General features: G+C 46.3%; 1 protein-coding gene and 1 pseudogene across 1 annotated transcript; one reads left to right on the top strand and one right to left on the bottom strand.

The window, feature by feature from the left end:
• Positions 1-25,328: 25,328 nt before the first annotated feature.
• DDHD1 (DDHD domain containing 1) lies at positions 25,329-116,433 on the bottom strand. The gene is made up of 13 exons (XM_090034387.1): positions 115,857-116,433; positions 98,549-98,722; positions 91,253-91,354; positions 87,746-87,874; positions 85,494-85,641; positions 64,696-64,802; positions 64,281-64,387; positions 45,986-46,251; positions 43,100-43,181; positions 36,036-36,185; positions 31,295-31,547; positions 29,571-29,753; positions 25,329-26,356 (listed from the first exon to the last, which is right to left on the bottom strand). Exons 1-13 carry the CDS (start codon positions 116,344-116,346, stop codon positions 26,184-26,186), a joined length of 2,364 nt encoding a protein of 787 aa, XP_089890513.1. The 5' UTR covers positions 116,347-116,433; the 3' UTR covers positions 25,329-26,183.
• On the top strand, positions 79,757-81,192 carry LOC149872395 (uncharacterized; annotated as a pseudogene).
• Positions 116,434-144,179: the final 27,746 nt, after the last annotated feature.

Below are 144,179 nucleotides of genomic sequence, written 5' to 3'. Positions count from 1 at the left end.
TCCATTAGGCTTCACAGGCCACGTTCGTGGCTGCAACATACAAAGGTCCCGAAAAGCAGATCTGTAAATGAACCCCCCCCCCGGGGATCTAAGGAACACCCAGAGGAAATGTCAATGCGCCGTGGTCCTTACCAGCTCTGATGTCAAAGCCAGGGAGTTTGTGCCACTGCAGGCATAAACTCATGGTCCCCCAAACAAGGAATGAAAGGGGAAACTGGGATTGAACCAAAAGGGCCAGCCCATTATCGCAAGTGATAGCAGGCAAATGCGGGGCAGCGGGGAGCAGCCACATGGAGGATTCGCCTGCCCCGTAACTCTCAGCTTTCCAATTGGGTGATTTCAGTCTTCGCCAAAGACACGGTTTTACACAACAGACACATCAATGTACATTTTAAAAGCCAAGGATCAAAACAGCCTGCTGGAAAATAGGCTCTCCTGCCTCCCTTCCTACGCGTGCCTGATCCTCTGCTACACAGACCCATCCACAAAAGGGTTGTTGCATCTTCATATCCACCAGGCCAAAACTTCATAGAGCTTGTCATCGTCGTGAATGGAGAACCAGCAGTGCCTGACCCCAACCCAGCCTCTCTAGAGCCGCTGTCCAGCATGCAGCATGCCGGTGCTGGGCTCAGTAGGGTGCATAGATGGAAAATGTCTCCTTCCACATTCCTCCTTGGGACTTCGAAGCAACTGGGGCAGAGATTGCCACAAACCCTTGGACTCTGTCCCCAACTCCACACATGTGCAGCCTGGTAATTACCTTGGCACCCTATGGCACGGCACCAGTACTGCCTAGGAGATCCCCTGGGGTCAAAAAACGACTCATGATGATAACATCCAGGGATCTTTTTACAAACCAAACCAAATGTTTTGAAGCAGGGCCCTCGCTGGTTGTCTCTGGACAGTGCCTGCTGATCTCATGCTGTTTGTTCTCCCTCCTTGACTCTAGCTGCTACATCCTAATAACATGAAGCAAACCTGCATTAAATAAATACCTCCTTACTGCTACTTGTCTGCACTGAAATAGTGTGGAATTGCAAGTAAGAGGGGAGGTGGGTCTGGGGTCATGGCAGCAGCCTGCCCTCCCTCTTGTATAGCAGTTTTCACATTTACATCTCCAGCTGCTTCATGCCAGGGTTGGTGTCATCATCCCCACTGTTACAAATGGGGAAACTGAGGCACACACAGGGAAGTGGGTAATTTGCTCAAGGCAGGCCACTGCCAAGTCCTCTAGGCCAGCCGGTCTCCTAGATCCTTTTTCTGCCATTCATAAGGGGCTGGATTTACCTCCCCTTCCTCCTCCTGCAAGGCCATTTCACTGCTAAAACATGGTCTGTACTACAGAAGAATATGACATCCCTCACTCCCTCCCCAGACAAAACCCATCCCAAAGAAACTTAATCATTCACGCACGAGCAAGAAGAGTGCCCCGTCTAGGAAAACGCAATGCTGGACAGATGTTGAGGCGCCCCAGAAGATGAGGGCCTTTTAGAGCAATGCAATCATTTGCTAATTCTCCCGAGAGGCTCCCAAGGCTTCCCTGACCTCCCTGCCGTCACAGTGCTGCATTCCCGAAGGAGGACAGGCAAAGGCACATACCGAGCACGGGCCTGGAGGTCACTCCCAGGTGTGCATCGGGGGAAAAGGGCAGGGCCAAGTGACCTGAACCAGCAGCCCTGGGCAGCCTCACAGGATACCAGGTGGAGGGGAAGATATATTCCCTCTCCTAGAAGGGACATCTGCAGAGCCCCACCTGGCCCCTTGCAGCTGCTGTTGAGGGACTGGATCCAGGCCTAGCAACAACAACGGTTTGATTTTTCTCTTGGGAATAACTTGAAGCCATGCTGATGTGCACCAGCTGAGGCCCTGTCTATTAAGATGCACCCGAGACTCCACCATCTCCATGCGAAGTCCCAGCAGGATCCTTTCTACATCACAGTGACTGCACCGGAGGCTGGCGTGTACGTAAGGAAACGCTCCCCCTTTTACAACCAGGCCTGGCAGCGTTTGGACAAGTCAGCGCCGGCAAGCGCTAGACACCATGCTGCCGCGTTTCAGGCCACAACCCAGTGCAAAAACACCTGAAGACAAGGAGGAAGAGCGTTAGCGACCGCATTGACTGGGGCTTGTGAACAGGTTTATGAGTTGAATCCGGGATGCAGCATGGAAAAAAAGGAGTCGTAAAAGCAAAACCATGCTGCTCACACTGTCTCCTTCGCCTCTTTCAGAAGGATTTTCATCTCGTCTGAAGCCGCCAGTCTCCGTGATGCCAGCTGTGCGATCCTTCGAGTCATGCCTGGAACACGATACTGAATCCATTTTCCTCTCTACCTCTTGACAAGCTTCTACCTAAGGCAGGTCTTTCCTTTGTCTTGCAGTTTTAAAAGGACGTGTTGAAAGTCATCACAAAAAATTCCTCCCTGTGCTGCTAAAGCAAACCTTTCCTTCCTCTGTTGACTACACAGGGGATTAGAAACTGCTCCCATCTCTGCGCTGTGATTGACTTCAGCATTTCTGCTAGCTTTCAGGGTAGACCCCAACGTGACAGGATCACTTGGTATTTATAGCTAGGACACGAGAACCAGGATGGGGTGATGATGGGAGTGCACTTCTATTTCCACCACAAAAGGGCCTATTTCAATTGCAAAAGACACCCATTTTTTCCTGCTTTTGGAATAAAAATCCTCCAAATATTTCTATTCTCCCTGGGTGGGTATTTGCTGGCCTTTTTCCTGGTATCAAGGATTATAAGCAGGATAGAGATGCTCCTTACAGACTAACTAAATCAGAGATGCCTGCCTTCACTTCATTAGATGCTGTGAAAGGCCATGTGCAGAGCAGTCCTCCAGTGAGGCTTGTGGGCTGGTGCTGATTTGTCTCAGCTGAGACCTGACCCCTTGTTTCTGGAGTTCACCGCCCCCTCCCACCCCGTCTTGCTCTCACTTCCCAGAAAACACCAACCCTGCACTTTGAGCCTGGCCTAGCTGACCACATCCCCCTGCGCTTCACGCCGAAGTCCCTGCCAGGAGCTTGCCAATAAGCTGGCGTGGGGATTTTGTTTAGACCAGCACGTCCAGCCAGTCTTGGAAACACAGGGGCCAGCTGTAATTTGGGCTCTATAAAAGGAAACAGGAATGTTTGTTTCTCACGTCATTTTAGCTGTTCACAATAATGCTGCTCGAGTCGCTCCGGCCCTGGAGAAGAGCTCTTTGCATGCTGCCCCGAGTACCAGGACTGTGCGTGGGGGTGCTGCACCCACCTCTGCGCTAGTGGTGATGCACGCAGCCGCCAGCAGCTCTTGCAGGACCTGGTGGCCATGGGCAACCTCAAGCGGCTCTCGTAGCCTGGCTGCATTCTCCTGAAAGGCTGCGGGGGGCTTTAATAACATGCATCGCGGTCTGGTTTTCGTGTGCAAACACGAGGAGGCAAACAGCTAGCAAAGGCAGGCCTCAAGTGAGGAACCTGACTCCCTTACTTTCACCAGCCAGACCCTCAGGGTGGGCTCATTTTCCTCAGACAATCCAGGGTCACATAGCACCGTCCCCACTTTGCGGGAGAACAGCAAGCCGAGTGTGTCACACCACTGCCATCCACACACAGTATATGACTGACCAGCTGCTGGGAGACTGGTATGGCACGTGCTGGAGGATTTAGGGTTACAGCTCACTGATGTCGAGGTGCTGGGTGGGCAGCCGAGAGCAAAGAGACCGCATGTTCCCTTTGCGCCCACCGACCGGGCGGCGGAGAATACCAGCCTCCAGTGCAAGCAACAGCAGCCTCAGGACTCCTCTGAAGGACCTTCCTGCTAGGGCTTCCCCACTCTGCCCTGGCACGACCCCAGGGCTGCCCTGTCCCCAGCAACGTCTCCTCACCGGTGTTTGCATCCCGCCATGACTTCCGGAGCCTGCCTGTTCTCCGGGAAGTATCAGCGTATGCAACGACAGCTGTAAAACTGCGTCAGGGTTTGAACACAAACGTAAAAATTAGGAAGGATTTGTCAAAGTCATCCGTGACCCATCACACTGTAGCTGGGCCAGGCCTCCGGAAATGCCAGGGTGCGGGACAACAGTCCTGGCTGGCCGCTCCTCCCAGGCACGGCTGCAAAAGCAGGGTGGGCAGAGAACTAACCTGGACCTCCTGCAGTTTTCCTGCTGGAATTTTGGACCTGCTCAGGTTAAGGCATCTTTTTGCTATATTCGAGTTGAAGTGTGGGTCAGGGGCCGAACTTGGCAAGCTGGGCTTGAGGGCACGATGGGAAAGATGCGCCCAAGAGCAGCAGGAAACCTTTAACGGCCGTTTAAGAATAATCTGTTCAGAAACGTTTCTTGGAAAACCTGCCATCGTTGAATTGGCTTTGGAGCTTGCCAGGCCGGCGAGTGCCCTGGGAGGTGCCGGCGCGCACCTGCCGTCTGCAGAGGGGACGAAAATGTTTTTCCTTCCAGCGACAGCCTCTCTTCTGAAAGAACAAGCATGGAGCAGCCTGCACCAATGGCTACAGAGAACGGGCCCTTTCACGCCACGGGGACCATTTCCTCTTGTGCACCAACGGTAGGGTCTTCATGTCAGCAGCACCGCAGCTGCCAGAGGGAGGGTGATAGCACGAGATACAGATTTAGCTGAATGCCGAAGAGCTCGATTGGGCAAACACGCAGGCATTGGATCAACTCTTCAAGCGTCTGGTGCCGCTGAGCCCAGAGGATTACCCACTGGAGTCAAGTGACTCCAATGCTTGTGTAATCGGGCCCAAGGCGGCGCCAGTAAGAAGTATATAAATACCCAGGAAGGAAAAATACATATATATATATAGAACATGCAAGATTAATGTGAGCCACATGCAGTCAGACACATCTCGTGCGCCTGCAGCCCATGGCAGTTGGTTGGAAAATCCAGGTCTGGACTGCAAGACAAAGTTACCAGTAGCCAAATTCAAGCTTAAGGATCAGAGAGAAAGGCTTGTATTGCACTGCCAGCCCCAGCACCCATCCCTGGGATCCTTCGGTTATTCAGAGAAGAAAACCCCGTTCCCACCGCAATGACAAATGAGCCTCTCTCACGCTGGCTGCGGTCTCCAGAGGTAACACCCTGAAAGCGCCTGGCTAATTAGGAGCCCAAACTCCATTTGCAAAAGCCGCTCAGGCTCTAAGGGGCCAAAGCCCGATTGCATGTCACACTAAGCAGTTGCTGGATAAAATACAGCAATTGGCCTTGGAGCCTGGGTTAGAATCAGGCGAGGACCCAGGATTCGTGGCCCCACCAAGCTAGAGGGTCAGGCTGCCGTTTGCTTCCTGCCCCCAGCAAATGCTGCTTTCCTTTCTGCCCGGTCACAGCTTCCGGGAGAGGACTGTCATCCGTGAATCCCCCCCTGGAACCTCTCCGCGGGGCTCCTGGTAAGGCAGGAGAGGTCACCGCTCGGCATGCTGTGTGGGTCAGGTCTCGCCTGGGGCATCTTCTCCCCATGCACCGCGTAGGGAGCCCAGGCACCTTGTCCAGCCTGTGGGTTTCTCTCAGGGGCAGAGAAGGGCACTGAAGCACCCCAACACCAAGGCCCCTCCAGGGGTCCCTCAACATCTCTGTCCTACAGAGACACTCGCGGCCCACTGGAGTTGGTTTCCAGGCAGGCTGGGTTGCCTCCTGGCTTCTAAATAACCATTTTGTTCCCTGCCGAGGGCTGGATTAAAAGGCTGCACACAGGTATCCACCACTTCCTCACTTCTAGTGCATTGCCAGTAATGTAACTAGAGGGGCATGCACAGTGCAGCATAGGCTACGAGGGGGCACTGGGAACCCACCCTGCCAGTTTTTGCCATAGGAGCCAGGCAGCACTGCCATGTACCAAGCCATGCATCTGAGGGCAGAGGGTAAATGGAGCGAGCAGAGCGGTGCTCCCCCAGCCCTGGGAGCCTTTACCAGAGCAGGCATGGCCCTGGGCCCAATATGTAGACATGGAGAGGGGCTTGGGGAGTGAATGGGGCACCAGGGCTGGCTCACAGAGAGCCCAGCCACAGGGCTCATGGCACTGTTACAGCAGTGGCAGCAGCAGCAGGCCAGGGAGGCATGCCTTGCCTTCCCCTCACCCACGTCTGTGCCAGTTCTCACTCCCACCCCAGCAGTCAGCATACGCCTGTGCCCCAGGCGCTCGATGAGCTCGCTAGGCTTTGCAAACTGCACCAAGCTTGAGCATTTGCTGAAAAGGAAGTTACATACCAGTGCCTGCAGCATCCTCCCACCAGGCCAGGACAGAGGGAACCGCCACTTCCGTTGAGGTGGTGCCAGCCTGGGGAACATGCCCACCGTTACCTATTTTGCCTGCCTCTAACATGCCATCTGGCATGGGGTAGCATGAAAGGGCCAGACACGTCATGGCCAAGAAGGCAGAGGCATGATCTTACCACAGTCCTCAGATGCTTCGCCAAGTTGAGGATCAGACTCTTCCGGGTGAGAAAACGACCGTGGGGAAGGAAGGTCCTTGTGGACACCACATCCAAAGTCCAGACTGAACTGGGGTCAGAATGAGGTGCTTGCTCATTTACCTGAGGCCCAAAATAGGTCTGTGGTTGCGCTGGGGTTGTGCAACAAGCCTTCTACTATTCCCGGAGATGTGGGGCTATGCTGGAAAGCGCCTTTGTAAAAGCTCTTGGTGCAGCAGAAAGTCCAAAGAAGTGGACCCAATACTGACAGTGGTCCTGGGCTGCAATGCTGGGAGCAGCGAATAAGAGCGTGCCCTGCGGAAGGAGGTTGGGAACCAAGAAGAGCTTTCCTCTCGACCTAGTCGACAACCCTGATGCAGTGCCAATGAGCTGGGTGTTGGGATGAGGCAGGGCCAATGACCGGGAGTCTGGGTGCTAGGAGCAGGGGATGATTTGAGGGACTTGTTGAGCAGGGACACGCAGATGTTCCCTTCATGGTCCTCTCTCATTTTTGCGCTTGAAGGACCAACAAACATCACACCCGACAAGCACACTGGACACCCCTTTCGTGGGAAGCAGAAGCAGGAATCTGTTTCTTGCAAAACCTTCCAAAACCTGGCGACTTGGGGGCAGGCCCAGTGATAACGGCCACCGACGACAAACCTGAAAGCAAGGTAAGAGAGCGTGAGCATATGCACGATCTACCTCAAAGCTCCGGCCTGCAAAATGGCAGCGCCAGGTGGCTCAGCTGCAAGAGAAAATGGTGGTGGTGATGGGAGAAACGGTCTCCATTCCTCCCCAAATCCCACTGAGAAGGGAACAAAAACAAAAATGGAAGGATTGATTCCTGGGCGGGAGGAGGACAGAGAAGGAAGGTCAGGAACGACCCAAGAGGTCGCAGTCAGCACGGGTTAAACTCATGCTGCAAAACCTAGCGGGTAAAAGAAGTTGAGAGAAAGCAGAGGAGCAGGGGCACGGGCTGTCGTTTATCCCTGTTGTGCAGGGAGAGGATGGGGGGGACCTGGAGCACACAAGAGGGACTATGCAAGTAAAATCTCCGTGCAGAGGCTGGCCACACTAACGTGGAAGACTCCCAAACCTGTCTACACATGCAGAGAGCAATGGACACCAACCCCCAGCCACAGCTAGAAGAGAAAATGCAGCTGATCTCCCCAAATCCCTTGCAGTGACAGGAAGGGGCACCAAGAATCGAAAGTGGGAATGTAGGAAGAGTCGGCCACTGGCAAAATAACCCCGCAGCAGGGCAAAGATGCATTCGGTAGCATCTAGGTGGGAGATTATGGACTGTGAGCTCCTTTGAGATGGGGCCTATTTCTTTGGTTTGTACAGGGGCCCTGATCCACGGCTGGGGCTCCTAATCACGATGATCATTAATAGCAGAAGGGGATGAAAATGAAGGGGCCAATTTTTCCCTGATAATATATTAGGGAAGTGAAAGCACCCACAGCCCAGGGACCACTGCTGCTCTGCACAGCCCAGGCTGTGTTGGTCCCTGGCAGCTGGGAAGTCGCATGGGACTGGGTCCCCCCTCCTGGGGTCCAGCCACTGCACGGCATCGATGGCTGGGCTGAAATCCATGAAATACTGGACAAACGTCGATTTGCAGCATTAAGGATCAGGGTCGTTGCTCGCAGGACGACTCCATGCACTCAGGCTCAGGTATTTAAAGGTATTCAGGGGCACTAGGTGCCCATTTCCCTAGCATACATGCCACACACAGATCCCCCTCCATGCTCTGAGCACCTAAATCCCTCCCCTGGGTTCCTATGAAACCCCAGCTGTGGTCTTTATGCAGTGCTGAGTCCCGCTCCCCTTACTCACAATGAATCCTCTATGAAGCAGATGGCACCATTGGTAAAACATGATGCAATAATTTGGAGAAAGGGCATTGACGTAATCAGATAAAAGAGGGGACAGCCTCAGTCCCAGAGGGAGCCAGCAGAGCATACGGCTTGCAGCAGTCAGGGACAGTGAAGAGTTTCTTCAGGAACCGAGTCCAGGAATGAGATCCGGATTTACAGGCCAGTCCTTAAATGACTGGAAAATAAGCTTAGCAATTGAGAGTCTGCCCTGCGCGCTGGTTATTTCCACACAATGCTGCAGCCGAGCGGCCTGCTAGCCCGAGCGCACACAGGAGGAAGGTAGCCTTGGAGGGGACGCCAACATTTTTTTGGCAACAATCACTTGGAAAAGTCCTTAGACTCCTTAGATAGCAACAGAAGGATTACTGCACGAAGGAATGCGCAAAGAATCTTATTTACATATAGCTGGCTGGAGGGCCAGCCGGCTCAGCAGAGGAAACCAAACCCCAAGACAGCGGGGTAGGAAACAGGTTTGAGCACGGCTGGAGAGGTGGGGGAAACATGCGATCAGGTCACACAGAGCACAACCCGAACCAGAACGGGCGCAGAGATGCCATACAAGGGAGGCCGCCAGAGGAGAGGATGTTTCCAAGGAAAACGGGGGTGGTTAGTCTTTGTGCTGCTGCCGCAGAGATGGCTGCGCTAGGTGCTGTGCATTATGCCAGACCCCCCACAACTCACAGCCTAAACAGGCAAGGCAGAGAACAGGGGAGAGGATTGTTACCCCACTTTACACAGGGAGAAGTTAACACCTTGTCCCAGGGGGCGCATCTGGAAGAGGTGGGACTCGAACCCAGGCTTCCAGTCCCAGCATGATGCTCATATCCTCAGCCTCCTCTCCAGCAAGGTCCAGGGCTAGAGGCACACAGATAGGTGTGCGGTTATCCTGCGACCTGGGCACATGCAGCTCCTGTGCGCTGGAGACCCAGGGTAACAGGACAGCAGGAGCCTTTTCAGAGCCGGCATTCCCAATTTTCTGCCCTGAGCTGGAGCCCCGGGAACCCCATTCCTCCTCGCCCACAGACAGCGCACGGGCCTGCCATGGCATCAAGTGCGGCAACCCGCGTCCCACTCACAGTGCTGTTAAAAACCCCCCACGAGGAGGGCTGATTCAAAGCCGACGTGCAAGGCCGCAGAGGCGAGCGCTGAGCTGAGGAAGGCCCCTCTGGGTGCTGCTGCTCCGATGGCTCGTTGTTCCCCAGGACTTCTCACGTGGTGGCTCTGGGAGCAGAGGCGGGAGTGCCGTCCGCCAAGGGGAACGCGGAGAGGAAGGGGCTTAGTCACTACACGGCATGGAGACTCAAGCACAGGATGAGACCGAAGGGGTCTGAGCCCCGGGCAGGGAAGAATCTGTTCGTTTCATGGCTCGGATAGAGGCAGCCCGGGGTCCTTGACCATCCTCACGCCGAGCAGACACCGTCCACACAGAGGCCTGGGAGATCAGACAGACAAGTGGCAGCGAGGCAGAGCTTCTCCCTCGAGGGTCCTTCCAGGGCCTTGTGAAGGCAGTGTGAGGCCCCAGCTCTGCACCGTGCGTTGCTGAGAACTGAACAAGTGACGATGAGGTTTTGTCATTTCCCTTGGGAGACCATTAAAAAGAGTCTGGCCGATCTCACTGCCAGACTATTTCCCCCTAATGTGAAGCTTAAATTGTTGTGCCCCTCCCTCCTGAGCTGCTGCACGGCCAAGACGTGCATGCGCAGCTTCAGGTTTTACTTTCTGCATTAGAAACGGTTCCAGCTGAGGGGGGAAGAAAAAAAAGACGACTATTTAACAGTGAATCCTTTCCAAGAGAGCTGCAAGCCCAAGACTCTGAGCAAGAGGTCTCTAGGAGGAGTATTCAGGGACGGTGCCAGGGTACAAACTCAGTCGTGCCAATGGAAAAGTCCCTGCCAGAAGGAAAAGGGAATCAAATAAGGCAAAACAGAAAGGATGAACACAGGCAAAAGGAATCGTTGCATGGAGCACGCAGGAGTTAGGCAAAACCCATGGGAAAGAGCGAGAGAGAAAGGGAGGTAGACGCACCAGTATCATGTGAATGCCCAAGATTTTCTCCCCCTCCTCATGAGGGTAACTGCCCACAAGGATGCACAGCAGACTATGTTTTTACAGGTCCACCACTGGGGTAATTTCAGTCACGCTGATGTGACTACAGTAACCAGCAGCATAAGTAAGTGGGGGCAATTGGGCTGTCAGCCTCAGAGGCCAGACTGGAGTTGGGGGAGCACAAATAGCAGCTGCTGCCTCTGCTCTTCTGGCCGCTGCCCCACGCCCCACTGCTGCTCACAGTGCAAAACTGCCCAGCAGGCCTCAGGCAGGGACCTCTCATCTCAGAGAAACTCAGGAACAAGGCATCCATCTCTTTCAGCCCAAGGCAAAAAATAAAAATCAGAGCGTGTCCTAAGAGAGGAGGAGAGAAATGAGTGTCTCTGAGCGCCACCAGATCTCCACTGCTGGGGACAGGTGCCCAGGAAGGCTGGGAGCGGAGCGCGAAAGGGCACAATGTTGGAAGCCCAACAAGAAACTGTCCTGACATGGTGGGAGCACAAGAAAAATGGCAAGAGACCAATGTGCTGCACAAGGGGCTTCTAAAGTGTCACAAATGCAAAAGGAAAAGACAGCGGCAGTGGAAGCACGGGCAGGTCACCAAGAAGCGTACCAGGAAACAGCCAGAACCTGTGGGACAAATGCAGGAGGGCAAAGATAAAGCACGAGCTGCACCTGGCAAAGGAGATTAAGGACAAGGAGAGGTTTTAAGGCAGGATGATGGCCAGAAAAGAAGGAGCAAGGAAGCTGTGGGTGCTCTGTTAACAAGTCAGGGGGATTACCTGGACAAGGAAGGGGGCAAGCAAGGTAGGGGAGGGGATAATAGAAGATGGTCCAAAAGCTTTTGTTGGGTCTGAATGAATTCAAGTCAGTGGGGCCGGATAAGCTTCATCCCAGGGTCCTGAAGGAACTGACAGAGATCTTGGAGCCCTTGGCAATGATCTTCATGAAGTTGTGGGAAATGGGCCAAGTACCAGAGGACCTAGAGGAAGCACAAGCAGGAGGGGGCAACTGGGGAGGCCTCCTCATTCTTCCTGAGAAAGTAGGGCAATCGGCTAGCCACCTCGGGTGCCTGTACACGAATGCAGAGCCTGGGAAACCAGCCGGAGGACTCAGAAGTCCTTGCAGAGTCATGGCACTACGACGCGATTGGAGTAACGGAGGCGTGGTGGGAGCTCGCAGGACTGGAGCTGGGTCATGGATGGGTACAAACTGTCCAGGAAGGACGGGCAGGGGAGAAGAGGAGCTGGAGTTGTGCTCGATGTCAAGGAACCGTACGGTTGCTCAGAGCTCCAGTACGAAGCTGGAGAGGCCTGGTGAGAGTCTCTGGCTTTGGGTCAGAGGGGACAGCAACAAGGGTGATGTCGTGGCGAGGGTCTGCTACAGACCACCAGGAAGTGGTGGGTGAGGCTTTCTTCAAGCAGCTAGTGGAAATCCCCCTACGAGGCCCTGGCTGTCATGAGGGACTTCAGACTCCCTGACATCTGCTGCGGGGGCAATACAGCGGTGCACAGGCAATCCTGGAAGTGTTTGGAGAGTACTGGGGACAACTCCAGCGGCCAACTAGGGGCCGTGCTCTTCTTGACCTGTGCTCAGACAGGGAAGAACTGGTGGGGGATGTAGCAGTGGATGGGAACTCGGGAGCAGTCACCACGAGATGACTGAGTTCAGGATCCTCAGGAAAGGAAGGATGGAGAGCAGCGGAATAAGGACCCAGGATTTCAGAAAAGTGACTCAGTGTCCTGATGGACAGGATCCCCTGGGAAGCCAGACTGAGGCGGAGAGGAGTCCAGGAGAGCTGGCTGTACTTTAAAGGAGTCTTACTGAGTGCAGGAACTCTCCGCTGTGCAGGAAGACTAGCAAGAATGGCAGAAGACCAGCTTGGCTTAGCAGGGATCTCTTCAGTAAATCAAATCACAAAAAGGAAACTTATAAGTGGAAATCTAGACACACAGCTCTAGGGAGGAGCACAAGAGCGCTGCTGGGGCATGCAGGGATGAAGCCAGAAGGCCAAAGCCCCGTTGGAGTTGCAGCTAGCAAGCGATGGGAAGGGTAACAAGAAGGGTTTCTATAAGTATGCCGCTGCAAGAGGAGAGTCAGGGAAAGGGTGGGCTCCTTACTGAATGGGGGAGGCAACCTAGTGACAGAGCATGCAGAAAAGGCTGAAGTGCTCGATGCCTTTTTTACCTCGGTCTTCACAGGCAAGGGCAGCTCCCAAACTACTGGACTGGACAGCACAGTTTGGGGAGGAGGAGAAGAGCCCTCAGTGGTGAAAGAACAGGTTAGGGACTGTTTAGAAAAGCTGGACATGTACAAGCTCATGGGGCTGGATGGGATGCACCTGAGGGTGCTGACGGAGCTGGCCTGTGTGATTGCAGAACCGCTGGCCATCATCTCTGAAAACTTGTGGCGACTGGCGGAGGTCCCGGATGACTGGAAAAGGGTAAACGTGGGGCCTGTATTTAAGAAAGAGAAAAAGGAGGATCCAGGGACCTACAGACCAGTCGGCCTCACCTCAGTCCCTGGGAAAATCATGGCGCAGACACTCAAGGAATCCATTTCTAAGCACTTGGAGAAGAGGATGATTAGGAGCAGTCAGCATGGATTCACCAAGGGCAAGTCACACCTGACCAACCTGATTGCCTCCTATGACGAGGTGACTGGCTCTGCGGACGTGGGAAAAGCAACGGATGTGATATACCTTGACTTCAGCAAGGCTTTTGATAGAGTCTCCCAAAGCATTCTTGCAAGCAAGCCAAGGAAGTATGGGTAAGGTGGGTAGAAAGCTGGCTGGATCGTAGTGACCAGTGGCTCAAGGCCTAGCTGGCAGCTGGTATCACGTGGAGTGCTGCAGGGGTTGGTCCCAGGGCCACTTTTGTTCAATATCTACATCAACAATTTGGAAGATGGGATGGAGCGCACCCCTAGCAAGGCTGCAGATGGCACCAACCTGGCGGGAGTAGTAGATACACTGCAGGGGAGGGCTAGGATTCAGATGGACCTCGACAAACTGGAGGATTGGGACAAAAGAAATCTTATGAGGTTCAGCAAGGACAAGTGCAAAGTCCTGCACTTAGGACGGAGCAATCCCATGCACTGGTGCAGGCTGGGGCTGAGTGGCTGGGCAGCAGCTCTGCAGAAAAGGACCTGGGGGGACAGGGGACAAGAAGCTGGACATGAGCCAGCAGCGTGCCCTTGTGAAGAAGGCTAATGGCACCCTGGGCTGCATGGGTACGAGCGTTGCCACTAGATCAAGGGGAGTGATTATTCCCTCTATTTGGCATTGGGGAGGCGAGTCCTGTGTCCGGTTATGGGGCAACCACTACAGAAAGGATGTGGACAAGGTGGAGAGAGTCCAGTGAAAGGCAAGAAAAACATTTCAGGGGCTGGGACAAATGACTTGTGAGGAAAGACTGAGGGAACTGGATTTATTTAGTTTGGAGGAAAGAAAATCGAGAGGGGATTTAATAGCAGCCTTCACTTCCCCGCAGGGTGGTACCAAAGAGGATGGAGGGGGCCGGTTCTCAGTGGGGGCAGATGACAGGACAAGGAGCAATGGGCTCAGACTGCAGAAAGGGAAGTTGAGGTTGGATATTAGCTAAAACTCTCTCACAAGGAGGGTGGTGAAGCACTGGAATAGGTTACCCAGAGAGGTTGGGGACAAAGCCTTGGCTGGGATGATGTAGTTGGGGCTGGTCCCGCTTGGAGCAGGGGTTGGACTAGATGTGACCTCCTGAGCTCCCTTCACCCCTCATTGTCTACGATTCTGTGACTGGAGAAGGGCCAACTTAGTGCCCCCCTTTAAAGAAGGCCAGGAAGACCGAGAGAACTACAGACAGGTTAGCCTCACCTCAATACGTGGGAAGTTACTGGAGCGTATCGTAAGGAAGGCCATTCACAAGCATTCGGAGGAGAAAGGAAAGCAACCAGCATGGATTTGTGAAATGAAGTTGTGTCAAACAAACCCGCTCTCCTTCCCTGGCACGGTAACTGCTTGGGTGGACACAGGGAGTGCTGTGGATATCGTGTACCTGGACGTCAGTAAGCTTCTGGCAAGGTCCCACGTAACCTTCTCATAAAAAAACTGGAGAAACGTGGTCTGGATAAAACTGCTACATGGTGGATGATAGCAACAGGTAATTATTAATGGGTCCACGTCAGAATGGCAGGAGGTTTCGAGTGGAGTCCCACAGGGGTCTGTCCTGGGCCGGGTGCTGTTCAAGATGTTTATTGAGCATTTAGATGCTGGGACAGAAGCTTCTTCAGCAGAGGTGGCCAACCTGTGGCTCTTCAGAAATGAATATGCGTCTCCTTGAATCTCTGCACAAGCAAACAGCCACCTGCATTTGGAAGCTGGTTACCGTGTGCTTGTGCAAAGATGCAACGAGTTGCATATTAATTTCTGAAGAGCCACACGTGGCTCCGGAGCCGGAGGTTGGCCACCCATGTTCTTGAGTAAGTTTGCGGATGACACAAAACTGGGAAGGATTGAGAACACGCTGGAGGATGCGAACACAATTCAGAAGGACCTCAACAGGTTGGAGAGCTGGGCTCGAGCCCACAGATCCAGTTCAGATACAAGGTGCTGCACCTCAGGAGCAATAATCAAAACACAGGTATGATGTGTGACACCTGGCTGGATGCAGCTGGGTGGAGAAGGACGTGGGAGTCTTGGTAGATCACAGGCTCAACATGAGTCTGCAGTGTGATGCAACTGCGTGGAAGGCAAATGCAGTTTTGGGCTGCATCAACAGCTGCAAGACACAGGCGGGGATAGTGCCTCCCTACTTGGCCCTGGGCAGGCCTTATCTGGATCCTCTGTGCAGTTCTGGGCTCCACATTTACTGTGGAAAAGTTAGAGAGGGTCCAGAGGTGGCAATGAAGGTGATTTAAGGGCTTGGAAAGCAAGTCATACGAGGAGAGGCTGAAGCAGCCGGGCACGTTCAGCTTGTAGAAAAGGTGTTTAAGAGGGGAGGTGACAGCAGTCTGCAGATTCCTGACAGGGAGCCACAGGGAAGAGGAAAAGCACCTTGTTTCTCGCTGCAGAAAGAATGGCTGGAAATCGCGGCAATGTAAGTTTAGATGGGCTTTCCGGGACAACTTCTTCGCCGTTCGATCAGAGGCGGTGGAACTGACGTCTAGGGAAGCTGGGGACTCTCCATCCCTGGGAGCATTCAGGATGTTGACAGGCGCTGGTTGGAGATGATGCATGTGTAGCGATGCCCATGTTCTACCATGGGTATGTCCCACGCCTCGGGGCTTTGCTGGTTGCCCCCTCCCCGCTACGCGTTTCAGGGTACTTTTAAGCCCTGCTCACAAACACTGGGCGCTGGCTATAGCCAAGGCTGAGGATTTTATCTGGGCTGTGCCAATGCTCCTGGAGGTTTCTGGCTAGAGGGTCTTACCCCTCTGCTCAGGGTCGGACCAGTGTCAGATTTGGGGTCAGGAAGGAATTTTACCCCATGGTCAGATTTGGTTTTTGCCTTTCTTTGTAGTGAGGGGCATGGCCCTCTACCCAGGACCTCTTGAGCATATCTCGACAACACTTTATAGAAGCAGGACATTGGCTGCTGCGGTTCCCTTGCCTTCCCTGCGGCAGGTTAGTGTTAAGTGTGTGTTGTGTCAGGATTGATAGCAGCGTCTTGTAGTTTAGATAGTGGATTGTATAGGATGGTTTGGATGGGGCTGATCCTGCCTCTGGAAGGGGGTTAGACTAGCTGCGACCTCAGAGATCTCTTCCAGCCATCTTCTCTATGATTTCATGACAGTGACTTGGCACATATCACACCCTCCTCTCCCAGCTGCACCGCTTGCGCTAGTGTATTCCCTGGCTCTTTAAGCCTACACATTAAGACTGGCTGTCTCCATTAGACACGTTGGTCACTGGAGCAGAGACCCCCATAACTGCAGGGCCAGGAAGTTGCTGCCACCCTCTTTCTGACTCGATGAGTGTTTCCATTCTGCACAAAGCTGCTTTGCTCCACAACGAGAGGCCAAGCCCAGATGAGGCAGTAACTAGGGTGCTTCCCCAGGTGACAGGAGCCCTCTGCTCAAATCCCTGCTCTGCATTAGAGAAGGCACTGGGGCCTGTTGGCCCCTCCAGGTGGGAAGAGCAGAAGGACTGTGAATTTCTAATCTAACCCTTTTCTTCCAGTACTAATGACTGAAGATGATACTTTGCTTGTGGAAGGAAAAGTTGCGTCCCACCCTCAATGCCTCACCAACCTGCCTGGCACCCAAGCGAGTGGCAAGCATCCAGGCAGCTCCTTAGCACGCGACTCCGGTGACTTTGACTATCCAGAAGCCACCGCTGGTCACCCCAAGTGGGCCGCGCTGTCTGGTCCCTGCGCCCAGCGTGTGTGCAAGAGGCAAAAACTTCTGCCACGTGCACTCATTCAGGGAGCATCTGCAGCAGCTGGCTGGGGTCCCTGCCTGCGGCTCCTTACGGCAGGCACATTCCCCGCGTTTCGGGCTGTGAGAACGAACAAGACAAGAGGAAGCAGATCCTGAGAGCAGGAGCACAGCTGGGGAATGCGACCCCCAAGCCCTCCAATTCCCCAAAGACAGCATTACTGTCCACCGCAAAACTTTCCCACGAGGCAGCATGCCAGACGGTGGCGTGGGGCGCCACGATCCCTCTTCCAAGCGCACAGGCTCAGCTTCTGCTTACACACCTCGGTGCTGCGTGGATGCGCTGCATCAGCCAGGCGTGACCGTGCTCTGCTGAGCTTCACCCGCGGCACAGCGTGGGCAGGCCTCCGGCTGGTGATAACTTCCAGCATGGACAGAGCCCGAGAAAAAGAGTTAAAGGGAAGAGCAGAAAAATCAGAAAGGGCAAAGAGAAACCTCCGGTTTCTTTTGCATCCGTATGCTGCAAGAGCGAGCAGCTGGAAGCTTGCATGAGAAGTCAGTGCGCTCACAACAGAAGCAGAGGCCCCATGCTCCTCCGGCAGTGGGCTGATTAGAGCTGCCAGGTAGTGCCGGGGACCCCGCAACGAAAGCATATGCCCAAGACTCGGAGCCCACTGCGTCTGGAGGGCAGCACCAGGAAGTACAGGTTGGGCGGCTCATAGCTTGTTTTCTGGGGAGCCGTTTCCTTCCATCTCTCCAACATCAGCAAGATCCACCTGGCTGAAGACAGGACGCCAAAGCTAGGCAAGCGACCGGTTTGGTGTAGCACGACAAAGCGCAGCTCCAGCAGAAAGATGGCATTCATCTCTGAATAAAACAGCCCTGAAAAAGGACGACTGGCTGCTCGCCAAAGTTTCTCATCCAGCTACTCCTGTACTACTTTGGCTCACAAAACATCATCTCACAATGTGGATGGGAAGCGAATGCACAGGACTTCAGGCTCGCACGTAGCAGTGGTGGGACCCTGGGCTGCATGGAAGATAGCGCCCAGCTGTAATGCAAAGTGTGCTAGAGCAAGTCGGAGACCGCCCAGCGCCAGGGCTGGACATAATTCCAGGCGTGGAGCTGGTTCTCTGCCCCAGCACTTGTATAAAACAGGTCAGCTACTGCCTCTTCCCCAAGCTTTTAGCCTGCTCCCCCAAGACCAAAAGCATTTGAAGGGCAGCAGCAAATTCCCAGCCTTTGCCACGAACCGCTGGAAACACAAAAAACGTATGTTGGAAAAAAAGAGTCCCAAGACATCCTGACCAGAAACATACTTGGAGAGTGAGTCAGTGGATAGGAGTGGGAAGAGAAAGTTGCACCCTCTTACTTAATGAAAAAAGCATAAGGTAACAGACAATGCTTTGAACAACACTCCCCCTTCCAAAAATAGAGCCAGAGCGAGAAGTCAGGCCTCGCCCACGATACTCGCTCCAAATCTAAAGGAAAATCTCAGTTAGGATGGGTCTCTCTGAAATCAATTGGTGAGAATTGTTTAAACAGGTTATTGCTACAATAAACCGGAAAGGATGCGTGTTGTGTATTTCACAGATGTTTTTGACTCAGAGTAAAACACCCTTGCTTCGTAAAATGATGGAAAAATATAGTAAAGGAGAGAATATACATGCTCACATACACAGCTGCTCTTGCCAGATGTTACAGAGTAAAGGAGTGGAGGGAGAATTAACATGTTATTGTCCAGAAACACGCACCAGGCTCAGAATTGGTCTCCGCAGGAAGCGCCATCATAAAAAGCCAAGTGTAAAAACTGTATGTCCGACCTAGTGACAACACAACTGCATCATTATGCAATAATTGTGCCCAAAGCTTGACAACAGTAGTTATTAAAATCTCCTTGCATTTCTCCGCGTAGCTGGAACCTGCCTTAAAATCTGAACATGATGGACAGCCATAGGGAATACTGTAGCATCTGGGTAATAGTAGAACTACATCAGCAGAAGTTCCCATACACCACAGCATGCTATGACTATCCAGGATCAAAATGCAGAAGAACTGCTTAGTGATACGCAGTCACACCGCAGTCTGCAGGCACAAAGCCTGAAAAAAAATGAAAGCCCCCAAACAGAACGCAGCCTTGGCGCAGCAACTGGGAAAAAAAGACTAGCACATACCTCGAAAGCAGCTCAGTGATCCTGGCTGGATGCTCCGGGCTGTGTTATGCAGAAGGTCAGATGAGATCACTACAGTTCCTTCCAGTTTTCAAGTCTATGAACATCAAGGTTTATGCAACACTCAGGAACGGTGATAAGGCTCACCTCTGTTGTGCCACGGGACGTCCGTCCAGCTGCTGCAGAGCAAGCCAGACAAGAAAGGCTGGAGGTGCAGTAATGAGCTACAGGTCAGGTATGCCGATTGTAGCTGTATTGGTCTAGAGGCAAAAGAAATCAAAACTTGTGGAAGAGGTGCTCTCTTTTATTAGACCAGGTAGATATTTGCAAACAAACAGACACCGGACTAGAGAACCCCTGGGGCAGAAGCCCCTTCAGGTGGGTGTTAGCATGTTCTGTGCAGGTCCAGAGGGGGACTGGTCCCCCGGGGAGGGCAGGCTCCGGCCTCTGAAACCCTCAGGTTTCATCGGATCCCGCCTGAGCAAGGCTGCCAGAGGTCCCCGTGCTCTGCATGGTCTTGGGACCCCAAGGGATGGGGCGCTCAATGAAGCAGATCAGTTATGGTCTTGCGCAGGCTGTGCTCTGGCTAAGCACCAGCCCTGCCACGAGCATATCTGTGCAGTGAGCAGTACCGAATCCAGGGGGGCAGAATGGGGCCCTCAGCGATTCTCTGGAAGCTGCAACCCAGACAATGGCTGCGGTCCCCACGGCTGCTTCCACACTGGGCCCAGCACTTCTTCCACAGGGTCTGAAAGAGGAACAAAACCAGCACCACATCCTACCAGGGCAAGGCACCATCTGCCTGTGATCTGACCCAGACTGCTTGGGACCTAAGTGCCAGTGTCAGATGCCCCTTTGCCCCCCAAAGTAGAAACCGGCCAGGGCCGGGGCCTTCAGAAGGACCCGGGTGCATGGCATGACAGCAGAACTGAGCCTTCACTTGCAGCAAGCCACATTTCACTATGAAATTAGCCCCTGCTCAGCCCTGCTTTGGGATGGAAACTCAGCAGCCCCCTTCTATCCCATCCAGGCACTTAGCAGGACGGGGCGTGGGCTGAGGAGGCGGTCGCTGCAGCCCATCACACCCCTCGACGCCCGATTTTGTTTTTTTGTGAGGATTAAAACCGCCTGGAACAAGTGCTGGCCTGTCCCCCAGGTAGTGCTCGGCCCTTGTTTCATCGGATTTTTTCATATGATTTCATTAAATTAAAAGCAAATACCCCAAGCCCAGACTCCTGTTGCTGTGCCGCTACTCCCCTGCCCTCCCCTGGATGCACATTTGATCACTTCTCCTTTATTTCAGGCTGGAGCCCGGTGTTCTGGAGGGTTGTAGCTACACCAGCTGGCTCCTGTCCCTTGCTACAGATGCTGTGCAGTGCTTACACGCTGTAACTTCCTCTGCACCGGTCCAGCCAGCACAGTCCCCAACACACTAGTGGCTGCACATGAGCTGCACTGTTGCAAAGCAGAGCTCACACTGGCCTAATGTCTCTACCCCCGGGAGGGAAATTGTGCAACATACCAGCAGCACATCTGACGCAAAATTATTTCCATCCTTTTTTTCCCTGCTGCTTCTGCATTGCAATGGACGCACACCCAGCATCCAGGACTCAGCCCAGCAGCCACTGTGAATAATGGTCAGAACTTGCAGAAATAAAAATATACCTTAAGAAAGCCAGCACTTAGACCTGGGCATGAGTGCGAGCTGGTGCACTTGTTACAGGTCCCCAGAGCACCGACTCTCCTCTCGCTTAGCCACGTCACAAACAAATTCAGCGGTGACTTCTGAACAAAAGAAACTCAGCCCAAGCCTTCAACCTGAGGCATCATTACCAGACAGAAACGCAGTCACAGAGCTCTTAAGAGGAGATTCCTACTCTGCCCATTAGATAAAGCTGTGTACAAACTGCTGAGATTAACTGGAGATTTTTTTCCTTCTTTCCAGCTAAAGAGAAAGCTAAAGGGACCCTTCCCATTCCAGTATGCAAACATGTTACCTGCTCGTCACTCGAGCCATGCGGGTCATATCATCTTCACGATACATTTCTTGAATTCTGCAGCTTTGGGAGAAAGCAGTATTGGTCTTACACGTGCAACTTCCTTGCTTGCACTGATGGCTGCTCCATTTCTCTCTAGCCGACGCTCAAACTAGAGCCGCGCAGCAATACCCTGAAATATTTTCATGACTGGCACAGTCAGTTTTGGTGACTCTCAACTCAGAAGTTGTGGAAAAAGTTTCCAAGTTTGTCAATCTGGGACAGTTCATCAAATGAAAAAGTTTCAGTGGAGTTTAACTGAATTTTCAATGAGAAAAGCTGGGAAATTTAGACCAAAAAAGATTAAGAAGGTGGTTGGGTATTTAAATGGAGCCAAACTGGTTTGTGTTTTTTCTCCCCATTTGTTATTTGCAAAGATTTGAGATACCAGCTTCTCATCCTGAGCCAGGATCAGGGTGTGTTGGCGGGAGGGGAAGAGTTCAAGTCTGCAGTTCCCCAGGGACAAGAAATCTGCTCCCCAGCCAGCCCTGCTGCCAAGCCCAGGTGGATGCCACGCTGCAGCGCTGGATTAAAATATCCTACTCTCCTTCTGTGGAGTTTCACCCCAAATCCCATCTGTGCTGCACAGACCCACCTTCTGCACCACAAGCCAGTTTCTGAAGTTGGGGTAAATGAGCAGAGCTCTGTAGTTCAGTGCAGCCTCCAGCTCACCGCTGCAAACCTTGGGCTTTGTTCGGTTCGTGAGCTGCTACCATTACAGCTTTGCCAGCAGAGCTGTGTCACCTGGGTCCTGGAAGAGACGTGGCGTTTACCAGCCGCATTGGCTAAGGGGTGCGATCTTCTCGTGCGGTAGCCAAGTCGTACCAGGAAAGTGCAGGGCAATGCTCGACCAGCTGAGATTTTGTTCTGCCAAAGAACATGGCGAGGCAATGCTGTTCTTCCCCCAGGCCATACGGGACCTTCTCCTATCAAAGTCTGTTAGTCAAAGTCCAAGAATGATGCTACTGTTGTAACAAGTGATTGATTTGAGGTCTTGTATTACTAAGAAGGCAAAGTCGCTTTCAGCAGGGAAGTTTGGGAATACAGCTTCCTCCCAACACTCATTTCGATTTCTAGCTAGGCATGAAGCCCAGTGCTGAGCATTAAACTGAGGGCACCTTGGGCAACTGAGATGGTATGTTTTATCCTAACACTTGTACAGCTAGACTCATGTTCTTTAGGAGGAAGGTCTGGCTGTACAGGCAGAGATATGAAAAATAGTCCTGAGACTTTACACTAAATGCTAAATCCTTCTGTAAAATCTTTGGTATAAAACCAAATACCTGATAGTGAGGGTGGCTGGACACAAATGGCAGCAGGTGTCTCATGGATGTCTGAGTTTGAGACCATAAAGTTCAATGACCTGAATGCCAAAGCACTTTTACTGCATTATATATATCTGCATCACACACACTTACTATCAGCGCAAGCATAAAAGTAACTTAGGGCCTGATTCAAAGTCCACTGAAGTCTATGGCAGGGGTCTGCAACCTACAGCCCATGTGCTGGGGCTGCGCCATGCCATCCATCCCCTCTGCAACACTTCCCTCTCCTTACCCGAAGTGTAAATTCAGACTGACGGAGCACCATTGCACTGGCTGGGACTGGCAGAGGGAACAAGCCAAGGAGATCAACCACTTGTGAGAAAGGAAAGGGCAGAGGCCAAGAGTTTAGACACAAGGAGGAGGATGCCACAGCTGTCCATGCTTGTTTAACCCCTTTAACAACCACCAGTGTAGGAATGCGTGTGCAAGTAACAGAACTAGGAACTAAAGGGGACCTTGAGGTTAGAAAAGCAGGCAATAAAGGCAGATAAGAACAAAAGAAGAGGAATGCGTAAGCGTGGGCCAAGGTGCAACTTGGGGCAAAGGATGGCATTCAAGTAAATGATTACAGTGCACATCTGCAAGACTGACCACACCAACGACCCGGAACAATTAAATCTGGTCAAAGTACTCAAGGGCAATGGCAGGCAACTGCCTCGTGTCAGTAGGGAGGTGGACAGCAAGCCCGTCTGTTCTCCCCATTTCTGTTGCTTAAGAAAACCACCTGAAAAACGTACCTTGCAAAGCTAAAGTCCACTCCTAGACAAGGAGGTGAGCTCGCTGCTGGAGGCACTGGCAATTCCAGCTATGCATTCCCATTGTGTGGCCTCAGACGCAAGGACTCGTACCGTCATGTTCAGATTAATACACAGAGGTGTGAACCTGCTGGAATCTGCTTTTCTCTGTGCCACACATCTCTATAACACTGCGAGACCATTTCATCTCTAGTGGGGAGAAAGCGATCCCTGTTTGGAGGGTGAAGAGTATACAAGTTTACCCGCACAATATGCTTCCCAAGTTTAGAAACAATTTCCAGGCAGAAGCATGTTCTCTCTATTACCAAGTTATTTCATAAATGAAGCTACAAATTAGGAGAGTAATAAACCCTACAAAACCAGAAAAAAAAAACCCAGCATGTTGGGATATAGTCATTGGGTTGGATTCTTTTCTGTCGCACGTTCTACATTTGAGCTTTTCCTGATTTACAGCGGTGTGAATGAGAGCAGAATCATGCCCAGCCACCAGCCACAGCAATGGGTCGGGGCAGATACTTCGCAGGGTTAGGGCTCCTTACCCCGCAAAAGGTGGGGGGGGATTTGCAAAGCAACCAGGGACAGAGCAAACCGCAGCGATTAGCTATGTCACTGCTAGGATGGCTCCAGCTGTTGGCTGCGGCTTTTATTTAAAAAGGACATGGCTTCTCTGTTCATCTGCGTGGGAACACAAGTGACCTCCAGCCAGTGGAGCAGCAGCGCCCTTTGAAGAAAAAACCCACAGTAGCTGAGCTGCTAGCCTTTCATTCACCAGTCAGCTACCAAATTTTGGTGGGTGGCGACTCACCCCAACAAGAAGGGTCCAGGTTCTCACATACTGACACCTTCTCACACGGGCCTATATAAATCACTGCCAAATCTGAAGAGGCGTTCTGGGACAGCAGTTCATTTCCGCTGAATCACAAGGATTAAAGAAAGGAAGCTCAAACCCCTACATTTGGTAATGTTTAAACATCTTCAGTAGCGTAATTTGCTAGAAGTGATAAAACGGCTAACCTAGAAGTGCTGAAGAACAAGCGATGCACGAGTTGGAGCTGAAGGTATTTTCTGAACCTTCTCAATGAGCTCTTACACATCTCGGAAAGAAAAGGGGAAGAAAGCATCTGGACATTGGAAATACCTGTGATGAAAAGGAAAGTATGTTTTAACCAACGCAGGTGTGTCAAATGCATTTCTCACAGACGGCCGAACTCTGTTTTTAAGGTCTCTGGGTCCATCATTATCCATCTGCTGAGGTCAATGGGAGGTTCTCCAAAAGAACAGGGTTAACACATAGCCAGGTGTAGCAGCTAAGCTTTATCTAGTGCCTTTATGGAGCACCCTGTCACAGCACCCAGCGTCACCCAACGGGAGAATAGGCAGCCTTCAAGACTTTGGCTTTTTCCCCCTTCCTTCCCCACTTCCTCCTCTTTTCTTTGGGTGCAGCAGGACAAACTTTATCCAGAGGTAGATAAAAGCTAAATTATAGTGGCTTGGCTTTCTTTCACTGGCGTGTGGTAAATCACCAGCCCCTTTTACCTCATGGTGACTAGCTGGTCTGTCCATACCCTTTTTTCTTCTCTACAGCCATCCTCCTGCAACAGGGATCACTCTTGGTCCTTACTCTCTCCTACCTCTCATGCAAACAATGACACAGCTCACGGTCACGTTAAAGTGCAATCAGCTGGCTTCCGAGTCGACATTCACAGCATCTTTAAAGGAGGGGAGGGGCGCAAAGTTTTAACATCTCACAGCCTGTTTCAGGAGATCAGGAGACTCAAGCAGATGTGGCTTAGAGTTGATACTGGGCTCACAGCTATTTATAGCCAATAAAGCTAGAGGCTCCCCGCTTCCCCGCCCCACAAATTAAAATGCAGAATCCAGTGCCTAGGCCATGAATTTGATGCTTCTGCTCCAGGCCCTGAAACATTTCGTCATCCTAGAAGTAACCTTTCCATGTTTCATTTGAAGATTGTTTCCTCTCATTGTACCATTCCTCTCCTGGCTTCTTGTGAACGAGACCCAGCTGCAACTGCAATCCTTTAAACTGAAGTCCCATGAAGAGGTCTGATTTTCATAAAATATTGGCACAAGACCTCTTTAGTTGGATTTTAATAAAACACACTGTGCTGCTTGCTTGTGTTGTCCCTTCTGTAAGTCTCTGAGCTTGATTTTCAGTTCCCATCTTTCCTCTCAATACGGTGACCGCACCCTTATTCAGCAGTGGGAAAGGTAATGCAGCTGGGTCACTCCTACTGAAATGTAACCCGAGGCCAGAAAGGCCTTCGCTTGCCTGAGAAACGTGTGGGGCCTGGTCAAGCAGTTACTTACCTGTGAGAAGAATATAACTAGTGTCATTTCTGTGAAACCACAAATATTTATTTTCAATGAAAAAATACTGAAAGTGTGCCACAGTGTCCATATATTCATCTGAATAGTACAAAGATATGTATTTCTGAGAAAAAAGTCTTAACACTGTAGAAAATAAATGTGGTTCTTAAATTATGTCAAAAGAAACCAGTAAAAAAAGCCATGTTTTATACACTGGAATAAAATGAAACAATTAGTCAGAGGTAATAATAAATTATAATTACAGTATCTCAAATATTTGTTTCATGCTTTTTCAGCATTAGTTTCTAAAGTTATGTGTAACATACCCTTGAAGTTAGCAGTCAAAATGGTCTTTCAATGAAACTGTGAGTAACATGTTGTGGATCTGAGTAAGTCCTAAAAAAATGACACCACTGGTTGTTATTTACTGATACATAAAACATAGGGAACATGGCAGTTTTAGGTTTGTATCCAACATATATTTTGTTAATGGAAGTTAATTTCATTTTAGTCAGGTAATCTTCATACTTTAATGAACTAAACAGCAATTATGGTCAGTTGCAAGTATGTTACTCGAGCACATTGCACCAACAATGCTCGTGTGATGCTACAGACTGTAGTGACGTTTTGTACAATCAAAATGACAAGAGCCTGGAGTCATTTTAGGGTCTAATTTAGCACTGTTTGAAAGTATAAAGTGCTTTTAAACGCAGATCACTTTTGCTCTTTAGAAACAGGGAAAAATCCAAACATGCACTTAAACCTGAAACCTCCATGCCTCAAATACTGTATTTTAAATAGTAAAACGTCAGTTTTGTGTCATTTTTTGCAAAATTTCCCCAATCAAAAAAAAAAAAAAAAAAAAAGTAGTCAAATAGGGCCTAAATTTGATTTGTGTCGTTCTCTTCTTGGTCTTGTTTATACATGAAGGTTAACAGGAAGAGGGCGATATCCAGAGAGGACCAATAGGCAGTGTGTGATGTTACTGCAGACCAGTATCTGCTCTCCACAAGACCTTCCCTGAGTTCAAAATCAATCCTGTGCTCCAGTTCCACTAGAAACAGAACAAACAAATGAAAAAAAGAGTCAGTGTTCGTACAATGAGATTTCAACAAACCCACCCACGTTTTCCCCTCATTGCCAGTTTGCAAAATACCCGAACCCTAGAATCTACAAACGTTATCTAACCGCGTGCACACATGCGCAATGAAGACGCACTGGTCAAAACTAGTGAATCCCTCATGCAGAAAATGCTAAATCTGGGGAGAAAAGTTTTAGAACAGCCTCTTTTTCCCTTGTATGCGTAAATCAATAGCCCCTAGAGTCTTGCAACAAGCACGAGGCCAAGATTTGCAGAAACGGCTGGAGCGGAATTGGCTGTTTTGCTCTTTAGGGCTCCAAGCAGAGTCATCTGAAAATGGCTGGGATTTTAGGAAGTGGTCTGGAAACCCCCCCTACCAGCTCTTTAAGTGGGGTTGGAAAGGTGTTATATAGCTGTGATAGTCCAGGAAACACAGAAGCAAAGATCTGTTGTTTTTCTGTCTTTTTGACCGGCTGTACAGTTGGTTACCTTCTTTGTTACGATCTATGAATCTCTGAACATCTACGGAGAGATGTTCGAAAACTTTTCAGGCACAATGTGTCTTTTCTTCAGGTCTCTTTAAGGCATCCTCAATTAGGCGTAAAAAAACAATACAACGGATCCCATGTCCCAAGGCCCTGCTAAAATCTGTCCCTACACACCAAACCTGTTCTCTGAGGTCTTGGACACGCATTCATTTGTAGTGCTACAAAAATAAGGCGCGATGCGGGCGTGCACATCTGCGCAGCCCCTGCCTGGAGGGCTACCAAGTCGTCCCAAAGGCGCACTGTCCAGGCAGGGAGCGATAGGGGGCTGCTCCTTTATTCCCGCTCCAAACCCGTCTGTGAGCTGGACCATTGGCAGCAGCCCACCCCCTTTTCAGTGAAGGGGGATAGGCTGTCGGGGACCAGCTGGCAGCTGCCACCAGGAACGACTGTGAAGACAATCCCCTTGGGTTGGAGGGCTGCTCTCCCCGACTCCCCCCCGACCCCCTCTCCCCTGCTGCCTGGTGGCAGCGGGGGCTGTGTCCAGCTGGCTTCCCTGGACAGCTGAGAAGCAGCACGGGAGCTGTGACGGCAGCAGCTCTGTCAGGGAGCCAGGCACTCCCTCCCCGCGTCCCAGGGGGTGCTGGGAAGCAGAGCCCTCGAGGACGTCCCAGCTCAGAGACCCCCTTGCAGCGCTACAGAGCCCCTGCCTGAAATGGGAACTTGAGAGGGGCAGGCTGGCCGTCCCTGAAATGCTACAAACAGCCTGAACATGCAGACGCTTGCTTTTCATAGCATGATCAGGGCATATACAGCAGCACTGCAGAAAGCAATGGGTGTCCCCAGGCCTTAGTTTCTTGAAAAATATTTCAAGACTTTCCTTTTCTTTTGAGGGCACTGCAATCCCATATGCAGCAAGCCACACCCATCCTTGCTGGGCATTGAACCGTCTTAATGGTTAGCATATTGAGATCAACACATTAGCAGAGATATTCTTTTCCCCCTGAAAAAAACTAAATGGACTGACAAGCTAAAATCCTAATTAGCGCTAAGAAGTCCCCCTCCTCCCCCCATGCTCTCCTGCCCTCTCAGGGTCTCTCTCAGATGTCCATCTTGGCTTAAAGGGCACAAACCTTCAATGTCATTCAAAAAAATTTTCAAAACTGACATTTCCACAACTGAGACATGAGCAGCCGTCACATTAACATCTAACTTGTTTCCAAGAGCAGGGAAGAGGAAAGACAGAGCCTCCCAACTCCTAACCAGAGAGCAAGAGCATAACCGCAATCATTTCCACCAGCGCAGAAGTGAGAATTCAGTCAAATTCCTTTAGTCCTTCTGCAAGAAGAGGGCTGAAACATTTCTCTTTCCATCTCAGTCCCTTAGGATTCTTGCCAGATCCAAATATAATCCAAGCGCACAACCTTTCAGAAGTTAATACTTCAGCCACAAATTGCATTGCCCCTTTGCAGCTTGCCAAGCCTAGGCTACGGGATCAGCTTCTACAGACCACAAGAAGGAGAGAGGGCAGCAGGGCTCAAGGGGCTGAGCTCCCTGAAAAAAGCCTCTCCAGAACAATAATTGTTATGCCACTATGAATAAATAAAGTCAAGACTGCCCGAAATGATGATTCAGTTAAGTTATCTGCTGAGGGTTACTCTGAGCTAGGGAACTGTGTGATGCATCATGTGGACGCCATCACAAGACGCAGCCCTTGGGACCGGACTGCAACTACGGGGGTCTGATCCAAAGTCCAGGCTGACCCTGACACCTGCATTATTCAGGAAAGGAAAAGCCTCGATCTCAGGTTAATTTTAAATGTTGAAATAGTTAGAAGTGAAACAACGGTCTGCTGCTGAAATAAGGAATCATTGGCCGTGTCTACTCGAGATGCTGACGGCATAGTTGTTACGGTGCAGTTCTTTAGTGCTTGCTGAAGTACTAGATGACTGTGCTGTAATCAGCATCACTACGCAGTACCGTCCTGACATGGTTGCCTAGTGACACTGACTGCACAGTACCGCCTTACTACGGTGCAGTGGCAAGGCATCACGGTTCATGCCTGGTGACACTACTGCGCAGTAAGCACCTGGTATAAATGAGGCCACTGAGAAGCTCTGGCTGTTAGGTAAAATCAGATTTCTGGATGGTGAAAACCTTTGCAACAACACGCACTGAAAACCTTCTCAAATTATGTCAGGATCCTGAACTTCGGCAGAGGAGATGCTTACTTCCTGCTGAAAACTTGCTAGCATTTTGTCTTGCATCTCAACCATCTCTGCTTGAGGCAGGACCGTGTCCTGATTTGCATTTTAGATACTTCCAAGAAGACCGTCTCAGGCTTGCACACCTAGCAGAGAACTTTCAAAAATCATGAGCTGGTTTTCTTTGAGGCAGTTTCTGCTGATTTTTTTCCCCAGGGAGATTCGAAAGACTGTTATGGTACAGACCTCAGCACCCAAAATTCTCCAAAACATACAAACCATTGAAAGTGCTGGAAATAATTCCAAAGGATCTGAAGCATGGGAATAGATCCACTTTTCAGCATCTTAAAGTTACCCACGACACAATTTAAACAGGGGCACATGTTTGCTGTTATTACATACATATTTCCACCCTTCCCCATCACACACACCCAGCCAACCAAGTTTCCACTTCCAAGGGGAGGCTTGGTTGGTACGGGTGCAGCGCTGTGTACTAACATGTGGCATCGAGGAAGCCAGAGCTGCTGTGTGGGAAGGCCGGGGTTCCAACAGTAGCGCATTTCTTGTCTTCTCCCTCTGTCACTTCTTTGCCTGTCTCAGATGTTTGCGAGGTGGGTGCAGCAGATCGTCCAAACCTTGAAAACAGCATCCCCCCAAGGCCCTTCCCGATGCTAGCAGCTCCTGCATTCAGCATAAAACACAACAGGCATCGTGCCAGTTATATCAAACCTCCAATTACAGGCAATGCAACGCCCAACAATTACAGCCGAGCAACAGAGGAAGAAAGACACTAGTCAGGTTTCTCCAGGGTAGGAACAGCTGATTTAAGTGACGTGGACACTCGCTGTCATGACACTTCGCTCTAGTGTACAATCAAAGGTTAAGGTCAGGAAGTGTTGCAACAGAAACAAAAATAGACCAGAGCAGTTTTGGACAGAGAGTCCAATCTTGAAGAGGTCATATTTTAAATTCTGTGTGTACAAAGTCTGAGCCTTTTAAAAACCCATCTCTTCTGCAGTACATTCAGTATGACTTGTGGTACCACCTCTAGGAAAAAGTCCCAGTTTTTACCTATAATGTGAGAATACGTCTTTCCTCAGTGTGCGTCATGACTGAAAGGGGAGGACTGCTGCTCGGGAGGATGTGCGAATGTTTAAAGACCACTTTACAGATGGGACATTTTTCTCCTGCCTTTGCTGCCATCTTGTGGATAATACATGAAAATCATATTCAATAAGATCCAAGTTCAAACATCACTGTTCTCCGAGACGAGCAACATAATCGACCTGGATTAGACTGATATATTGCAGAACATATACATTTATTCCTTAAACAGGAATGTGAGTTTTAATAACATGTTAGGGCAAACATTGACAGCAGGCTACTTTGCTGAACCTTGTTCCAAGTTATTATATAAAAATACAAATTTTACAGGCCACAGTTCAGCAAAACATTTTGGCACGTGAGACACCCCAGTGAAACTAAAAGAAACTGTTCACATTTTAAAGTGGTGTTTAAGCTGGATTGCGATGCCTAAAAGAAAGGGCTTAAAGACTTCCTATCAGTGTTTTGCATATAGAAACGTAGGCTGTTATCTCACGTTAAATGGTATCAACACTTCTTGTTATTAATCAGGAATGTTCTAGAGACTTGCAAATACTATACGATGCGACGCCAAAGCAAGTATTTGAATTCATGATTTGCAACCTGAATAGCATTAAAGCATCAGAATGAAGCATTTCCGTTAAGGATGCAACAAATAAGACAGGAGTCAGTAAAAAGAAAATCTCCACAACTCGACTGTGATGTCTATAAACTTTCCTTCCCCTTAAATGTGAACTTGGATTTACATTCGTACAGAGCCGGGCAATTATTTTGGGCAGGGGGCCACCTGTTGAGTTTTGGCAAACCATCAAGGGCCACATGACAGGCAGCCAAGGGTAGATAAATATTAGTTTTCTAAATTTTTTAGGGGCCCCGTGGGCAGGATAGAATGGCCTGGCGGGCTGCATCCGGCCCATGGGCTGCATTTTGCCCACCCCTGCATTACCAGTACACATATACATATGCAAGAGTACACGCTCATGCCTTTAACATCAGAAGGGAGAAAAATAAAGCTTTGTATGAAGACATGGCCCCCTTAAAAATAAATCAAATTGCTACTGAATGAAGTTCAACAGAAAAGTGCTGTGTATATATACACAGACTTAACGAGCACCTACCTAATATACTTGCTTTGCCTATATTTGTTATAGATTCCCCATAATGGCGTCGAACCATGACTGGCGAAGTGGTCGGGCTCGATGCAGTCGATGCGCTTTCACTCTCGGTGACTGAGGTAGGTTCTTTCGTTGGGTTGAGAAAACTTGGCTTCATATGCTCATAAGGTAGTGGATTTGCAGTGTTATACCAATGAATCTGGACTGGCGAAATGTTGCTGTAGTGCTTCAGAATTAAAGGTTCTAGTCTATAGGCCTATAAAGCAAATTCAGAGAAGAAAATCTTGAGCAGCAACAAAGACCGAAGATTCAATTCACTCGCTAGCATGGAGTGCTCTTCATCCTCAAAATGGTGTTACAGCTCACTCGATACATCCTCAGACTTCTATGGATGAATGTATAATAGCAGGAGCCCAATTTTACAGGGTTACGTGGCTGGCCCCAGGCAACAGGTTGAGGCAGCAGAGGTCAGAAGGAGATCTGAAGTTCCTTGCTCCCATCTCTCAGTTAAAAATAACACGTGGCCATCAAATATGTGTCAAATCAAATCTCCAGAAAGTGGCCAACACTGGCAATATGCTCTGGCCTAGGTTCATTTTTAATGCCTGGAAGATTATGGTGTCCATACATTTGTGTGTTTATCTGCAGCTCTGCTCAATATATTCAAACACTGGTAGAAGGCCGTTGCAATCCCGCAGAATACTAATCGTTTCTATACAGATAAACTACTACTACATTTTGAATCAAATTGTCAAAAATGGGCAACTGCTTGCACAAATCTGAATGCGTATTGTTTAGCGATCACTGTGAAAATCCTGCCTTTATAGGCTTTCACACACTGCCTACGTCAGCAAATGCAGATGTTGTTGATGCCGTTTAGACAGTGAGCTTTACAAACACAGGCCGTATTAACACCAAGATTCAAAAACAGGAGCTGCAGCAGAGGCGACAGTAAGTTTTACCAACTTACTGGCATTCCCTCGCAATTCACTGCTGAACAAGGACTAGTCTTAGGTGACCACAAGTGAGCTGGAGAAATCTGGGCTAGCTAGAATCAACTGTAGGTGGATACATAATTGCTTTAATCAGGACAAAGAGTAGCTGCTGTATTTCCTTGCATACCACACATCCCAAATAAGACACGCACCTTATTTTGGGCAGGCAAAATGAAGAAAGAAGATTTTTTCCAGAGTCACAGGTGAAAGCTGTTTGCATGGCATAGCGGGGAGTCTACTTGTCGGCTCACTTGCCCTCCCCTGGAGGCTCAAAGTTAGAGACCTGTTTCACAAGGACTGCAGAATTGGCAGCAGCTTCTGGCTCTGATGCTTTAGAGTGGACTCTGCCCCAGCTGCATGCCGGCCCCAAGGGAAGAGAGAGGCACAGCCCCTGGCAGTCATTACAGCATCCTCATGCTTCCACTTGGATGCAGAAATCAGCCTCCACACTTAAAATGTGCGCAACAATTTTGGGGGGAAAGTGTGCATGGTACGTGAGGAAGTATGGTGTTGATGGATCACTGTCACACTGCCAGGAGATCTCAGCTGGTTATGGGTCTGTCCTGGGCCAAATGTTTAACATTTTGATTCGCAACTTTGATGCAGGAAGTAGGAATATACTGACTAAATCTGCAGGTGACAAAGCTCTGAGGGGGCTGCAAACATTGTGCAGGAAAGGACTAAGATTAAAAGGGGTCTCAGGGCTTGTTCACACTGTTTCAGTAGCAGGGCTGGCACTGAAAGACCTGGCCCTCACCCACCAATGTCTACTGACCTGCTGCACATCTGGAACCAGTGAGGTTGCTCGAGGCTCATCTCCAGTGAATGCTCTTGGGCATGCCAGAAAGTGTAGGCTTGAGGGTGGGCAGAGACAGGCCCAGACCAACCTCAACTGTGTGCTTCTGGGTAGGAGCGTGTCTGTACGGCAGGTAGGCAGGGTGTGCTAAAGCCCTGGGCTGCTGGGTCTCGTTATCAACACAGTGTCAAACAAGCCTACAAGGGGGTCTGGCAGGGGTCTCAAGGATCAACCAGTGCAGGATGCCCTGTCCCGAAGCCGTCCAAGACAGATACCCATCCATTTTTGAACACCTGCCAACTTCCCTGGTCAGCTTGTTTCAATGCTTTACTGTTCTGACAGGTAGGAAGATTTCTCTGAAATCTGATTTATGCTGCAGCATAAACCCATTGCTTCATGCCTGCCCTCTGTGGCAAGAATAGTTATTCTCCCTCTTTTTTAAAACAGCCTCTCAAATAATTGAAAATTACCATTATTTCCCCACTGTAATTTCCTTCTCCCCAACTTAAAGCTACTTAATTCTCTCAACTCTTCTTAGAGCTGCCTGATTTCAACCCCTTTGTTATCTTTTCCCTTTGCTTCTGGATGATCTGCAGTTTCTCCACATATTAACAACAGTGCATACAGAATCCAGAACTGAGCATAATACTCCACCTGAGAGCTCACCAGTACCAAGCAGAAGAGTATTATCATCTCTCATGCCTTGCATACTGTATTTCTAATGCAGTCCAAAACTGTATTTGCGCTTTTTTTTTTTTTTGGGGGGGGGGGGGGGGGGGGGGGGGGGACACGACACAGCATCATAATGCCAGCTCAAGTTGAGTTGATCTACTGTAAGCTCCCTCAGCAATACAAGCATGTAACCAGTGATGCCCCATTCTGCATTTCTGCATTTGTTTTTTAATCCTTAGGTCTAGCAACTTATGCTTGTCACTGTTGAATTTCATCTCGTTGTCTAGAGCCCAGTCCTCCAATTTATCAAGATGCTTTTGAATTCAAATCCTTGCATCCAAAGTGCTTGCAGGCAGTGCTGTTTCATCTGCAAACGGATCAGGAAGCTCTCTACTTGTGCACCTAAGCCATTAATCAAAGCATTAAACAGCACCAGACCCCTGTAACATTTCACAAGACCCACCCCGCCCATCTGACATCAATCCATTTATAGCTACTTTTTTGCTTGTGTTTATTCACCAAGTTTATATCCACCTAATGCTAATTATCTAACATCTCATTAGGTTTACTTGTAAGAATGCCTTGTGGGACTATGTTGAAAGTTTTACTAAAGGCCAGGTGCATCAGGTCCACTGCATTCCCTTCATACACCACACTAGTTGCCCTGTCAAAGAAGGAGATCAAATTAGTTTAGCATGATTTCTTCTTAATGAAACCATGTTGACTGCTAGTAATCTCCTCCTCCTCCAGTTGTTTACACATTGGTGTAATCTCCTTCATTGGATGCATTCAAGGAGAAGAATAGGCATCTATCTAGGATGGTTTAAGAAGAGTAAATCCCAGGTTTGGAATAAGTGGCCTTCCATCTTTATCATGTTATAATCCTGAAAGCATGAAAATTTGCAGCCTGAATCAGATGTGTGGGACACATCCCAATTAGCCTTTAATAGTGCTTACATATGTGGAGTTAATTAGCAATTAACCTGAGAAGAAAATCTAGTGTAGACATACCATTCAGGGTATGAGAAGCCATCCTATGGTTTGTGTTGGGGTAGAAATGTGACAACTGTGGCTTCAAGTCAGCAATGCACTTAAGTATGAGCAGTCCATCCACACTTCAATGACACAATTCAAGTGTTTAAGGACTTGGTTGAATTTTAACCTCTAGGGATTTAAAAACAGATGACTGGTAGGAAGGAGCAAGGCAGAGTTCCACAACCCTTTTTACAAATGGGCAACTCCAGTATCCTCAATTTTGTTCCATGGAGTGGAGGCCATAGCCTCACCCTCGGGGATATGTGCTGGGTTAGGACTAGAGGGCAGGCTGGAGTTCAGGCAAGAATTCAACACAGCAATTTACTTAAAAACCAGTCTGTAGACGTGTATTAGCATGCCGACAACACTCGTCTCTCATATGCTTCCCATTAAGAATTTCATACAGAATTTTCTTTTTGTATGCCAAAGGATATTTTTTGAGCATGCCTTACTAGCTGCTTTGTAAATAGCCTGTTACAGTGGAATTCCAGATCAAAAGCAATCCTTCAAGAACCATCACCTACTGATCTGTGGGCATCTGGATTTTCATTACACACTTACTTCCAACTCAAGCCTTTCACTTTTCTTTGTTTTCGTAGACACAGAAATGTATTCTGCACCTTCTTTGTCCTATTTGTTTGTAGACACAGCGTTACTACCTGACTTCCAGCCTAACGTCCCTTAGCACTGTAACCACCTGGCAGAATTTGAGCTGTCATGCAGGCTGGAGATGTTGGACCAACTCCTCAGATTAATTACACTGGTACAGATGAAGTCAGAAGATATTCAGCACCAAGGAAAGGTTTAAAAAAAGAAATGCCAGCCATGCACTATAATAATGCAGAAAGCCTAACGCAGCAGTTCTGTCACAGAAGTTTCAAAGTTTTAAGTGGAAAAAGCAGCTTCTTTTGTGCAGCATTACATAATCAGTATATTAGTGGTGTTCAACCTACGGATCTGAAATCAGTCTGCTCCTCACTAAACCTTGCCAGGAGAAGAATGTGTGTTGCACAAGCCACACACTTTATTCTATGTTGCTAATTCATTTTACAATTATAACTGCTAAGAAATTGGTAGAGGATTGTTGGAAACCTGTTCTGCAAAACTGTGTGCATTCAGAAACATACCCAAGTCGATGCAAATACTCTGAAAACCATTCCTTATATATATTGCTTGCTTGGCCCTAAATCTGCTTTATTTTAAATTATTCCTGAGGTAAAAGTGTGCAACTACAAATAAGACTCACCACTGGATCTGTTGGATGAAAAATGTTTAGCAACCGGTTACAAATAGTTTTGGGCAGAATGTGATCTTGACTTCCAGTGTTCCCTGGGCGGATGCCACGCAATGCCAAAAACACTGCTAATGGAGATCCCATACAGAAGAAATTCTCAACCTAAGGAAATATTTCATGTGTATTAACAGATGGAGCAAATGTAACTTTTTCCACATATACCGAGTATCGCAATATCTCAGTGGTACTTATGTATCCATCAAAGTGAGGAAGACCACACTGCAATACAGGTAAAACTTCCACTTCCCTCAATTATGATAAAAAAATTACATGTTATGGTATCATACAATGTAATAAACATTTTGGAAAGCTGCACAGACTCTCAGGTTGGTACGATGCATCAAATGAAAGAAATGTGAACACTAATGGGGGTGGAGTGAGGACGATGTTTTTTGAGAATACTAAAGAAAGAGGATGGGTTCGATAAAACTGAAGTTTGATTTTCTCACAGAACTGCTGGAAGCTTACTACAATTACTTAACTTCTGTCTAAGCATACATTGCACAGACAATGAAAGAAGCAAAAAACCAAGCTGCATTAAAAATAAAGAACAAATGAATGAGCTACCTATATCATATTTGGAGTAACCCCAAGTGTTCACCAGCATTACTCCTCTTCAAAGCACGTTGCAGGAAATAAACATTTGATAGTTGGAGAAAAAACCACCAGAGACCACCCTCCATAGGACAGAGCAGGTTTAGCACAAGTAGTGAGTTTGTAAACTGCCATCATATGGATCAAAGCTCCTGCAGGGATGGGCTATAACAGGGATCAGGAACCTTTTAACAGCGGCAAGGTTTGCTACACCGGCTGACGATTTCCTCCCCTCCACGCCTCCCGGTTTGCTCCCAAGAGACTCAACAGCCCGCTCAACAGTCTTGGCCCCCTCGTCAGCCTCACACCCCTGCCTTGCCCCCTGAAAGATGCTGCCTTGGGGGTGTCAGCACTGCCAGGCGTACGGTGGTTAAATGCAGCAGCTGCCGCCAAAGGTAGGGACTTTTTTGCGCCTTCCCACTGCATCTCCCACTGCTCATCTCCCAGAGGCAAATGCAGCTGAATCTCATCACCAAGAGCAAAGGACAAAGGTAAAGAGAAAGGGAGAAAGGCAGTGGCTGCAGTAAGGGGGACAAGTCAACTCTCACGGCTGTTGGCTACACTGATGCTTCTCTGCACCAGCCACATCTCCTATAGGAGTGATGAGGCTGTGACCCCCCCCCACCTCACCAGCTGCCCCATACCCCAGATTTATTCTCTGCAGGCCAGATTCAGCCTGTGGACTGTGCTTCACTGCCCTTCGCTTATACTGATGTTGTAAAAGGGACTGGTTTTGGCATGGAGGAGACTGTTCAGGTTCAGCGGCGATTCAAACTTGTAAACCTGTTCATGGAAAACTGGACGGAAACAATCAACTGGTCTGAAGTAGGTCACTGCACATTCATCACCGATCGTAACTTTTGATCATTAACAGCTTGTTTTGTATTCAGCAGTGACCTAGCTGCAAATGGATTTGTAGAGCATTACAGGTCCTTAGACATGCAGTCCCCTAGAAACATCAAATGGAAAACTCAAGTCAAGTAATTTTTACCCTTAAGAGAAAACTTTGTTAAATTATTATGAGAACGTCACCATAACGTTCATGATAAGCTCACAGGGCACCACAGCAGAACAATTACAAGGGCAACACCATTCAGCAGACAAGAGAAACTGCAGCATTTTTGTTGAGTGCTTATGTTTAACACTTGGACTCTCGAAGCGTCTTTGCTACGTGTCAGCTCAGCCGTGTCAGGCGAGACTGGAATAATGCTCTGGTTCATACAGACTCCAGCACGGCCCAAGACATTCCTCCTCCTTTAACTTGGCACGGGTATCGCACTTCAGAACAAGACTTTTCCTTCAACAAGAATGTTCTTTCCAAGATCCATTTTAAGAAAGAACTTGATTTTTGTTGTCAAGCTAGCCATCTTGCAGAGCACAAAGCACTCTTCTATTTTATAATCAAGCTCTGCATGCACTCCTATACTTTCCAATTTGGACACAAGCTTTTTTTTGTCTTCAAATATAATACTAAAATGCTGTGACCTTGGAATATAAGAAAAATGTCAGTAAATAATTCTTTGAACTATTAAGTCATCTTGAGCCCTGCTAATAGGATATACCTGTATTCCAAGCCCCGAATACAACATTGTTCTACCCCAATTTCAGAAAGAAACTGTTATGACTGGCGGGTAGCATGATAGCTAATACTCAGAAGAAATTTCAGTAAATTCAGCTGACGTGAAGTACAAACTAGGCAATGCTTTCAGAAGGCGAACAGCTCCAGCACTGAGATGTGAGGTTTCTTGGCTCCTTTTCTGCTTTTCTTGCCGACTTGCATTGCAGTGTTGACTCCATTTTCCTATGTGCCCAAGCCTTGTAATGTGGTTCTCCAGCCCAGTTAATGCACGCAGGTTAAGGATGTGGTATTCAACACAAATGGTCATAACCGATATCAGATGGCAAGTCTCCCAAGAATCAAGACCAGTCCTTTCACAAGTTAAGTCCGTTAAATGGAAGAAGTAGGTCATATTTTTTTTAAATTGCTACACGATGAAGTCCCATGAGGTCAGAAGGCTTTAAAACCACTGATTAAATTTTGATACGCTTTTTGCTGAAGCAGGAATGAGTACTATTACCTATCTGGGTGCAGCACTGAGTTTTCAGTGTGGAAGTTTAGATAAAGGGCAATAATAAAAACAAATCGCTTTCTCCCCAAAGATCGATTCTTAAGACACCTATGAATAAGAAGATAACCTGAATTACTGGTAAGGAACAACACAAGAACATCAGGTACTTTGGCAACAAATATCAAATCACTGACATTTCTACTTGAGGCTTTATGCAGTCCTTTCACATTGAACGAAGAGGTAAATAAGAAGATGAGCGGGTGATTATATACCTCTCAGTGAGTGAATGGGTACAGGTGAGGGGGCAGAGAGACATGCTAAAGGGGAGAGGTTAAGAGGGGAAGATGCAGATCACTACAGATTATGTGCATATACGGCCTTTCATGCAAAAGGATCCTGAAGGTCTTAATGTTCTCAGGAAACGCTCCAGCTTCCGATAAAGCTAGCCACCTCTGGAGTGTGACCTACAACCTTTAAACTGTGCTATGAACACCATGTAACCCTTGAGGGCAAGATGAAACTCATCATCAAGAGGGATTTAATTGAGTAGATCTGTTTTGAATCACGGTGGAGTCCTGATGTCAGCAGTTTAAAAAGACTCTGCTATTCTCAGATATGGCTGCATTTCAATGGTCCATGCAGTAATTCCTCAATGTCTTGTAAACTGGCCGTGAAGTCTGTCAACAGCACCGACATCTCTGGACAGAAGGTGCTGTGTATAAGTCAAGAGTTCAAATACCAACTGGAATTTATCCACGAAGCCAGAGTCAGCTTGCCCGTCTCTCTTTTGCGAAGTGCCAGGGAATCTTGGAAACGCTTGCATCGTGTTGACAAGTGAAATAAAATAAGCCAATTACCAACTCTAGGGTCAGGAGCAAACAACTTGCCCTTCTCTTCTTCGCTTAGTCTGTCATCATGCTGCTGTCTTCACCAACCACCAAGTAGGAATACAGCAGGCATGCTCCAGTGCCATACAGAAGCAGCGCTACACCCTTCCTACAGTTGCATATATGCCTCAGATGAGAAGCACAGAGTATCCTTCCTTCTCTTCCATCACGCAGACAAAGCCAGTACTAGGGTGCACCTCCATGAGATACCAGTGGAGGTACAATGAGACAAAGCATCAATGCATTCCTGTCCTGATCCCACAGGGACTAACCCCAAGATCACAGGGCCTTAGCGGTTCCAACATTTTGGCCCTTGGGGGAGGGAGAGCAGGGAAGAGCCTACATTGGTTGCCAACACCGTGGCTAGGTAAAAGTCAGGTGCATCACCCAAAAACCTTCCAAGCCTTCTGATATTCCTCCTCGAGGAGCAGGAGCTGCACATGCCACTTTCTTCCACATCAAACTGATTAGACCTAAAGAGCATTAAAGTAGCAGTGGCCACACTTGTCCATCAAAGCACAGGCTTGCTCAGTCTTGATTTAAGGCCGGATCTCTGCATAGCACCAGATGAAGAACTTCACCCAGCAACTTGCGGTTGAACAGGACTATATTCGTATCAAAGTACAAAGCGGTTACTTGGCTGCCATCATGTGTCCGAGCTGGACTGATCTACTGCTGGGAAATTATATTTCAGTAAAAGAGGACTTGCTTTCGGTGTAGGCCCTCTCTTCCTCTTGGACTGGTCACCGTCAGAATAAAGGTGTTCAGAAACAGATGTGGTAGGTGAAGTAGATACAAAACCCTTACACGGCTTATTCAGCTTTCTTTTAGGATGAGGAAAAAAAAAGAAGATGCAAGACAGTGAAAAATTACTTACTAAGTAGTTTTTTGTCATTGTCCTCATTTCACTGCCTTCCTTCCTGCCCGTTTTAGAGCAGCAGTTGTGGTAAAACATTGAAACTGAATGCAAGTGGTCTGTGAGCACACCTGAAAGGCTCCCGTTTCCTTGCTGCTGGTGATAACAGCATGATGCCATTTTTTGTCTGATAAGGAAGAGAAGGGGGGAACCACGGAGCATTTCTGTACTTAAAAATTCGGTGTGGAATTTGCAAACCCAGGTGAGTCCTCCAGATTTTAAATGGGGATTGTCAAATTCCTAGGACTGGTATGTTAGCCGGGGGGGGGGGGGGGGGGGGGGGGGGGCACGCATCTAAATCAGCCAACAGGAAACATCAGAGGGAGATGCCCCAAATCTCACCTCTCTCCTAGGCTTGGTCCCTTTCCGCAGCCCTGAGGTTGGTACCTGGGTAAGAATGGGATTCACAGCTCAACTTCCACATGTAAGGTGCCTAAATGTCCCTTCATGTACAGGCAACTGTACACTCCAAGATACCTTGTGACAGCAGCCACATAAAACCTTAGTGGTTAGAGCAGAAGCCCAGGAAGTAAAAGACTTCAGTTCTATCCCTTCCTCCACCTGAAAGCATTCAGGCTTACAGCTCCCTCCACTCAAGAGAGTGCCCTGCCCAGCAGGCGAGAGGCGAGGCTGGGTTGATGGCATCTTCATCCCCTCCTGTGGAAGCTGAATCACTATGCAAGAAGGAATGCAAGATTCACAGGGCCAGAAGGAGCATGCCCAAATGCAATGTGGGAGTTCATCCTTCTGCTCCCTAACCACTAGGCTATTGCATCAGTTGCAATCATAAATCCCTATTCCCCCATGTTTTTAAATGCGAGTGACCCCAGGTGGTGAGCTCTGCACCGAACCTAATGCTATCAATGTGCATCAGGCACACTCAGAACACACCTACTGGACTGGACCCATGAGAACTTAATCACATTGACTCCAAGTTTGTGAATCACGATTGGCTTTAGGCATAAGATAGGCACCGAAATACTCTGCTTAGCACCTCTGTCCATGGGGAGCAGCTAGACTTCAGCTGTGCGAGTCACCGGTGAACAGTAAGGCAGCATTGGCTGGCTAACAATGACAAAAGCACCTTACAGACTATGCTAGGGGATGGCATATTTAAATTATATTCTTACATATAAGCACGGATCAAACTACCAGGAATCCATTGTTTAAAGAAAGACAGAGAAAGACTGGTAGGAAGCTACTATTGTAAGGTGTGAGGTAGATGAAGGAAGGGAGATGTTATAGGCATGTCAGCACAGGAAGAGAATGACAAGAAGACTGAGATGCCAACCACTTGGCTCCAGTATGTCTAGGAAAACAGATCAGGAATGAATGGACTGAAGGCAAGCAAGGACAGTAGATGATGTTCTTGTGTTTTGTGAAAAATAAGCTTGGCATGCTTGGGGATTTGGGGTTAGATTTGATCCATTTCTGGAAAAAAGACGCTTCAGATTAAAGACGAGGTCATAACAAATCTAGGGGGATAAAGGAGCAGGAGAGAGGTTCTTTGTCAGCGTCACCTGGTTCTACTGAAACCCGCCAGCGCGGGACAGCTACAGTTTCTCCCCAGGTAGCCCATCTACACGTATTCTGATTAAAGGCTTGTCACTGTAACTACTCACTGGGTGAAGTCATTAACACATGCTGTAACAGCACAACCTAACATACAGTTCACTTTCATTACAGAAGCATGGCCTGTTCACTTAACTGCATAACTGCTACAGGCCCTTGGATTTTGTATAAACATTTTATCCGAACAACTGACGTGGTCAGCCAAATTCATACAGTATCTAAATTCCACCTCAAGTTGCACTTTAAGGGCGAGATACAAAAAGGGACCCGGTCACCTAGTTATTAAGGATATAAATGAGTAAGTAAGTTTGGAGATTTAAGGAATGAGATGTTGTTAACATGGGGGGGGAGGGGGGAGGGAGGAAGTGGGAGGAAATGGGTCACATTTTAAAAGGTCCAGTATCCCAAGACATTGAACAACCATTAACAAGTGCATCTCATCGGAAAACTGAAACTCTCCTCTTTCCAATGATATAAAGATCCAGTTACCAACCTTTTCCGAAATATCAGACAATGGCTGTCCATTGCTTGAGAGCAAAACCTTTGCTTTGTGTAGTTTATGTCAGTGTAATTTGGGAGAAAAATGCCACTTCAGAGGAAATTCAACCTGGCCTGAAGTTGTTGAGAGGTGGATTAAATGGCAGAGTAAGGGCTGAACTATCAAAGGTGCATGATGCATGTAGTTTAAGAAATGAATGTCACCACCACATGTGGGTGAAATATGCATGCAGTATTAACATAATGCACAAAAGTTACATATATTCATATATACATTATAAATTTTGCACTAATGCACAGAAATTACATGGGCAAATATCTAATACTCTTACATAACAAAATATGAAACAAATTGCACTAAAATAACCTTTCAGGAAGAAGGAAAACCAAAGTCCAAGTGGAGTATGCCATCGAAAGCAAACCTTTACAGAAACAGCAACAAACATTCATTCAATAAACATCTTTCTTGGGCATACATACCTTAAATTTTAAGGCAGGTACTTTTGAAATGGATACGCTCGATGCTTTCAATCCGTGTAACCTCTCTTCTATCTCTCTCAATCTAGAAAAAAAGGGGTTTCTTTCTTAGGTATAGTCTGTACAGAAGTGGAGGGTTCCCCCTTTTAAGCCAGTCTGTTAGGCAATTTGGGGGTCTTTGTAGTTGCGTTAGCAGGAGAAATTGATGATGGAGTCGAGGATTTCTTTTTTGCAAGACTGTTTATTTAGGAAGAATGTACGTAACGTCCAGTTTCCCTGAAGACAGGAATGGTCAGTGATCACACAGCAGGAGACGGTATCCTTTCCACAGTCCCAAGCCTCTTTCCAGATACCACTTTATGCAGAAGTGCTCACTCTCAGCTTCTCCTGGGGTCATACTACAAGTGTGTTTCTGTCTATCTTGGTTTTCTGGCTGCCTTCTACAGTGTTTTTCTGCTCCCCTCACACTGCAGACATAGATGCACTCAAGCCCATTCCCCATCCCCACTGGTAGCAGATCCTGGAGAAACCCTTTGAACTGTATGGCCCTGACACTATGCAGGGATGCTTGTCTAACCCTTAAAAGGGGGTTTTCCATGATTTCAGCTATCACTAAGTAGAGATCGTGCCCTCCATTATCTTGACTGAAAGGTGGCCGTCACACCCCACAGCATCAGTAAAGACTGCTTCGTTATTGTTAGCCCTTGCAGCACAACACTAAATAGTAACCGATTTTATTTCCAACTATTTTGGAACAAATGAGAGGTACAACAGACCTACTGTGCTTTGTGTCATCCAGGCAAAACATATGCACTGTATTTACTCAAATCCAAGATGAGGCTGCACCCCCCCATTCAATATATGGAAAAAAGCCCCTCAATTTGGATTTAAGAATGGGGTGAGGGAGTCGGAGTGGCTTGGAGTCAGAGCCATAGCTGTTGCCCCCCCCCCCAAAGTGCCCCCTACAGCCTCCTCTGCCCTTTGCCTCTCCACTGCTGCTTAGCCTCAGTTGCACCTCTGGCTCTGGCCCTGCTCTGACCCAGGCCGTGGAGCACGTGGCAGCTCCAGCCCCTGCCCAGCCAAGCAGCAGTGACAGTGGTAATGGCAACTCTGGCCATGGGTCCAGCTCTGACCTGTGGCTGGAGGAGGCAGGCGGCAGTGGGCAAAGTGTGGGAGGAAGGAAAGCAAGAGGTAGGGGTCAGTCACTTCACTCACCCTCACCGGCCCCCTCTGCTGCAGCAGGGCTTGCGGGGGAGGGGAGGAGCTGAATTTAAGAAGACTCTTCATTAATTAGATTCTAGACATGGAAAATTATAACCAACATACATTTTCCATGTCTAGAATCCAATTACTGAACAGCTGTCTTAAATTCGGAGTGGTCTTGGATTTGGGTAAATATGGTATTAGATTGGGCACTTTCTGTAAGCAAGACTCCCGAGAGAGCCCTGTGTTTTAAAAGGTATTACTGCACCATAAGTTGATAAAGACATAATGATATGGACTGATCTCTCCCTCTGCTCGAGACAGCTCATTTCATAATGAGAGGTATCCAATATTGTAAGCATGTATGCTACAAATGGGAAGCTAAAGACTCCGGTACAATTTAGAACATTTAAGAACAGAATCAAACAAACTACTCCAGACACAAGCATTTTCAAAGGCCCAGCAATAACTTTAGTAAGACTACAATCTTTGAAATTCAAAAGTTACAGAATGCAATTGCGTATTCCAGATGAGCGTTCACAATAGCATCAAACCGAACTGCACAGCTCAGAAAGCAAGAGAAAGACTCTTCTCTTTATTCATCAACGCATACGTCAGATTTATCACTTGGATTGACCTGCGAAACCCTGCAGCATGTTTGCTCCTGGCTAGGCTACTGGTGCTGAGCGTTAGGATTTGAGGTTTCACCCGTCAAATCCTAACAACAGATGAAAGGGGGCAAAGCCTGGTATTCTTTCTTTTTTACATTCCCTCAGGTGGGTCACATTATTAGGAGATCAGGTTATACTGCCTTGCAGCTGGTCAAGTCACACTGCACCCAGTCACTAACAAAATTTACACACCTTACACAGTAAAAGGCTTCATCCTATGTAGCTTCTGCCTCAAATCTTTGCAGAAGTCCAGACACTGGTAATGGAGTATCTGGCAATGTGATAGGTGCCCTCATTGCTTGCCTTACAGCCCCCTGGGGTTTTTGGGAAGGAGGGTCAATTGACCCTCCTGAGCTGTCCTCATCAGACCTGAAGGGTCTCCCTGCAACTAAAGACCCTGACCAACATCCGTAACCCTCACTTACTTCCATGCTCAGAATTTGTAAGCAACACAATGTTAAAATTTCTCGCTGAACAAAGGTAGCAGACAGAGGTGGATAACTTCCATCCGAGTCCTGGATATGCTCAGAAAACTTACTCTCCTTTAGCAAGCAAGCAGATAAATGCTGGATACTGGGGACACTTACAGCTCAGCTCCCAGTTCCAACTATTGAATCCCTGCTCCCACCTCAGAGATGGGCAGCATGTGGCCCCCCCGGAAACTGAAAAGCTACTTTGTTGAATGCAAGTAGAGAATCACCCCAAGCCCAGACAGTTAAGACTCAGCCTTGCATTCTGGAAGTGATCTCTCCTTCAGTCCAGCAATGAAACCGAAGCCAGAGGTGGCCAGCAGCAGCAAGCCAAGCACGGGCTGGGAGCTCCAGTCCCTGCTCCCCTCATGTATCAGCCCCTGCAGTTATAAAGTTAGCACTTACCACTGCCATTCAGTGCCAGTGGAACAGCAGCAGTCACTGGGCATGACTGGCACGGGCAATGGTGGATGTGGGAAACTCCTAAAGAGTTTCACTGAGAGATGGAGACTGCTCCTTAAATCATGAGAATGTGCATACTTTACCTTTGCTTAGTTATGTAAAGTTCTTCAATCAAATGCTGCTCCTCGTAGCTCATCCAACGGTCTTCAAGCTCTTCTTCCTCCTCCCTCTGTAATAACTGTTCATAAAGTCTAACTGGATTCCAGCCAGTCATTATGTCATAAGTGATTACACATCCTAGGGAATGGGACACAATTGAGACCTTCCCTCCTTTTTCTTCAAATTCTGGGTTCCGAGAACAGAAGAGAGTGTATAGGCGATTCAGCTCCTGCTGAAGACCTTTAACTAGCTGTTTTAAAAGAGGAAAAAAACAAAACAAAACCGGTTGAGATATTATGAACTAATTTAGTCTTTCCCTGCGTTTCCTGAAATGACTTCAGGCTAGATGAAACTCTGTCGGTGATGATGAGTGCATCCTCAGGCATATGCTGAGTCTGAGAGTGGTACGCAGGCCTTGACAAATGTACTTATCACTGAGTAACTTAAACTTTAGCATCGCTCCAGTTTTCTGCTCTCTCAAAACAATCCCCCAAACTTCTCTTTTATTAAAAAAAAGGCAAATTAACCTAGATTTTAAATTTCCTGGCTGCAGTTTAAAAGAGATCCATAACTGGACTGCTTTTTGCCCTTTCAGCATGGCTACTTAGGATCCATTAAAATCCAAACCTTGGCCTCAGAAATGTAAGAGTCAGCAAAGAGATGAGCTTTTGACAGGTAGGCATGCAATCTGTGGGAGCAGGCCAGGCTCAGGAGCCAGGGTGAGAGAAGGATCCGACTGAGTACCAGGTGCTGTGCAGGCAACAGAACATACCCCGCTTCTTTCAGCACTGCAGTTCTCAGTCTTTTTTAGACGCGAGGCACTCCTAGAGAGACTCTGCTCCCCCTAAGAAAGTGTCAGCTTTTTTCTTTTTTGACTACAGAAATAATGAAAGTGAGAACTAGTACAGCAGTTCATCTGTTGCAAAGAGCTCAGAAAGTCCACAACTAGGGATTTCTGTTGCCAATCTCTGGGTTTGTTTTGCGAATCACAATTGTACACCTAACAATTTGTGACACTGCATGGCACCCTTGAAAGGATCTCAAGGCACCCCAGGGTGCCATGGTACGCTGGTTGAAAACTCCTGCTTTAGGAGCTCTGTAAGACCACACACAAGTCATCATGTTCAATAAGTCTAGTTATCTTCAGCAAGCTCATGATGGGCTCAGGCTGGTGGCTGTCACTTCCCCAGTATTCACCCATATACTTTTCTTGCACTGTAAATTCCCAGAACACCCCATGTTGAACATGAGCAGCAGGAAGATTATTTTACAAGTGCTTTAGGAATTCACAAAACTCGATTCTGTTCATCACCCTCTGCCGCTGGGACTGACTGTGCCATTAGCAAGAGGCAAGTTCCCACTTTTTGTCCTTTTGGTGGAAGTGAGAATTTTGCCATCTGTCCTTGCTGGGAAGTGTGAAGAGCTTGCTGGCTCTTTTGCTGTTACTCATACTCGAGGTGGAGACTGAGTGCTGTTGTTACCCGCATGCACATATAAGAGACTGTTATACATCATTTAAAGGTCTTGACATGCAGTACCCCAGGAGGTATACAAGAATTTCTTTCAAATTACTTTTCAGTCATTAAGTTTTCCTTGACCTGATCAAGAAGGAGGTGCACCGATAAAGATTTTCTTGGTTGATGATTAACCAACCATATCAGCCAATGTCAATCTGATAACTGATATGTGTAATAACACAAGACATTTTAAACTACTGACATAAGTAAATCTTTTTTTTTTTTTTGATGCGCTCCTGCAGCCTCCTGTGTCTCATGTACCAGCATCCCCATGCTTAAAAATGGTGGGGCTATGGGAAGACCCTGCTGCAGAGCAGTGGGTAGCGGCTGCCGCGGCCCTGGGGCATGAACCCCTGGGGGCACTGTGGGCTGAGTCACGCCAGGCTGGGCTGGGCCAGGCAGCTCTGCCCGCCCATCACGTCTCTGCAGCACTTGCCACCTTTTACAGCGCCCACCCTGGCCCCAACCCACAGTCCACACCATGCCAGCTGCTCTGCTCCAGCCCAGCCTGGCCCCCGTGAGGGGATGGAAAATGGCTTGGGCCCCTGCACGCAGATCAGGGTGACCTCTGCAATCAAGGTCACCCTGGCTCACAGGAGGGAACCCAGGCATCTGGAGCCCTGGTTATACAGCATAATTATTGGTAAAGATTACTGGCTACAACAGGCAAAAAAAGCTGATGGCCAATAATGTCATTTCCCTTTTATCAGTGCCGATCTGATATCCAACCGATATATCGGTGCACCTCTACTATTCAGCTTGCTGCTTGATTACAATACAAAAACGAACAACACTTTGAGAGACTGCTCCATCCCATTTCTCCTGCTACCTTGCCGAAGGAAGCGTGGTAAATAGAATAATTTTCCTAGAGAATTAACTGTATATGATGTCTTAAGAGAGTAAGAAGCCACACAACAGGCACAAAGAATTAGTTCTGGAAGAAAAGCACAAATTATAGTAGATTCCAGTTCTACAGCAGGATGCGAAATGTAGATCACAGTAACGTTCAGGAAGAGAGAGTTTTATAATAAAGTATCATTTACATACACGTTCAGCAATACATATGCATGTCACAGACTAAGCCTGGGGTCTAATTTAATTAGGCACTTAAGTGTGATGCTATTCTACCCCACTTACTCCCTGTAAATGGTCAGCATGTCTACTTTAGGAGAAGTTGCCCTTGAGTCTCCCATTAAAAGGGAGTCTGGCGGTGCTCTTCTCAGACCATTCTCAGCCTCTGGTGCTTCCCCTCTGCTCTCTCTCTGGCCCTAATCGTGGCCTCCAACCATGGACCTGTGGCCATGTCCATGCATCCCAGCTCTTGCTTAGTCTCTTTTCATCGGGCTCACAGGCTCTACTAGCTCCTGGTCCCCTGGTCTTGCCTTGCCTTGGCTTCTGCTCTCTCAGGTCTCCAGTTCCAAATCTCAGCCTCGGTTCACTTGGGGCCCGACTCTGCTCTGGTGTTAGTCTATTGGTAGGGACTTACTGAAATTGTGGAATTTCTGGGGAAGATGTGAAATTGGGCATTTTCAGCAACAAATGGTGGGCTCCACAAAATATTGAGGGCTTGCAAAAAGGCCTTACTAGAAAGCAAGGGAAGCCCTGGAGCTTAGTGGAGCGAAGGGTGGGGGGAAGTGGCAGTGGGGAGGCTACAAGCAGCCCATGGGGGCTTGTTTGGGCCCGGGCCAGTTGTGGCTGGCAGCCAGGAAACTGCAAGCAACTGCACCAGGCTCCACAAAGCCCTGGCTTGGCCAGCAGTGGGTGCAAAGGTACCTCAGGGATGATGGCAGTGAAGGGGCTGAAGCTGCCCCAAGCCTCTTCCCCACTGGTGGCCCTGAGGCACATGTGCACTCACTACCAGCAAGGAGCTGGGCTGGGGCTTGGCGGAGTCCCATGCAGCCATTTGCTTGGGGATGGCCTCAAACCATGGCTTACTTATCCTGATTAAACCCAGGGAAGCAATTAATCCATGCCTCACTAAACATGGATTAATAGCTTCCCTGGGTTAACTCCAGGTAATTAAGCCCCAGTTTGGTTTCATAGTTGGTTGGGTCAGAAGGGACCTGAGTAGATCATCTAGTCTGACCCCCTGCCATGGCAGGAAAGAGTACTGGGGCCAAACGACTCCGGTGAGGTGTTCATCTAACCTCCTCTTAAACACCCCCAGGGTAGGAGCCAGCACCACTTCGCACACAAGTTGGTTGCAGATCCTAGCCGCCCTGACCGTGAAGTAGTGTCTCCTGATATCTAATCAGAATCTCCCCTCTGCCAGCTTGTGACCGTTATTCCTGGTCACTCCTGGCGGGGCTCGGGGGAACAGGGACTCCCCCAATGCCTGCTGGTCCCCCCTGACTAGTTTGTAACAGGCCACAAGATCCCCCCTCAGCCTTCTCTTGTGGAGGCTGAACAGGTTCAGGTCCCGTCGCCTCTCCTCGTGGGGCCTGCCCTGCTGCCCCCTGACCACGCGAGTTGCCTCCTCTGGCCCCTCTCCATGTTGTCCACGTCCCTCCTGAAGTGCGGCGCCCAGACCTGGACGCAGTGCTCCAGCTGTGGCCTGACCAGTGCCGTGCAGAGGGGGAGATCACCTCCCTGGACCTGCTCGAGGTGCATCTGTGGATGCAGGACAAGGTGTGGTTGGCCTTCCTGACCGCGTCCCCACACTGCCGGCCCATGTTCATCTTGGCGTCAGTGATGACTTCAAGATCCTTTTCTGCCTCTGCCCTGACGAGAAAGGAGTTCCCCAGCCTGTAGGCATGGTGCTGGTTCCTCCTCCCCAGGTGCAGCACCTTGCACTTGTCTGTGTTGAATCCCATCCTGTTCTCATCCGCCCACCCTGTAACCTGTCCAGGTCCAATTGCAGCCTATTCCACCCATCTAGTGTGCCCACATCCCCCCACATCTTAGTGCTGTCTGTGAATTTGAACAGGTGCTTTTTACCCCCTTGTCCAAGTCGCTGATGAAGATGTTGAACAGTGCGGGCCCGAGGACCGAGCCCTGCGGACCCCCACTGCCCACGTCCTTCCAGGTCGAACACGACCCGTCCACCACCGCCCTCTGGGTGTGGCCCTCCCGCCAGTTGGCGACACATCTGACTGTGTGGGGTCGACACCACAGCCCCCAGTTTCTTAATGAGAACGGGGTGAGAGACAGTGTCGAAGGCCTCCCGAAAGTCCAGGAAGACGATGTCTACTGCTCCCCCTGCGTCTAAGGATTTGGTGACCTGGTCATAGAAGGCCACCAGGATGGTCTGACAGGACCTGGCACTAATGAACCAGTGTTGGTTGCCCCTAACCATAATCTCCCCCCTGGCTCCTCATGGACATGCGCCAGGATAACTCTCTCAAAAAGCCTGCCCAGGATCAAGGTAAGACTAACTGGCCTATAGTTCCCCGGGTCCTCCTTCCTCCCTTTTTTGAAGATGGGAACCACGCTGGCCCTCTTCCAGTCCTCTGGCACCACACCAGAGCCCCACAAGCGCTCGTACAGCCGGGCCAGGGGCCCTGCAATGACCGCAGCTAATTCCCTCAGCACTCGGGGGGGTGGAGATCATTCGGACCAGCTGATTTAAATACATCCCGTCCCTCCAGACATTCCCCGACTAGATCCTCCCTGACCCTTGGCCTGAGTGCGCCAAGGGTCTGGTGGGGGGGCTGATCTGGTCCCTGCCCAGGAAAATGGAGACAAAGAAATTGTTATATGTTAGCTTTGCTGTCGGGTGTGACAACCAGATTCCCTAGCGTGCCTGCAGGGGCCCCACGTTACCCAGAACCTTCTTTTTGCCCCCTGTGTACTTAAAAAAGGACTTCTTGTTGTCCTTGATCCAGGAAGCTAGTCCCAGTCCCATCCTCACTTTGGCCTTCCTGACCCCCCTGCAGCCCCGAGCAGCTGCAGTGTAGTCCTCCCTGGGGATGGCCCCCCCCCCCCCCGCCATCGGGCGCTCCACTGGGTCATCTGGCAATCTGTGGGGGGGAGTGGGCCACCGGGGCCCCTTGGCAAGAGGTGTGCGTGTGTGGGGCGGGATGGCACCGTGTTCAGTCCATGAAAATAGCACCTGGCCCCACCATCTCCCTGCAAAATTGGGTGGGAGCCTCCTTGAGTTGGGTAGGCCCCTATTTATTCTGCTTCTGGCTTCAGCCCCCTAGCCTCAGCCTCTCTGCTCTAGCTTCAGCCTACCTGTCGGGGCTTCAGACCCCAGCTTTTACCTCTATAAATCCCCCAGCCCTTACAGAGCTTAAAACTACTGTGTGCTCCAAGCACCATCCTGTGGTCTCCAACCCACCCCTTCCAGCCACTCTGAAAGGCCAGTTTACTATGAACAAATCCTTAACAGAAACATCACCCCACAGGGTGAACAGAAACAGGCATCACTAAAATGCTAACCCATCCGGGCACACTCACCAAGTGGGAAAGGCTCGCCTGCCCCACTGCTGGCTCCTCCTCTCCTTGTGGACCCAAGTTCCCTATATCCTACAGGACAGTTCCTCTCTTCCCGATGGTCAGGGCCCGAGTGACACCCTCCGCCCGGGAGGCAAGTCAAATACAGGCCAACCCCGGCTCTACTGGTTAGCTGACCTGATGCTCAGTCCCAGTGGAGGTTTCCTACTATCCCATCTACAGCCTCAGTGTCCTGGTGAGCAAAGGGGGAGCTCTAATTTTCAATGATAAAAAAAACCAAAGTCAAATGCAGGTATTTAGAATTTATTTTATTATAATGATTGATGCCCAGGTAGGCTTTCAAACTGCTTTGAAATTGTAAATACATCAATAAAACATTGTGTTCAGCTGATGCGTTTTTCAATTTTTTTTTAATGTATCAGTGGCATTTCATTTTAATTGTGGAAAAACACAGATTTGGGTTTTGTTTTTTTTAAAATCAGAGAAAATAGTCTGTCCCCACGCTTTAAAAATCAGATAATTTGGGGGTTTTTTGACAGAGAAAACCAGGATCCGTACTGATCAGAGGCTTCTCGGCTGGCCTTGAGGAGCTGAGCCTCTTGTCCCCCTCTGGAGCCAAGTTCACCCAAGTTGCCCAAGTCCTTGCCCCTCGGGTCACAAAAATCCTGTTCTTAACAGGGACCTTGGAAGTTTTACTCTTCAGCCCTTTTAGAACATGGATGGGGTGCCCTGTTACACCGCTTAATTGCAAATCTACCTGTGCAAATAGGTAGATTTGGAAATATTTCTATATTTGGTTATTTCCAAATAACCTGGAAATAAATCTATCTATGCAAATACTGTTACTTGGAGGTACCTCTTTCTACCTATGCCACATTCTTCCAAGTTTATGAATGAGTATGTCATGAAGGACTCATTGAAAGCTTACCATTTAACCAGAGCCTCGTTATTTAACCCGCAAAGGAAGTTATTGTTCTGCTCTTTGGAGAAAAAAAAAATATTGTTACTTGGAGAGTTAGACTAAGCACTAAAATGTATGCAGGAAGAAGCTGTGTATTCAGAAGAAAGCTCAAGGACCAGGTTACAACTCTGTAATTCAACCAGATCATCTAATAGAGATTCCTTCTCAACCTTAAATCACTGTACACCAAACCTGCTTGTACAGTAACATTTTTAACCGCCATTATGCCCTTCATTTAGGACACTATAATAACCAAATACTTTGCAGCTGTGGCAAAACAAAGAAGAAAACCTCCCCATAATCTGTAAGCACCAGCTGCTCTGCTCTACCACACAGGTCTACATCAGTGTTAGGACTACTGAATCTTTTGGCATCCAGTAAGGAACAAAGAAAAGAGAACACGGCTTAGAGTTTAAGTTGCAGCTAAGAAACAATTCATTAATCAGCATGTGTCACAAGAATGTTGTTTAGCCCTCAAATGCTCTCCAGCCATCGGAGATCTATGATATTGTCTCGCAAGAGAACACTTTAGTTTGAAAAAGAACGGTGCCATTCAATGCATTTTATACCTCCTCCAGATCTGCTTTATCATGACACGCTGTTATATACACCGCTCCTCCACTCTATAAAAATGCATCAGTAGATTTCACACTCCTTTATGCTTGCTACATCAATGGTTTTCTATGTCCATATCTGAGATCAAAAGCACTACTTGAATTCTCTGTTGGCCTTCCTCTACTAGATTGCTTTTTTCCCTGCGATACAACCAGTTCCAGTATCAATATTTAATAGCCAAAAATTTCAGTGGGTTACTTCAAAACATTCTTTTCCCAGCCAAGGAACCCAACAAGCTGTATTTTCTTCAAAGAGCAGTTATTTGCCCTACAGTGACTCTTAATTTTTCTAGATGTGTTACCCACATAGGTGCTGCAAAGAGCAAAATCTATGCGAGTGAGTAGATTTGCTGCGACCAGCACTACCTGCTCTAGCTCTGCTTGTACCCCTCACAATTTCCAGGCTTTGGCAGCTTAGGACATAAGGGACAGGAGTCACTGCAATGACTGCTCTGTTCCTTCAATAAACACAAGCCCATGAGCCAGGCTTCAGGTTAGCAGAGGCTTTGGGAAGAAAAGCTGAAGATGAACAGTTTGATTTGCAAGCCTGGGAATGCATCACACAAGGACGCATAGTGGAGTTTATTATTTTACTCGCATGATAAAGAGTGTGCGGACACCATGTCTCAAGGGCTTATGTCTTGCTGACTCTTCCTAACTGAAGTGACAGTCACCAAAAGCCACAAGTTGCCATGGGTTCTTTATTGAAAGAAAGAAAAAAAAGGGAGGATTTTTGTAATGTCCTAGGCAGCGAGAGGCTCCTTAATTCATGGAAATAAAAGAAAGATAGGCGTTAAGAAATTTTGCCACAACGGGGCATGCAGACAATCAACGGGTGATGGAGGGATGGTTACTACATGCACCTGACCTGAATTCAAAGCAAGTCCAGATTTCTTTAGAGTACAGACAGACTGGCATGGTTACAGCCACAGGAGAGACAAGGAAGAAGAGTCACCAAGCCACCCACAGTCTCTCTCTTCCTTCACTGCATAACATTGCTGAAGGAGACCTTCTGCTTTGCAGACAAATACAGTGTCTCTGAGAAGGGTCACCCACCCAGCATCCAGGCTGTCAAGTGGAGAAAGGCTGGGCAGAGATGTAAATTCAGGCTTGGATTCTTTGTGCATTAACTATTTGAACCATCATTTCTGCCTGAAGCCTGGACAATGAAGGTGTTGCGGTCCGGCAGCACAGGCAACATGAGTCGCTGTTGCAACTGCCTACCATTATATTGGGGGGATGCCATGAGGAGCCTTCACACTGCGCTTCAAAAACAGCAACTTCTGAAAGAACTGATTGTTCAAACTCCGTGTGCTTCCACTGCGAGATAAAGAGTCCCCACAAAAATACACACAGACCTGAATGCTACTCAGTGTGCAGATCTTTACATCTACCGTGCATTGTAATCACTCTTGTATTTTTACAATAGATGATAAATGCTACAAAAGAGAAGACGGTACAAGAGAAAAAAGTGCTTTAAAAAGAATAATCCTTTTTTATTTTCTTCCTATTATGCTCATTTAACACAGCATTATTTTTGGAAGTTTCTCTCTCATCCTCTTCACTGAAAGTAGTTCACAAATTAACTTTAGTAGCATGAAAAACTCAGACTGACGGTGCATTAAAAATATTAAAACCAGGTTTACTTCAAGCTGGACTCTATGCTCTTCAGGGTAGAGACCCTGTGTTTCTACCTATTTAAACAACATCCAGCATAAAAAGGCCCCAGTTTTGTTTGGGGGCTATGTGGGCACTACAACACAAACAGCACCCATGGTAAAGATGCATCTTTTTAGGGGTTTTTTTTGTAAGCAAGGATCCTTGCCGTACCTGTTTTCTAGGCAGGGCAGCAGGTACTTTTTTTTAACCTCACGAGTTACAAAGACTTGCAAGTAGCAGGTCTGAGGACTGGCAGAAGTCGTCAGGAAGCAAGCCTCTGGTGCAAGTGGGAGAAGTTGCTCACATTAAAGTAGCGAACAGATTTGCCTAAGGGTTTGATGCTGACTTCAAAATGTAAGCAGACTTTTAATACCCAGCTGGTGTTCAACAATGTCAGCAGATCAGGAATGATAAATGGAAAAAAAACATCAGCAGATAATGAGATGTACTGCTGCCCTTGGAGGCATCTTCTACATTTTAGCCGCATGAAGAGCAGATCTGGTACACATGCCCAAGGCTCATGCTGCAAGTTGAAATCTTTGCCACGAGATGCAAGTTTTCCATGTAAGAAATGTGAGGCCACAGGATCAAGTTGCTCAGAAGTCATCAGTTTATATTCCACAAGGCAGCCGTTAAATACACCGTACCCTTCGTGGACTTGACTACAGGCTGGGCAGGGAACTGCCTTCTGCAGGCTCATGAGAAGCCAGAATGACAAGCACAGAATTTGAGAGAAATATCTATAAAAGCAGACTGATATCAGACCATATGAGAGGGTCAGGAGGGTCTGTTCAGAGCAGATCAGATCAGTCTATTCCACTTAAAATGACATGCTTGCTTGTCCATTCATACCACCGGATGAAGTAGGGTGCTGCCCAGAAAAACTCGTCTCTCTGAACCAGCTAATCTCTCAGATGTTACTCTGTCTTATCTTCTTCATGACTTCAGGCTAACGTTGCTATCCACCTCTTGTTCATTTGCCTGCTGTATCATTTTTAAGCAGCAAAAAGAAATAGCCCCATTTCTCTAACCACTAAGGAAACCCAATCACCAAGGGGAGGACAAACTTTTTTGTGAACAAGCCTAGTGGGACCTCCAGCCAGACAAGACGCAAGGTGACGGTCAGGATGTGGTGCAAACATATGAAGATGATACAACCACCTCCCCTTTGATGTGAGGGCTTACACTGGAGATGCCTGAGAAGGGAGGAAGGGCAATAATTATGTATCCAGTGAAAACACCTTGGTCTTTATCACTGGTAGCTTTCTGCACAGGGAAAGCAAAACAAATCCAGAAACTCACAGCATCCCATGCAGGCACCTGCTCAATCATTTTATGATCCAAATCATTTTGTAGGTAGTGAGTGCTTGTGTACTTGTAGGGGATGGGAGGCATTACCAACTGGGTGAGCTTGTCTGCTCTGGCATTTTCCTTTTTATCACATAAGCGGCAACCTTAAGTGACAGTTCCTAGTCCCCTTCCAGGCCAGGTGAGAGATCTCAACTTTCCTGCTTGCTGATATTAAACACAGGGGCCAACGTGCTTGGATCTAAGCAGACTCTTCAGTACATTTTGAGAGGGTCTGCGATCACAAGATCTGCTGAAACAAATTTCAAACATTTTTCCAAATTCTGTTTTCTTTCACTGCTCGCTAGCTTTGAGTCCTTGTGGCTTATCGACAGGGTGGCAGTGATTCATGCACAACGCAGTCACCTGCGCCAGTGGCAGGCTCCAAACACAGAAATGTGCAAGTGAGGCCTTTTCCAAGCTCATCCCTCTGGACCTGTTCTTAAGATCTTGCTCTTTGGCAGGACTTTGAACAAACTGGTGGGTGAAAGTGGACAGGGCATGCTGGGACAGGGTAGGCAAGCTCTTAGTGCATCACGCATTGCAAGAATGGACCATCCTAAATCTCTGGAGGTGAACTATGAGCATCATGAATCCTGCTGAGGCCAACTGTCCCTTGTCCTCAACCCAAAGTCTCTTGCCAAGGTCTTTAATGACCTCCTCTTGGCCAAAGCTCAGAACCTGTTTTACATCCTCACTCTCCATGGCCTCCCAGCTGCCCCGACACAGTGAACTAACCCTGCTCCTCTGAACATCTCAGCCTCCCTCATCTTCCATGATTCTGCAAGAACATGAGGCAGGTAAGAGGAGGAACAGGTGAGGACACAGGACCCTCTGCATCTCCCATCTATCTTTCTTCCAGAGGCCTCTCTTCCCTCTATACTTTAACACCATGTCATTTCATTAATAAACCTTCCCCAAAGAGGCTGTAATCTAAGACAAGCACTAAGAGATGAATACCATGTATGGAGGAATACAAAGAAAAAAGGGACAGTACTGTTGGCATGACAGGCAGTGGTCTTTAACACTTCAGCAGCCTAACCACCATCAAGTTTTCAGTGGCATCAGGAAAGAGTTTTATAGAAAGTACTGAAAGAGCACAAAAAATTTAGCGTTGCAGACATTTACAGGGAGCTTCTCCCTAACACGTAGCAAAGACAATGCTTGCACGATTAAGACAACTGGCTAAGAAGGTAGCAGCGTTTTTGTAGCAGCATTCTGAATGGAAGAGAGTGGGATGAACCAGCTGTCCACGCCAGAGAGTGGGATGTTATAGTAACCAAGATAAGAGTCTGGACAAGAATTTGAATTGTGTGAATGGACAGGAAAGGCTCTACATCAGAAACGCTATGGAGAAAGAACGTGCAAGACTGAGATGCAAGCCTAGACACAGGGGCCTGGAGCCCTTCCTAGCCCGAGTTCACCTGTTCCTGCTTAAGTCCTAAGTCTGGCCAAATGAAAACTGGTTTTCAGAATTCAGCTGTCCACTAGAGTCACGTGCGACTAAGATTAAGTAAGACTTTTAACAGAAGCATATTCAGCACACTGACACTTCATCAAGCTGGGAATATATTCGAGAATGATTAAATAAACGAATTGAGTAGGATAAGTGGGAAAGAAAACCCTATCAAGCAGCTCTCTAGCTTCAAAACACTAAGCAAAAATCATATTGCATCCATCAAAGCCAAACGTTTCTCACTTCACAACCCTCTTACTGACAAACATATAAAAGGGTAACAAACAATTGCCTCTTGCTGCCAAGGCAGCGTGCAGTATCAGCCCATTTCCAGAGTGCCCTCTTGATGGCAATTGACTACAGAGAAGATATAGCCTGGACAGTGAAATATGAGAAACCAAGTCTATTCTTTTTCAGCCGCTCCTCCTTGTAAAGGGCAATTCAGTGAGAGGTTTACAAAGGTTGGGAATAGTTCCTCTATGCGAGGCATACAGCTCCCCATTATAACACAGAAGCTTTTGTTATTTAGCTGCATACACTGAAACATGGAGAGCACTTAAACTTCATCTGAACAATTGCTTCAACTTTGTTGGGGGTTTTTTTGGTTTTTAAATAAAAGGCTATAACGATGTCTGCCAAAATTTGTGCCAAGCCAATGCATCTTTGTAAAGAGAGTTTTAGCACTTGTGAGATAAAAACAGTACATTGTTTTTACCTTGTTTTACTTCCTCACGAAGCATACAACTGTTAAACCCTATTAATAATATTTAGAGATGATGGACAAATCGAGCCATTTCAAGAAAGACTACTAATTCCTGCTCAAGGCATCCCTTCATTAGGCAGATTGTGCATTACAGTGCATTAACTGGCCTAGAAAAGTATTTTATCTACCCTAACAAGCCTGCAGTCATTGCTCCTCAGATCTCATTAAGGACCAGCTAAAAATGGCCAGATGGGATACCCTGAAGGAACAGAGGCTTGGTGACAGACTGCCGGTAGATGGCATACTTTCTTAAGTACAGCACTTTGGAAAGCACAATCTTTGAGACGCAAGGGAGAGCTCTGAAACCCTGCAGTCATATACAGTCCCACGGGCTATTCTGCAGCAAAACAATTATTAAACGCGATGTCCCGGCCACATTTTCAGTGCTCAATTCTACTGTCATTTTAACTAGGTCTGGCGTTTTTCATTTCCTCTTCTAAGCTGTTGAGAACGAGTGCTTGGCCCCGTTAAATAGCTTACGGATTTACGGCATTTCAGTCACGGGTGAAGTGACCGCATGTACTTCCTGCTAACCTCACCGGGACTTTGGACGGCTTAATCTATGGGAGCTGCTAGACATCCACAGATGAAAGACAAAATCCATGCTGTGATCAGAGGACATTTTCTGTCAAGATGCATATAATATAATTGAACTTCCTAATTGTAGTTCTGTACAATTGGTAAGTTTAAATACAGTGAAGGTCAGTGAAATCAGCATTTAACAAGAGAACAAAGGTGATAGATTAAAAAGACTAATTGATGCATAGCATTTTATGTCAAAGCCATTTATTATTAAACACTAAGCTACAGTAACGCTGCTGTGAAACCAAAGAGCCCACTGAAATCAGTGTTACCTAAGGTTATGTTACCATAATCACCACCTCCGTTGTCAGAATTAAATGACTGTCCACACAGACAGAGGAGGTATCTCTACATGGGCATGAATATTTAATTACACGGTTCCCCACTCATTTCTATACAATTTAGAGAGCTTAACATATTACAAGAGTTTTTTTATGGGGGTTTTTCATGCCAGGCTGAAGGCAGCATATTGTGCTATTTTGTAAAATAAAAATAAATCCAAGCCAGGGGTCATTTTTGGAGTCCTCTGATCCAGCACTTGCTGCAGAACAATGGTTGCTGATGTGGGAGATGGGAGTGATCTGCTTCACTTCCATAATACTTGCCGAGTAGCCCGTGTTAGCGCGTTACATAAAGTCTGAGACTAAATGACAAGGCTCTCACTTCAAGAAGCCATACGGTGGGTGGGAATAAAATGTTGGCTGCCAATTTGCAAATCCCTGCACGAGATTATTTAAAGAACGGTCAAAAGTTTTAAAGCAGTTGTCACACTACGTCTGTTAGGTCATAAAGCCCTTACAATGGCCGATAAATTCATATCCTAAAGCATCTGGCAGGGTTGCTGTGTGAATGGCTTCTGCATTTTTGCTTAGCTGTCACTAAACGAATCTCAATGTATGGTGTCATCTATTAGCAGAGGGACAGCAAGGTTCAATTAGTCATTTGTGAATTACTCTGAAATCTCTGGATGAAAAGCATTAGAAATACTAACTGCTTTCAAAAAAATGGCTCAGTGTTAGGAAGTGGTAAGCAGGAATACTAATTTCAAGCAACTTATGCCCATATTACCACAATCAACCCAGACATCCGCAGCCAGAAGTCTCATTTAAAAGCAGATGAAGCATTCTGAACAAGACACCCTGCTACATACTCATAAAAGAGAGTTCTCGCTCAGTAGGATGCTCTGCTCACTTGCTACTATTGAGTTTATGCAAATGCAAGCCTACTGAAAATAAAGAGGGGAAAGGATAAAAAAGGAGGAGCGTGGACCTCTACCTGTCATGCAACATGAAAAGATATTTCAAAACTTTCTCATGCCTAACAACACTACATTAATTGTTTTAAAAAAGAATACTTGTGGATAACAAAAATATCCCACAAAAAACCTTCCTAGTAACATCAGTAAGCATATGCCATAGTTTGGTATTAGAAAGCATGACAGACAAAGGAAACTTTTCCCTCCCAAACGTTTTTGCTAACAGTGGTTAAAAAAAGGTAAGTTAGAAGTGTGTTCTCAAATATTCGGGAATTTCACTTACAGTGAAAACACATTTTCCTTTTTTTTTTTGTGCACAAGTATTTGCTACCTAATCACTGTAAAGTTTGCTTTCCGAACGTAGGGAGAGTTACTACATCAGTCCAAGGTAGGTCTAGGTAATCACCACAAGTAACAAGTCTTTTTACAAAGCATAAATCAAGGAAATGCCCTTACAGGCAGTGAACAGATGGATTTAGACTTGAGCATGGCCAAGGCACGCTTGTTTTATTTACAGAGCACCATGCAGACGTGAGAGAGTGATGCATCACCAGATATTGCAATAAGTTACATTTTTCAGCTATATTTGGTATCACACCTGCAACTGTATTCTCTAATCTGTCTCCCACAAGGCTAATACTGACATGCCAAATTTCTAAGCATCTTAAAATAATACTTAAATAAAATTGCAAGAGAAATTTTGCCTTACTTTCCAGAGGGAGTTCACACTGCTTTAAATTCACATCTATTTAAGAAGTGAGAATCAGAGCTTTCTGTGCACTTATTTACTACTCTTGGAAGGCCCCCGAGCATCAGCTTTTACACCCACAGCTTTATTAGCAACAGAAGTAGATGACATTTTTGAAATTATATTAGTTAACAGGCTGTCCAAGGAATTTGGAAGGTAGCATCAAATCTGCTGGACGGCTTTGAAATCTCAGTCCATGTTTTCTATTTTCATATAGCTATGCATGGCTAGACTCATGATTAGGCACATGATGTCACAGCTGGAGAAAAATCAAAGAAATAGTACCATTATCCCTTTGACAGCATGACAGGTATTGATTTTCTTCTTAAAGGCCTAATATTTCTAAAATAAATAGTTTTCCATAAAATGGCAAACAAAGGCTATTGTTGGTATGTTGCTCTGAAAGGGTTTCATTGGTAGTTTTGTAAATGGTGCAGGACTGTGCCACTGTTGAGTAATGTGGCCTTTCTACACTCATGCTAGTAAAAAATAGGCTACTTTATGCTTAAAAACCACCCCCCAGAGATTTGTTGCCTTTCTGGATCTCAGGCTAAGCTGACACAGCGTTCTGGAAGTGTGACTACAGTTTGTGTAGATACCTGATCAGACTTTAAACCAGCTAGTTCAAGTAGCGACAGCAGTGAAGCTTCAACAGCACAGGGCTTCAATACAGACTGGATGAGCCTACTCTGTTTTCTTCTTTGCTTGCTTTTTAAATTATTTCCCTCTCTTCCGCGTACTGTCCTAAGTCTTCATCAGGAAGGGCAGCACATAAATCTAGTAAACAGACAGTATTTTTTTCTCTTTGCACCCCTGAAGGCCTTAAAACGACCTTAATTATGAGGACACAGCTCCACATCCTCTAATGATATTACAAGGTTTGGGAGAGGGAGAGAACCCATTAGTATGATGGTTAAGAAGTAGGGAAGAAATTTTTTTTGAAGAATTTGATTCCATTTACATCATAAAGGAGCAAAAAACACCCCCCACCCCCGACAGACAACATGGAAGATGCATGGATGCACTAGTTGAACGTGCTTATGGGAATCAAAGGTTAAACTTGTAGAATCTGCTGGTAGTAATCAATGTATAGTTTTACTTTACATTCGAAAAGTATTCTGTGTGGCCAGCATGGCAGCGCTCTCACCCACACCAGTCATCTTGTTTGTCAATACATTACGGGAGAACGCAGAACTCCACAGTTCTCTTATAGGAAATGGTTGACTTTTTTTTTTTTTTTTAAAGCATGGTACAGATTTTAAAATATTCTGCTATAGATCTTAAATGGATGTCTGATACCTCCCGTTTCTTGTGGAATATTCATATCCCAAGATGGCATGAGATCCACACTGCAAGAGGGGAAGTAAAATCCCTCTAGCATGTCCCAGATCCCTGCCCCACAGACCCCAATACTTACCGCAGGGGTCCAGATAAGTGGCAGCCGGGAAAAAATGCTGACGCGGGCTCCACAGTTCTGGAGCTGCCTGAGCCTGCGAATCGGCAAACGGCAGTGGCAGAGCTCTGGAGTAGCGCGGGCTGCTCAAAAAGCAACAGGGAACATAGCTGGGAGGCTGGCAGAAGAAGACGGGATGCCAGCCGGGAGACACTGCCTGCAGAGCTGGGATACCCAAGCACCAAGTGCGGGGGAGCGGAGCTGAGCTGAGCATCTGCCGGAAGACTCCAGCAGACAGGACAAGAAACACCAGCCTCAGAAACCGAGGAAAGCCTGGGAGCAACACCGCAGCCCCATTAGGGAGCCCAGGTACCGTGGCTGGGAATGGCAGCAAGGAACTGCTAGCCCTCTCTGACAGCTCGACGAGGAGGAAGATGCAGCTGGCTGTGCAGTCCTGCATGGGAACTACAAGCCCCACCAGTCTGGGAGGAGAAGGAAACCGACTACAGGTCAGCCAGGACCCGGGGGCGGTCACACTGGAAAGACTGACCAAGGTGGGGCACAGGGTGGCTGCCTGTCCTCACAACTACTAGGAGGGAAGGGACAGACGAGTTCTCCTATCCCCACCCGAGTGGCCAAGTGGACACTGGGAGACAGAATCCCAGGAGTCCATTGGCAGATGCCAGACACTTTCAGTTGAGTTTTCTAAGTTACAGTTAGCCCCAAGCTGGAGCAGGTTTAGTTGCCCGAGCCAGTCTGAACTTGAGGGACCGACCACGGGGAAGATTTTTCTGGCTGGGAAGACCAGACCCATCTCAAGACAGGCGGCGTGGATGACACTATCATCTAGGAGAAGACCTGCAGGGTGCAGCATTCGCCCAGGCCATGGATGTGGTAACAGTGGTGTACAGGGGAGGTTTTGGAGCCACACTAAGAAAGACCAGGGTCGAGATCCCTTTGTCTTGGGGCCACCTACAGGGAACTGCCTCCCCAGTAACGAGCAAAGACGTGGCAGGCGAGTAGGAGCAGCACCCGAACCATCTAGGTGGCACCCTGACGTTGCTTGGGGACAAGGCACCTATCAAGAAGAGGCTGAAGCCCTACAACATCTACAAGCGACACACACCCACATACAAAAGAAATTACATTTACTCAAGCATATCAGGAAGCCAAAACTCCTAACCCACAGTGTGGTCTGCATTAGGAATGTTTTTGAAAAGGCAGGGCTTGACTCAAAAAAAAAATCCATGTTTAAGTCAGATGCCTTAATTCCAGCCAATCTAAAAATAGAGCTGTCCCTCTATGAAAGGGTTGTGCAAGACATACCCAAAAAGGAGCTATGAAACAAGATGACACTTTGTCCTTTAGGAGAGCAGCCTAAAGCAGAAGGGAGACCATAACAGGGTGTCTACTTCCACAAATACATTTCTATGAAAGCGTTTGACAAATATATAGTTATTTATCTCTTGTTAAATACATCTCAGAAGGACTTTTCCTTTTTTATTTATTTAGAAAAGAGTGGAAAGTGGGCGCTTCATTTCAGCTATCTTATACTATGTTCTAGCACAAAATACATAAAACGCACTTACTTCATCTCTATAAAGAGGACTTGTATAATACATTATATCCATTGCACTGCTGTTCAGCATATCTCTTAAACCACGTACTTTATCAGGAGTAATGGAGTCAACGGTGTCTAAAAAAAAAAAAAAAGAAGCCCAAGTGTTATATTCAAAATCACGATAAATGTAGATGAAGACAATGTGGACAAATGAAAACATGAGAAGCTATGTCTGGTAACCACTTTAGCAAATTTAAGTAATGGAAAATCCAAAGGAGTTAAGTGCTGATATTAATGCTTCAAATAAATCCAAGCGTCAGCTCTCCTCAAACAGAAGACAAATTCGTATTTGGCTTGACCTAAACAGAAGAACATTTCAATGCAAGTCATTATTTTATTAGTACTTGTAGAAGTCTAGAAAATTGTATTTTCAGTGACTCTACCTCCATCAAGAGCAAGTTTAGATCTCCATTCAACAGGTAGGAACTCAACATGTGTTGCAAGATTGGAAAAGTACTTTTCTTCTATTTTTCTTGCAGTATCACGCATCCTGAAAAATTAAAATGTGTATTTTAACTGAACTGTATGCATTACGTAAAATAAAAGTTAACACGTGTCAGATTAAAAGTGACCTGATGTACAGGCATGATAACTTGCTCATATTATATCATTCAACTTTTATGATATGCATCACTATTAATATACATGTTTATTTTTACATCTAAACACAATGTCACCTGAACATTCTTACTGGTCTAAATTGTCATGTAATGAAAAACTTTTTGTATCATCTGTGCAAAAGACCGAGTTTTAGGAACTTCTATTGTGTTACAGTATGGGGCTGATATAAAACACATTCATGCCAAAGAAAGTCTTCCCATTAAGGTAAATGGACTGGGAATTACGTTGGAAGAACTAAATCCTGGTCTCACTGATTCATGAAAGTTTTGCCATCATTTTCAGTGGTTCAGGATTTTGCCCCAAGTGTGTAATCCACTACTAATCCACTACATAAAGCAGCCAGCAAATTTAGCTTTTTAGAGTATATAACAATTACAACATGACTGAATGGAGTATGAAACGGAGGAGTTAGCTTCTTCTAACAGGAAGGTGGCTCCTAGAGAGGTCAGAAGCTTGACAGTTCATAGAGCAAGCAACAGGAGCATTTATTAGTTACAGCAGAACAAAAGGCTCACTAAGCTGCTAAACTTCTTTTCCTTTTTTAAAACATGTTTAAACATAACTTTAAAAAGACACACAGATACTTAACTTGAAATGTAAGCGACTCTAGAGAAATCCAAGTATTTTTAGGAACTAAATGTGTCGAACTCCCCCCCATCTGCTGCTTTGGGGAAAGGAACTTTAATTTTTATTTTATTTTTCTTTAAAGAGAGAAAATAGAAGTCCCCTCTGCTGCTGTGACAAATCATCCAAAAAAGGGAAGCTAAGACTGCAAATAAGACGAGACTAAAGCCATTAAAAATTCTATGAAATAAGAAAATTGTATTTTTCTCGGATGTCTTTCCACTAGCTGTCTCATGTCCAACTGATAACGTTAGCATTTTTTGAAAAAGTAATGCGACGTCAGTACTCCTTTTGGTAAAAAATGTTAAAACAGTTGAGCTCATTGCCCCATTACAGGCAGAATGTTTTGAAAAAGAAGAAATAAGACTAAATCCAGGGGTGCAACCATATTTGCTTCTATTTTCAAAGCAAAGTGCTTTTAATGCCTTGATCTGGACCAACACTGTCTTTACAGCTTTGTCCACAGCTTGGGAACTTCAGGGAAAGAAGGGGGCCAACAATCCAAATGGTGCAAAATTAGCACTGCAGAGCTGTGGGGTAGGCAAGTAGGTTGAACACAGTTCAGGTTCCTGCCACTTCCTTCTTTTTGGAAGTCAACTCAGTTATTCCCAGCCAGAAGCTTGCTTGCTGCCACCACCGCAGGGAAGGCTGGTTCAGATGACCTGGCAGGAATATCCATGAGATTCTTCCTTAAGAAAGTTTCCTATTACGAATGTTGCCTATCCCTGATAAGGCTGCATCATGGATTTAGTTATTGCTGCTTTACAGGTGGGTCTGAAGGAGTTTTATGTTGCATGTGGGAAGTCAGGAGCCGCTGCCACAGATCAGGCAACCAGGTCCTCCAACCCCAGTTGTACCTTAGCTCTACCACTAGCAGGTCCCTGAAGGCCATGGGGAAACTCTGGGCAAATCTCTCCCACTTCCCTGCTTTGTATTGCACATACAAATATCTACCTAATTCACTGCGGATGCCAAGAGAGACTAGCAGATGACAACAGTGCTTGGGAAAAAGAGTACTCTTTGTGAATGAATGCTTGCCAATTGTTTTTAAAAGAGCATGCCTTTCCCAAAATGATTATACTTCTCTAAAATGAGAAAGCTTTTGACTTCAACAGCAGCTGACTGAAGTTTAGGCCATTTGACTGAAAGGATTTTTTTTAAGAAATGGAAGGGAAACAGAGAAACTTTCCCACCCTCATTTAAAATGATTACTGCTGCGCTGGCTAAACAACCTGCACTGCCATTTTTAAAGCTTGGGCTGAGGAGCAAAGTGCTTGCAAGGTAAAGCAGAGCACTCAGCGCGCAAGAGAAGGAAATGGATGAGTAACAGGCAAAAGGGCTCATGTACACGTAAGGAGTCTTCTTGACGGAGCCCAAAGGAAGCTCCATCAATTCTCGGATGGATGGTCCCCTCCCACCCCCCATCCACCCTGCGCAAGGCCAGAACAGCAATGATACTGGGTAAATACGGAGGAAAGGCAAGGGAAGGGAAGAGAAGGGAATCCTCAGATTTCTTAGGGACGTCACAAAGGGGAAGACAAGTGAAAAGATACAGAGACAGCGACAATACATGCCTTGTCCTTACATGCAAACTGACTTTACGCTGGCAATCAGGGGAAAACCCCCAAAACCCTATGTCATTTCTCAGAAGATATTTTAGAAGAAACTCACATGAGCCTAACTTCTCCCCCAACGAATCTCCATTTTACAGTTCAAGACGAGTGGGAAATTCAATATATATTGAATTTACTATATACCCAGGGGGAGCTCTTTAAAGGGTGTGTATGTGTGTGGATATATCTATATGTGAATGTATATAAATTGGTTTTTAATTATATACACACATGCCCTCTTGTTATTTTAAAATAAAATTTAAAATGAAAATTATCTATCTAAGGGTAGGGCATGTGTGTATATAATTAAAAAACAATTTATACACATTCACCTATACATATATCCACATATACACCCTCCCTTTAAAGGGCTTCCCCCAAGTAACGAAGACAAAAGAAAAAATGCCTGATTGAATAAAAAGATGACTGTACAGCACAAGACAGGAAATTTAAGTTCTTAAAATCTAAAGCAGGCAGGCTAGGAAACACCAACACTTGTTAGGCAGAGACAGAGGTTTCCATTACCACTGGGAAACAAAGCGGTCAGTGGCCCACTAACACCAAGACCGATAACAACCAGACAGGAAGCAGTCCGCTCCTCAACTCAAACTGGTCGAAGCGCAGAAGCTGTACGCATGCATAACGCACAGGATTTCCACACAATAAAAACAACGAGCTGGGAAAGCAGAGTCACACCTTTGGAAAAGAACCAAGTCCTAACAGAAGAGGAAGAAGGTAAAAGCTTCACACCATCGTAAACATCAAAACAGCACGACAACACACATTATAAACAGGTATAAAGTTGACTTGACTGAAACAGTATATCAGAGCCCTTTAAGCGTGCGACGAAACATCTTCAAATACTGCAGCCTTTTTTTGATCAATTAAATTACTAACCTTTGTTGGGTTTTTAAAGATGTCTAGTTGTCAGATAAAATTCACCCAAAAGCTTGGAAGGTTATGGGACCACAAAAGCCAAACTCATCTGACGTATCCATGGCTCTTCTTTCTTTTCAGAAGCAATGGGGTATAGACTAGGCAAATTGGACCTTCCCATCATGGAATACTGAGTTTCCAGAGGTGCGCGGGGCTCTAGTCCTGTTTGGAAGGGTTTGGCATATTACTAAAACCACCCTTGGGCAAGTTGATGATGAGGATTTCCTAACAGTCTCCATTTCAAAAACAAAGCAGCTGCATTTGGAGAAGCAGTCCTACTAGGAGCTCTCTCAACCCGTTAGCAGAGCACCCTGTGTCCCCACCGTGTGCCCCTTTACGTTTTCCACAAGGACCAGCCAAGCACCACTCCAGTCTCATCTCTGTTGCTAGCTCTCTCTCGATTCCACTTCATCTTGTCCAGTCTCCTGGAACAGGTCCAGACTTTCTGTTGTAATGGATGAAAGGCAAACTTTTCAACAGCTCCTGGGTGATTTAGAAGCCTAAAAACGCTGTTGGATACAGCCTCTGGAGCATGCCCAAGAATACTGCCAAGGCTGGCCATGTACACCCACATCTGCACACATCTGCACCTGCGAATTAGCCAGAGGAGACGGCTCAGGCACACACCCCAGCACATGGTCCCTGGCTCTCCACATCTGGAAAAACAGGATGTGGCCCACAGGACAGGGCTGCCCAGATGCATCCAAGTTGCCTACTTCGTGGGTTCATCTTATTTCAACAGTGCTCCAGGACTCACTCGAGAGGCCATACAGACATAGTCTATATGACCTTTTTTTTTTTTTTTTTTTTTTTTGAAGACAGACTTGGGCACTTTTAAACGTAAGTCTCATTACAACTACAGATCCTAAGACATGTTCAAAAACTTTAATATAAAGTTAGAAGCCCAGAATACTCACTTCATGAGAAACACAGCTGGTCCCTCAGCCACTGCAGAGGAGTTGCATTTTATATCTATATCTATATAGATAGGGATAGATATATATAGAGATATATATAGTGTAACAGTATTTTCTCTGTGTTAAGGGTATATATGCAATGAAGACACATGAAAAAATACAGAGATAACAAAACTACAATCCCTTTGTCTGTATGGGTCTTCCTTGGATCTCAGATTATAAATATGCTAGCACTACAGTCTCCTAAATTTCTATTGGTTTTAATTTCTACCATTGCATTTCACATTAAATATAATCACAACCAAGTTCTTCAAAATGGGTTCAAGTATACTTCTTAGTTACTTTGATGCATCAGATAACTGCACAGCAACTACAGTAATACATATATAGGCTACTGACCAGTAAAAAAAGAAAAAGAATACACTATAAGACACGTTACAACTAGAAATGGAACTGTTAACCTTTTTTTGTCCCCTGTTAGGAATTGCTGTACTAGCCATGTTAATGCTGTCAGTGCACACAAGATCAAGACAAGCCCTCGTTCTACTCTAGCAGCCGTACCTTGCAAGGGATGCTTGGTTTTCTCACATATTAAAGTAGATTAGCAAAACATTTTATGTACTCAACACAAGGTCCCAGTGAGCTACAGCTCATTTGGCACAAAGATTTTCACATGGCACTTCCACTTATGACCAATTTAATACCTTTTGGCCAAAAGAAAAATTTGTTCAAGCTATCTTTACGACCCCTATAGGAGGTACGTCTGTACATGTATTATTATCAGTGTAGCTTTTGGGGATGCTGCTGTTATCACTGGATTTCTTTCTGCTCTTTCTGGTTCACTTTTAATTTAGTACTTGCACTATTTCATAGATGGCAACTCTTCAGTCACAGATTCAATTAATATCTGACAGATGAGATGAAACCTGATCCAAGAAACAGGTGGAAATAATTCTTCTCCCAGATGCAAGTGATCTGGCTACTGAAATCTTTGTTCCAGAGAAAAAAAATATTTAAAACCGACAGCGACCACAGCCCTTTTATTTTAGGGTTCAAATAAAAAGAACAGAATCACAGGCGATGGATGCAACATGGACGCACCTTTATGGGCATTTTGTTCCACAGATATGTTATGCACGTGGAACAATAGGCTGGAAAATAAAGGTTTATGTTTTGGGACTCAGTGTGGATGAAATGCTTTAAGATTCTGCAATCAATTTTGTGACTAAAGCAATGAAATAATTCCTTTAATTCTGCTGCTGCATATCTCAGTTCTTTGAGTGTGCCCTGGCAATGAACATTAGTGTGCCTGTTATCGCTCTGATTTTCTTTGCACTGAACACCCCTTAAAGTGGAATAATGTAAGAACAAAAAATAAAAATCAGAAAGTCTATAAACAAAGCAGCTTTATTATTATGATATTAAGTTGAATCCACAGACCTGGCAGAGGAAAAATACAGTTCCTAAAGAGCTGAAAATATTACCCAGAGTCATTTACTGCCTACTCCTGTCTGCAAAAGTTTCAGGTATGGATGATCTCAGATTATAGGAAAAGAAACAGGCCATTTAACCTTTTCAACTTCAGAAAGTGCAAAAATCTCAGCCAAAGGGGTTTGTTTATTTTTTAAGTTAAACCAGATCCAAGAAAATTAAAGAAAAAGAGGACAACTTGCTGAGTAGAGCAGCCTACATGGCCTTGTGCTCTCTTTATCTTTCTGTTCCTTCAACTGGCTGTCCTACCTTATACAGCCTATAATCTTTGGGGCAGGAGATGCCCAGCTATTATGCTTGCACAGCAGCTAGCAGGGGTGTGTGAAACAGGCTGTATTCAATTTGGATATGGCCCAAGTCGGGGACAGTGATTCAATGCTGATTGGGACAATCACCGATTCGGCCATAGACACAGCTTTAAATATTTTTTCTACTTACCTTGAGGTACCAGGCACGGCTCGTGAATGCTGCAATGCTGAGGCACACGGGGTGTCCCACAGGAGCATGGGGGTCCCCAGCATGCTTGGTAGCAGACCCAGAAGTGGACCAGAAGCACTTCTGGGGCTGCTGGGGAGCGTGATGGGGGGCCACCTTGCACCCCTGCCAGCTCAGCAATCGGCCATGGGGGGACACCGGATGCCCCCCAGCAGACCCAGACAGAACCAGTCACTGAGCTGGAGGAGTGTGGGGGGCCCAGCGCACTTCCCAGCAGAGCCAGAAGTGGACCAGAAGTGCTTCTAGTCCACTTCTGGGTCTGCTGCTGAGCATGCTGGGGGCACCCCCGATTCTCCTGCGGGATGCTCCATACATCCCAGCATCACAGTGTTCATGAGCCACCTGCTACCTGGAGGTATGTAAAAAAAAACATTTAAAGCTGTGTCTGTGTCCAAATCGTCAAATCTTTCCGAATCTCTCTGAATCAATTCAGAGGGCTTAAGGGACCTCCTGATTCAATTTGGATTCAGTGATTTGCCACCGAATCGGGCTGTATCTCTGCTGAACTGAATCAGCGACCAAAGCTTCGCACAGCCCTAGTAGTGAGCACAAACAGGATTGGCATTTTAGGTGCTATAACAGTAGAAGCAATGAGTATGACCACCAGAAAGAGGAAAAAAAAAATGGTGCAAACACTTGGGGGGGGGGGGGGTGTCTTTTACAGCGCTTGTTCCACTGCCACCTGAAGAATCCTTTACTGGTTGCCAGCTGCCGTTTTCAATTAATCCTTAATGGAAGGGAGTACAAAAGCCTCTTTAGCTGACTTGTCAATAAGCATTTACTTTGTTGGAGGGATAGGCTGCCTGGAAACCAGCAGCAGTCATCAGAATGATGAAAAAGGCAACGTATGCATTTTTTGATTCTATCGGTCTTAAAAAATATCCTTTGCCAAGGGCTACTTGAACATCTCAGCTCAAAACAAAGGAAGGAGAAGAGCCTGGACCCCAATAGCAAAGACGTGCGCCACAGAGGGATTCTAAGAGACTGACACCAACCTCCCTATTGCTTACACTGACTAGGCCTTAGAAGAGAGGTGGTTAGCTGGTCAGTCAGAAGTCAGGCAGAAGGTAGGACAAGGTGGCACCTCAGGATGCAGACAGAAGTTATAGTTTCATAGTTTGTAGGGTCGGAAGGGACCTGAGCAGATCATCTAGTCCGACCCCCTGCCATGCAGGAAAGAGTACTGGGGTCAAATGACTCCAGCAAGGTGTTCATCCAGCCTCCTCTTGAAACCCCCCAGGGTAGGAGCCGGCACCACTTCTCTTGGAAGTTGGTTCCAGGTCGTAGCCGCCCTGACTGTGAAGTAGTGCCTCCTGATGTCCAGTGTGAATCTCCCCTCTGTCAGCTTGTGACCGTTATTTCTAGTCACTCCTGGTAGTGCTCGGGGGGAACAGCATTTGTTGCACAGTCGGACCCCTGAAAGCATTCTACAGTTGTGCCGTGACACACGCAGGGCTGCAGAGCATTTTTGAAGTGCCGATCGTGTGACAACTTGACCCTTATCAAACGAGGGATCAGATGAAGGCATCCACTTTGGAGAACCTTAGGGCTGGGTTGATGGTGGGGCCCCACTGCCTTACAGTCATTCCCCCCCGCTCAGGCGGGGTAACCCCCAGCCTGCAGCTTGCTTCCATTCCCCTCTCTCCACTCCCTTCCTACAAGCAGCAGCAGAGCTGGAAGGGTGGGGGGGCAGGGCTTTAGGAGACAGGCAGGGTAGATTCCCCACCCCCCAGCCAACAGGTGAATGTGGGCGGGGCGGTGCTTTAACTCACGGCACTTTATGTAAAGCGCCATGAGTTAGTGAGGGCCTGCACATCTGTCAATGCCCTTAGAGACCAACTGGCTCAGAAAGGCATGAGTTTGCACAGCAACAACCTACTTAGCATTTGATGAAGCAGGCTGTAGCCCATGAAAACTCATGCCCCTCTGAACCAGTCAGTCTCTAAGGTGTGACCGTGCCCTACCTAGGCCTTAAAGGGCCTGGTTTGCCTGATGTAGAGCGCTCAGTCCAAACCCTCTTCAAGTAACCTTCCAAGGCACCCTAAAATGTTCTGTTTGCCAGCTTAAGGACAATCTGGACTGCAGCTCTCTAGGGGTCTGGTGTCAGCATCACTGGTACTCAGAGCTAAAGAGAAAAACTAGCTTTATTATCTCCAAGTTCTTTAAGGAGAGAATCATACAAATGCTGGAAAAGCCATTGAGGGTAACAACCTCCGCCTGGCATGAGCTAAACTCCTATGTCCAAAACAGAATCTTTTTGTTTGAGTTGATATCTTTTATTAGACCAACTTGGAGGTGAGCTGATGTTTCTAGCAAGCTAGACATCTGCATTTCAGATCTGTGCTGAAGCAGGGAGTTTGTAGGCAGTTTACTGTCAAAAAACGAGCTGCACCCAAGACAGGTGATTTTAAGTCTTAACCTTGACAACTGACAAAGAATGAGCATTGTGCTCACAGAAGTTTTTTGCTAGCGCTCTGCAGGAGCTCCTTTTGGAAGCGTCCCCACCCTGCTGCCTACCAACATTTCCTGTTTAAGACTATTTGAGAATGCTTTGAAATCCGCAGGCAGGCTCTCATCTAATTTTCTTAATAATACTTTAAAATAAATAGAGAGAAGACAAAAAAGAGCTACTAAGTAATTCTAGAAGCAGTGCAAAAAATACAGGCTCTGTGAAGCGCCAGGGGAATCCCAGGGGGCCTACTAGGATTTTTTATTAAACACTTCATGGAATGATAAAAGAAGTCTGAAAGGCAACATAATAAGTCACTGTCGCCACTGCCTGGCGATTCATTCGTCAGCACACTTACCTGCTTGTGCAGTACAGCTTCCACTTGCAAACATGCTGAGGGTTTCTATCCAATAGAATAGATCCCACTCCTTTGGAAAATGTCCCTTGCAAGTGGGTCTCGGTAAAGTTTGAGTTGTGCACCCCAGCCCCGACCAAGAGTAGTGTAATCCTGACTCATGCTCTTAACCCGGTGCCTGAACAATGGGCACAAGGTGATCAAAGGAAAGCCAGCTGCCCTGTTATTCAGTCGAGAGGGTCACAATACGCAGCTCCTCATCCTCAAACATCAGCTATCCCTAAGATGATCTGGCACAGAACAAGGATGGTAGGAACAGTGAAAGGGCAGGGAAGGGATATGCTGGAAGAGTGCCAGAGGTCAGGGGGTTGTTGCCTTGCCCCTTCAGGCTGTGTGATCTGGTACAGTTACTGGGGAAATGCAACACCCCCGGACAGGGAACTTGTTAGTGTAAGTGATCATTCAAACATTTTTTTTTAAACCTAGTTTTATGACTAGGGCTGAGAAGGACCGGTTTTCATAAGTCATTTTTTCCCATGATCCCTAAACAAAGGACTGTCCTTAAAGGCATCTTTGTTCACTGAGAGCACAGAAGTGCTGACAGAGCAGAACCATAAAGACGACATTCAGCACCAACCCCTATGGTGATATACTATCCCCCTACAAATATTCCCCCAGACTTTTCTTGTGATTATTCTAGATGCCAAAGAGGGGAATTCAGGTATCCTTTTCTTTCTACTGCACTCTAGCTATTCTGGAATTGTTTATGATACAAATAATATATACATACACACATGTGTACACCCCCCCATGCCTATATTAGTTACCCCCATGACTATAACCTACAGTCAGAATGATCTAATGTGGCCTATATTAGGATTCTGAACTTTTTATGGACTTCTTATAGAAGAACCTGAACAGTAAGATTATGTTTTTGTGCCATAAGCAGAAATACCATATTTACTGAAATCCAAGATGAGTAAACAACAGTGAAAAAACAAGCCTCATCTTGGATTTGAGTGCCAGTGCTTCAGCTCTGCCCCAGCCCCAATCCCAATTTTAGCCCAGGGCCAGAGCTGCAGCTTCTGAGACTGCTGCTGCTTGGACCCAGCACCAATTTGGTGAGTGGGGGTCAGAGGGCAGGAAGGGTGGCAATCTGGGTTGGGGATATGCAGGGAATGGGGCAGCAGCACAGGTTGGAGCTTGGATGGCGAATTCAGCAGGGGTGGCAGTACCACAGGTGAGGGGTACAGGAGTAGTGCGCTGCTGCCCCATCTCCTCCCCTTTTCTGTTGATCAGGTAGCAGCAAGGGTCAGCAAATGTGGCAGCAGTGTGAGTTAAGGGGAGACACTGATGTCAGGCAGCAGCACATGTTGCTACCTCCTCCTGATCTGCTTTGCTACTGATCAGAAGCACGGGTTAGGAAGTTTGGCAGCAGGATGCCAGGGGGATGGGGCGACAGCACAAATAAGGGGAGGAAAACCAGGCAGCAGGGAGGGTTGGATGGTGGAACAAGCAGCAGGGCCACAGGCAGGGAGGGAGGACAAATTTAAGGTAACTGTTCAATAATTAATCCTATACAAGGAAAATTATCAGGAGTGCACCGATAGAGATTTTGGGGGGTGATACAGATAGCTGATTTTTAAGGAGGCATATCAGTCAATATAGATCCAAATTTCTGATACAGTTGCGTTCAGCTGGTTAGTCTGTTGTGGTGGAAGGTGGGGTGGGGGGGAAGATCAATACCCCCCCCTGTGGTAAAGAAGGGAGTAGGGCTGGGGTAGATGCTGCCTAACTGGGCAGGGCAGGGCACGAGATGGAGCCACTGCTTGTCCGGGGGGCATGGGGCAGCTCCTGCCACAGCGGGCACCCTGGGAGGGCATGTGGGGAGGGGACATGTGCCCCGCAGATCTGCACAGGGTGGGGCAACTGGGCTACAGCTGAGGACTGGAGCCAGGACTGCGCTGGGCTCAGTCGGCAGGGGCTGACATTGGTGGTGGCAGTGGTGCTGGGAGGAGGCTGCAGCCCCCACCCCCCCAACTCCCTCTCCCAGTGCTGCACTGTCTACCTGGCACATCCCCAGTTCTTTCCGGCATGGGGTGGAAGTGGGGGTTGAGCCAGAGCCGTGCTGGGCGGGCGGCAGTGGTGCTCCCCTGTAGCCTCCTCCCACAGCTGCTGCTGCCCACCCAGAGCCCAGCCTTGCTGAGAAGATATTGGTGCAGCCCTGGCTCCAGCCCACAGCTGCAGCCTGCCCGACCCATGCAGATCTGGGGGGCACATGCCCCACCTCCCCACCGGATGAGCTGCAGCTCCATCTTGTGCCCCACCCTGACTGGGCAGTGCCTTCCCCAGACACTGTCCCCTCCCTCCTTCCAAGTGGGGCGTTGATCTGCCCCCCACACCCCTTCCCTCCCCTTCCACTACAACACTTACCAGCTGCATGCAGCTCTCCAAATGGCCGGGCTGTGCTCCTTGCTGTCTCCATGCTGTGCTGTGGCTATTTATCTGCCAAATTATTGGCCACATCAGGCCGATTTCCAATACAGCCAATTTTCTTTATATGGGTGCTGATCTGATATCAGACTGACGTATCAGTGCACCTCTAAAAACTATAGCAAATAGATTCTATAAATAGCAAACTATACAAATAGTGGAAGACTGTCTTGGATTCAGGTAACTACAGTATACGACTGAAACGCATGAGATTTATAGAAACACAAGCTTCCTAAAGTGGACGCTCCAGTTCCAGAAAAAACAGTGTTCCACATATGGACTTTTACTGAAATAACCACTCCAGAATAACGAGTCCAATAACATTTCCAAGTGTAGAAAAGCAATGTGAAGTTAAGAAAACTGGATCAAAGAAGAAACTTAATGCAGCAGGAGAGGTTAGAAATACGAAAGACATTTCAGCTTAAAATCTGAGGTAATGAGGAAAAAGAAAGGTGATGATGCCTTCTAGAAAAGCAACATTGCCTGCAGGGAACATGTATTAGTTTAAAAAATTTTTTAAAAAAATCACCCATTGAGTGAACAGTTCTCTTTCCCTCCTCATCACTCAGGATCAGAAATCAAAAGTAAAGCTGAGTCACAGGAAACTGCAGGAGATCCAAAATAAAGGCAACCACATTTTCCAGAAGAGGACTGAAGAACATCTTTCTGTCTGAACTCTGGAATGCTTCCCGAGACGGCAAATCAAAGCCTTCTCTTAAACACACAATGCCAATAGACACCTACCTGAGAGTTCAGCACCCTGTGACATTTTTCTCCACAAACATGCTATGTTAATCAGCTAAAATTAGTGCAAAACTTTATTTTTAAGCCAGCCAAATGACTGCTCTAGATGTGCAAAAGCACTGTCCCTTATTAAAATTAGCTTTTAGTTAACATCAACTTTGACAGGAACAGACTGTTATGCCAGCTGCCATGCTGCATTTGGTTAATGAATGTGCTTAAATACTACAGTGAGGAAGCAGAAGTTAACACATATGTTGTGCCACATCTTTCAAAAGACTTTAATTTGAAACTATGCACTGCTAACAGATGTATCCTGTTTATCTACTAGCATGACTCCATAGCTGTCAAGGCCTTTAGCCTCAAACCCAGGACCTTCACTGGGCCACACAGCAGCCCATCACAGCTATTTCTGCTCCTCCCAAAGGCTAGATGGAGAATGCTTCATGCCCCAAACTTCATCCACTCCGTGGGACCCAAGTAGCTGGTTCATAATACCCGACCAGCCATTTCCTCCATTTAAGACAAGGAATAACAGCAAGAAGTGGCTGGGCAACATGCTTTTTCCTGGACTTAGGCCAAGCTCCTGAACCCTATATAGATTTGTTGGGTTCTGATTCCTGACCCAGCTTGCCCCTGGACTCTGCTCACCTGCTCCATCTCAGGGTTCAACATTTTTGCATCCAACCTGGTAGCCCTGATTCCTGATCAGCCCCCAGGTCTGGTTGCCAACACCCCAGTGCTGACAGTTTGTCCATACCAGCTCATTCATGAAAGCCTGGTTTGGATCCAATCCATACCCGGTACCTCTGCTCCCAAACCTGTGGTGGAACCCATGCAAACAGACGAGGAACCACCATCATCTCACCCTAACTGTGGGAACACTGCCACCAGCACAACCCGTGCTTCTAACGTGGGGTGCCTGGACATGTGCTTGCCTGTTGCCCTACGAGAAAGAACAGGAAATGTGCCATGCCAGGCTCTAAGGGGCTGGGTCATCTTGGGGTTAGCACAACCCCCCCAGTGACTAAAATCCAAACTGGTCCTGACCTGAACCATAAAATACAACTATGTGCCCAACTACAGGCCACAGGCCAGACTTGTGCACTCCCAGTATCATCTGTTCTGCTGGACTCTGGAGCAGCAGGCTGTTTCATTGATGAAACTGTTGCTCTGAGCCTTACAAATGCCCCTGCAGCAATAACCCATGCCAGGAGTAACTGGAAGCGTTGACAGCTTGCCCCCGTCATCTGGCCCCCTTGTCTGGGAACTCAGCGTATTTGTGGAAATCCAGGTGCACTGGGAGAAACTTCACTTTGGGGCAACCTGGTTCCTACATTACCCTGAGAATCTAAGTTTCCCCTGGCTTGCCCATCATGATCCCCTGGTCCAATGGAAAACCCACAAGGACTCCTATTGCAAGAGACACTGTTGGAAGCCCTGGGGGGCCGCCTGTCCTATGATTCAGGTGGGAATCCAAGCATTTGCTGTCTGCAGAGGGCTCCGTCTCCTGGAGCAAAGCCTACCCTACTCTGGAAATACAAAGACTAAGGCTGATGTTTTTGAGAAAAGAAATAAAAAGGTCACATGAGGACTGCAGCTGCCCGCTCCTCCCCCTCCTCCCCACCCCCGACTTATAGCCTGGGGCATAAATCCCAGTGGGGCCTACCTACATGATGTCTGAGCCCAAGATGGCTGCCCTCTGTGAGTACTTTCACAAGAACCTGGATGGGGGCATTTATATGGGAATCCATCTCCCCTGCTGGGGCTCCAATCCTGTGCGTCACAAAGAAAGATGGAAGCCTATGCCTCTGTGTGAACTGCTGGACTGTGAACCAGATCACTGTCTGGAATCAATACCTCTACCTCTGATCCCAGAGTTGTTGGACTGTCTAAAGACTCCTTGTGGTCTCACTAAACTTGATCTCCACAGGGCATAAAACCCGATACAAATATGGTCTGGTGATGAATGGAAAAGTGCATTCCAGACCCAGGACAGGCATTTAGATACTTAATCACACCACCTGGGTTAACCAGTGCACTGGCCACATTTCAGAACTTTATCAAGAACATGCTGTAGGACCTATGAGACCAGTTTGTCATTGCCTACCTGGTTGACATCTTGATCTTCTCAGAGGACCCCAAACAACACGTGACATTATCCATATAGTTCTGGAGAGGTTGCATCGGCATGCCCTCTTCGTGAAACCATCGACTGGATTGTCATAGTAATGATTCCACACTCCTACCAAAGGTAGAACTGGCGGGTTACAAGCGGCGAATATATTCTAATACTCAAGCACGTGGAAATCCAGTAATCAACTCCATGACCCTCATGAGTACATACATGCCATACTGGTGCCAGGGAAAGATACCTATTAAAAATACCACTGCACAAGAAGTTACTCATCATCCTCCTTGGCATTTTGTAGAGTGGCAGATGCCTAAGCTTGGAAAAGCAGGACAATCAGTTAATTTGGAGTAATAAACTTGCATATTCAACTACACTAATTTGAATGGTTCCACCCAGAAGGCACCGTTTCATTTCTTGCTGAACTGCTTCAGGGAGTCAAGAAAATACAGCAAGAGAGTCAACCGCAGTCAGCAGGAACATGACAATCAGGACCACAGGTCATGTCCACCACCTACTAGCTTAACAGCATGGTGTTAAGGAAATATAAGTCATCATGATGCCCTGAATTAGAAGGTATGTGGACTGTACAGGAGCCCAAAAAGTATGCTGAAGAATATACACCACAGGTAACTCAGGCTGGCCCCTATGTGACAAAATGAGGCCACATCCAAGAGTTGCTGGCTTCTACATTACAGCTCCTCAAAAAGATTATTCTGTTCCTCTCAAGTTCTAACATATCCCAAGTGAACCCCTTGTGCTCCCCATTTATCACCTCACTGCATACAGGCTGCCTGGCCTGGTTGCACAGGAAAAATGAGATTGCTTGGGAACAGCTCTAGGAGGAGCAGGTACAAGCCCAGGAACCCTCAAGAACATGGACGTTGAGATTCTAGACAACAAGCTAAAAGTAACTGCAACATTTGGGAAAACCTCTTAACTTATCTTTAGTACAGATGGAAATGGAACAGTGGTTGCAAGCTGATCTGTTCCCTGCTTGGGAACAATCTGACTTGCTTGCAAGTCCTGGGAGTACAGCATGCAAGCATTTCGCTAGCTTTAAGCTGCATCCAAGCCCAACCTTGGGTACAGATTGTCACTTCAGAAATCTTAAGAGATGGAGATGATAGAACCTTACCCACAGAAATAAGGCAGACTGTGGGATGCAGCAACCAAAAGGAAGCAATTGCAAGCTGTTGCAGTCTACATGTGACGGCCCAGTCCCTGTGTGTCTACCCCATCAAAGGACTGGGCCTCTTCAAAAACTGCAACCAGATCACCAACACTGGGTACAGAAGATGGACACAAATGAGTATTGATTTAGACCCATGCATACATGAGCAGGAACTGGATTTATTTCTGAAGCCGAGGCACCTGCTGTCCAACAACTGAAGGACAGTGTCATTTTGCGACTGACCCTTATGGGGTCAACTGCAACAGCAGACATGGTATAAGCATGCATATGTCTTCACACCACATGCCTGATTATTGTTCCTGATGAAATATAATGCCAGTGTGTTTCATTATTCAAATGCGTGCAGGTAATGTTACTGTCATTAAGGGATCTGATTTTTACTTTATTTTCACTAGTCAGTTGTTAATCAGGAATTATACATTATATAAAGTAATGCCCCCTCTTACAGGCATACACCTAACAATGGCTACAGAAATGCCATTTCACAGGGAACTGCAGGCTTAGATAGAAAAAGTCAAAGCCCAAACTAAAAAATTCCTAGTTACAATATATCATGTAGGAAATACTGTCCAGCAAGTTTTAGATTGGATTAAAAAAAAACAAAAGGCCAGAGGACATCACTGGTGGGAAATATTTTTGGATGGTTGCCCCATTGCTATGGGACTTTTTTACTTGCTACTGTCTGGTTGTTTTGTTGTTGTGTTCACGGGTTGTGATGTTTGGAAGCACGAGTGTGATGTCCTGCTGTATAAAGCAACTCTGTTGACATATACAGTGCCCTCAAGACAGCCAACAGCTGCTAAAGCATTTGTGAATTGATGAGGCAATCCGCGGGCGGTGGCACTCAGGGTTTTGCAGTGCGCAGCCACAACTCTTTATTTAGAGTATGAACCTGGCTATCGGTTACAACCCCATAGGCTGCAGCAGTGTGGAGCATGCTAAGCAGAAGACTTAGCATAATGGCGTGGATAATGGCCAATGTGAACATCAGCCATCAAGGACAGGACTATAACCATAAAAAATGCGAATAGCCACTCCTGCAAATGTTGCCTAGCAACTGAGCTTGCAAAAAGGCTACTGTCTAGTTAAAGTTGAGCAAGCAGCTGCAAATTTTGTCATAGCATTAAAAAAACCTGCGTCAAGGATAGTTGGAAGATGTGCAGAAAGAGAGAAAGTGTGATAAGAAAAGTATGCAAGTATGGATGTGTTTATGCATGTAGAGTTTTAGAAAAATGCCCATAGTTAAAAATCCATTATGCAAAGAGCCTGTAAACAGTCAGTAGCAGTAGTAGTTGTCATAGTAGGAATAATGAATATGCAAGTAACAAAAGTATTACAAAATTTGGGAACAAAGAGTCACTGGACTACTAGACTGCTGCACTACTGGACTACGACCCCAAAGGTCCCAGTGAGACTAAATGGTCTGATCAACAAGAACTAACTTACAAGGTAACTAATACTTTTCTTAGTTCAAAAGTGTGCACTATCCACTTAATAAACCCATAATAGCAGAGTGGAAACTCCAGTCGCTCTAGCATTTTCTCTCTCAACCATCTACTGGTTCCCTAATCCAAGATGAGGAAACAATGGGTACAGCTTCAGAGACTTCCAGAATGCATCGTATCTGACTGAGGACCCCAATTTGCCTCCTCCTTCTGGCCCACATCCTTACAGCTGGTGGGAGTCTGGAACCACTACTCTGCTGCCTACCATCTACAGACCAATGGCCAAGCCGAAAGGACAAACAGGATCTCGGAGAAGTTCCTCCATTGCTACCTTAATTTTCAGCAGAATAGCTGGTCTTCCTTGCTGATGCTCACAGTTTGCATGCAACAACTCTGAACAACTCCTTCACAAGGCAAAGTCCTTTGTTTGCAAACGATAAGGTCCAGCCCCAGTTTCATATGGCACTGTACACAGAATCCACCTACCCTTGGATTTTCAAGAAGGCTGACCAAGATGGCTGGTCAGGTCCTGCCTATTCTGTTGCCCAACACCTTCATGACAATTGGGCTACAGTTTCCTAGGACCCTTTTATATAGGCCACCCTTGCAGCTCAACCCTGTGGCATAAAAATTACAACTATTTGGAGCCCTAGAAGTCCACCTAGTGTTTCATATATCCCTCTTAAAGCCAATATAGAGAATTTCTTCCCACGCTGGACCTGACCACCACAAAATCCTGTATGCGAGGTGGAGACTGGGGAAAGTCTGGTACCTCATTGACTGGGAGGGATGCAGGCCTGACTCCAGGTAGTTCTTGATTTCCTGGCTCTTGATTGCGTTCCCCTCAACCTCTTGGTTCATGACCTGGCTCACATTTGGACTCTGCTTGCCCACTCCGACCTGGCTGCCTCTAATCCAGTAACTCACATTCCTGATCGGCCCCCAGATCTGGCTGCCCACGTCCTGGTCCTGACAGTAACAGCACGAATGGTCAACACCTCACACATATATTAGACCGAACTCGTTCTTAATGCAATTAATAACATTTAAAACCAGACTCTGAGAGTTTTGACCTTTGCAATTAGTAACATCTGACTAACGGTGAGTCACTGAAGTTTCACTGACTTTTCAGAGTCCATCCCCTAAAGAGAGAGCACGCTACAGGGACCTTTGGTGAGGTCAGTAGCCCATCCATAGACTGCCATTAAAGTGTTCTCGCATGCTGACTTCACTAAGACTTTGAACAGTTTTTACAGATTTCAAAGTAATACTTGTACAGCAGGGATTGGGTTTTTCTGCTGCAAGCAGAAATACAAATTGTACCTGATCTCAGAATAAGATAGATGGAGGGGACATACCAGATACATGCAGTAACTGTTTCTTATGCTTAAGCCCAAATCTAAGGTGTTCTGAGGAAGAAAATCTCAGCAACAGGACTCCCAATGTCACCCCATTACAACAGGGGACTGTTTGGGAGAGGCATACTCCTTTGCCCAGCAAAACACATTGAGGGGAGCCATACGGTTCGGAGCAGACACCAGGAACCACTCCGCCACAGCCCCAGTGGAATAAAGCTTGAGGGCAACCAGCACGGTTTCATTAGGGGCAGGTCATGTCAGACCAACCTGATCGCCTTTTATGATCAGGTCACAAAAGCACTGGATACAGGTGTTGCCGTGGACGTAGTCTTTCTGGACTTCAGCAAGGCCTTTGACACCATCTCCCACCCCATCCTCATTAAAAAATTGGGTGACTGTGGCACTGATGCCTACACAGTCAGATGGATTGCAGATTGGCTGAAGAGTCGCACTCAGAGAGTGGTGGTGAACGGGTCATATTCGACTTGGGAAGAAGTGGGCAGTGGAGTCCCCCAGGGCTCGGTCCTTGGGCCTGCGCTGTTCAATCTCTTCACCAGCGATTTGGACGACAGGGTGAAAAGCAACCTGTTTAAATTTGCTGATGATACCAAAATTTGGGGTGAGGTGAGCATGCTAGTAGGGAGGGAAAGATTGCAGCAAGACCTGGATAGGTTACAGGGGTGGGCTAACAAAAACAGGATGCGTTTTAATACTGACAAGTGCAGGGTGCTGCACCTGGGCAGTAGTAACCAGCAGCACACTTATAAGATGGGAAACTCCCTTCTTTAGAGCATAGAGGCAGAAAGGGATCTTGGAGTCATTACCGACTCCAAGATGAACATGGGCCGACAACGAGAGGGTCACGGTTGGCAGGGCTAACCAGACCTTGTCGTGCATCCACAAGTGCATCTCAAGTAGGGCCAAGGAGGTGATCCTCCCCCTCTATACAACACTGGTCAGGCCACAGCTGGAGCATTGCGCCCAGTTCTGTGCGCCCCACTTCAGAAGGGATGTGGACAACATGGAGAGGGTCCAGAGGAGGGCCACCCGCATGATCCAGGGACAACAGGGCAGACCCTACAATGAGAGGCTGTGGGACCTGAACCTGTTCAGCCTTCACAAGAGAAGGCTGAGGGGAACCTGGTGACCATCTATAAACTCACTAGGGGGAGGACCAGAAGGGTTTAGGGGAGGCCTTGTTTCTCCTAGCGCCCCCCTGCATAACAAGGAATAACGGCCACAAGTTGTTGGAGAGGAGGTTTAGATTAGACATCCGTAAGAACGACTTCACGGTCAGGGCGGCTAGGATCTGGAACCAACTTCCAAGAGAAGTGGTGCTGGCTCCTACCCTGGGGGGCTTTAAGACAAGGCTAGAACAAATACCTTGCTGGGGTCATTTGACCCCAGAACACTTTCCTGCCGTGGCAGGGGGTCGGACTTGATGATCTGCTCAGGTCCTTTCCAACCCGACCAACTATGAAACTATGTCCGTTTAAGAGGCTTGTCCCCTGCTGACATTACATACATAGTATGACATCCCTACAGCTTCCCCTTGCAACTGGATGCAGTGAAAAAGAAAGGTCACTGAATTGTTTTCCCCACTGCCTTCTGTTTCAGTCTATAAAAAGGTGGAGAATCTTAAAAATTCAGCCAGCTCAACAGTTTGAATCAAGCCATTCACATATTAGCCTTGTAAGAGATCATTAAGATACAAGGTTGGTAGTCAACATAATGATTTAGGATGCTTATTTTTTTCCCCCAGCAGAACTCAATGTAAAATAAATTAATCAGACTTGGGAGAGTGACTACCCTACTCATAACTAAGGTATGCCTGCTGTCAGGAGCAACACCATGCACCCTAGCTCCTCCTTCGCCCTTCCCACACTTATGCGCTTTTAGCTCACTGACTAATCTGCCAACCAAGGAGAGACAGATGAGATTCCCTTTGTTTTTAATCAAGTGAACTCTTCTCCTTTGATGGCTCTGTATGTCACTCTTCACAAGCCCTAGAAATGTATCATCTTGCCTCAGTAGGGCCAAAGGTGCTAGCCAGGGAATCAAATGAAGGCTTAGGTCTTCTGGCTTGGTACTGCTCTTGCTAGGCCCAGAAATTCAAGCTGGAATTTAAGATGCAAACTGCAAATAGTTGTGCATCCATAATGTCAGCATAAATGACCCTGGAGAAAAGACATCTTCTAATGAAGGCTCTGGTGTCATCATTTGGATCATTAAGTATCTGAATGATGCTAGCAGAGACTTGATGTGTTGGTTTTTATTCACTCCTAAGTCATTATTGAATATATGATGAAACACTCACATAGCTGTGTTTTTGATGATCCTTCCTTGGTCCATTTTCTGCCCAATACCATGCACAACAAACACTATGTGCCCAGTTTGTGGCGGCTTGTCTTCTAATGTAGCTTCTTCTACATAGCCTCTATGAAGTCTTGTCCCGCTACTGGATGCTGCAGAAAAAAAATACCCTCGATCAACTGTATTCCTTGATGCCTGACATCATCATATATTCTGCTAGACCACGCATCAACATTACATAAACACACAAACCATTTCGCAAATATAATACACTTTGAAAAATGAGTGCACGCAATGCCTCAGATGGTCAAAGTTGTCCGAGAAACCTTGGACAACCACTTCTCATTACACTTACCAGCCGATGTCATTTTCAGCGCGGATTTTATAATTTAAAGCCTGTTTTGAAAAAATGAATTTTCAAATATCAAACAAACAATTCATGTTTATAACAAATGACATGCCTCTGTATATTTCAAATATCAAACATTTAATTTTCTCAAATTTTGAAAATACTCCCACAGAGATTAGTGTATATATAAAGTTTCTTGGCAGCTGTGTTTCTAACCTATGGATACAAAAAGCATCATCAGCATGATTGATATGCAACTCCCTCATTCAATGAATCGAGCTGGGGGGAAATTTTTACTTTTCATTTCAGTGACAAAACCCAAGACCTTCCCCCTCCCCCCCACACATTTTTTCAGTTCAGTAGCTGAACGTCTAAATCAGCTATTCATGCAGCCCTAGCCTCAACATTCGTATACTGCCTTGCAGACAGCTGTGAAATCCTCTGGCAAAGTGCACCTCCATCCTCCCCCCAGGGGTATATACAAATAGAAGAGTAGTGTCTTAAAATAGGACCAGTTAGATCAAGCAGGACATTATTGTGCTGTGAATAATACCAACCCCCATGGTCACTATGTGGGGGTTCAATGGCATTCAATGATAAAAACCGAAAAAAGGTTTTCTAAAACCACCAAAGTACCATAAAATAAAGCCCTTATATTTGAAAAATGTTTAGATTGCAAAATCAAGCACTTGCAAGTTAGGAAATACCAGATTAAAGGGTAGTCTGTGGAACATTCATTTTGCCCCATTTTGGGCAGACTATTACTGCAGCTTTCGGTGCCTCACTCAATGTGCAGTATGACTTACGCTCACTGAACGGGCAGCTATTTAACCCCCGCTCCCTTCTCATTCAGTGTTTGGCCCTTTGCATTATTCATTGAACATGGTCCATACCCCGCTCTGAATACAGTTATTAGCTTCCTCAAGGCTTATCTATGGTAATCTCAACATCATATTTTAATTCTTTATGAACATAAATGAACTAGCCCCACAACATCCCTGTGAGATGAGAGAGGTTATCATTCTCATTTTACATTGTGAAAATGGAGGCACCGATATTAAAGCCGACAGTCAACTCATTTGGGTGCCCCATGTCAGAAACCTCTTCTGTCTTTATTCTTTCAGAGAACTTTCCACTCCTAGGTTGCCAGTGCAGGTCCTCTCGACCCCTATTGTCCGTGCTCACCCGTTCTGTTAAACACCAGCGCTCTCGATTGGATTCCCCAGAAAATGAGGAACATATGTTGAAGGAGGCCTGTGTGCATTTTGATTTATGTGACCTGTCCAGCACCACACAAGAACACTAGGATTCACTTAACTTATCTGTGAAGCTGTCCTGTCTTTTTGTGCAACCCTGCCTCATTTTCTACACACCTTCCAACTTCTGCAACAAATGAGGCAGAGGCCCGATAGAAAAGTCTCTCACTACACAAGATCAATGCAGCCCCATGTTGAATCTATGTTATGTACTGAATGAGTCAAGTCCTGTGGAAAAAATGTGTGAGATCAAGTAGTTAAAGCAAATGCACGAGAGGGACAATTTAAAGCTGCACAAGTAACTTTTAAGTTGGTATTTTGTAGCTCCGGAGTGCCTGACTTTGCAACCTTACCATTCTTTGAATACAGGGTTTTATGTGATACAAAAGCTTCTATTTAAACTATTTAGTACAATTAAATTGTTAGTCTATTTTGTTTTTAATTACAAATGTATGCAACAACTTAACAGCACTTCTCTGAGTCATTCACCCAGAAAAGTACAACAGCAAAAACTATCTACCAGTGAACCAAAGAACTTCAAACTTGACAATCAGATGAGCTCTAGAATTTTCTTCTCATAATATCAGTGCAACAGAAGCTATTAAAATAACAATATTTATGATATTTTTTACACATGCTCAGAAACATTACCTTTGGAAAACCCCAATTTTTGAGTAACAGTTCTTGCAATTTTAGATGTTGTTGCATCACTGTAAAGATACACTTCATCCACACTGTGCCAGTCCACATGATTGCGACTCAACTTTAAACTATGAACAGCTGTAGCAAAAAGGAACAACTTTTAGTTTAAATGACTAAGCAAAAATCCAGACAGAGAAGGGAAGAGGGACACACAAAAAATACAATGACATTCTAGTATTTAAATTTAAAGTCTGTATTGCTTTGACCTTAAAACATTTATAGACGTCGGACTTGCTCATCTAGAACAACTGGGCTATTCCTTTTGGAAACATCAGAACAATTCCACTTTACTCCCTTCCCACATGGTTCTTCCTTTTAGGAATGGAGACTCCCTGACGAAAGGGACTCTTAGCTAAAAGGCAACTCATGGGGGAGCTAGTGCTTGCAAATTATTTCTTGAATCAGCTGGTGCAGTCAGATGTACACCCGTACCCCTGACGTCAACTCAAGCCTGAATGAGCAGGTACACTCATGCCATCTCTGTGTCCTGTGTGTACAGCACCTAGCACGCTGGAGCCCTTATCCATGACTGTGGCTCTCAGGTGCTATGGTAAACACACCTGCATTGGGGGTTAAATGTGAAGAACTAACAGCTAGAGTCCTTCCAACTGGGGAAAACACAGCTCTAAGCTCCACAAATAAATGTTACTGAACCAAAAATTCTCTCACCAGGACAGAATGGGGATTTTTGAGAGAGGGTCACCAGTACTTTTCATGTAGCCGGCCGACACTTCAGCTAACAGTTTCCATACACAGGTACCTGAGTGCAGCCCACTTAAGGCCCCTGACCTTGCACGAGGTTTTCAGAGGTACTCATTACAACTGCCAGCTCATTACAAGTGCAAATCTCAGAAATCTTACATTTAGGATTTGCACTACTGAAGCTATAGGAGAGCAGCTGCGCTGATGGAATTAACTCTGATAGTGTCTGTCTCGACAATATTGAAGCTGTACTTTAAGAAGAGGCACCGCCAACAGCCCTGCACTAAAAACAGTATGATTTAGCAGTGTCACCAGATCTGGAGAGCCTGCATTCATTCAAAGCAGAAGCAGGGGGTATGGAGCATGACAGAAGTCGTGGTTTCTGCTCCTTATTGGAGGCCATGAAGGATTTCTTTCTACTTTTATAAATCTATTCTGTGAAAGTTTGAACATGCCTTGGACAGTTATACTACAGAGTCTAAATCTATTACATAAAACCCTGGTCATTCATAACCTTTCCTGTTTCATGACTTTGTTTCATTGCCAAACTGTAGAGGGCTAGTGCTCTCAGATGATAAATTTAAAGTCAGGAACACCGGGGAGGAATGAAGTAGAAGGGAATTTAAAAACACACAGTAAAAAACCACTTTATGCAGAAGTGAATGAAACTATGCAACCACTCTGGATTGGTGGCTCCAAAGACCAAAAAAAAAAGGATGTTTATGCTGATAACAGAATTGTGTATAAAAATAAAAGACAAGCCATGTAAGTTTAGGGTGATATTTGGCAAAGAACCAAAGGCATTCACTGATTTATAAAAATGGCAGTCTCATTTTAGGGCTGGTTGCTATTGTTTCAGGGAATCTTAGAATGAGGTGTCAGAAAGGAAAGGGGGGCTCTATCGACATCATGAATCCTCTCCATACGGACTGCGACAAAGATGGTAATGGGATAGGAGGACTGGGGACAGGGACAAATCCCTGCACGTGTGGAGAGAAATTATTTCTTCCAAATGAAAAAAAACCCAAATCCTGCACACGTGGACTCTAGGGCCATGCTGTGGGATGAAGAAAGTTCCTGAGCAAACTGGAAATCCAGGGACTGACATGAACGCATGCCTCTGCAAAAACCCCTTCATTCAGGTGAGGAAAAGGGGTCAGGCAGAGGCAAGGGGTGTGTGCATGGAGGGGGGCATAGGGAAAGGATGCCTTTTGTCTTAAGGCCAGTGACGTGGGTTAGTGGAAGCCTTGGTCTCTCACCACAATAAAACCTTCCCTCCAAACTGATGGATTTTATAGGAAATCAACAAGACTACTCAAACACAATCCATTCCTACCTGGGAAGAATGGGGCATTAATGTTCACTGGTATGTTATTCTCCAAAAACTTATAGCTGAATAGTACCTGCTTCTAAGCCCCATACCTCCCCCATAATTGCTGACACTTCTCATTATATAAAAATCAATCCAAAGACCTGCAATTACTTAAGTGATAGAGCAGATATTGCTATCATCTCCTGCACGAAGAGAACTGTTACTGAGGACAGAGTTCGCAACCAAAGCAGTTGTGGCTGCTGTTACAAATCCTCTGGCAAACTTTTTAATTCTATGCACGCACCTGCAATGTGTTTAACTTTTAAACATTTAATTGTGGAACGCCCAGATGATAGTCAGGTAGGCTCACTACCATCAGCGAGGGAAAGGAAATGCAGATGCATTTTGAAACCTAAAATGAAATTCTGCTCTTCAACACAGGAAGAAAATATTAGACTCTTCTTTTGCTTATACTTAAATATATTTATGCTTTTGTCATCTACAGGAGAAGACAGGAAAACTCGGATTAAATTTAGAGCAAACTGAACTGCTAGTATGGAACTTCAAAGCACTTGCTGTAGACTTAACTCTGCTCCTGTTGAAGTTAACAGTTTATTATTATGGGTTTCAAAAGGGAGCAGACTTTAGATCCAAGACAAGTGATTCTGAAAACCCTCTTCCTCCCTCCAAACATTAACAGTTCTGCTAAGATTTCGTCTTGCTTCTGAAGCGCATCAATTTACACCATGCAAATTCAATTTTTAAAAAACAAAGGTTCTTTTTCTGTGGCATAATCTCGCTGATCCTGTATTCCACACTACTTCCCCCATCTCTTTCAAATGCCTAATGTCTTGCTTTGTTCCAGTGCTGACTCTCCTTCTAAAATACCAAGATAATACATAAAAAGGGAGAAATACATATAATGCAATTAAGTTTAAAAATCTAAATAAGAACAATTAAAAAACCCCAACAATTTAAAGCATCATTTTAAAAACTTTGAACATAATGCATGTGTTATATGAGTGACCACCCAACAATATACAGTATAAGCCTCTTCCCCGGAGCTGACATAATTTATCATAGTTTGCATCTACTTGTGATTGAAAGCTCTGGTCCCATTTGATTTGATAGACCCCATATGCAACAATGCTGCTGTAAAAATAAGCGTTTACATCTTTCATGATCATCACAAACATTATAGCAAAGTAATCGTGTTATAAAATATTATTATTAGCTTCTATTTTCTAAGAAACACCACGGTGCTACTTTTCCTTTAAGAATTAAAATGCTTTTTCTACTCTTTTGAAAGAAAATGGCATAACTACTGTGCAAGAAGTGGAAGCGCATGGATCTAATGCATCCTTCTGACATAGGCAAACTACAGTTTAAAGCTTCCTAGGCCAGGCAGAAAACAAGAAAAAAAAAATCTACAATTACTGTACCTTGGGAACGCTTTCGTTTAAGACATGCAGCCTCTGTATTCTCCTTATATCCTCTCCATTTGAACAGAGAAGGGAGGGAGAAGGGAGGGAGGTAGTAGATAACTAAAAGCAAAAACACTGAGCTTCAAAGTAAAATTTTTAAAAGGGTATCATTTCTTTTTTCATTAGGATTACTGTTTCTAAAACGAAGTGGCACACGTCAATTTTTATTAATGCTTAAAAAAGGGGTTTGTAGCAAAAATGTCAATTGATGCGAGTCAAATTTTCTCTACTTTTCATAAAATATTTCTCTTTGAATGAACATGGCACTTCCAAAAAACATTAGAAGACTACAAGCACACCACAACGCAATCCAGTCTCTCTTGCCCTTTCCATTTGTGCAACTGTAAAGAATGCAAGACCCTTTAATTTTTATTTTTTTACATTTTGCAACTTCATGAACAGCTAGTGGATTCCTTCTCCCCAAAATATGGGGACACCAAGTTAGACTAGCCGACATACCCTGTTGCCCCGTTTTGTAGGTCTGTAGGCAGCTGCCTTCCACAAAGCGAGGCAGACTAATGCACACTCTGATTAGGATATCCCTTCCATTTCTGAAAAGCACAAGAATTTCCCCTTGATGGTAAGGCAAGTCCATTATTTCTGTTACATTTTCAATAGTCTCATTTTATTCCTTAGAGGATATAAAATAAGAATATGGAAACAAATTTCCTTTGAACTATTGTGCAATATTTGATGGACTTACCTTACCATCTAGGGGAATCATCAATGCTAGTCAGCTATGGAAGGGGACACCACAAGGTAAGGGAAAGCTGCAGTATCTGGAAGAAGCTGCTCTCAGACACCTACAAAATAGGAGAACAACAGGTACTATTAAACCCAGTTTTGATAAACTGCCTGTTGTATTTTTTATGGTTCTGGAGGCTAGCTTGAAAGTGAGGTTTTACCCCAAAAAGCAACTCCATAAAAATGGCATTTTTTTATTCAATAAAACTGCTCTTTACTATGTCTCATCCAATTTCTTTAGTAAAAAGGGAAAGTTTTCACTTTTTACAAAACTTTTTAGTGTCTGACAAGCCAACATAGCTAAAATGTGTGATCAGATTCTGTGAGAAAGTGAGATGGATTCTCTATCTTTTTTTGATTCAGAAACCAGATATTTTAAGTTCAAATTACAGTAACAGTTAACACTTCTACAAGCCCACTGAAGGAGGTCTGCCTGATTTCATCTTTCATACACCTCGTGTCTATTAGTAACACTCCATACACAGGAATCCTGGTGCACTATACTGGCAAGGTGTTCCTACTGTGAATGCAACCATACCAAAATACTGAACTTTGTATTTGTGTAGTAAAACCATTCCTCATGAGCAAAAACAGCTCTCGGTAAAAGTGGTGTTTTGCTGGCATAATCATGTCTATACCAGGGGCATTTATCATCACCCAGCTGTGCCAGTCAGGCACCATACCCCCCTAGGTCCTGAACTAACACGACTGTGCTACCAGAAATCTGCAGCCTAGGTCTCACTTGCATTAGAGTTACAGTTGTAGAAATCCAGTGTATGAAAGAGGAAAAATAAGCCCTTTGAGGCTGCACTTGCGTACTGAGTGGATAAACTGGTCTGCACAGTATGTTACTACCTAATGATTATACAGCTCTAAAGAAGGACATCTCTTTACTTTCCAAGGCTGAATTTGCTAGGTTGGCAGATACATGCCAAAAGACTGAACCTTTATAAATGTATTTATGAACTGAGAAAATTTTATCTGAAATCACTATGGCAAAGCAAACCAAGTATCCCCCCAGTGCAATTTTTACAGAGTCAGTTTTTTGGAGTATAGCCACATTTAAAGTTGTAAAAACAATAACAAAAAAACACAATAAAGGAGGTTCCTTACATGCAACTTGGATTTTGGAAAACATTGTTTTGGAAATTGAACATTTCAAGTGATAGTCTCATAGAGTTATTTTCTCCATTTCCGATCAAATACAATGGTATTAATTTGTATTCTTTGCTTGTTTCCAAGTAAATTTAACTACCAGCCTCACTCCCTTCTAACTAAATATGAATATACATGGGAAAAAAAAAATCACAGATACCGACATAAATGTGATTAACATGCAACAGTTAACTGCAATGCGTTCAGAACAGCGGTGCCCAATCATATGGCCCTATATTTGGATTACAAATGTAAAATCCTTTCCCCATGGTTTTGAATGGAGGTGTCTGAATTGGCTGTTACTCCATGGAGCAGATTGGGGACATAGACTCTTCAAATGCCTCCCTCCCACTCCTGGTGCTGCCACCCCAAGAGCACCTTGAAAGCACAGTGCACTACGCTATGGCCAGTCCCCCAAAGCCTTCCCAACTCTTGTTCCAGGTACCAAGCATTGTAAGAAACCTGCTCAGTACATATTAGGGGTTTCTGTATCCCTGTGACTCTTGGATGGTTTTAGATCTCTTTGTGATCTCAAGGGCACAGAAACCGCTCCAGGGTACCGTGACCATTTGCTTTTGAAAATATCAAGTCAGGCCCTCAGTTTGGACATCACTGTTCTACAAAACAAGGAGAGAGAGACCTTCTTTATCCTGTTAAAACAAACACTTGAAGTTAGTAGTGCATTTAGCTTAAAGACATTTTAAAAACCTGCTAGGACCAGAGTTCTCCTATAAGACCTGCAGACAGCACATTTAAGCCACTAAAGAATGAAGCCCCCAGGGTGTTTTTAGATAAACTATTGTTAAACCCCCCCCTCTAAACTCTTAGCTCAAATCCTGCCTAGTAAGAAGATAATTTCTGAATGCAGTTTTAAAACGTATTTTAATATTGTACATTTACCCAAGTACAGTCAATGATGTAAGAACTTACAGTTTTTGTGCTGACTTCAAAACCATATTCAGCTAAAATACTGCTGCACAGGACACAAGTGTCATTTCAGCCTCCCTCAACAATTTCTCCATGTACTAAGGACTTTTTATACTGTGATCCTATAAATATAGTTACTGGGTATATACAGTACAAGAAAAGCCAGTATTTTCTGGGGGGAAAAAGACTTACACAGACACTGTAGACCTGAATAAAGGAATAACAAAAGGCATTTTTCATATTGTTTGTATTCGCCATCTATAAATATGTGGACACTTGAAACTAAACCACTTCCTTGTTTCAAAGCAACTTCGTCTGCCATTCTATATTCAAGCTAGTCAAAGTGTTGAATTAATGCACACTAAGTTAGAAAGCGATTCATCTTTTAGAAAAAAAAAAGGATGAACAAATCTGGTATGGAGAGAAGACCACAATGATATAGATTCTACTGCAAATACTGAAACAGTGGATTTGGGGACCAACAAGCAAGCCTAACTGTGTTAATATAAATGCCATAAAATGTCAGAAGAACACATCTGTGTTTTTATTTATAAAAAAAGTGAAGCATATTGTTTGGGGTCTTCAGCAGTCATCCGGAGGTCAGACACTTAAAAAAAAGGCAAAGCAGCCAAAATGTCAAACACCACTTTTTATCTACCAAGTCTAAACATGTGCTTCGATTGTAGCCTAACATTAAAATCTAATATAAAAATAGCTCCCAGCAGCAAATTTTTCCCTAAATCTGCTAATTTATTTTCATGACTTGCATTAACTAACAGCTAGACCGTGGGAGTGCTTTTCTACAATGAGGCAGTCAGATGAATCAGTCAAACATCCTACCCTCCCTTCTGAAGTGTGATTATTAAACGGTTGCATCAATTGGAGCATTAGACAGGCTCGTAGGCTGGATCAAGCAAAGCAATTCTAACTTGCCCAAGACCTACTACCAGTCCATTTAAAAAGGCCCTACATCAATCACAGACATTTCCTTGGTGAAGTACTGGAATCCAAGTGCAGAAATAGGGTAAAGGAATTGGACTTGGGTTCCTCTCTCCTAGGCAGCAGGATGCTTTGCAAATTAAGGAAGACACTGATTAGGAAAGTGGCATTTATGCTATGGCTCTGGGGAGGACAGCCTTTCAAAACTGACGTCCGTGAAGTCCACCGCAACAATTTTCTGCTTTTCCAAAAATGCAGCAAAAATTAACTCAGCAGCATCTTCCACTGGCACTTTTTGGAGCTAGCATCTATTGATATGCATGCTTTTCCACTTAGGAAGGGGGAGCGGCATCACCTGGCCAATACCCAAGCAGTACTAATTTACTGTATGCACTGCCCTGGAGAGTTACAGAAGAGGAGAACACTGGCTCCCTGTTAGTTCATTTTCTGCACAGAAATTGGTGGAGACTGACACAAAAGCCTAAGAAATGGTAAACAGATGCATCTCAGTCACTAAAATAAAGAATACAACAGGACGCCCTGTTTTAGACTGAATTTTTAGATTGAATTAGAGAGGGGGAAAAAAGGCCTGCTCTTGAAATGGAAGTAGAAACAGAGAACGAAGCCACATCCTGTCTATAGGAAGCAAGGTGGATTTCTGCCATCAAATTCTTCAGGCAGCTGCTGCCATCCAAAACAGCCTTGGGATCAGACCCAGCTGTATTATTCAGATGGCTGGTATCTGGTACATGAGCAAAGTGCTTCTTTCACAATAGGGACTAGGTTTTTATGCTAATATTCCATGCAGTATTTTAAGGAAGTAAGGACATCTTATTGGTAAGACTTCCCTACAGTAATCTGCCATTAAAACTTTACTGTGAAGTTGGCACATGACGCCTAGTTCCACGTAGTCTCAGCATTAGCCAAGTTCTACAGTATTCTCAATAGCCAGTACCGCTGAGAGAGATAATTTAGATGCCTATTCTACTCTCAGTTAGTGCTAATGACAGCTACATACGAGCCTTGAAAGAATAAAGACCACTTAGTGTAGTAGGCAATTATAGAAAATTGTAGCAGACATACACAAAACACTTAAAGAATTTATACACAATGTACCTCTTTCTATTTAAGTACTTTTAGATCAAACGAAACCAGTTAACAGTTTCCAAACCTTTCCACCCCGCAGTGCTGTTTTGGAACATAGTAATTATGGATGCATCTGATTGGTCACATAGTAAGTGGCATGTTTCAATATCAGAACTACTTTCCATTGCTTACTGTTCATTATAATGATTTCAGATCTCCCTTCTGGGCAGTAGTGTTAACCTGCCTTAAAAATCAGCATGCTCTATATTAAAGGTTATATTATATAAAGAAAAAATGACAAGGAAAATAGAGTACAGTTTATTGTACTTGTGACGATAGATTTTAATATAAAGATAACGGTGCTTTGATTTCAGCCTCCTTTATACATCCAAACTGCCTCATTGTCTTCCCCTGTTCTTTTGCCTTCTCCTACCCCCAACAACGAAGCCATCCTTCTGTCCAAGGGGTTGACTCTTTTTGAAAAGAATTTGAACTCCATTCCTCTGGTGCGCTGGAGATATGAACACAATACGCCCCCTCCTTCCCAAGCACTTCCACCCCCTAGACAGTCCCAGCAGCAATCACGTAAGGCTACTGCTATGTGAAAAGTGCTTTATCTACAGGGAACAACCTGTGTGCACTAGCGAAGCGTAGTGGCAAGGCCATGCTTTGTACCACTATAGTAAAATCAGCCCCTACAACTGAAACATGCTATTCCAGCAAAAGGGCAGCTTTGTCAGTATAACTGAATCTATGCATTAGAAGTGGTCTGTTCACACAGCTACGTCAGCCAGGTATTCTCTCTCCACACCCGGACCACAACTGTGCCAGCAGGGCACCATAGAGTAGGCCCAGCCCCAGGAGATTTTTCAAGGGGCACAGAGGGAAGTCAGCCATCCAATCTGCATTCAGTGGAGTCAGGCACTTAACCCTTCCTTGCACCTCTGAAAATCCTTCTCAAGTCAGCAAATGGCACAATGTAGTCTTCCGTATAGCAGTACAAGATCTACCAACAAGATGATTCAGGATATTATGTTCACCATTGCATTTTCCTCAAAAAAGAATCTGCTCTACTACTTCTCTACGAGCACCAATACACACAACAGTTCTGTGCTCCAACGCATGCTAATTAACACGCATCAGAGCAGACTCGATTAATTGAGTCTGCTGGAGCATGTTAATCAGCGCGCTCCAGCAGCCTCCGTGTCACATGTATTCAGTATTCCCTCTTTTCAAAATGGTGGTGGGGGTGCTTTAACTAAACTTCGTCAAATGAGCTTTGGTTAAAGCACTCCCACTGCCATTTGGAAACACGGGATGCTGAATACATGTGATACTGAGGGCGCTTTAAATTACAGCAGTTCTCAGAGCTGCTCTAATTAAAGCATTCCCCCCCCACCCCACAGCAAGTGTAGAGATGCTCTATTTTATCAGATTCAACCACTGACTGCCTCTTCCTGTTGTATCCTACTCTCATTTATTAACAAGTCCCAGCCTGCAGTGTTTAGCTTCTGATGAAGCCCAGGGCCACACCCACTTTTTCAGGCACCCCCACTTTCCATAACCTTTAGAATATATATTCCACTTATTTTACAATCCTTCTAGGATGCATTTGTTTTTACAAAAACACTGCCCAAAGGCTGGCTAATTTGTATTTTGAGGACTTGGTAATTGTAGTGTTTGGGGAACCTATAAAATGGCACACAAGGAAAAGTGAAACTGGAGAGTTAAAAATATTGAGCTTTTGTTGTGCTGTGCTTACCCAGAACAATTCACTCTACTGCCTGTCATAAATAAGTCAATCGTAATTTCAGAAGGGTATTTTTAAAAACATGAAACAAATTTGACTGAAGACCCCATTAAACCCCAAGTGTCGTGGTCTCAGTCTGGCCATTCAGATATGGGGATTTTCATAACAGAAACAATATAGAATTTGATAGAACTAAGCCACTAAACACCCAGATTGAGCCAGAATGGAAAAATGAAATATGTGACTTGTGAAAATGATGTACCCGCAAGGCATAATTAAAGTCAATTAGAGGGAGTTTATATTGAGATCATCAACACTTTTCTTCGCCCGTGAAAAGAAAATTGCAGTTTCACTTAAAGCTTTTTAATACAATAATGAGTAACAAATTAGTGTCCGAGACAAAATGGGGACAAGACCAGAAACATACCTGTAAGTTCAGCTTTAAATTGAGTGATGCTAACAAGTACTGCGATTCTGTAAATCCTAAAAACTAACCAACTATCTGGATAGCCTGAAATTTGTGAATGCAGACTGAAGCAAATGATGCCTATGCATGCAGAATTAAAAAGAGAATGGAAGAATACACCAAATATTCATCTTACTTAAGATAAAACACCTTCCACTGATATAAACAATGGTCCAGGGAATCTTACCCTCTTTCCCGTCTACGGGTTTTGATATTTCCATATCAAAGTTCTCTTGCACTTGCTGGCCTTTGAAACAGGTGAGATGTTCCTGCTCTATTAGATTACTTTCTTCCTCTTCTAGAGGCTGCCAGGTCCCGTCAATAAACCACTGTCCACGCATTACAGGGATTTTTTCCGTTTCTAAAAAACATTAAACGACAGAGATCGAATTCAACATAGCAGGACCTGATAATGAGTAAAATAAAATATATATATGTATTTTAGGATAAAATAGGAGTTTTAGGAAAAGTTAGAATATGACTTCTGGAATCTTAATTAAAGTAACTGCAGCTGACTCTTTAGTTGGGCTATAATGGAGTGGGCAAACTCCAGCCCGTGTGCCAGATTTGGCCCACAGGGGGACTTTGTCTGGCCCAGGTGCTAAACAGCCCATGGTGCACCCGGCTGCCCCAGTGCAGCAGGGTTGGGGCAGCTCCACGGACAGACTATTTCCCAGCAGCCCCGGTGGCTCCTTCCAGCTACTGCCGTTACCAGCCCTGGCCCCATGGAGACCAGCGGGGACCCCTGTGGGCAGGGCCCAAGCCCTGGGCTGTGCGCACAACCCCAGCCCGCCCTGCTCAGGGGCTGGGGGCCCTGCAGTGCCTGCTCTGGGCGCGCCTGCCCAGCCAGGATGAACAGTGACAGCGGTGGTGGGGTAGAAGCTGCTGCTGAGTGTGGGGAAAAGGTGGGATCTGGAAATGGACATGGCCTCTTCCCCATCGCCGCTGCCAGGCCCTTCTTCCTGCCACCGCCCAGAGCCTGCTGGAGGTTTGGTGAGCTGTTGCTGGGGCAAAGGGGATGGAGCTGCTGACCTCGCCTGCAACAACTCCCCAAAACTTCCTATGTGGCCTGCAGGCCCAAAATATTGCTTGTCCCTGGTCTATAAGGTGCAAATCTACCCCGTCTTCTGTTTTTACTATACTAAAAGACAACCCTTCCCTTAGCAAACAAGATACTAAAAAAACACCAACCAAACAACAATTCATTTGATCTTGCTGGGATCCTATGAACCCAGCTGACTTCCTGCCCCTGGGGCAGGGGTCTGGACTCAAAGATCTTCCGAAGTCCCTTCCAGCCCTGATGTCTATGAAATCTATGAAATGTACACAGCAATCGTCAGGAAGGTGGTGATTTTGGAGGTTTCCTAAATACAGAAGTCAGGAATTTTTTTTGTAATACAAGACTGGGCTCTCACTAAGGGTCATCAACAGTCCGTTTCATTCCAACCTCTAAAACAGTATAAAAGTATTTTTAATATTCAAAATGAATATCTGCATGCAAAATGTTAGAGGTCTCCACAAAAGGTTTGGGATGAAACATATCCTTGCGCCCTGCACCCAGGGGTGGCTGCTGCTCAAAATAAGGAGGAAGCCTGCAGGAAGCAGGCTGCAACCTTTCTCCACCTGCAAGTTGGTAATATTGCCACAGCAAAAATTGGGTTGGTGGCTGAAGTGTCATTGGGAAGCAGTTTGGTCTGGGTCAAGGGAGACAGGTGGATGGTAAAATGCTCATCCTCTTCCCTTTATAGAATAAAATACTAGGACACTTCACAGAAAAGGGCAGGGTGGGCAGTACCCAGCATTTATGCCTCCTTGGTTACTTTACTGTTCTCTCCAAATCCCTAACCCTCCATCTTAGTTCAGGCTTTTATCATCTCCACTATGGTCTGTCTCGTACAATCACACTGCTCCCAGCTCAGAACAGACAACGCTATTCACCAGACAGAATTCTTCCCCTCTCCCCAGTCATCCCACAGGACCAGGTTGACACCAGTCTCCCTCAGCTCCCTCCTAATTATAGCAGGATCTGGAAGACCAAGAGCAGAAGTTGCTAAGAACATATTTTGCTTCTGGAAGGCTGAAGGGCTGTCAGAGAAACCCATCATTCCTTGATGCATGCATGCCTCCTCCTCCTGCTTTCAATTGTATAATGCAAGGCTAGAAGTCCCAAACGGCAACCATATGTCCTATAACCTCACTGGGAGTTTCCCCCCAGAGAAACTAAGCAGGCTACTGATTTCCTATATGCAGCCCCCAGCAAAGGGAGCTAGGAAAACAAGCAACAGCATAGCATCGTGTAGCTATAGCTGAACGAGTGTGGACATTCAATGTGGTCAGAGCCTAAGAACATCAAAACACAAGGAGGGTTCTTCAAAAAAAGAGATGTGGGGAAGTCTTACACTGCGCACCACAGTACATTATAGAGCAGTGGCACTCAGCCTCCAGTCAACAGGATGGATCCAGCCTGTGGAGCCATGTTATCCAGCCTGGGGGTCTCCCTGCAGATCCAGAAACTTGGCAAACCATTAATTTCTGCTTCCCTACTGACAAATTTCTGGACCTGTGGGGAATCCCGTGGGCTGGATGGTGTGGCTCTGCATGGTAGATCATGCCAGCATGGGGAGTAGCCCTGCGGCCACATCTGGCACATGGTCACACCTGGCCCACAGACTGACCCTGCGTACAAGATCCAGTCTGAGGGGCTGGACCAAGTGACCTGCCCCACGCCTCTGATGAACCTAATGGAGGTACGAGCGCCTGCTCTGGTCCCACACACTCATCCCAGAAATAGAGGTACATGGGGCAGTTCCAAACAGCAGCAGCAGCCCAGCTGCCTGGAAATTATCTGTGCGTTTCTTGTGTTTTCCCAGGCTGTGGCACCACTGCCAGGTGCTACTGCTCCACGCGCCTCTATTTCCAGAAGGCAGACATGGCTTTTTGGGTAGACATGATATCTCAGATCAATAGCTGGAAAAATTGTTCTTTGCAAGTTTTCAGGTACAAACACCCCAAATTTCCTGAAATGTATTTTCAGAAAGAGCATGCGAGGAACAACTGGGAAGGGTGGAGGCAAGAATGGGTGTTGGATGGAGCCCCTTCTCAAACTGGCTCTGCATGAAGCAGGGGAATTTCACCCGAATCTGGCAGCTGCTGCACTGTGGCACCCCCGAAAGTCTTGCAGCGGCCCAGATGGAACCCCCTGTTATACAGTACCTCTGTGCGGGCTCCTTTATCTTGCTGAGAAGAAAGAGATGGGCTTCACTATTAGAAAGGAAGATGGAACCAAGAACGCACGCGCTAAAGCTAAATCCATGTAATACATGTGCGCACACGAAGGAACAAATATGCTCTCGCCAGGAGCCCAGATGCAACTATTACTCAGCCTTCACAAGGAGCAATCTAATTGTTCCCTAAGGAGTCTGACCAGTTCTCACTAGGTACACAGCTTTTTAAAAATGACACCATTCAGCGCTGCCACCTTGTAAGAGATTTCCAGCTGCATGCTACAGAGCAAATTAAGATTAAAAGTATCTTTGTGCAATTTTGAAGGACTCCAACATTTTTAAAGATTAGAATTTTCCTACCCATAGATTTCTCAAACCCCAATGACAAAGTCCAAACTAAATGGTTTCACACTCCAGGCCTCACACAAGACTGCCCTTAGTTGGCACTTTGCCGGTGTAGACTGGAACATACAATAATGGGGCTCTCACATCTACAAAACAGAGTCCGTCTTGGACAGACATCACCCCAGGATGGGATCACAGAATAATAGAAAAGTAGGGCTGGAAGGGACCTCCGGAGGTTATCCTGTCCAAACCTCTGCTCAAGACAGAATCAACTCAAAACAAAGAAACTGAGTCAAGTTTAGGTGGGCTTAACTTTGGACAAAAATCAAACATATTTCAGGCTCCAGGTGTGGAACAAGCATGTGTGAGAGAGCATAATGTTAAGTAATTGCTCTTATGTTCTTAACCACTTACAGACCGAAAGATGCTCTTTGGAATGGCAGAACTATTAATTCTGATCAAGCAACTATATTTCCCCTCCCTAAAATCCCAGTGAAATTACAACTGAAAGCAATGTTCTCCCTTTCTTCCCATAAACTGCTGTGAAATATGGCTGCAACTATATTAGCAGATCACAGTTCAAGCTAGTATTTCACAAGCCTTAGGCTTAAAGATCTATGAAGACAGGCATCAGACACGAAATACACTTTTTGCCATCTGGCAGAAATTGCAAAGCCTCCAAAATTTCATTTCAGTTTTCATTTCATAACTGAAGGTTGTGTACGTTTTGGAAAATTCATTTTTGAGTTATATATGTGCAACCCTTTCACACTTTCTGTACCCATTTAATTGAAATTTCTGCCAAAGCATAACTCAAAAACCAGCATATATTTTATTAGGCTTTATGATTTATTTGGTAGTACTCAGTTAAAAAAAAAAAAGTTGCAAAAACAATCTTTTAAAAAGCAGCTTAATTCATATAACGTATTTATTTGTTCCTCCTTGCAGCCTCCCAAAAATGTTCCTGATCTCCATCCTTTATACCCATATCATATGAGGAAACTAAGGCTGAATTAAAAAAAACAACATTAAAAGTTGACACATTAACTACGGATGAAAAATTACCAAAGATTTTGAGGAGTAAGGATAACAATTTGGGAAGCACTTGACTAACTCAGCACGACCCATGCTGACAGATAGTACGATCTGTCCATCTAAATCACAGAGGCATATTTGACTGATATTTTAGTCCTGATTTACTCTGTAAATTTAAATAATAATGCAGTGAGGTATACTTACATTATTAAAATAAGATGAAATAATTCTGGCAGAAATTTTCACTCCTGGAACCCAAAATCTTCATGAATTATATGCCCCCTACTATTTTTCATTTTCCTGCCATTAGTGAACTGCTACCAGTTGTTTTTGCTTTGTTTCACTTTTTTTGTTCCCAAACCCCTGATTCCTAGGGAAAGACTTGCCTGACTTCTTGATTTTCTCAATTTTTAAACAATACAGTCTGCTGTTTGTAATGCCTCTAGTGTGAATGTGTGTATAGTATGTTTGACTGGATATGCATCTGCATGCTCTGTTCACACAAGATCATTAACAATACATCTGAATGTCACAGGTGACAAGTAGATGAAAAGGTGACATAGCCAAGTACCAAAGTACTTGGCTTTAATTATTCATGTAACTTTTTTTTGCCAACCTAAGGAAAAGGGTTTAAGCAATAAAACAAATTGATTTAAACATATGTTTTATTTAAAAACAGAATACAAAAATATATTCTATTTCATTTGTAGCCAGTAAGCCTTTTTCACCCCTCACAGCAAGACTGAATTTTGTTCACTTTAACACTAGAATCCCTACAGTTTTGATATACAGCAGTTTTTAATCACTGTACAAAGAGATCAATTTTAAGTCACAGCTATAAACCAAACCCAAGGGGAGGAAGCTGCTATTAGACCAGACATCTGCAGCCATTAGGACTGAGTAGACTTACCACCACAAAAGTGTAAAACCTGTCACGAAGCGTGATTGTGAGGACTGAGGTTTAGATCCCATTACGCCTTGAACTGCATGTCTGCCAGGGGCCTGGATGGCAAACTCCGACTCAACTGCAATACCCTTTCACTTGACCGCTCCCCACACTCTGCGACCAGATACCAATTACAGTATTATATAAAAGTTTTTTAACTTAGCTGCATCCAACTGTATCTAGACTTAAATGAACTCTCAGTCAACCCACTTGAATCACAACAGTAAATTGTTTGCTACACTGGAGAGGAAAGGGAAGATGAAACAGGAAATCAGACATCCTAAGAAACATACAGGGAAGATTTATGGTTAAAAAGTTAAGCTGAGACAAGGAGCAACAAGGAAACCTGTCTGAAACATCCCTGTAAAATCAGGGTGCAGCATGGTCAACACATACAAACAAAAAAACAATCTTAGGACAGCAGAGCTGCACACAATAAACCTTCATTATAACTAGCATCTCGGTAGGGGTTGCACAAAATACTGGGAACAGACCAGATAGAAAGGTTGGGCCGCAGACATGCCGAAGAAGACTAGTGCTGTCAGACTGCTGGATGATGGCAGAGCTAAGACTATTCCTGAGTTCAGCCTGCAGGCTCAAGATTGCAATGTTCACATCTGAATGATTACTGTTACCAATTAAAACTCGCTGAAACTGATGTCAAAACACTCAACTCACGAAGATCCAAGTGTGTGACGAAACACACAGTTCTCAAAGAGCCAAAGCAAGATCCACAAAAAAAAAGCCTTTTTCTCACAGACAAATTGGTGGTACTCTTTCCTTTACTGTGAATAACTTCTTGTGAAATTTGGTTTCATTATTATTACAGTTCTAATGCATTTCACAAGAAAAAAAAAAAGAGAGGATACAACATTTGAGAGCCAGGTAAGTCAGGGAACACAATCAATGGTGTCTGAAAATAAGGGGCATCTGAGGTACACTTGAGCCAAAAAGTCACTAGGGAAAACAAATCTCAGTCTGCCATTCAGGCTTTTTTGAGCACCATTAGCAAAAGTTAACAGCCTCCCCCTTTCAAAAGCATCATCTTTGTAATGGGTCTACAAACCAATTCCAAATCTATTTAAACTACTGGAACGTGGCACTATGGTGTCTTGGCCCTAGCCACTGTGAGAAGTGGCAGAGCAGAAGACAGCAGGGATGGGAGCCAAGCAGGGCAGATCCAGTGCTGTGGTGCAGTCCATTGCTGCACACCACAGTCCAGTGCTCCAGGAGCTGCAGCCAGGGAGCTTTTTTTATTTTTAAAGTCATCGCTTCATAGTTGGTCGGGTTGGAAGGGACCTGAGCAGATCATCAAGTCCGACCCCCTGCCATGGGCAGGAAAGGATGCTGGGGTCAAATGACCCCAGCTAGGTGGCTGTCCAGCTTCCTTTTGAAGACCCCCAGGATAGGGACAAGCACCACTTCCCTTGGAAGTTGGTTCCAGATCCTAGCCGCCCTGACCGTAAAGTAGCGCCTCCTGATGTCCAGCCTTAAATATACTCTCAGTCAGCTTATGGCCGTTATTCCTTGTTACTCCCAGTAGTGCTCGGGGGAACAGGGACTCTCCCATTGCCTGCTGGTCCCCCTTGGGCAGTTTATAGACAGCCACCAGATCCCCTCTCAGCTTTCTCTTTTGGAGGATGAACAGGTTCAGGTCCTGTAGCCTCCCCTCACAGGGCCTGCCCTGCTGCCCCCTGAACGTATAACGATTGCTCCCCTTCCCTTCTGTTCAGAGCAGAACATTCCCTCCCCTGCCCACCCATTCATCTCCACTGACCACTGCTGCTGTCCCACAGTTGCTCCTGCCCTGCTGTAGCTGGGCTGCACAGGGAGCCAGGCTCAGCAGGAGACAGCAGCAGTGAATGGGTTCTCTCTCCCTCTCCAATCCCCCCAGGTGCTCCTACCAGCCTGACAGCAGGCACAAGGAGGGGAAAAACGCACCCACCACTGCTGAGCTCCACTTCCTGTGCAGCCCTGCTGGAGCAATGCAAGAGCTCCCCCCACCCCAGGGTGAGCAGGGGACAGCAGCAGTGGTGGGGGGCAGGAGTAATAAAAGTGGAAGGAACGTGCCAGTGTAACAGAGGGGAAGGGGGTGGGGAATAACTACCCACTTCGGGAACTTTCCCAGCTGCTGTTCCTGCGGTGTGGTCTGCCTGTCCCTGTACAGGGATGGGAGGAAGCTGGGAGCACTAGTTGCTGCTCCTGCACACCGCTTTACAAAATTCTGAATCCACCCATGCTGACCAGTACCGTTTTTGTCAATGTCCAGCCACAATTAAGAGCTCAGTCCATTTTGGTTAGAACCATGCTGCTTGACTTGCTCTATGCAACACTTTCGGCTATGGGTTAGCAAGCTATGTCGAGGAAAATTTTAATCACCGGACATTTTATTCCAAGCGTGGCTGGTTTAAATAGTTACAGTGAACGAAGATTACTAGAAATTACTTATTCATCTCTGCATGACACAATATTGCACATAATGCTCCAGTGAGCAGGTCTTACAGTAAAAGCCACATGGAGTAAAATGTCAATGTTTAATATTATCTATGCCATAACCAGGATTTCTCTTATAGCTCAATGCTGCCTAGATTTCTAGCCATTTATCAAGAAATTGCAGACTATAGTCTGTTACTGATACCTAAATGAACGGTTCCATTCATCTAAATCACAGCCGCATTGACCTTGCTTTCTTTAAGGGCAAACATATGCAATCCATTGGGTTCTTTTACAAGTGACAATGTCACCTAAAGAGGAGATTAAGAGCAAAATCCTGACCCCACCGAACTCTATAGCAAGCTCTCATTTACAGAGTTGGGACTAGACTCTGTATCCCAAGGCTGGGGAGTCATTTCATTTTTTGCGTGGTAAGGAATCTCCCTCTGATCTCCCCTCAAATTCTTATAAACAAGTTACTGAAGAACTGCAACATTATTAATGGGGGAAATATTTAGGAATTCTGTGGTAACTAAAAACATATAATGCAACTGGTCTAATATGAAGGGATTTACTTCTCAAATATAGACCCTAACCCTGAAAGCAAGCATATTTCAGAATAAGTACCAATTGCATTCATCCTACTCTCCAACAACCGGCTACAAGAGGACGATGCATGCTTTCTGATCCGGAAAAGTGTACTGCCTATTGTAAAAGAGCCCTATTACATGATGTGTGGCAACCTGCAAGTACATTCCTATCAATCAATTACAGCATTTTTCAATTACAGGAGGCTTCAAAACCACAAGACTCCAGATCTGTGTGTATTGTATACCATACCAAAATAAAGGAGCCGATCCAAGTGACCAGAAAGAAGACTTCTATCTTCATACACTAAGAAACCATTCTGCAGCCATCACCATTGCTCGAGGAAAGTCCTTTTCCGAAAACTGTTCTTTCTTAAATCATTAGTAAAACAAAAAGAGTCCAAGACTGATCAGATCTAGTGTCTTTAAGACAAAAATCTTCAGTTTCATTAACAATCAGGTCAGTTTTCCAGCAGATGTGGCATAACAGTATACACGTCAAAACATGATTGCACTGTAAACGGCCATTTTTTAGAAAATGAAATTTAAAAATATAAATACATCGGTTAATAAAAGCTTGTTCCAAATTTAAGATTACCAACATTTAAACCAGATACATAAAGCCTGAATCTCCTATCACCTATTTGGAAACTAGCTACCATAGCTTGTAATTCAAAGACACTATGCCCTGCAGAGTGGCTCATTAAGCCCAAATATATATTCACAGGAAACTTTTAAGCATCTATTGACAGCAATACCAGACTCAGAGCCTTGGCTTTCAAGTACTTACAAATTGAATGTTTGGTGTGCAGAAGAAATGGGGAAATAATTATTTTCTTATCTGCACACACTACTTGTGAGGGGTTCTAAACAAGAGCAGATAATTTTCAGTTGCTGTTCAAGTGTCTTCTGGCTGTGTCAGAAGAAAATAGCACAGTACCAGAAATTATTATACAAACAGAAAACTTCTGACATTTCAGTAAAATAAGCACCCAGTCCAATAGTGCTTAGTAACATTTCATTGAGGTCATGTAGGGAACGTTTTGCTATCCTATCCAGTCCAGAATCTCCATATACAGGTTTCTGTAATGTCAAACAGAACTATAATGAAGGCCTGGAAGAGCACAGAAGTATTCAATGTGTTATATATATATGTTTTGGTATGATAAATAAGAAATTTACTGGTTGCAAATTTGACAAATTACTTTCACTGTCGGCAGGTTCTTCAAATCAATGCAAGACCTACCTCCTTACAGAAAAATAGATAGAGCTAATTAAACCAGCAAAATCCCTATAGCACTGATGCAATAGAGCACATCCTTTAAGTATATATTTAAAATCCAGCGAAAGCCAGTGGGACTTGAGCACAGATCCACCCATTAATGCATGCTTTCTGGACTGGGGACCTACAGTTGGAAGTTGCCGGCAGATCTCATTCCAAGAGAGAGCAGGAACAGAATAGACACAGAGTTCAGGCCAGCAAGTTCCTTTCCTTTCTTGTGAAAGCCTTTTTAGCTCCATTAAGAAACTGGCATTTCCTCTGCACATACCGCAAACCTGTAACATCAACCGAGAGGATTCACGCAGCGGGAGACTGTAACCTCCTCTCCTCTGTGCTTGCTTTCCCTTGCCCCCTACATCTCTCCTCCGCCCTTGGCAAGGATGCAAGTGTCTTGTCTGATCTCCTCTCCATTTTTTCCAGAGATCGGATCCCACCTCTGAGGCCCATGGTCATCCTCACGTTTACTGCTCTCCTTCAGCTCTCACTCTAGTTCCTTCCCCTCATCACCCTGCCTGACCCCTCTCCCCCAACACACTTGCCTCCCGCAGTACCTATCTGTTGGCTTTCTTTCTCTTCCTCTTAGTATCTTGTCTCCATTTTTTACATGACTCAGTTTTCACCTGGATCCCCTACCTTACCACTTCTTAAGCATCTCTTTCATAAACTTTTCCTTGTATTCCCTTCCAACCAGGCTCTGCCCTCCACCCCTTCTCTTCTCATGCTACACTGTCTCTCAGTGAACACATGGCAAATTCAACTATGACATCTCTAATTCGGACCTACCCCCCCCATCCAAATTAAAATCCCAGCATCTCTCCCTGACATAGTCCCCAGTCTTAGCTTGAATTCTGTGCTGTTAAAACAGAACTCCTCATCTTCCCCTACCATCCAAGTCCTCCCTCCTTCCTCACTCATCGTGACCACCACCTCCATCCTGCCTCTCACTCAAACAGCTCATTCTTTCCACACAACTTCTGCAAGACTCGGGGCTTCCCAGCCACCCACCCAGCTAAAGCTCTCACTGGAGCGTCACCCAGCTTGTGTCTTGATTACACCAACGTCCTCTCTTTTGGCCTTGACAAGTACAATTTTGCCTTGTTCCAATCGATTAAAAAAATGCTGTTGCAAAAATCATATTTTTAGGTTGTCACTGACTGCTCCCCTTGCCCTGTGCATCTTTCCTCTGGCTCCCCTTCTCCATTACAACAAACATAGCCAGTTGTTTTCACTTTCTAGGCCTTTCACACTACATTCCCATGCTACCTATAATCTTTCACAATGTGAATGAACACCTGTCTGTGATCAGTCGGTGACAAGTTTATGCCACTTGCTTACTAAATTACCAAGCACTTGTGCACTATGTCCCATGTAGCCTTTCATCTGTTGGGAATCCATCCCCCACAGACACCAGCAGATACCTTGCTTTCCTCTCTCAAATCTCTCCTTAAAACTCTCCTTTGCCTACCAAATCTTAACCATTCAATGACTGATGTGCCAAGATCCCCACCAATCGTTCTGCCCTGTATCAAATGAACCCTTTGTTTTGCTGTGACCTGTTTTTTCACCTAATGCTTAAGACTGTGATTAGGGGAGGGACCATAATTCTCCTCTGTTTGCACAGCACCCCGCACAGTGGGGTCCTGGATCCAGACGAAGGCAATAAGTGCTATCGAATACACATGTTAATGAAGAGGTTTCACTTCTTTAGAAGAATAAATAGGATTTATCAGTTGGTACCTACCCCATCCCTTGTCTTTGTGATAGGTCTTTCGGATGGGTAGAGGATAAGAGAGCTGTCTGAAGCGAATGAAAGCGCTTACTGACATGACAGGTCAACATCAATAGAGTGTGTCCCCGGACCAGGTCCAGCAGAGATGCACAACTCAAACTTGATCAAGAGCCACGTGCAAGTTACTCCTTTTCCCCACTGGTAGGGCACCATCAGTGGGATCCACTCTGCTCAGCAGGTTTGTAAGCAGGAAACTGAACTGCTCTGGTAGCACAGATTAATGAACCAGTGCACAGTGAGGACACAGGACTGTTTGGCTTTAAATGAAGAATTACAGCAGGCCACAGGGGATGGCCCTGGTAGGCAACATGCAGCCCACAGGCTCTGTCACAGCATGCCTGGATAAGCTCACTTACACTGTACTGCTGACATGCATTAACCCTGCCTTGGGCAGACAACCTCAGCAGTGCAACTAAGGAGAGGCAATGGAGGCAGCAGCCCTGGGCACCAAATTATGGAGGGAGGAAAAATAACTGCTGCCGCTGTTGTGAAGTCTGGCCATGTGACCATCAGGCAGGAGCCACCATTGACCCGTGCACTGCTGCTGTCCACGGTGTAGAGCCGTCTTGTTACATCTCTGGACAGCTTCCAAGAGTGAGGACAGTTTTGCCACTTAAGCCCAGTTGTCAAGAAAGCCCTCCACCTGACGGTGATTTTGTAGTGCAGCTACCCAGCCCCTAGTTACACTAGCAAGATCACAAGTTCATTTCCCATATCCAAAACCTATTCACTGACCTTCATTCTCTTATCAACCTACTCCAAATAAGAACCAGGGGCCAAAATGCACAGAAGTTCCATATGCCAATTAAAATGAACGTGATCCACAAAGAAGCCTCAAACAAAAAGCCCCTTTGCAATCATATGCTTCATAGCATGGATGGAAATACCAGTGGGGTTTTTCAATAATCCTGACCAGTTCTCCAAGATCAAAGACTTGACCACACTTCCCTAGTATTCAAGTCTCACTTCACAGAAAACTTATCTGGCAGAGGCCTTTCACAACGTGCTAATGCCTGCTTCCTCCCATCTAGAAAACAGTTCACAGAGAGAGCTTACAAAGAATGTATAGGGACTTTGTTTCTTTAAGCTTGTGCTGAACGACATAGTTCAAATAGTTCTGAGCTGCCAAATTCCACTTTGGACATGCAAATTTTAAAGTTACGGCTAATGCTTCTGTGTTCACAGTTTTGCAGATTACAATAATTAGAAGCCCCTTTCTAAATGAATGCAGCAGAAGTCATCAATGAATAATTCAGAGTCCACAGTATTCTTACTGAGCCAATTTTCTTCTATTGAAAGTGACATTTTATAAATGGACATTTCAAACCAGTTTAGGCCCAGAATCTAGACTGTAAAACCCAAGCTTTTACAAAGCTGGTTACAACTAGAAAAGTATCATTTCATGTTAGCCTTTCAAAGAAAAAAAAGGCAGCAATTTTTTAAAATGTGATTTTTCTGAAATGCTTTCTGTCCAAACAATGTAGAGTTCTGTTAACTATATGAGCTTCCTAAATGGAAAGCGGAAAAAGAAAAGGTGAACAGTCTATTTTCATTGAGCAAGGAAAGCAAAATGCAAAATGTGAGTGACAGTAATGGTGAGATATAGGTCAGACTTTTACAACCTCTTTTTTAAAATGAATTGGAGTGTTATTAGAAAAAAGAAAGAAAGAAAGAAAGAAAGAAAGAAAGAAAGAGAATTTAAATCTATCTCCCCATAATTTAACTTGTTTTAGCCAACATGGTAAAAAATAATGACATTCAAAAAAAAAGGAAAAAAGAGTTACAAATCAACAGTCCTGAAAAGACTAAATGTTAGTTTTGACTGCAGCTATGCTGCCATCTTAAACCCTTGTGCTATTATGAAATTAGGATAATTGCAAGCACCTCTGTTCAGAGCACTGTACACCACTATTAGCACCTGGAAAGCATTTACCTCTCAGAAGTCCACTATTACATTTTGATAATACGTCAAAACTTTCAACCTCAGTTTGAGCACATGCCTTTCTACTTTTTTGGAAATTAGCTCAAACAGAAAACAAGGCTGGCAGCTTTGAATTATTGCAACAAAGGATACATGCCGGATTTTAACCAGGTATGGTATAGAAGCTGCTGCCCTTGCATTTTAACAATCCATACATGCCCCAGTAGATCTGTCCTTCACTTTTAGGATCTGACAACACATTAGCAAGTCATAACTACTAATATTAAGGAAGTCCCTGAAGAATACACATACTTTATTCTTGTTAGCACACCAAACACAACTGCTGCAAAAAGGAAAGAAGTATACAAGTACGTAAGAGTAGTATTATTATTTGCAAAACTACCTTTTTTCTATGGTTATATTTTCACCAAGGAGCATGCTATTTACTGGAAATCCATCCAAATAAGGCTTTAACAAGAACTAAAAAGCATTAGTGTGTGAAACAGTGATCTACAAAAGAAGGAAATGGGTTTCCAGCCTTTCTGCTCACTTGATATATCACGGTGCAGTGGTGGTTAGCCATGTTAGTCTGAAGATAGGGAGAAGGTAGGGCAGGGTGGCACATTAAAACCAGTTAGTGTGTAATGTACCACCCTACCCTGCCTTCTGCATGCTATACAACAGCTTGCCTAAAGGTTTTTCCGACTTGAAATATGAATATCAAGTTTTGTCTTCCCTGTTTTTGTTGGCAATCTCCTTAGGACTCTAGAGAAAAATGAGTATTGAATTTTCAAGGCTCTTGAAGGAAGAGGCAGAATGTGAACCTCAACACAGATCTTTTCTCCTAATTGTTTGGTCAGGCACTTGTTTTAAACAAGTATTAACAAAACAAAATCAAACCCCCCCCAATCCCGCCACCACAGACTGACAAGTGAATACTCGTTAAGGGAACACTTCCCTTCTCAGTCTCAGAGATTCCTCTTCACCAGGACTTGTGGCAACACAAACTTACTAGATCATCATGTTTTCAAGCCAGGGTATGTAAGATTGAATTTCTAGTACAGAGAGAAACATAAAATAGGTTCTCAAAAACAAAGCAAAAAACCAGAAGACAGAAGCTCTCTATATAAGAAGCTAGCTCCCTTATACATAAAAAGGGAGCACTGCCAATCATTTCCTTCCCTGCAGGTCAACTTATGTGGAAAGCAAGGACTGACTCTCTCGCTCGCTAAAAATAAACAGTATTCTGATGCTCAGGTAGGCTCTCCAGAGGACTGGGGAAATACATTTTGCTGCTCTCCTGACTCAACAAAAATCTTAACACCATTTAAAAATATCTCTTGCTAGGTAGATGTCAGCTTAGGTAGCAGACACTTCTGACATGTAGTTAGTATCCAAACTGAAAGACATTCTTAAAACAAATATGTATGTATGTATGTGTAAAATAAGGGTAAATGGATTGATTTATAAGAAAAGTTACCACACACAGGGAATGAAAGATGAGGTAAAGATGACATGGTAGGTATGAATAGCAAATGAAATGACAGGAAAAGTTAGGCTGAGCATTGTGAAAAAGCTTCTTGGTATCAAAAAGCTTAAGCTACGGAAAAGACAGGGAAACCACATTGCTTGGGACTCTGAAACTAGACTGAACAAGGCTACACTGCAGGAAGAGTCCTGCACTGGCCTAGCAGCAGAGCAGCTAATCGAAGCACAGCAAACAGATGAACTACTCCTATTGTTTAATATACACTCACTGCTATGTCAGGAGAAGACACAGAAGAGTCTGGCATCAGGTGTAAGCTCACCTAATTGGAGAGATATGCACCTGAAGCACTCCAAATCCTGGAGCACTGCAGATTCAGAACCCTTTACCTCTCTGCGGATGTGAGGTCCCATCCCCAGCCCTGGAGCTCTCCAAAATGGCCAGGAAGGCAGGCTGTGGGTGGCACTGCTCTGCCAGGGGGCTGGGAAGTGGGAATCCTCCGCCTCCAGAGCTTCCTGAGGACACTGGAGCACACAGGTGAGCTCTTCCTGGCCATCTTCCTCTCTCCACCCTGTTGGGGAGGGTGCGATTGCAAGCAGAGCACTACCAGATGCTGGAAGACCACTGGAGGTTGCTTTTTCAAGGGTTGATTTTTGAATGGTTCTTTGGCTGTGGACATCTGTACCACCACTGCTGGGAGCGCTGCAAACTGGCCTCTGATAACTCTGCTACTCCCATGCCAGCCTCGGTAGTTTTGCTACACTAATTAAATAAATCCCTTCTTACACGGTAAAGATAAAATTCCCTGCAACTAATGTGCTCCATTATTTTTAGATGTGGAACTTGGCTAAGTGGTCCTGATGGCATAACTTACTCCTGTGATGGGTCTTCTACAGGCTTTTAATAATGAAATCTTTTAGCAAGATCCTGTCACTCCAGGTGCGCATTTCATGCAACAGCCAACAGTGGAGACATTTGTTACAACAGCTTCGAGGGAGCAGTCTTAACCAACACCTCAGTGCCGTACACCACATGGGAGGCAGGCAGCAACCAGAACAAGAAGGAAAGGCAGACAAAATAATTAAAATAAAATATTAACCTGTGTTTTGAACTGAAACCGTGAGTCAGCATAAAGAAATAAACGTCCCAAATTACCCTTTCTACCTCAGTCCATATTCTTAAGTAATCCTGAATTCAGCTGTTACTTTTATGAATACTTCGGATGTCTGCAAATGAAACCTAAACACTTCTCCCTCAATGGTAAAGTGAGCCCTGGTGTTCCTACTCCATGCTCTGGTTTAACCACACGGGAGGAGCTGCTCTTGGGTTCCCAGGTTCAGAAGATGCGGTAACAAATGGGTGCTGCAAAGCAGAGGACAGGTAAGGGCAAAAAACCCTGACATGACCCTGTATTAATAGCAGGTATCTGCACAGCGATGAACAGCAGGGCAGCACACAGCCAGGTGATGCTGGGGGGTACCAGACTGCCTGGCTTGGGGGCGTGGGGGAAAAAATCAGGAAGAGAAGAATCTGCACTGGGCCAAAAGGGGACGGACACACGTCAGAAAACAGAGGGGAGCTAGATCAGGAGGCACTTAGCGAGAAGCAGCAAAAGCTTCACTTGCCCATAAGCCACTTCCCACTCTTGTCTGGCAAATGTACCATTGCCCAAGAGGTGCAGCACCATTACTACACGTTCACTTTCTGCATGTAATGTATCCCTGCCCTTAATCTTCTCATCGCTGGGAGTTTATTTTCTCCCTTGTACAGTGCTACGTTAGGTGCAGGGCTCTAGGGATTTCTCTCCCCAGATCTCAAAAAAAAATCTCTCTCTCTCTCTGAGAAGCATATGTCATTATTTGAAACATCTGCCGTGAGGGCTTAACGAGTCCGAATCAGCTTCCCAACTGGACCAAGCACCGGGTCAAGAAATTAAACCTTTAAGCTGCTGATTTGAAGTGCCCCCCCATTCAGGAGCCACCCCGCCTCACCAAACACCTCTGCCCGCCTGAAGCTCTTCCTCCGGCCTCAAGGCCTAGGTGCCAGAAGAGAAGAGAGGGGACCTGCAGCACCTCCGCCCTCGAGTCCCTGGAGCAGGGCTAATTGCTCCCACTTGTGTCAAGGCGGCGGGAGGGAGGGGGAAGGGGACCTGCTTTGCGGCCTAGTGGAAGGGAGATGAATGAAGAGTCGGGGCGTTTCCACAGCCTCCTGCCCGCCACCCGCGCCCATCCTGCCGCTCAGCAGATGCCCCCCCAGCTGCGCTTCTTCCCCCACGGACTATCGACACCCCGCTCCTCTTCTCCCCGGGCCAGGGGAGGAAGCAGCTGGGACCTGCCCCTGCCCCGCGGCGGGGCGGGGCGCGGGAGGCAAACCCCCTCCCCAGGCCGTCTCCTGGCACGGGGGGCCCGGAGCGGCGGGATGCAGGAGGCAGCCCGGGGCGGACTCACGGTGCCAGTAGACCGGGTAGCAGTCGGCGCGGAGCACGTCCACCTCGTAGAGGCCGCCGCGCACGCAGACGGGCTCGGGCTCGGGCTCGGGCTCAGGCTCCGGCTCGGGCTCGGCGGCGGGCAGGGCGCGGTAGGCCCGCTCGAGGCGCAGCGAGTCGTAGCCGATGAAGGGTTTCCACTTGCGCTCCTCGCGGAAGAACCAGCGCACCTCCTCGGGGCCCAGCTCGCGCACCACCTCGCCGCCGCCCGCCGCGCCCCGCGCCCGCCGCCGCTCGGCCCGCGCCCCGCGCCCCGCGCCCGCCGCCGCCGCCGCCTGCTCCTCCGCCTCGGCCTCCGCCTCCTCCGCCTCGGCCGCCGCGCTCAGCTCGTAGCCGCCGGGGCCCAGGCCCAGGCCCAGGCCCAGGCCGGGCGGCCCCTCGGGCGACAGCAGCTCGTAGCCCAGCGCCCACGGCCCGCGCCCGGGGGCCCGCGCCCGCTCCGGATCCTCCATCCCGCCGCACACACATGCAGCCCCGCCCCGCCCCTCACGGCACGGCACCACACAGCACCGCCCCGCCCGCTCGCACCGGCTTCCCGCCCCGGGGGGAGGGGCGGGGACCCGCGTGCGCCGCCCCGCCCGGGGGGCGCTCTGCTGAGGGGGGTGGATCCCGTCCGCTGAGAATGCGTGTGCCCTCGGGGGGGGGGTGTCCGTGTGACTGCTGAGGAGCGGGGAGCGCTTGTGTGTGTGTGTGTGTGTGTGTGTAGGCGCAGGCTGGGGGGGCACATTCTCTGCTGAGGAGGGGTGTGTGTGTGATCCCCCACTTGTCACGCCGAGTGTGGGTGCTGTCCCCCTGCAGCGTGGCGGCCAGCTCGCCCTGCCCCAGCTGCTCCCCTCAGCAGAAGGGTTTTAACGAGGGAGAGGCCATTAAGAGTTAATGAAACATGCAGCCTTTCTCCCTGGCCCTTCCAGTTTCCAACTGTGAGGTGCTTAATGCTGTTTCCTACCAAGAGCAAAAGTCACACTGTCGCATTATTGCTATTACTGATATGATGTGTTTGTGTATCACCAGAAGGGGCTGAGCTCTTTACAGGCCTCTAAGGTGTCAAGATGAATTCAGCTGGGTCACTGTACAAATAATACCAAAACGCACCGCACACAATTCCTCTAATTCATTTAATAATGCCTGGAAATTTTGCACCACACAGTATGGGATTACTCTCTTTTTATAGCAGATGGGTAAAAGCATTTTCCATGCAAGAAGCCAGTGCAAAAAAGGCTGGAACAGGACATTAGACTCGTCTTACCAGTCCACTGCAGTAGCAACAGGACTACGGCCTCATTGTTATTTCTCTTTTTCATTTCCAGTCAACAGGCTGGCCCCAGTTCTGTCATCGGTTTTGCCAAGCCAGGGCATGGAGGGGGAGAAGGCTTTGTCTTGAGGACCTCAGTTGCAAGGATGCTCACTCTTAAGTCTCACTCAGCAAGTATTTCGCCCGTCTTTACTCTAACCCGAGGCAAACTCCCCTTTCTTGTCTTTAGGTATATGGAGAGCTCGTCATTTCAAACCAACAAAGACAATTGCATGCATCCTATAAAGTGATTTTTTCATGAAGTTTGTTTTATTTTTTTGACTTCTTGTCATGGCTATCTCTTCATTCGTACAAAGATGCCACACGAAAAGCCTTTGCGTGCTAGTGATAGAAGCGAGGGCAGTGATTCCACTGACCTTCCTTTGGACTTAAAAACTGTATTCAGAATTCCAGCAACTCCCCAAGGAATACGCAGAGGGACTCGTCATCTTATTCCCCCATTTATTTATCCAAGGATGCCTTTGTGCCATAGCATGGGACTAAGCGTGCAAAATCAGCTAGCTACCTGTTGTGTGAGCCCATTTGACCCCTGTGTTGCTTTACATGAATCTGTCCTCATAATTATTTTCTACCCCAAAAACTTTTGTTGTCTGAGTCAGCTCAGAGTTTTACAGATGCAGCTTCCATTCATTTAATTTTAAATCTTAGTCAGATTTGAAAGTCTCAACCAAAGTTTATACAAGACACAATCTTTTTTTTTTTTTTCCAGATAATAACTAGGATTGGGCCCAGAACCAGTACTGGCAAGACTCAATTAGAAGCATGCTTTATTAATTGCTGATTCCCCTCAAAACAACATTTCAAAATCTATTAGCTCTTTTTAATCTATTTGCCACGTGCCTTTTTGATTTGGTATAGTGCTGGGTCTTTTTAATCATAACGTTTGCAACGCCACGTTACTTTTATCAACCACAACTATAATTTTGTCAAAGAGCGATGTCAAGTTGTTTGACATGACTTCTTCCCAAGAAACCACACCTGGCATTTATATTTCTGTTTTTTAATTTGCTATTAATCGATGGAACGCATTCCATTATGTCTAACAATGAACTAATGTCAGACATATCAGCCTCTACTTATTTGGGTCACATCATTTACCCTTCTTAAATACTGGCACAACCCTGGCTTGCTTTCTGCCCCGTAAAACTTCCCTGAGTTTTCAAGCTTTTATAAAATGACTGGCCTTGAGAGCCAACGCTTAAAAGTACTGAGTGCAAGTCGCCTAGACCTGCCTGCTTACAAATGTTTGATGTTAGGGACACAGTTAAATGTCCTCCATCACTACTACTATTTGAAAAGAAAGTATTTCATCATCCTCATGTGATGTGGCTGCATCATCCAACTCTTTCCAAGTAGAGGCGATGGAAAGCATTTATCAAACACATCTTGTCTTTTGGACTTCACAGCCTCCAAATACATTTTTAGGCATTGAGGGTATTATTAATTGGAAACCACTCAAATACCGTTCATCAAATTAAGCAGAGCTCCAAAAGGGCTTCAAGAGCTGTGCTTACCGGAGCAAATTCCCTGCAGGGGGAATTTTAACCTGCTTAGCTGTTTTAGAAGGGATGGTTGCATATTCTGGTTTATTGGGCTAAAAATTATCCCACCTGAGAAAGTCTCATGCAAATATGAGAAACTTGGTATTTTTTTTGCCAGAGCTGTCATTCATTTGGTACAGAGATTTCAAAGCCAGGTGTGGCCTTTGTTAGAGGAAAGCTGTTCTTTCAAAGATAGGGGCTGCAATTCTTTTCCTCCTTGGAATAAGCAGAAAAAGCAGAGTAGTTCACAGGTTCTCTCATTTAAAGAACAAATACTAACGGGACCGATCAAAGGTCAGGAGTATCGTTTCATACACGGTACATCAATGCCGTGTTTTGGTGGGCTTGTATGTGCTCTTTTGCTGTTGTCCCAGACCAGATATAGAAGGAAAAATAGTCATAAATCCTGACAAAAATATTTACCCTTTTAGGCCCTCACCCTGCAATCACTTGTGCTCATGCTTAACATTAGGTGTTTGCTTGTGAGACTTGTAGTTAGCCTAAGGAAGGCTGCTGTCTGAGGCTGCGCAGGAGGGGTAGAAGTGAAAGCTGCCTTGTTCACAAGACCTCCACTGCTACCTCACTTCCATCCTGTGGCTCCTTCAGCTTTACATACAGATATGTATATTTTTGCCAACTTTCAGGGCACAGTTACGTTTCAAGGAACAAGCAAAACGAGTCTGGGTAACAAGGCCCTGATTCTCATGCGGGACTTCAGTCCCCCTGACATCTGCTGGGAGGGCAATACAGCGGTGCACAGGCAATCCAGGAAGTTTTTGGAGAGTACTGGGGACAACTGTCTGATGCAAGTGCTGGAGCGGCCAACTAGGGGCCATGCTCTTCTAGACCTGTGCTTACAAACAGGGAAGAACTGGTGGGGGATGTAGTAGTGGATGGGAACTTGGGAGCAGCCACCACTAGATGACTGAGTTCAGGATCCGCAGGAAAGGAAGGATGGAGAGCAGCAGAGTAAGGACTGGTATCAAGTGGAGTGCCCCAGGGGTCGATCCTGAGGCTGGCTTTGTTTGATCTCTTCATCAACAACCTGGAAGATGAGATGGAGCACACCCTCAGCAAGTTTGCAGATGACACCAAGCTGGGGGAAGTAATAGATATGCTGAAGGGTGGGCAGGGCTAGGATTGCAGACCTAGACCAATTGGAGGATTGGGCCAAAAGAAATCTCATGAGGTTCAGCGAGGACAAGTGCAAAGTCCTGCACTTGGGATGGTACAATCGCATGCACCGGTACAGGCTGGGGGCTGGCTGGCTGGGCAGCAGCTCTGCAGAAAAGGAGCTGGTGGGGACAGGGGGCAAGAAGCTGAACAGGAGCCAGCAGCGTGCCCCTGGTGCCAAGAAGGCTAATGGCATCCTGGGTTGCATTGGTATTTGTGCTGCCAGTAGGTCAAGGAAAGTGATTCTTCCCTGTATTCAGCACTGGTAAGGCCACATCTGGAGTAATGTGTTTGGTTTTGGGGCCCCCACTACAGAAAGGATGTGGACAAATTGGAGACTCCAGCGGAGGGCGACAAAAATGGTTTGGCGGCTGGGAGACATGACTTATGAGGAAAGACTGAAGAACTGGGCTTATTTAGTATAGAGAAGAGGAGACTGAGAGGGGACTTAATAGCAGTCTTCAGCTACCTGAAGGGGGTTTTGAAAGAGGATGGAGCTGGGCTGTTCTCAGTGGTGGCAGATGATAGAACAAGGAGCAATGGTCTCAAGTTGCAGCAAGAGAAGCTGAGGTTAGATATTAGGAAGAATTTTCTCACCAGGAGGGCAGTAAAACACTGGAATAGGTTACTCAGATAGGTGGTGGAAGGTCAATCCTTGGAGGTTTTTAAGACAAAGCCTTGGCTGGGATGCTCTAGTTGGGGCTGGTCCTGCTTTGAGCAGGGGGTTGGAGTAGATGTGACCTCCTGAGGTCCCGTCCAACCTGCATTTTCTGTGATTCTCTAACACTGAGTGATGAAAGAATCCCTGACAGTGGTGAACTGCTGAGAGACATGCAGATACGGGCACGTGTCAATCTGGGCATATACTAACCTCTCTCCCATTGCAGTGCCAGGACGTGGACGATGCCTTTGTGTCCCTGTTTGTACTTGCAGCACATTGTAGGTTCTTTCGCTCCCAGAAGGTGCTTTGTAGCTGTGGTGTGTGAGAGGGTTTGGGGTGGACACTTTCCAGGACTCATTGGAGAAATAACTTCCTGAAAATACAAGTGATAGGCCTCAATAGCCTGATAGGCCCTTTCAAGTCCTCTGTTCCTTTGTAGATGTAATCGGGAGGTGGAGTACCTCCTCCCCTCCTCCTCAAAGCAATGCTTGGTGCTGCATTTTTATGGCTGTTAATCATCAGGGAGGGACAGTTGCTTCAGAAAGAGAAAACAAAATTCAAAGCAGGATTTATTCAACCTCCTAAGCCAGTGGTTTTCAACCTTTTTCCATTTGTGAACCCCTAAAATAATTCAAATGGAGGTGTGGACCCCTTTGGAAATTTTGAATGGAGGTGCCAGACCCCTTTGAATTGTAAGTGTGGGTATATTCACATACTTTTAATTGATCATAGTCATCTTTCACAGACCCCTTAGACCCTCTGAGATCTGTAGACCTCAGATTGAAAGCCAGTGCCCTAAGCAGATCTTATTAGGACCCGAATTCAGAAACATAAAAAGTAGGCTTGGTAAAAGCAGGCTTCCTAGTTAAAAGTTTGTTGGATGAAGAAAGTAAAAAAGAACCAACAATTAGAATGAAATAAGAAATGAAGTGAAATATATAAAGCTATCTCTATCCTATCCTACTTTTTTACGATTGCTCACTGCTTAATACTGCCAAAATACACAGATGAGCAGGGCGACCAAAGCATTGAGAGAAGGCAAAAGAAATTAGATTAGAAATTAGAGGAGACACTCAGCACATCCTATTGCCTTCTACAAAAAGTTGCACAGACCGACCCTTGTGTCTGCGTAGCGTCCTATTAATGTCCACGAGCCTCTGCGAGGGCCTCTTGCCTCAATCTGATTGCAGGATGGGGGCCAGTGTCTCAAGTATAGGGAGTATCACTCAGAAGCAGGAACTTGCTATTGTACAACAATGGCATTGTCCTGTCCACACCTCCATCAAGAGATCCCCTGTACACTCAGCCACTCCATAACCGTTAAGTAAAATCTAGACGTCATGGCATTCTTTTCTTCAGAGAATACTGTTTCAAGGGCTGTTAGGTCTCCAGATTTCTATCCTTGGGAGATGCAGGTGGCTTCCACTACCAAATGGTTTGCTGCCATTGTGCTTTCATGTATTAACTTGAACTGTAATCAGACAGACCGAAGTAATATGAGAAAGATGGTTCTTGTGGCATTGTCTTCCCAGGGAGGCACTGGAAGTTCCTCGGCCTCAAGATGTCTCTTAGCCAAAACAAGCCCTTAAGAAAATGATGTTTTCTTCCTGCTGAGCGACTCTCAGGGTGTGTATGGGAGAGAGGAATTAATGAGGAATTTAATCAGACTGGATAAGTATGAGAGAAAAAGTGCAGCGGGTTCAATGCATGGATGTGTCTGGATGACTCCCGATTAGAGCAATGCCCACAACAAAGGCTACAGTTTCATATATTATCAAGCACTGCATCAACAGGCAAAGTACAAAGACCATGCAAAAGAAAAGGGCTGCAAAACCTTTGGGAGAAAAGAAGGCTGATTCCCTTATATTAAGTTTTTTTTTTAAAAAGCATAAAAGCAAAGTCCCATGTATTAGTGCTCTGATGAACCTGATCTCAGCAAGCTTAGTTAGCTTACTAGACTTGTCCTCATGCATATTGATTTATTCATATGGTACTCAGAAGTGCACACACAGCAGGGAACGCCACAAAGGAATTTAGGAAGCTTAAAATGCAAAGCAGTTTGGCAAATGGAAAAAAGGGTAGCCACCATCTACTAAGCTACATTCGTCAGAAGAAGCAGAATGAAAGAATGTTAAGGGGCAGAAACTAATGGGCTAGAACTGGCATATTGAACAGAGACAGGCAAAGACTGCAAAGAAAGAAAATGAAAACAACACCTTACTTAAGAGATGGATGGATGATGCAGTACTGAAAATCAGGTATGATCCTGTTACAGGTTGGGCCCACGTTAGAAATCAGAATAGCAGGGCATATTAGGAGTGAAATCAGGCTGAAACTGAGATGATTTTCAGACTCATGGTCCAGTGTCTGTGGGTATGATATCAGCCTCTTCAGGGGACATGAACTAATATATTTTTCACATATAAACCCAGAAAAAAAGTTGTTTGTGTTCCAGCACCCAAAAATCGGGCACCAAAAGGATCCAAAATAATTTTTGTAAGATATTGGATGAAGTCCTAACCCTCGTGGAATCAGTGGGACTTTTTGGCAACTGACTTCAACCAGACCAGAAGGTCACCCACCACACACAGTTAATCACCTCTTCTCCCACTTATTTTATTCTTATCAATTAATCAGAGTTACTGGAAATTAATTTTTGGCTCAAATTTTAGCTGGATGCCATACATGATGAATCAGAACACACGAGGCACAATATAATGCTCTGATGCTAACTGTACATCCTGTTTTAGCACTATAGCAAGAAAAGCTCATCACTGCATACTCAATTCAGCAAGATACTTAAGGATGTGCCTAACTTGAAGCGTGTGTGTAATTCCCCTGATTTCAATGGGAATTCTCATGGACTTAAAGCTGAGCAAAGCCATAAATATCTTCCTGAGCTAGAGACCTGTCTCAGAGACTTGGAGGCCCCAGTCTCCCTGGATGTATCTGTCAGACTAACTTATTTTTTTTCAGAACCATGTCTCAGAAAGAGTTAACGGTATTTCAGTGACATTGGGATTAATTGTCTTTTTCGGGCATTGGCATAGCAGGAGAGTTTTACAGGTGACAGGATGATCAGAAGCTTTCATTAGGTAAAATGGAGTATCTCCCGAGTAGCTACAGCAGATTCGAAATGCTAAGGAGGGTGAATGCAAAGATGCTGTGATAGCATTCAGCACAAGGTCACACTGCACTCTCGTCTACCTGGAGCTGTTCTGTAGGTCAGGTGACACCCGGGACCGGGATTCAACCACAGCTATAAATATAATGCATTGTGTTAATAACTTATAAACACTTCCTTCAAGAGCTTTCCATTCCTGTGAGCTTCAGAGCACACGGCTTCTGTTCTCTGTTGAGAACCCTGGTTCCTTTAGCCTATCTTCCTTGCTGAATTTATTTAATTCTCCTCTAACTTACCTTTAAAATGTCTTTCGTGTACTGCTGTGTCTAGTAAGTGGATTGAACTTTAGTTTTACAAGGCTAAAGGGGACCAAAAGCCTTCTGGTCCATGAGTGCTGCATGGGCTATGCGTCAGGCAGGAACCCCGCTTTGTCCTTAGGACAGAGAGCCGTTACACCAAGTAATAAAGTGTGCTGCAGTAAAACTCAAGGAAAGGGCTGCAGAGATTAAGCTGCTGCCTATTAAACTAATTCACTCTCACAGCACCCAGAATATCCACTGTCTTACGGGTTGGTTGGGAGGTAAAGCAGCTCTAATTAATAAGATACAGAACAGGCTAAGAGAGGTGGACAGCTGACTGGAAACACGCGGGTCCAATTCCTTCCCCTCTCTGATGCAGTGAAAATCTGAGCACCAAGAATATTTAAAAAGTCTTCATATGGGTTTCTTCCCCACTCCTTGGAGCAGCGTGTGGTCTTCTGATTTTGAAGCATGCCCTTTGCATTTTATGGATTCAATGCAAAGTACCTTCCAAGTAGGGACCATTTATAGGATATGTATGAGTGGTAAGACACAATGATATCTTTTGGCCCGGACGTGTATTCCTGCAGCTCTGCCTAGAACCAACCCAGGTCTGCTTCTGCACCACATCATCTGTTCTCAGGGGGTGGAAACCTCTGCTAAGATTTTTCATTATTCACTCACTTGAAATATGCCCCTGTGTAGAGGTCCGGACAAAACCTTATGGATGACTTAAATCCCAGGTTGCGAGATCCCTCTCACCCCAAGTGAACTTCATGTGAGTTTAGAAGCTTAGAATCCAATTTTGCAGCCGGTTTTTTAAAGGAGGATTTCACAGGTGGATTTGTAAATACACAGGTACTTGTTATGGTCCCCAAAACATATATCCGCCCTTGGGAATGGGTTCTTGCCCATTCAAGTTGTGTAAATATATGTGCAAGATTTTATGGATGTGATGAATGCCTGCAGATTTTTGTGGTTTGACCCCCTGTCTTTCCCTTTGAAAGGATTCTCCTAATTTGTGCTTCTTAAGGGTTTTATAAGTCAGAATTTCACAAAGTATTTGTACCTTAGGAGGGAGATTTCAGTTTTAAGACATGTGTATCTGAAGTCATTGTATCTCAAAGCATTGTAATGCTGTGAATAATCTGAAGATTAATGACATGAACATCTGTACTTGCATGGTAAAATGACAGGCCTCATTCCCTCCCCCTTCCTTTCATTTATTTTCTACAATGATTTTAAATTAGCTTAACACCCGGGGTTTCCAATGGCTTCCATTGGTGCAAGTGAAAATCAGAACCACATTCTGTGCTGCTACTCTGATAGACATGTGGCAGGCCAATATTTGGGACTGCCACTGATAAGGAAAACAGGAATGGGACTGTAAATAAATGGTCTAACACTTGCAAGCAGAAAATTAGGCCTAATTGCTGGAAAATTATGAGCAGATGGGCTATGCTGCCCATGGCTTCTTTTCTGGAAGTCCTTAAAAGAAAAGACTTTGGGTAGGAACGATCATTTCCATGGGTGGGTACATGTGGACAGAAACGAATGAGCTTCATTATTATGGCTGTTATTTCTGGCTTCCTCCCTGACACCACTGGACTTTCACTGTCCTTACGTGGAGCAATGTCTTGTGTAGACCAGAGGAAAGAGACTGCTTCCTCTCTTGGCTTTGGCAGCCACCCAGAAGATGAGGCTGGGGTTCCTCCTGTTACTCTTTGCCCATCACTTCTCTTTCCCATCTCTGTTTTTGCCCCCTATGTTTAAAAGATGAGAGGGAGAAAAAGCCTGGCTTAGCCAGCAACATTGCTGGTGGCCCACGGCCAGAAGCTCCTCAAAGCAGCATCTGAACAGCGTAAGTTTGCCTGGTTGCCCTGCCTTGGGGGAGCTGAGAAGGCAGGAGGCCATGTCTATGTTTCACCAGCAGCGGGCTGGAAATAAGAGTCAGAAGCAGAAACATATGCAGCATTTTCTATTTTTGCTCTTCTTCCCTCTCTGCAATAGACCCCAGGGATTTCCCGGGGAAAGGCCCACAGGCTTCTCTGCTTCACTCCAGAGACGGACTTTTCCTGCAAACATCATCACTTTGGAGAGGATGCTTGCATTCCCACACCTCCACCCACCAAAGATCAGCAGGGACCTCAGTCTGATCATCAAGAGATCCTGCTTTGCTGGTGTTTCTTTCTGCCCCCCACTATCCTTCTCCTTCTCTCTGTCGGCTTTTCACCTGACCGGAGTCCATACGGTTCTGCCAGCCTGAGAGTGACGAGAGCCCAGTGAAAGGAGACCAGAGCAGCTAACTGATGGGAAATGAACCGTGGTCCCAAGCCATCTCACCAGCCCCAGCATTTCTTTGGCAGTGGTCAAATACTTCAGCTCCTGAGAACATCGATGACAGTCCATCCTCCATCTTTCATTCTCCATTTTTTAATACCCTTTCGCGCCTGCCTGTCTTGTCGGAAACCGGCAGAGTACGATCCCATCCCACTATATAGCATGTGTGGTGAGGGGGTAAATTAACTCCCATGAGACTAAAGAGCTGTCAGAGCCGTGACCTTAGCTGCCAGCAGGCCTCATCTCACAGAACAGAGACAGCTGTGGCTACAATGTGCATTTTGAGGTCCTTGGGCTAACGTCAATCAGAAAAATCAGTTTGGGCTTTTTGTTAGTTCAGAGAATAATTTGGTTTGCTTCCCCTGTCTTGATATTATTTCTCTGAAGCACCTCTACAGATTTGATCCCTGTCATGAAAGGAAGATGAAGTTTATTCACACGCAGCCTGTTTCTTCTCTAATCCCACGGTGATGCAAATGAGCAAAAGCGCCTACTTTAGTGTATTTAGACAGTCAGCTATATATAGCACGTCTTGGGAGTCGGATCTCACTGACATTTCATTCTGCATTGATGTCAGTGTAACAGGTGACAGGCTAATAGCATTTAATTGTTTTTTCTAAGCTATGAAACTGCTCTCGTACAACCTGATTCGCACGTGACAGTGTTCATTTACTTCAAGCAGGCTTTTTTTTTCTTCTTTGGGAACTGCACAGTTGGCTACACTGGAAATAACTGAGAAAAATCAGAAAATGCAGAGCTCCTTTGCGCATCTGTAGGATAATGGGTGTGATACTATCGTCACTATTATTCTACCACGTGCTATCTGCCATGCAAACTTATAGTACGACACAGTCGCTAAAGAAAAGACGCACAGAATAATTAAGTGACTGGCTGTAGGGAACAAAAGGGTGTCTGTGATGAGGTCTGGAAATGAACCTTGCTCTGAAAGTAGCTATCCCTTTTGTTGGCTGTCTATGAGGTTATGGTAAAAGGGCTTCTGCAGCCGGCATCTGTCCTTGGAGTCCCATTTAAAGAACAAGGCCTGCACCATGAGGGTAGCTGCACAAGAAAGAGACTGAGGGATTATATGGGAACAAATGGAAAGTGGGGTGCATGTCTCCCCACAAACCCTCCCCCTGCTCTGCCTGCTCCTCCTTTCCCATTCCACCCCCTCACCTAAACAAGGAGCAGGGAAATGAAGTGGAGCAGACCCTTCACCTATATCAGGCGGCATGCCTGGACCTACAGAGCATAGGACAAGTTGACACACACTCATGTATTGCAAAACTGGTTGCGTTACAATGCTAGATCATGCCCACTGAGTGTCAACTAATAAAAGGCCGCCAAGGGTTTAAATAGCTGGCACGTGAGCCTTCTGGAATACGCCTGCTTTCCAGAGCAAGAGCATCCCAAGCATTCGTAATTCATCTCTACCAGGAAGGTCAGTCCAGATTTCCCCACTCGCCCATGAGCCCAGTCTCAGCATCAATCTTGCCCGTGCCCAGGGCCATTGGACCATATGGAGATGGCAACGGCAATGTGGTTTCAGAGCAATTCTAAACAATCCTGTCCCAACCCGCCAACTTCGCGTTCCCAGAGCGCCCACCGGAGATAAAATTACCCGTGGGACTGCAACTCCGTGAATGCTTACCAGCCATTGCATTATTCATTTCATTTAGCTTCTATGGAGTGAGGCCACCCTGGTCAATTATTTAGTGACTGGATTATAGGAGGTAAGGTCCAGACAGTGGTTTTGTTAATATGTCTAGTGACAGCAAACCAAAATTTACCTGGGTCTCACACAGAGCTCTTATTTCCAGGCTATGATTCAGGTCTTTTATGCATCGGAGTGCAAAAAAGTACAAAACAATGTAACTAAGCAATTATAATGCTTGCAACCCTGGGATTTTTTTTTTTTACTGCCATCAATGGTCCAAACACTTCATCTGCCATGTGAATGAATGGGCTTCATACGTAAATATTGAGGAACTGAAACCACCTTGTAACCCTGGCTCTATAAACAGAACAGTGCTTCTTTTTGGGAAGAGAATTGCATTACTCAGGCAGCTAATTTCCCTAAGGTCAAACACATCCAAGCTATTTTAATCAAATGTGTTAGGATCTTATACCCCTGGATCAGCTGGATGCTTTATAAGACCATGCTGTCTATTAGTTATCCAAACGTCATGGGTGCTGATAGATTCTTTCCTCATGTTGTAAGAGCCCAATGCTGCAAATCGCTGCGTGCTTTCTGCAGAATCAATAGGAAGAGGGATCACTTGGCTCCTTGCAAGACCAGGCTCATTAAAAATACTGGCTGGCAAGGATGTGGCTGGCATGCTTACACCTGGAGCAGAGGCCTTGTTCTTCTAGCTTGTTGCCGGGCCACCTGGGGGAGTTTGCAGGTAGACAGACAGACTGCTTATTTCTTCTTTCCAATTATCCCTTGGAAAATTATCAGTACAGATGGCCCCAATATTTATCAATGGACAAGCACCACACAGAGCTCTTACTTTGCCTTTAACCCAATGTATTTAATGCAGGCCAGTGGCAGAGCAAGGCCATCAATGCAAGTTACACAACTTATGCACGCCCCTCGTGTTTAATACCTTTGAAGCCTCTAGTGTATCTTTGTTTCCAAGACCTGTATCAGCGAGAAGTGGTTTTCCGTTGTCTTTTCTCCAGCCTGACCTCAGGCTAGAGGAGACTACTTGGGCACCTGGGGAAAACTCAACCGAACATCGGTTGTGAAACACAGATAATCACAGGGCTCTCATATGCTACAGGGGAAGCTAACTCAGCTAAACAGTCAAACCTAACTCACTCTAAGGAAGGCAGAGTTGTTTCACCTGGGAGTGCCATTAAAAAGGATGGGTCAGGGCTGCCCGACTGGCAGGCCAGGCCTCTTTTGGTCTGCTACCTGGTACCATGTCCACTAGTACAGCCTGTTCCATGGTTGGGTTGTGGCGACTAAATTGCTACCCTCGCCCGGGTTAGCCTGGGTGAGGAGGGTGTGTGGACACCCAGCAGGACTGAAAACAAGACCTGTCAAAGGGCAGACGAGATCCCCACGACCCAATGGAGAGGAGACACCTGGAGAGGAGATGGGCACTGCCAGGTTCCTTTGCCTGAACAATCTCCAGTGATGCACAGCATCTGAAGTGCCCCAGTTGTCGTAATGGCCTTGGGACTGACTTGAAAGGGCTGCAGTTTTCAAGGTATAAAGAGATGTCACCAAATGAAGCAGATCACTTGTGTCCTGCCACAACTGATTCACTTTAGTCAGTGAAATGCACATTGCCCATTGTCCCACACCAAGTGGGGGCACAGTCTTGTGGGACAACAGGCAGCGCGTTCCCCGCTTACAGAGACATGCCTTGGAGAGTCCGCAAAGCACCCTGGCTTTCCCCACTTGTGGAGAGATGCCCTGAGGAATCGCTATAAGAGGGGAAAGCCAGGGAGGTACTTCTGGGGTTTGAGGAGCCTGATCACAGGTATAAATACATGGTATAACACTGGCATGCAGAAAATTAGGCCTGATTGCTGGAAAATTATGAGAAGATGGGCTATGCTGCCGATGGCTTCTTTTGTAGGAGTTCCCAGGGCAGACAGGATCAGGAGTACCTGCCTTGGGCAGTTGGAGAGCGCGGCCAGCTCCACACTGCCCATGCTCTTGTACCATACAGCAAATAAAGCAACAGAAGCTAAAATCACCTTTGCTGCAACCACAGATTTTGGCCATTTGTGGAGCCCAGGCACCTTTGTGGTGCCATATTAGCACTTTTATGGTGGCACAAAGCCACCGTCTGTTTCCACCCTCAGGGTTCTTCACAAACGGGCACAACACCTTCCCTGCCACCGAGCAGCACCGCTAGTTATTACCTGTATCGAGGCAGCATCCAGCAGCTCCAGTCCTGACCCTGGATCCCCGGGTGCCAGCTACTGTATAAACGCAGAACGAAACCAATTGCAGAGCAAAGCCCTGCTATAGTCTCGCTGGGGCAGACCTGCCAGGCAGGGTGCAGTGCTGTGAAGCAATACCTGAGCTCTCAGGTAATAGCAGCCTCATTAGTTCAGCCTCATTAGTACAGTGCTCCACTCTGGCTTCACAGCAGGGCCAATTAGCTGGCATGGAGAACCCTGCTAACGTGGCTAGATTGCTGCCAATAATACCCACTAGTTATTTCCAAGGCAGCGCGTGTCTGCCAGCACTGCACTGTGCCTTGTACACGTACCTGAACTTGTTTCTGCTCCTTTTTTTAGCAGGTAGCTTTAGTAGAAAGGCACTCGTGAAGGGGTTGGGCTGGATCACCTTTGAGGCCCTTCCCCTCCTTTCAGAAAATCTTCCTTGAGCCAAATTCAGCAAACCGCCCTGGCCTCTTTGTGTAGTTCTTCCAGTGCAAAGCTGTAGCAAACACGGATTAGCTGGTTAGTTCTGACCTTTCTGGTGACTGCCTTTCATCACTGAGGTAGTGCACAATGTACTGGTGAATCTGGTCTCTGATCTGAGCTGCGGAAAGAGGGGAATGAAGTGAAACCTTAGGGGACAGAGAAACACTTGGCCAGCACCGTGAGATAGAAGAGGCACAATTCTTTATTCCCATGTCTCAGATGTGTTGTGAGTAACCAGTGATACGGGGGTATGGCCCTGTCATAACAGACCAGCAGCGATGGGGTACTGCTCTGGGTTGCATTACATGTCAGTATAAACCAGTGTTGATCCCACTTTGCTCCTAACACTGGGCACGACCTAAGCTCAAATTTTTCTCAGACTCCAATCTCCTTTGTGCAAATGGGAATACAGACTAGCTCCATTGAAATCAATGTGTACAATGTATAGATGGGTGTAGCCAAGATCAGCTCCAGGCCACACTTTCTAGGGCACCCCTCGCCCTGACCTGAAGAACCTCCCACTGAAGCACCGAAAAGGACCTGCTTTCAAAAGCCCCCAACCCCACAACAGCTTCCCTAATAATACCGGTGGCTGACTTTTCACAGGAGCTCAGTGCTCAACCTGCTATAGGAATCATAAACAAGAGGAATCACTCCTCTGATGCCAAAGAGCTTTGGATCTAGCCTTTGCTGTGTACGTGGGAGCTAGACCTTTTTGAAAATCTGGTATCAGGTACCAAGATTCAGAAAACTCTGTATGCGCTGTCCCCAAAGTGACTGATCCAGGTCCTATTTCTTGCTTTAGAGATGCTCTCAGCCATTTACAGTCACAGGCTGGAGAAAATATCCAGCTGCTAGGATAAGTCAGCAGAAGAGTGCTCCATTTGATGCTGAATTCTGTGGGCTTGCCTAAACTGGGACCAGAGGGGTTTAAAGTACATTAGCCAACGGGTGTTAGTCCACCTGCTTCTCAACCCCATTCAGCTGTTGGTATAGTTGCAGGCAGTGATGTTTGAAAAATACAGGCACTTGCCAAACATTTTGAGTTAACAGGTAGTTGGGTGAGGAGCTACAGTATGCGCACAGCTCACTGATGTGAAATCATCCTCATATCACTGCTAGTCATCCTCCCTCCCCTCTTCCTTGCCTTATGCATCCCAGGATCATCCAGGATTGCACAGCTAAAGGCAAGGCTTATCTTTTCCTACATACAAGTAGGGCCTGATTTTTAGCATCACCGAACCACCGAAACATCTGCAGAAAGCTGTGATTTGTAGGTCTGCAGCCCATCTCTGAAATCAAGGACTTACATTAAGGGGTGATGATGATTTAAAACAGCATGATGCTCTTGTTCACATGCTGGAAAGTTGAGGAAATGAATGTTCTACCTGATTTTATTTTTCCTGGGGATGCAATCACATTTGTAACAACACAGTCAAAGAATGGGAGCACTTCAGCAATTGTATATACCACTGCCCGTTTTGCACGCAGGAGCCAGGTGTCCAGGGCGAGTGGTCACTCCTTAAGGAGACGATCCTCCAAGCCCAAAGGAAGGTAATCCCAATGAGGATCAAAGGGAACAGGAGGGCACACAAGCCCCCATGGCTCACCAAAAGCATCCGGGAATGTCTCCTTGCTAAAAGGGAGGTGTATACCCATTGGAAAGAAGGGAACATCACCAGGGATAACTATACTGCAGTCGCTTGGGGATGTAGGGGGGCAGTCAGGAAGGCCAAGGCAGAGATGGAACTGGGGCTAGCTTCCCAGATTAAGGATAATAAGACGTCCTTCTTCAAATACATAGGGGGTAAAAAGAAGGTCCCGGGTAACGTGGGGTCCTTGCAAGACACGTTGGGGAATTTGGTCATCACACCAGATGACAAAACTAACACGTTCAATGATTTCTTTGCCTCCGTCTTCCTAAGTAGGGACCAGAATAGTCACCTCCCTGCTGGGCCCCCCTCGGGCCCCGGGGGAGGCACACCTGGGCCACGGGTTAGCGAAGATATAGTTAGGGAGCTTCTGGAGGGGTTGGATGTATTCAAGTCAGCCGGTCCGGATGATCTCCACCCTAGAGTACTAAAGGAACTGGCCGAGGTCACTGCAAGTCCCCTGGCACGGCTTTACGAGCACTCATGGTGCTCTGGTGAGGTGCCGGAGGACTGGAAGAGGGCCAACGTGGTCCCCATCTTCAAAAAAGGGAAAAAGGAGGACCCGGGAAACTATAGGCCAGTTAATCTTACCTCGATCCTAGGCAAGCTGTTTGAGAAAATTATTCTGGCACACATCCACAAGGGGCCTGCAGGGGAGATCATGCTTAGGGGCAACCAACACAGGTTCATCAGCGGCAGGTCCTGTCAGACCAACCTGGTGGCCTTTTATGATCAGATCACCAAATCACTAGACGCAGGGGTAGCAGTGGACATCGTCTTCCTGAACTTCCAGAAGGCTTTTGACACTGTCTCTCACCCCGTTCTCATTAAGAAACTGGGGGGCTGTGGTGTAGACACCCACACAGTTAAATGGGTCGTCAACTGGCTGGTGGGCCACACCCAGAGAGCGGTGGTGGATGGGTCCTTCTCAGCCTGGAGGGATGTGGGCAGTGGGGTCCCGCAGGGCTCGGTCCTCGGGCCCAGGCTGTTCAACATCTTCATCAGTGACTTGGATGAGGGGGTAAAATGCACCTGTTCAAATTTGCTGATGACACTAAGATGTGGGGGGATGTGGGCACGCTAGCAGGGAGGAATAGGATACAGTCGAAACTAGACGGGTTACAGGGGTGGGCGGATGAGAACAGGGTGGGATTCAACACCGAAAAGTGCAAAGTGATGCACCTGGGGAGGAACAACTGGCACCACACCTACAGGTTGGGGAACTCCCCTCTTGTCAGCACAGAGGCAGAAAGGGATCTGGGGGTCATCATTAACTCCAAGAGGAACACGGGCCGGCAGCGTGGGGACGCGGTCAGGAAGGCCGACCGCACCTTGTCCTGCATCCACAGATGCATCTCGAGCAGGTCCGGGGAGGTGATCCTCCCCCTCCATGCGGCACTGGTCAGGCCGCAGCTGGAGGACTGCGTCCAGTTCTGGGCGCCACAGTTCAAGAGGGATGTGGTCAGCATGGAGAGGGTCCAGAGGAGGCCACTCGCATGGTCAGGGGGCAGCAGGGCAGGCCCTATGAGGAGAGGCTGCAGGACCTGAACCTGTTCAGCCTCCACAAGAGAAGGCTGAGGGGGATCTAGTGGCCTGTTACAAACTAGTCAGGGGGACCAGCAGGCATTGGGGGAGTCCCTGTTCCCCCGAGCACCGCCAGGAGTGACCAGGAATAGCGGTCACAAGCTGGCAGAGGGGAGGTTTAGGTTAGATATCAGGAGGCGCGACTTCACGGTCAGGGCGGCTAGGGTCTGGGACCAACTTCCAAGGGAAGTGGTGCAGGCTCCTGCCCTGGGGGTGTTTAAGAGGAGGTTAGATGAACACCTTGCCGCGGTCGTTTGACCCCAGTGCTCTTTCCTGCCATGGCAGGGGGTCGGACTAGATGATCTGCTCAGGTCCCTTCCGACCCTAGAAACTATGAAACTATGAAACATTTTTTCCCCACCCCTACAGACTCTGATAGAGCTGAGATTCCTAGATTTTTTCATATTAGAGAGTGCCATTATAAGAATAAAATCTGACCTCTGCGCAGCTCTGAAGCAGGCATCCCCAGATAAAATTTGTCAGCCGGGGTAATAATCTGTGGCTACATTAACACCTTTTTTATAGAACGAGCCAGCCAAGCCGGATATAAAGGTACGTGTTTCTCTCCAAAGCTCTTTTTCCTCTTACACAAGCTTTGTTCCTATTTTTTTTTGCAGACATCAGTATCACTCCAAGAGACTCCCGTGGGCTGGATGCTGCGCAAATGTACTTGAAGAGCCAGTTTTAAACAGCAAACAAGACAATGTTTAACAAGCACGAGAAGTTGACTCTAACCAACACTCAGAAGAAATGCTGCATTCGAAGTGCGTTGTACCAGCCCGTCCTCACATTAGCACTAGAGGAAAGTAGGTCTCCACGTGTGCCGTGAACAGAAGCAAGTAGACTGAGCATGGTGGAGTCGCTCGCGGGGGGACCTAGTAGGATAGGACTTACTGGGAGGCTGGCCTCGGGGTCCTTGCATCAGGCTGTCCAGTCCCCTTTATGGTCTTCTCCTCTTCAGTACTTTCCTGCCACGCCTTGGTGTAATGAAGTCTCTGAGAAAGTTACTGGTGTTTGAAAGGGAGCCTGGTGCTACTGTCCCCAGAGCAGTCACAGGCTCTGGTGCTTCCTCTACCTCCCTCTGACTTGCTGTATCTAATTGTGGTCCTACAGGCCCTAGTCAACCTAAGGGCAATACTTGTGGCCTCCAGCCACCCCTGTAGCCATCCCCATGCATCGCAGGTCAGTCTTAGTTTCTGTTTACTGGATGTCCTGACCATCCTCGCTTCAGTCCTTGGGTCCCTGACACTGGCCCTGGCTTCAGCCACACCTCCTTGGGCCATAGCTCTCTAGCCTCCTCCTTGTATCCGGGCCTCCGGCCTGCAGCCTCAGACCCTCTCCATTCAGGTTCATTTCTTGCAGAAAACAACAACAACAAAAAAGACAAAAATGGCAGCATGCAGGGCACTCTGCAGTGTGGCCTCCTAAACATCCCTCACACTTTTCCCGGGCCTCTGGTGATTATAACTTATAAACAAACCCAGATCCCCACCGGTACATAAACAGTCCTCAACAAGAAGCTCAAGTCCCCCTGGGTAAATGTGAAAGGTCCTCAATCAAATCCTCACCCCTTTGGGTGCACTCACCAGCAGGCAGAAGCTTTTCTTCTCCCGGGGCATATCTGCACTTCATTAATGCACCTTAGACATTGCGTGTTTAGTATTTCCTTAATAAAGTACTAGCTAAACGCATAGCATTGAGAGTTACTGTGCAATAGCGCCGGCGCATGGTTATTTAGTGATGCTTACTGCACATTAGCCTAGTAACACCTCTGCTGCTCTACCTGCCCCTCCCAGGACCGCCCGCTGCTGCAGGTACTGCCTTTCTCTGCCTTGCAGCCCCATGGACCTCCTGGGACTCAAGTTCCCCCTTCCTGGGCCACTGCCCCCTTCAGGCAGGTCTTCCCAGCCTCTCATCTCTTTCCCTGTACCAGGCTGTTACAAAGGGTAACAGGGATAGGAAACAGGTGGTTATACAGACTAACCCAGGATAGCACTAAAATCTGGCACCTGACCAGTCCTACAGACGCATGCACATGCATGCAACTATGTTAAGAGTTTTGCCAAAGTGTGGAAAGGAGCCATGGGGTGAAGTCCTGGGCTCTGTGGCAGAATCCCTGTCAAGCTCCTTGGAGATGGGATTTCCTCCTGGGATGCCAAGACGCCAAGCTGCTCCGTGAAGGAGGATGCCTAAGCATTTGCAGAGGCCAGGTGAAATCAGTGGGTCTCCACCTGGCTGTGGGATCTGCTGTGTGAATGACAGGATCCAAAACGTGGAGGAAGAAGCGAATACGCTTCACCTCTCTCAACTCAAAAACTCTTATGGTAGGTGTATCCCATTGGCTTACCAGCCCTTCCTTAATTGCCTTTGAAGTCAACAGGCCCTGCTGGCCTGCATAAGGTGTGTCCTGAATGGGAGCCAGGCAGAGAGAAGGGTGCACATCTGTTTCAAACGCATTAGCATTTGTTAGTGAAAATTGTTTTAAATTGAGTGAAGTTTTTCAGAATGATACGCACCACAAACAAGCCATTTACAGGCCAGGGTTTCCAGTTTTTTTGAAAAAGGCAGCTTTGCCTGCTGTCTAGCTCACCAACGAAAAGGATTAACAAACACGATTTTTTTCCTCCCAGAAAAAAAATTGGCAATTATAAACTACGAAATGTGATGTTTTGCACCGCGATCCTTAGGAAATATGTTTTCCAGAGTTCTGAAAATTGCTGATTTCCAAAAGGTCTTTGTAAACAGGTACCTCTACTGAACGGTGAATGAAAAGATTGCACTTCCAAGTAGGCAAAGAAACCAAAAAGAAGGGAGTAATCAGAGGTGTCTGGCCAGCAGGTGGCATCCGGAGTCTGATAATTATTAGAGATGCACAGTAGCGAAGGCAAGGAATTGGCTGATTGTTTTAAATAACACAAGATAAGGATCCCCACTTGGGATTAAGCACCTGCAACCTTTCAGCTTTGAACACGGTTTTACTGCTCAGAAACAAATGGGCTACAAGCTACCTGATTGCTGCTCCATTCCTCTGACCATATCTTGACTAATCAGTATCAAGTAAATGGTTTAACCATGTGACTCTTGATATAAAAATACACAAGCATCTGATCAAAAGGCTTTTGTCTTGATCTAGTCCAGGCCAACACATCATTGAGCAAAAGTCCCGTACCAAACCTCTACCTCCCCACCCCATTATTTTGCTAATTATTCCATCTGCAATTTCCACAGGAAGTTGTATTCTCCACCTGCTGCCTTAAATGGCTGTTTCTACCTTTTATTAAGCAGATGCTCCTTTTATTAAGCAGATGCTGTGTTCTGCCCCACAAGTGACTGAAGATCACTGGAGTTCGAAGCAAAGCTTCCCTGCCCCTTCATTTCTGTACAGGGGTGTTGTGAAACCTGCTTTTGGGAGCTTCAGTCCTGCAAAGATGACACATGAACAGCAGCCTTTGTGTGAGCTGACCCAGTTGAAGTTAGCGAGACTATTTATGAAAGCAATGTGACGCCTTTCAGTGAAAACGTTTGCAGAACGAGCACCAAAGTGTTTGCAAGGCTCTTCAAAACGATTGGATGAAAGTGTGTGAATTATATTGTAAGTGTGAATCATAACCAAGTTCAAATTGGCATCGCGTATGCCAAAGGTTCATAGATTCATAGATGTTTGGGTCAGAAGGGACCTCAGTAGGTCGAGTCTGACCCCCTGCCCTGGGCAGGAAAGAGCACTGGGGTCAGATGGGGTCAGGTGCATGTTCAGCCTCCTCTTAAGGACCCCCAAGGAAGGGGGGAGCACCACCTCCCTTGGAAGCCCATTTCAGATTTTGGCCACCCTTACCATAAAGAAGTTCTTACTGATGTCCAACCTAAATCTGCTCTCTGCCAGTTTGTGGCTATTGTTTCTGGTTACTGCAAGGCACTCCCTGGTGAACAGAGCATCTCCTATTCCTCCCTGCTCCCCTGGTGAATTTGTAGGCAGTCACAAGATCCCCTCTCAGCCTTCTCTTGCAGAGGCTGAAGAGATCCAGGTTCCTCAATATCTGCTTGTAGGGCTTTGCCTACAGGCCTGTAACCATATGAGTGGCCTCCTCTGGACCCTCTCCAGGTTGTCCACATCCCTCTTGAAGTGTGGAGCCCAAAACTGGACGCAGTACTCCAGCTGTGGCCTGACCAATGCTGCATAGAGGGGAGGCATCACCTCCTTGGACCTGCTTGTGATGCACCTGCTAATGCACGACAAAGTGCAGTTAGCTTTACTGATCGCTTCGTCACATTGACAATTCATGTTCATCTCGCAGTCAGCAATGACTCCGAGATCCTTCTCTGCCACTGTGCTGCTGAGGCGGTCATCCCCCAGCCTGTAAGCATGCTGGTGACTCCTTCGCCCCAGGTGCAGCACTCTGCACTTGTCTTTTTTGAACTGCATCCTATTGTTGTCTGCCCACCTTTCCAACCTGTCCAGATCTGCCTGAATTCATTCCCTACCCTCTAGTGAGTTAACTCTACCCCATGATTTGGTATCATCTGCAAATGTGGGCAGAGTGCTCTCCATGCTCTCATGCAAGTCACTGATGAAGATATTGAACAGCACTGGTCCAAGGACCGAGCCCTGCGGGACTCCACTGCCCACGTCCTTCCAGGGCGATACCGACCCGTCCACCACCATCACTCTGGGTGCAGCCCCTAAGCCAATATGCCACCCACCTGACCATTTAATCGTCTACATCACAGCCTGTCAGTTTATTTATGAGAATAGGATGAGATGCTGTATCGAAGACCTTCTTAAAATCCAAGTAGATGACATCTACCTCGACTCCTGCATCTAAGCATTTTGTGACCTGGTCATAAAAAGAAACAAGAATAGTCAAGCAGGATCTACCTGCAATGAATCTGTGCTGGTTGCCTGTCAGCTCCCACAAATGTGATCCTTAATAATTTTTTCAAAGGTTTTCCCAAGGACAGAGGTGAGACTAACCAGCCTGTAGTTACCCAGATCTTCCTTCATCCCCTTCTTGAAATAGGGACCACACTGGCCCTTTTCCAGTCCTCCGGGACCTCACCTGAGCACCATGAGTGCCCAAACAGCCGTGCCAGCGGCTCTGTTATGACACTGGCCAATCCCTTCAGCACCCTTGGATGAAGATCATTTGGGCCTGCTGACTTAAATACATCCAGTCCTTCCAAGTGTCTCTGCACAAAGTTGGCGCTAACGGTTGGTGGGGTGGAGTCCCCCTTCTGCCAGTCAATGAACCAATTGGGAAATTTGTCTTGATCCATGTTTAGGAATACCAAAGCAAAAAAGGCATTGTAGAGCTCAGCCTTGTCCCCACTACCTGTTTGCTTTTGTTTGTCCTGTGCTATCCTGCACCTTCTTTTTACTCCCTATATACCCGAAGAAGGACTTCCTGTTGTCTTTAATTTTTGTTGCCAGCCTAAGTTCCATTGTAGCTTTGGCCTTCCTGAAGGCCTCCCTGCAAGTGTGGGTCAAGTAGGTGTACTCATCCTTGGTGGCTACCCCCTGCTTCCACTGCCTATATGCTCTTTTTTTGCTCCTTGTCTTTCCTACACTAGGAGCACTGTAGTCCACTGTTAGACCACTGTAGTCTGGAATGGATAACTAAGGTTCAGAGTGGAAATTAATACCAGTGGCAGAAGAAAGTAACAAATTAACATGGACTTATATCATCATCATTGGCAACCACTGGTCTCAGGAGACCATGGAGGTTGGGCCTTTGGTAGGTTATTGCGTACCAGCCCACAGTTTCTTGAGTGGCTGATGAGTCCAATGAGTGACAAGCAGACCCTCTGGCAAATTGCACATACCAATTCAGTTGAGCTTGTGCCAGTGTGCCAAGCACCGTCTTGTCTTGCCTGCCTCTGGCGCCTCTTCTCCAATCACTTCACTGACCCTCTCCGTCTTGAAGCAATGTAGGCCCTGCTTCACAGCGACTGTCCACTTGCAGAGGTCTGAAGCAACTGATTCCCAGTGCCTGCTATCAATGCACCAGCTTTTCTTGCATACATCAAGAAAATGGAATTTGAGCTAACCCACCAGAGGGTATGTCTTCGTGGATTTGGCCATCACTCATATGATTCACATATCTTAACCAACAGAGGTGCCATTGTCTCAGGAGCACAGACATACTGGGTATCTTGGCTTGCTCCAGAACAGCGAAGTTGGAGACTTTGTCACGTCACGTTATGCCGGGGATACGGCAGAAACATCAAAGATGGAAACTGTCCAGGTTTCGTTCTTCCTTGGCATAAGGAGTTCACATGTCACTGCTGAAACTGTAGTATGGAATGGATAACTAAAGCTGAGAATGGAAATTAATACCGGTGGCAGAAGAAAATAGCAAATTAACATGGACTTCAATCCACCTGAGCTGTATAACCCAACAAGATACTGTGTTAAGGCATGGCAAATTCGATGGCCAATTGTACACAAGGGGGTAGCATGGGAATCCTATTGCTATTCACACATTGCACTCTTGGTCAATCTGGAGAATGTACATTTTCATTGTCAGTCTCTGGTGATCCCAAATCTCAGCATTCATAAATCCCATTTTTTCGCAAGCAATCAACGTACAATACATCTCAGTCACAAAAACTTCAATGGCACCGCCGCTACATAAAAGCATGAAGCAGCTGCCCAGCCTGGTGCCCTTGAGTCTTGCCAAAATGGCCAGGTGGAAGCAAAACAGAACCAACGCTCACCCAAAGGGAAGGGCAGAGAGGATGGTCTGCCAAGGCAAGTTCAGACCTTTGAATGAGAAAACAGCTGAGTGTTATATGCATTCCCAGCTCTGCAAATCCCAAGGAGTTCGAAGGATTTGTAGTCCTGCCAAAAGCTTAGATTATTGCCAGAAGTCTCAGAATCCTTGTGGTTTTAAAGGGAGATTTTCAAGCACTCCCCCTTCGCTTTCCTTTCTTCCCATTCTTATTTGTGGTTTGCATTAAAGTAGCGCCTGGCAGACCCCAATCAAGGCTATGACCTCCCACCTCAAGGTCTGGGACAGAAGTTCCATAAACTGGTTTGACCTGAATCAGTTAAGGATGATACTACATCCAGCCAGGTTTGAGCCATTTTGAAAGCAGTTTAAGTGTACTGAACTTCTGTTGTGTTACAGATTTAAACCAGTTTCTGATTGCTTAAACCAGTTTATATATAATTTCTGTCCCTAGACCAACTGATATTGCCTTTCCTGAGCTGGTGAGTCCATGTCATTTTAGCCTCTCCCGGATTTCTTCCCCAAGAAAAACAATCCCAGACATGGTTGTTATTGTTAATGGTGTGAGTTTTTGAGTTAAATATGCCTCTTGCGAGCCCACGTGTGCAAAATTGTGAACCCCTCATGGAGGAATCTGGAGAACTATATACCAGCGCTAATGTTTGGTGTTTGCAAAGCGCTACCAGTGACTTGCACATATGAAACTTGAATGCAGAGTGCAGGCTCACTGCTGCTGCTAGGACACAGGTGCTCTCCATAATCACATGCCCAGTGAGGTCATGCTGCATGAGTCACATTTTTGCATGACTCTGCAAAGAGAAATGATTTGTAAGCTTTCCCTCCAGCACTGCCAATGTACTTTTTGTCCCAGCACATGGCATCTGTGCTGTTCCAGTCACAAGCCTTTCCCAAGCAGAGATTGTTTCGTGGCTGTCCCAGTTGTGGTGAAGCTCTGTCATCGTTACCAACAGGGATGTGGGGTGGGATGTAGCTAAAAGCTTGCACCTTAGTCTCCAGAGATAAAAGAAAGGGGCAGCAAGCCTGTACCCTGCAGCCTGCAAACGGCTGGAGAATTTGCAGATACTTTCCTCGTTGCTCTGCATCACTTCCTTGATGCCTGGAGTTACTAGTCTCAAAGAGGAATAAATGTAACAAAATCCATTTCCTTCTGACCAGCGCAGGAAGGAAATGGACTCAGCAGGTGCCTCCATTAGCCTCCTTCTGATCCTGGAAGAGCATTTGTGGAGCAATTGTATGAAGTGGTCACCTGGACCTCCTGGTATGACATTGCTGTCAACATTTCAGATCCTTTCCCAGGTCAGTTTGGAGGAGAAAGTGACATTTCTGTGCTTAGGCCAAGGGATGTGGCAGGAGCAGGGTCTCACATGCACTCAGGATTCGAGGGAACTGTAATATGCCCCTTTCCGTTCTTAAAGCCTTCGTTGTTCTGGAGGTTTTGCTAAGTGGTCAGATCCATGGAGGTCCTTTCCCACTTCAAATCACCTCTCCCAACAAGGTGCTGTCCCTGACTGGTCTCCCAGCTCTTCATGGAGCCACATTTTTCAGGCTTCCTCTACTGGGCTTTCTAAGAGGGGTCCTGCAGAGCAAGGAAGATAAGCAGCATGTGACAACTGGGCCGTTTCAACCAGGGCTCACTTGTTCTGTTCTCCCGTGGGGTTAAGGGTGTGTGTCTAGAATTGGAGGCCCATAGCCTCCCTCCTTACCTCTTCTCATCCTAGGCTTCCCCTGATCCCACTCCTTGGAGCCCTATAGAAAGGAGATGGTCAGACACACTAAAGGAGATATCCCTTCTCCTGCGAGCATGAAGTGGGGAGGCAGGGCGGGTACTGCCAGCTCTGGAGCTCCGGCAGGTAAAACTCTCATCGACGTAGCCTCGGTCTCTGCTCTGTAAGATGGGCTGGCTAAAAAGAACCTCAGGATTTAGTGGAGAGATAACTACGTACAAAGCAGGATTTAGGTCCAGATTCAAAACCCAGAGTTTGAGGGAGCACTTGCGTTGAATCCAATTGAAACCTTATGCTGGCCAGGGGGTGTCATTCAAGAAAACGATGCAAATCATTCAGGAATCTGGCAAATGCAGACTTCTGGACTTATATTTGAGGAACCTGTCTTTTGTTTGTTTCCCCTCCACCAGGGAGACAGAGAAGGCCTGAGTCTTCTGAAAACCCTTCGGCGCTTGGAGTGGCCCATCTGAGAAACAGCAACAGCGCGGAGCAGTCTCTCCCCGACCTGAGGAAGGACGCTCCTGCCATCTCCTGGATGTTTGGTGGAACAAAAGGCTTCTCCACAGGAAACGGGGATCATGATGAATTCTATTTCAAATCTATTTCAACAGTCGAGAATTTAGCTAAGCATTAAACAGATTAATTTCTTTTGCCCTTATGCAGCCCTTTGATTATGCGGCCGTCGTAATGAACTCAATGTGGTCGTTTCCGACTTGGCCTTGTAGCACTTGGCAAAGAGCTGTTGCCTGAATGCGAGTCTTGCTGTATCCAGATTTGATTCCTTTGACTTGGCATTGCTTTCCCCCTGGCTGATGGAAGCTTTAAAGAAAATAAAAAATAAAAAAATACCATTACATCTGAAATGCTGCCAAAAACCTCAATGTGCTTTTGGGCCGCCATCTATTGTGCAACCCAAGCCTCTTAAGATTTAATATTGCTAAAATTAAAGTGCACCTGCTTGCAAGGAAAAACTACCTTGTCACACGATGACATGTTTTGATAAATCCCTGGTTCGTTATTTATTAGCTTCATAATGTAGACTGTTTCCCCTGCCCCCTAGATTAAATAACCCTTCCTTCTAGGCTTGCAGTTCACACAAGTGAATGATTTCTATTCGTGGTTAACACTTGAATGAATTCTCCTGATCCCCTTCCCTGTGGTAGCGAAGCCCTGATAACATCACTTGGCCGGGTTTCAAAATCTATTGGTGCTATGGCACTTGGGCTGATTAACCTTTAACTCCCAATACTCTTCACTTAACTGAAGAGTGCATCCCCACCAGGTCAAACCAGGTCCCCCTGAATTGCCACAAAGCAACACTCATTTTGCTGAACAAATAAAAAAACCCAAACACGGTTTGGACTTGATGGGTGCCTTGCCATGTGCTGGAACGTGATATGCTGTTGAATACTGTATGGGGCCCAAATGGGGAAAGGAAACCTCACACAAGATCCTTGCCCTTTGCCACCACATTGCCTGAGACATTGCTCTATGATAACCACTAACTAGTCATTTTTTGAACACGAGCAGATAAATACCTGTCATTTCATCACACCATTCATGGTTTCTTCATGGGACCAAGCAGAAATGACTTGTTTTTCCCTCTAAGGCCCTTCTAAGCTTAGGAGACCCTGCCCTGCCATTTATTAAGCTGCCAACCCCAGCTTCCTGCCTTCCACACCACACTCATTCCTCATCTGTCCGATGATCTCTCCAGATCCTCCACGCTTTCTCCCA

Source organism: Crocodylus siamensis, chromosome 2 (assembly GCF_052110815.1).
Source record: "Crocodylus siamensis isolate JL-2025a chromosome 2, ASM5211081v1, whole genome shotgun sequence".
Classification (NCBI taxonomy): Eukaryota; Metazoa; Chordata; order Crocodylia; family Crocodylidae; genus Crocodylus; species Crocodylus siamensis.
The sequence above is the reverse complement of the archived record's forward strand: the minus strand, read 5'-3'. Positions and strand labels throughout refer to the sequence as shown.

Excerpts from the sequence above, each read along its gene's own strand:
- DDHD1 (XM_090034387.1), bottom strand. The coding sequence starts at position 116,346 with ATGGAGGATCCGGAGCGGGCGCGGGCCCCCGGGCGCGGGCCGTGGGCG. Across the intron at positions 91,355-98,548 it reads ACCCGTAGACGGGAAAGAGG|TTATCTACTACCTCCCTCCC; the intron begins GTAAGATTCCCT and ends TTTTGCTTTTAG. Across the intron at positions 26,357-29,570 it reads TGGCTTCCTCGATGCCACAT|TGGAACTGGAGCACAGGATT; the intron begins GTTAGTACACAG and ends TTCTGTTTCTAG.